The sequence below is a fragment of the Leucopleurus acutus genome (assembly GCF_964270905.1).
Source record: "Leucopleurus acutus genome assembly, chromosome: 6".
Classification (NCBI taxonomy): Eukaryota; Metazoa; Chordata; class Mammalia; order Artiodactyla; family Delphinidae; genus Leucopleurus; species Leucopleurus acutus.
Genome location: NC_139149.1, coordinates 18,253,632 through 18,397,810, shown reverse-complemented (window position 1 = coordinate 18,397,810; position 144,179 = coordinate 18,253,632). Strand labels below are relative to the sequence as shown.

At 39.6% G+C, this 144,179-nt stretch overlaps 1 protein-coding gene across 1 annotated transcript; it reads left to right on the top strand.

The window, feature by feature from the left end:
- Positions 1-50,664: 50,664 nt before the first annotated feature.
- Positions 50,665-109,055, top strand: ACTR3 (actin related protein 3). The gene is made up of 12 exons (XM_082841709.1): positions 50,665-50,941; positions 71,938-71,993; positions 75,449-75,573; positions 80,487-80,597; positions 83,999-84,094; positions 85,546-85,653; positions 88,655-88,798; positions 91,086-91,259; positions 101,256-101,348; positions 101,555-101,680; positions 105,124-105,207; positions 107,096-109,055. Exons 1-12 carry the CDS (start codon positions 50,898-50,900, stop codon positions 107,189-107,191), a joined length of 1,257 nt encoding a protein of 418 aa, XP_082697835.1. The 5' UTR covers positions 50,665-50,897; the 3' UTR covers positions 107,192-109,055.
- The last annotated feature ends 35,124 nt before the right edge of the window (positions 109,056-144,179 follow it).

The following is a 144,179-nucleotide window of genomic DNA, read 5'->3' as shown; positions in this document are numbered from 1 at the left end:
TTTGGGTTTGAGGTGGGAAATCAAGATTTCCTACTGAGGCTCATTATGTTTGAGTTGTTCTGGAATTTATCTTTCAATAAATAGGGTGTGAATGATCTCAGTAAACACTGCTTAGGGATGAAAGAGGATGGAAGTGCGAAAAGACCACTGGAAGGTCCAAGGCAACCTACGAGAGGTGGCAGGATCAAGAGAAGACTGTCTTTAGGAAGAGAGAGTGGATAATGGTTTCAGGAGAGAATAAGGAGTTACTTCAGGGGGAGACGGAATAACTGAACAACTGCCTACATGTACATTCTGTTTATTTTTGTTTTCCAGTGTTTCAGTGTGTTGTTGTCTGGTTTGGTTTTAGGGAAAGAAGCCAGTCATCCCCAAAAGGCTGCAGAAGAGCAGAACTCTGGGAAAAATGACTGCAATTAACAGAGCAATCTTAACTTACCTTGTGTGTGATTTATCATAAGATTAGTAAACAGATTACTCTAGTGACAGGTTGTCGAGAAGCCTGTATTAAACTTGTGGTGCAACAGGAAAAAGTGATTAACACGGCAAAGGTTCATGAACACGTATGTTTCCGGCTTTGAGCTACTGTGTGGAATGAAAATGGAAATTATGAATTCTGTAGGATGCACTGCCTCGGCAGATTTTCGTGTGAGATTATGCATGACCACACCTCTCCCACAAGTCTGCACAGGCTTAGGAATTTTCTTATTAAGCTTGTTATACAATCTGCATTTTAGCAAGGGCATACAAATGAGTGTAAAGAATATTCCCAGGCATATTAATCTTGATTTATAATTATGGGTCCTCCTTCACTGGGTTAGTGCCAAATTATTTTTTCTTGTCTGTAGTGTTAAGGGGGAAAGCATTGCTTTATGCTTATTGTAATTGAACCCATCTTTCATAAACCAGTTTTAGATTGATCTCACATAGATTATAAGCTAGATTCAATTATGAAGCCATTAACACACTTCACATAAACAGAAAATAAAAAGCAGGTTCTGTGTGAAGATAGGAGATTTAACATGTACTTCTGCCTTCTCGCCTTCCTGAGACCCCACTAACACAACCAGTGAAGGGATGTTTTCAGGCTTAAACCCAAAACATGGAGAGAGCTGCAGAAGGGATCGTTTTGGAAGCTGGAAAGCCGATGAATACATGGTGATAGAATAAGCAGCGCTGAGAAAGTTGAATTCAATCAAGCAGTAGAGAAAACTAGGAATTAATCTGATTTACAGAAAACCAAAGACTTAGAAACTAATGGCAGCAGGTCTTCGTGGAAGTGAAAATAAAAGGGGTATAGATTTAATAAGGAGCATTGTTGGGAAGTCTGTTTTAGAAGGAATTGGATCCCCAGATCCAAGCAGCATCCCAGAAACTGACCTTTCCTTCACTGGCAAAGAATGATGGTTTATTTTCATAATGAAGTAAAATAGATGGTCTGCATGGAAGAATACCAGTGCAGTTGAAGGCGAGGGAGCTGTACTAACAACAGGGGAATAAATGAATGTATGTGTATTTGCTTTGGAGACATAACATGCCAAATCCATCTTTCTCAGTTCTGAGTCCAGGACACTGAAAGCTAGACCTTCGCCCTCCTGGCAGGAGACTGAAAGAGTCTTCTCTGGGATATATGACTGGCCCATGAAGAAAGACATGACATTAGAAAAATACTGACATCAGAAATCTCCCCATTAAACGGCCCAGTCTGATGCTCATATAGGAAAATTCACATCAGACCAGCCCATCTCTCACATCCTCAGAGCTTCCAGTCAGTATTTTAGTATCACACTCTTAAGTGTTGTCAAATATGAAGACAATGTATGAGGTATCTGCGGAAAGCTAACCTGGAAGATAGAAAATAAAATAAAGAGAAAAAAGTAATGTTGAAGAGATAAAGATCAAATAAATGTCAAAAACATCACACAGAGAAGTGACTGTAACTATGAAATAAGAACAGAATTCTACCCCCAAATAAATGAACAAACAAGTAAATAAATGGAATGTTCCAAAAACATAAAGAAGGTCCTGAAAATTAAATACAATAGCAGAAATAAAAATCTTTATAGAAAGGTTAAAATATAAAGTGGAGGAATTTTATCAGCAAAAAGAAAAGAAGACGGAAAATAGGAGATAAAAAAATTAGGAAACTGATCATGGAAAATTAGCATTAAAAAAGAGGAAAAGATAGAGAAGATGGAGAGGAGGAGATACTTAATAATCTGAATTTCCGGACCAAAAGATTTACCAAGTGAAAACAGATTCACAATGGTACAACATTGTGAAATTTCAAACATTTAGGGCAAGGAGAAGATCCTGTAAGATTGTAAAGAGGAAAAAAAAAATCCAGATCATACACATAGGATCAGTAATTAGTGAGAATAAAAATGTTCCCCCAAACGTGGTAAAGGCGATTGTTCTATGGTCACATTTCTGTTAACAAATGGCCATTTAAACGGTTTTAAACTCACTTACTCAATCAAAAGCAACACCCACAGATGAACATGCCTTTGCAAACCAACCAATCAGCATGAGTTGCTCACTTCTGACCACTGGCCCATTAGGGATGGACTCACTCCAATAAAAACACCCAAGAACTGTGATTCTGCAGATGGCAACCCACTGAAGCCTGTGAGAGTCCACCAGTCCCTGAACTCTGTGCTTCCCCAAAGCCCCAGACAAGCTTAACAGTCTGCCTTGCTTGGAGAGACTGTGCCTGAGCAGCACAGCTCTCCTTTACTATAGCAAGCACTAAATTCAGCTTTGTTCTTTTATTTCAGATATTGAGTGGTGGTCTTATCAACATTTGACATAGAATTTTAATTTCTGAACAGGAGCACTGGAAGCTACAAAGCAATGGAGAAAGGCTTTCAAAATTCTGAAGGAAAATAGTTAACAGCTTAGAGTCTACACCCAACCAAACTATCATTTACATATGAAAATTTCTTTAAAAATACATTTTTAGACATGCAAGATCTTAAAAAATTTACTTATCATATACCCTTTCTTGGGAAGTCACTGGATGAAACCAAGCAAGAGGAAGATGTGGGTTACGGTAAACAGGAGATCCAATATAGGAAAAAAGCAAAAGACAGTCCAAGGACAGTGGTCAAGAGAGTCCCAGGATAGTATTTATACCCCACAACAAACCAACCCATGTTGCAGCTTGTAACAGCTACCTAGTGCTGCATAACAAATCAATCCAAAATGCAGTGGCTTAAAACAAACCATTAAGCTCACACATTCCTGGCATTTCTTCTGGCTGATCCTAGCTAGGGTCATTCACGCATCTGTGATCTGTTGGCAGGTTAGCTGGTGTTGATTGTTTCCAGATGGCCACACTCACATGTCTGACAAGTGGTGGTGGTGGTTGGAGTCACTGTGGTGACTGGGCTATATTTCTCTCCTTATCCAGCAGGTAAACCTTACTCTTCACATGGCAGCAAGACTCCAAGAGCCCAAAGCACAAGGACTTTTCCAACTACTGTGCCGTGCTTGTTAACATTTCATTGGCCAAAGCAAATCACATGGTCAAGTTCAGAATTAAAGTGGAGAGTATACTTAAAGTTGCAGAGCAAAGGAACATGGCTACAAGAAAGAGAATTGTTGGACATTTCTGTTAGCAATCTACCACAGAGCTTAGCAGAAGTTTCTAGGAGAAAATTCTTTAAGAAAATGAAATTTGTAAAATGTAACTGATGTGTCTGAACATGTTGAGAGAAGATTTAGACCAAATAGGCCATTATTAACTCTGAGGATAACAATGTTGTTAGCAAATAAAACTAACCATAATTTACAACAGATTTAGTGGTCATTAGTGTTTAATTAGTCATAAATCAGCCAGTTAACACTGAATATTGAACTAATGAAAATTACAATTTGACCGAATTATGAGAAAAAAGAGTACAAAAAGTGAGGACAGGTAGTGGGGCAGGAAGGATAAAAAAGAGCTGAGCCCTACTCTTCCATTCCTCTTCCTGAATGGAAAATCAAGATACCTTATCTAAAACTGGAAAGTCAAGAAGTAGCAGTGCAAAAATGTTATCTAGCAAAATGGAGGCAGATACCAAAATAATCAGGTGAAAGAGGTGAAACTGGTGCCTCTGGGAAGGAGTAAATGGTATGTGAGGGGACGGGGACCTGCTGTGTTTCACAAAAGGCCACAGAGAAATATTTGTCTTTAAAATTATGTGCATGTTAACTTAAGTACAAGTCACAACCGAAAGAAAAAAGGCAGAGAAGAAAGTGATCAGTGTATTTAATCCAGACTGATACGCAATAATCTCTGTCTAACATCAAGTGACAAAAAGCAAAATGCAGAATAGTTTGTATACTAAGCTATTATTTGCATTTTAAAAATGGAGGGAGCGGCAAATATAAATATAGGCTTGTATCTGCACAGAATAATTCATCAGAAAGCTCTGCTGAGTTTACCTTCAAAATAAATCCCCATTCTGGGAATTCCCTGGTGGTCCAGTGGTTAGGACTCCACACTGCAGCGGGTGCGGGTTCAATCCCTCGTCGGGGAACTGAGATCCTGTGGGCAGAGGGGCAAAAAAAAAAAAAAAAAAAAAAAAAATCCTGATTCCATCCGTATCTCACCCCTCTGTTACTCTAATCCTAGGAAAACCATCACCTCTTGCCTACACTAGGTCAGCAGCCTTCTCGTTGCTTCGGTCTAGTCACCACACAGCAGCCCAAGGCATCCGGTTAAAAGAGAAATTAAACGACATCATCCCCCTCACCCTCCCCGCCCCGTTCAAAACCTTTAAAGTTTTCTTCATCAGGTCAAATAAAACCAGACTCCTCACCAGGTCTCCACAACTTCCTGTGATCCTGTTCTGACCTCATGCTCGTCCTGTTCTAGCTCATTCTTACTACAACTCACGGTCCCTCTGCCTAGAGTACTTTTCACAGATACTGAGGCTGGCCTGTCACCCAGATCTCTGCTCAGATGTCAGCTCCTCAGAGGGACCTTTCCTGGTCCCTGTCTCTGTACTCTCCCTCCCCCTTCATCACCTACCTGTCCTCGTCTCTCACCTCACCCTGACTTACTTGTCTTCATAGCACTGATCACCACTTGACATTTAATTGTGTATTGAATGTTTAGTTGTTTATTAGCTCTCTCCCCTAGCAGCAGGTACAGACCCATGAGGAAAGACCCCGAGTACTCAAAACAGGGACTGGTCCATAGTAGCTATTAATACATCTCCTTTGAATAAATTAATATACAATGAAAAATACAGGAGAAACCCCCCCCCCAACTATTTATAGTGGCTGCTTTGAGGAAGGGAACTGGGATCCTGGGTGTCAGCGGTGAGAGAACAAGAGAGAAGGTCTTTTCACTTACCCATGACCTTTAACTCCTCCAGCACCCAGGGTCCAGACAGCACACCAAGGTGGTGCTCTAGGGTGAAGAAGGAAAATGTGAGAACATCCGTTTAGATATACTTTTTTCCTAAAAGAAAGAAGGCATTATTAACATTCAATTCATACACTTTGAGTACATGTATATAATTTATAAATTATATTCTGAATTGCATGTTCAACATATTTTCATTGACTAAGGTATAAAACTTAAAAGTTTGGTCTGTAGGTTTGAGATAAAGCAGATGTGTTTGATGTGTCTCATACCGTTTTAAAATTGTTTGAATCAACATTAAAATCCAGAGATTTCACATAAAATCCCAGACGTCTGTGTTGTTTGAGAAACCAGAGTTGCTGGCAATACGGGTCCTTTGATTCCCTCGGGCGATGTGGGCACAGACCCATTTAAAAGGCAAGTGGATCCCCGCTCACTGAGGTTTTTTTCCCTGTTGGCTTCCTGTAGGTTTTCAGATTCAGCTCACCTCACTCCCTGCAGGCATTTTACTTTATGACCCTTTTCTGACTGTTTCTCAGTCTCAGCCAAATCATTTTTATCTGATAGTGAAAGTGCTGAAATTCACTAATAATCAACTTAAAACAAAATAAAAATACTGAGCTCAGAGCTATCCCTGTTTTTACACTACACTTACTCTTGCAATCTGCTGAGTAATGGGGGCAGAGCAGGTGCTGGCACAACCGTGATTAACTGAAGGTGTGTCCCTGTGAATCACAGTTGCTGGGATGCGTGCCGGCTGAGAGCAGCCTGAGAACCACCCACTGTTCTGTAGTCTGCAATTTCTCAATTATATACAGTCCTTCTTTGTTATATATGTAGCTATATCTCCATAGAAACCTCTTGTAAGGACTACTGAGTGTATAGTACTCCTGAGTTCCTCAGAGTATCAAGTATTAAGGATATTTAATAAAGGCTTGTTGGTTAAGTGATTAACATAAAAAAAACCCATGGATACTGCCAGTGCTTATAACTTATATCACCATGGTTTGCATAGTTAAATATATAGGGCTTTGATATAATAACTGGATGAATGGATGGATAAATGAATGAATAAAGTTTATAATATCCACCTTGATCATAATCATAGATACTGTTGATTAAGCATTATCTGTGGACTGGCCACTGAGCTAAGTCCTTAACATCATTCTCTCATTTAATCTTCACAATCATTACATACGGCCAGTTTTTTCTTTTAATACTATAAAAAAATAAAATAAGCCTTAGAAAAGTGAAATAAGTAGTCCAGAGCCACATACTACTAAACGGCAGATCCAGGATTCAAACCCAGGGCTTCCAAAAGCCAGTGGTCTTTACTAAGCAATACCAACAACAAACAAACCAACCAACACTCTGGGTGAGAAAATGAGATGCTGAAATTTCTCCAGTAAAATATTTTCATCCAGTGACGTGGTTGTCACTGAAAATAAATTCTAAAAATCAGCATATTCTGCAGGAGCAGAAGTTAAACATGTCTTTAGCCAATTAATAGATGGGGAAAAACACAGGACATTCAGTGTAGAGCTCAGGATAAGTACATGACTAAGGGAAGCTGAAACCTTGAAAAACAGTAGACAACTGGAAATTACTTGTTACAAAAATGGGTAGTTGCTTCTTGGCCACAACTTCTATTTATTACAGATAAAAAGTAGTGACAACCAATTTTTTTTTTTTAAATATAAGATCAAAATTCCAGTTTCAGTCATGCAACAGGAACATTTCCTTCATGAGAAAGGCGCCATTGGGCTGAAGGGACATAAACAGTTTGAAGGCTTCGGTTCCACACCCAAGGGGTTTACCATACACTAGAGATGCTGAGAAGTCTACTGACACGTGGCTGGAAAAGAACATTAGGGCAAGTGAGGCCCAAGCTGGAGGGTCCTGCCAGCCAGGCTGAGAATGTTGGACAGATGGCTGTCACTTAGGATTCAAGGGTTAAGAGGCCACTCTCTGCCCAGGCTGCACACAGCACCACACTCTGTGTGTTCACCATGGAGAAAAAGAGATATGGTAACCAGAGTCCTTCACGAGATAAGATAAAAACCTTAAGTAAATTAAGTGGAATTGTTCTGAACATGATAAAATAAGGGGTTTAGATGACAGAGGGTGAGGCAGCTGCTGACTAAGAAGAGATCTACATATTTCTCCATCAGAAAAGGCAGTTCAAGGCAGCTTGTTTAATGGAAAAGAAAATATATTAGATGGAAAGTTGTGTCTGGTGTGTGTGTGTGTGCAGAATTATAAATTAAAAATCCAAGAAAAACTCCTAAGCTGGCTGGTAGACCATTCATGGGTGATGTAAAAGAAGTTTTTTATTTACTTTTTAAATTTTTCTATTTTTTTCTCTAATAGAACAAATAATACATGAATATACTTTCCTTGTAAAATTATAAAAGTTACAGGTCAAAATAAAGTCCCTTTTGGCTATCTCTCAACTGAATCCTGCCCAAATCCCTACACCTCCTCAAATGATCCTTTTCTGAAATTTGAAGTGCAAGCACATGTGGTATTTGAGCATGATGAAAAAAAAAAAGAAAGGAGAAAAAGCTTGCAGTAATAGTAACACTAACTCCCTCTTATTAAGCAGGTGCTATGCTAGATAGTTTACATATAAATTATTAGCTCATTCAGCAAATGTTCTGTGAGCAACTAAATGCCAAGGACTAGGAATACAACAATGACCTCAAAGAATTTGCAGTCACCTCCTAGCCTGGTGTCCTTTCCACCATATACTGATAAAGAAAGCAAGACTCCAAGAGATTAAGCAACTCACCCAAGGTTGCCGTGAGATAAGCGGTAATACTGGGGTTCGAATCCTGGCCTGTATGTCTTCAAAGTCTGACCCTCTTTCTTCCACTACCACTCAACTGTTTTCAAACTGTTTTAAAAGCAATAGTCTTTTAAACTGTTTTCAATGAAAACAGAATGACTTTATCACATCACAGCTCAATGCAGGAAAAAGATAAAAGTGGTAGCACTTTGATTCATTCAGTGGCCTACCTGTAAAAATAAGTTTGTTCCTATCAAGAAGACTAGATGAAATTTCTTACGGCCTGATACCTCAAAGCCCCAAGTCTGTTGTTAAGCAGCTTTAGGGACAACTAGTAAACATTCAAGTTGATCAAGATTCTCAGGGCTAGTGAATTCCAAACCTGAAAGTGCCTGGGAATCACAGATTCCTGTCGCTCTCCCTACTACTTATGAGCCCTAATCTAATACAACTGGTGTCCCCATAAGAAGAGCAAATTAGGACAAACACACAGAGAGGGAAGACCATGTGAGGAAACAGAGAGAAGATGGCCATCTACAAGCCAAAGAGAGGTCTCAGAAGAAACCTGTCCTGCTAATATCCTGATCTCAAACTTCCAACCTCCAGAATTGTGAGAAGATTAATTTCTGTTGTTTAAGCCACTCAGTCATGGTACTTTGTCATAGTAGCCCTAGCAAATTAACACAGGCAGTATCTGGTATTATTTGCCATTTGAATGCAGAAGAATTAACTGATTCTGTAAGAGAAGAATGAGATAAAGGGGGCAATAGAATAAAAACGAGAAGATGAATTTCACTTTCATCAATTTCAATTTCAGGAAATGGTGAAGATAAAAATAAATGAATAATGGGACTTCCCTGGTGGCACAGTGGTTAAGAATCTGCCTGCCCATGCAGGGGACAAGGGTTCGATCCCTGGTCCGAGAAGATCCCACATGCCGCAGAGCAACTAAGCCTGTGCGCCACAACTACTGAGCCTGAGCTCTAGAGCGCGCAAGCCACAACTACTGAGCCTGTGTGCCACAGCTACTGAAGCCTGTGTGCCTAGAGCCCGTGCTCTGCAACAAGAGAAGCCACTGCAATGAGAAGCCCGAGCACCGCAACGAAGAGTAGCCCCTGCTCGGTGCAACTAGAGAAAGCCCGCACGCAGCAACAAAGACCCAACGCAGCCAAAAATAAATAAATGAAAAAATAAATTTATTTTAAAAAAATGAATAAGAATGGGGACTTCCCTGGTGGTCCAGTGATTAAGGCTCCACGCTTCCAATGCAGGGGGTGCCGGTGTGATTCCTGGTTGGGGAACTAAGATCCCACCTACCATGCAGTGTGGCCAAAAAAAAAAGAAAAAGTGGACGATTGCCAAAATAAACCTTTGTTGAGGAAACAGTACCAAGATTACTTACTCTAGCAGCTTCATGAGTTCAATGACAAAGAGGCAAGGAAAAAGTGAGAGGAATGACTTCCAGGGAAAACATGGAGGTAAAGCACAAAGTAAATGAGAAGCATCATGGCAGGTACCGAACTATTTTAGGAGAAGGAAGTAACATGAGTCCTGAGAGTAAGGAATTAAAACATTAAGACTTTAAGGAAGTAAAAGGAGTTCAGAGGAAGGCTAGGGGAGCTAAAAATAAAACATATATATGGGCCAAGTGTTTTGTAAACTGGAAACAGGTCACTGAGAGAGCATTAGATCACTCAAGGTTAGAGTCACAGTTTATGGGGATCAGAGAGCAAAGAAATAGGGTATAATTTTAAAACAAGAAGCAAAGTAATATGGGAAGAAAGACTGGGTTTGGCCATCTACACTTTCATTTTTCCTGTAGCCTCTGAGCCAATAATTTCCCCATTTTGTGCCAAGTTTGAAACCAACCATTTAATAATAAAATAACTATGAATGGAGGGAAGAAGTGATACATTTCTTTTTTGCTATGTTGAATAGATTAGACATAATTTATCCAAGGTATAGGTTATGGGCAAGCCAGTCATCACATGGCCCCGTCTGGAGAAACCACAAAACCTGTGGCTCCTACTGAGAGAAGAGTCATGTTCCACACCATGTGACCTCTCCCACCTTTCCCTAATCCCTTAGCTCTCAGTTCTCCTACTTCAGCTGACTGGAACCAGGAAGAAGCATGTAATCCCAAAGCAACCAGTTTTATGGGTTTATGGCCTATGAGGAGGTTTGGCATAGAACCTCTGTCCAAATAGGGATATTTTCGGTCAAGCAGACACCACTATCTCCTAGAAATTTGACATTGAACTGACAAGTTGTGAATAAGTTGAAGCTTTAAGTTATCAGAAAAGACAAACTAAAATCACAAGGTATTCATAGGAGAGTTGAGAAATTGGTGGGTAGAAATAGGAATAGTGGCAGGGCAGGTGGAGGGAGGCTGAGTCACTGCAATTACGGGATCCCTGAACTTGCCAAGGCAAAAAGATGACTCAGATTGGCAACTCTTCACTGGATGCCTCTAGTTGCTGAATGACCGCCAGTGTCCACGAGGACTGACGCCATCATTTTTCCTGAATTCCAGAAAGATTCTTAAAGTCTTTACTTCCACAAATATCCACAGTACCCCTACTTCCACCACCCAAACGAACCATTGTTCTTTGTAGTGAAAGGATATTGCCAAACACCTCAGTAACAATAGTACTGGCTAACATTTATTTAACATATATCACGTAACAAGCACTAAGCTGTTAACTTTACATGTTCTTGCTTATTTAATGTTCTCAACAATCTATGAAGCACTATTATTATTCTTACCAATTTATAGGTGGAGATCCTAATTTAGAGAGGCGACCTCACCTGCCCAAGGTCACACAGTGATTCTGTGGCAAAGCTGGTTCTGAATCCAGATTTGTACAACTTCAGAGCCCAAACATATAATTACATTTAACTCCTGTCAAGTCACTTTCTTTGGGGTCATGTTGATACTAGATATTGGGATTCAATTATTCCAAGTCATAAAATTTGAAATGTAATGATCAGAACTTATGGAGGAAAAAAGACTCATCATGAATATTATGTGCTCTTAAAAAATATAATCATGCATCTTCTGAAACTTTGGAAACTTCATTGAAGAGAAGTTCTGAAAAATTCCCCCTGAGCAAGGCATGGTGAAGGAAAATTACTAATTTCAGATGCATTATGTGTGCTAGATGTATTATTTTATTTTAATTACAGCGCTGTTTAAGGAAAATATGTGTTTTTCTAGTTTAACTGTGACCTTTATTTTCCTCACAAAGTTTTAAGCTCCTCAACAATGAATTCTCTACAAAGAGGTTTTTAGAAACCAAACTTGGATATAGAAGAGAAACTACTTTGCATTAAAAAAAGAGAAATGGGGCTTCCCTGGTGGCGCATGGTTGAGAGTCCACTTGCCGACGCAGGGGACACGGGTTCGCGCCCCGGTCCTGGAAGATCCCACATGCTGCGGAGCAGCTGGGCCCGTGAGCCATGGCCGCTGAGCCTGCGCGTCTGGAGCCTGTGCTCCGCAACAGTAGAGGCCACAACAGTGAGAGGCCCACATACCGCAAAAAAAAAAAAAAAAAAAAGAGAGAGAGAAATGAAACTGTAGCATTTATGCAAGGAAAAGAAGCTGTGAAATATAAAGTGCACGATTCCAGCTCTTCCAATTATGCTGAAGGAATAACTAAGATTTCTCAAAAATTAGGAAATTTAGCAGAGGTATATAGAGAACATACCTATTTGTATTACCTATATATATATTATCTATAAAAATAATATGTATTACCCCCACGAGGGCATAATTTTTTTGTTTCCTTCACTGCTGGATTCTCAGAAGCTACAACAGCTTCTGGCATATAGTAGGCACTCAATAAAAGTCTGTTAAAGAAAATGAATACATGACCCAAACTCAAGATAGTGAGATTATTCTCTGGATTCTATCTCTAAATTATACATGAATTTGAGCAAGTCCTTTAGCATCGTTGGGTAGAAAATTTATTTATTTATTTGTGAGATTTGTTTATTTAATAGATATTGCAAGAAGATGAGATTTGTCCTATCAAATATCAAAATTAACAGTGTAGTACTCGTTTAAGAATAAGCAAAAAAATTAATGGAACAGACTAGAAAATTTAGATTCTTTTTTTTTAAATTGATTTACAATGTTGTATTAGTTTCAGGTATACAGCAAAGTGATTCATATCTATATATTTATTTCAGATTATTTTCTGTGATAGGTTATTACAAGATATTGAGTAGAGTTCCCTGTGCTATAGAGTAGGTCCTTATTTTTAATCTATTTTAAACGTATTAGTGTGTATCTATTAATCCCAAACTCATTTATCCCTCCTTCCCCACCCCTTTCCCCTTTGGTAACCACAAGTTTGTTTCTATGTCTGAGTCTATTTCTGTTCTGTAAACAAGTTCATTTGTATCATATTTTTATTTTTTAATATTTATTTGGCTGCGTTGGGCCTTAGTTGCGGCACATGGGATCTTCGTTGTGGCATGCAGGATCTTTTGTTGCGGTGTATGGGCTTTTCTTTGTGGCGTGTGGGCTTCTCTCTAGTTGTGGCGTGTGGGCTCAGTAGTTGTGGTGTATGGGCTCCAGAGCACGCCGGCTCAGTAGTTGCGGCACGTGGGTATAGTTGCCCTGCAGCATGTGGGATCTTAGTTCTCCAACCAGGGATCGAACCAGCTTCCCCTGCATGGGAAGGCAGATTCTTAACCACTGGACCACCAGGTAAGTCCCTGTATCATATCTTTAGATTCCATATATAAGTGATATCATATGATATTTGTCTTGCTCTGTCTGACTTACTTCACTTAGTATGATAATCCCTAGGTCTATCCATGTTGCTGAAAATGGCATTATTTCATTCCTTCTTATGGCTCAGTAATATTCCATTGTATATATGTACCACATCTTCTTTATCCATTCACCTGTTGATGGACATTTAGGTTGTTTCCATGTCTTGGCTATTGTAAATAGTGCTACTATGAACATTGGGGTGCATATAACTTTTGAATTAGAGTTTTTGTCTTTCTGGATATCTGCCCAGGAGTGGGATTGCTGGGTCGTATGGTAGATCTATTTTTAGTTTTTTAAAGGAAACTCCATACTGTTCTCCATAGTGGCTGCACCAGTTTACATTCCCACCAACAGTGTAGGAGGGTTCCATTTTTTCCATACCCTCTTCAGGTTTTATTATGTGTAGACTTTTTGATAATGGCCATTCTAACTGGTGTGAGGTGATACCTCATTGTAGTTTTTTTGTTTTTTTTTTTTTGCTGTACGCAGGCCTCTCACTGTTGTGGCCTCTCCCGTTGTGGAGCACAGGCTCCGGACGCGCAGGCTCAGCAGCCATGGCTCACGGGCCCAGCCACTCTACAGCACGTGGGATCTTCCCGAACCTGTGTCCCCTGCATCAGCAGGCGGACTCTCAACCACTGCGCCACCAGGGAAGCCCTCATTGTAGTTTTAATTTGCATTTTTCTAATAATCAGCGATGCTGAGCATCTTTTCACGTGCCTGTTGGCCATCTGTAGAGACGGGTTCTTGTATATGCGTGTATCTCAATTTAGTATATATACATGTGTGTGTGTATATTTAGTATTCCACAAAGGTTGCATACAAAATCAGTATATAAAGTAAAACGAGTTGGTTTGGGACAACTGGTTATTGTTTAAGAGAAAGATAAACTGGTTATTGTTAAAAGAAAGAATAATGTTAATTCCCTCTCATACTACGTACTAAGCTCAATTTCAGGTAGATCAAAGACCTGAATATTTTTTAATAAAAAAGTAAATGCGAAAACTACTAAGAACAAAATTCACAGAAATGTTTTTATAACCTCAGGGTTGTAAAATAATTTCTTAGAGTAACAGTAACCCCACAACCATATAGAACACAGATTAAAATGTGAACAAGTATAATCGTTTGACATGTAAAAGTACAATAAACAAAGGAAATGAATGGCAATCTAAGGAATCATAATCATAACAGAAAAAAAAAACATTAGCCATGATATAGAGAGGGTGCTGCAAGTCAATAAGAATCATAAACAACATATAACACAGTAGGAGAACAGGAAAAAGGAATAAGCAGGAAATTCAGAGAAGAAATTATATAAATAGCTAATACACATAAGAGAATCTACTAATGGCAAATATATAAATGACCAATAAACATGAAAATCCACTAATTACTGTTATAAGTTGATATAAACTTTTGGAGGCCATCTTGGCAATGTGTCTCAATAGAATTGAGCTAACTAAAAATGAAGGTGTAGAGGAGAGACCACTGGCTTTGAAGTTAGACAGAACTGGGTCTGATACTTGCCGTTACTATTTACCAGCTGTGTGACCTGGACCAAGTTGCTTAACCTATCTGAGCCCTGGACACTACATTGAAATGAAGAGGGTAATACTCTCAGGCTAGAGGGAGTATTGAGAAAATGCATGGGCAGAGCCTGGAACATAAAAGAGCTCAATAAATATCAGTTTTTCCTCCTCGTACTCTCCCTGTGCTTCTTTTCCCCTTCCTCCAGATTTCCTGCCAGCTTTGATTAGACTGAGGAACGATTCAAGGAAGAAAAATCCAGCTCCTTTTTCACGAAGTCACAATTTGGTTAAGGCATTTATAGGTGTTTCAGGGAAAGCTCTCAAGGAAAGCAGTAAGTGTTCTAGTGAGTGAGGAAAACTGAAGAAAGAACAAACCACAAGTACAAATCTGGCAGCATCAAAATGATGAAAAGAAAAAGCCAAACAAGAATGAGAGTAACACCAAACCCCAAACTATAAATAAAACTGATCAAGACGTGAATAATTATGCACTTTCGAGTACAGGAGAAAATTAAAAATGTTATGACATTAGGAGGAAAAATTAGACACATGAAGATAGTACCACACACTGAGGAAAATGATGTTACTTTAAAATATTTCTGAAATTATGTAAGTAGTATCACATTACCAAAACTTTAGGGAAGTATGTGATAGAAAAAAATACTCCCCAAGTATAATATGATTACCATTTTAATTTATTCCCTTGTAGTATTTTTCATTAACTTTTTAAAAAACTGAGATAGGGCTTCCCTGGTGGCGCAGTGGTTGAGAGTACGCCTGCCGATGCAGGGGACACAGGTTCATGCCCCGGTCCAGGAAGATCCCACATGCCACAGAGCGGCTGGGCCTGTGAGCCATGGCCGCTGAGCCTGCGCGTCCGGAGCCTGTGCTCCGCAATGGGAGAGGCCACAACAGTGAGAGGCCCGCGTACCGCAAAAAAACCAAAAAACAAACAAAAAAAAACTGAGATACATTTCACGTACATAAAATTCACTACTTTAAAGTGTACGATTCAGTCATTTTAAATTTATTTATTTATTTATGGCTGCGTTGGGTCTTCATTGTTGCGCGTGGGCTTTCCTCTAGTTGTGGTGAGTGGGGGCTACTCTCCTTTGAGGTGCACGGGCTTCTCATTGCAGTGGCTTCTCTTGTTGCGGAGCACGGGCTCTAGGCGCGCAGGCTTCAGTAGTTGTGTCTCGTGGGCTCTAGGTGCATAGGCTTCAGTAGTTGTGGTGCACAGGCTTTAGTTGCTCCACAGCATGTGGGATCTTCCCGGACCAGGGCTCGAACCCATGTTCCCTGCAGTGGCAGGCGGATTTTTAACCACTGCGCCACCAGGGACGTCCCCAGTTCAGTTATTTTAGTAAATTCCCAAAGATGTGCAACTATCACCACTCTCTAGGTCTAAAATGCTTTCATCACCCCCCAAAAATCCCAGTAGCATCTACTCTATTACCTGTCCCTCCAGCCCCCTGGCTCTACCTTCTATTTCTATATCCTTACCAAAGGCATGTTTTAAGTCAGTTGAATTTTCCTCCTTGTTTCATTGAATAGTCCATCAGAAACAAACTTTCCATAAATGGATAAGTAGCTTTCAAATTTCTGTATAGAGAAATTATTTCTAAAATGTTTGAAGAGGGTAAAAATTAAAAGAAGGAAAAGAAACAGAGAAAGGAAAACAAAGAATAATTCTAGGATAACAACTGAAAATTGAGGAGGAAAACAATTTATTTGCAAGCAGACAACATAGCGTAAGATGTGAATAGTAACTTGATCAGGTTATTGAAGAGGGGGATATTTTCTTGGGTCTGATGGTCTTACTATTGTGTTAATCTTTTTTCCCCCCCTAATATTTATTTATTTGGCTGTGTTGGGTCTTAGTTGTGGCACGCGAATCTTCATTGCAGCATGTAGGATCTTTTTAGTTGCGGCATGCAAACTCTTAGTGTGCGGCATGTGGGATGTAGTTCCCTGACCAGGGATCAAACCCAGGCCCCTTGCATTGGGAGCGTGGAGTCTTAGCCACTGGACCACCAGGGAAGTCCCTATTGTGTTAATCTTTAAAACTTTTTTTTAAAATCAAAGCAGTATGTGTGCACATTTATATATTTAAAAAAAAAAAAATCAATGGTGCTGAAGAGCTTATTGCAAAAGGTAAGGATGCCCCGCTGCGACATTCCAGCCCTACCCCACCCTTTGCCTTCCACCCAACTTGGGAAGCAACCAAGTTTAACTTTTCAACAGCTACAGTTCTTTAATTCTTTTGGGTGGTTACTTCCCTATCCCTCAAATAATACAGTCATATTGCCACTTCTTTGTTTATCAGACTTTCTGTGCACTTCCTTCCCATTCTGATACATGAGTACTTAGTTCACTTAGATCCTCCCCCCTCTCAGTATGAATGTCTCACTATTTTTAAGTCCTCTATTGTAATTTTAGGTAATGCACTTTAGTTCCTCTTTGTAATTTTCTTACTATATGCCCTTTTGTTTCTTGTTCCATTAAGTATGACCTGTATCTCTCAACTCCCCACTTTGTATAGGGTCCCCTCCCGTTCCACTTCCAAAATGCTCTCACTGCTGTCTTCTGTAAGATTTCAATGCAAAGGTACCAGCACAACGGAATAAGGAGTTCAGCAGTAACTTCCCTGGTGGTCCAGTGGTTAAGACTTGGTTACTTCACTGCCACGTGCCCAGGTTCAATCCCCTGGTTGGGGAACTAAGATCCCACAAGCCGAGTGGCCAAAAAAAAAAGAAGAAGTTCAAACAACATAAAAAAGATTGTGAAATAGTTTGTGCACACAGACAATAATAAAGACTAGTATAGGAACACATATACATCCACCGCTTGGTTTTATCAAATCTTAACATTATAACATATTTGCTCCCCTTAAAAAAAAGCATTGCCAATCCATTAAGGGCCTGTATACTAAGGACTGACTCTATTTCTCTTTGTCAGTGTTTAGCATTACAACAAAACATCTCTCCTTAATTCAGTGTTTACCATTCTAATACATGATTTTATATTTTTGATGCATACGTTGGCATCCCTATACATATAATATAAACATATTTACATATATTCATATATATTATATATCCATGTATTATATATCAGTGATGACATTTTTAAAGCAAAAAAACCGCTGGGGGGGTGCTTCCCTGGTGGCGCAGTGGTTAAGAAACCACCTTCCAGTGCAGGGGACACAGGTTCGATCCCTGGTCTGGGAAGATCCCACATGCCGCGGAGCAACTAAGCCCATGCAGCACAACTACTGAGCCTGCGCTCTAGAGCCTGTGAGCCACAACTACTGAGCCCATGCGCCACAACTACTGAAGCCCACGCACCTAGAGCCCGTGCTCTGCAACAAGAGAAGCCACCGCAATGAGACGCCTGTGCACCACAATGAAGAGTAGCCCCCGCTCGCCGCAACTAGAGAAAGCCCGCACAGCAACGAAGACCCAACACAGCCAAAAATAAATAAATAAAATAAACTAAAAACAAAAAACTGCTGGGAACTGGGAAACACTAGCATTTTGAAATTCTCAGATTTGGGGGTAACTCGTACTGCAAAGCAAGCAAAATGTTCCAGGAGCATGACTCACAAGGCACACAGTATACCATAAAAGGGTAAAAAATAATAGCTTGGCGGCTTAAGAGGAACGACGGGATACACCAAAGCGAGAATCAGGAAGGTGATTTTTAATTTTGCACCAAGACTGGGCCATCCATGCAAAGAAATGAAGCGCTAAAGTTCAAGAGGACGTTTCCTAGCAGGGTCTCCTCACTACACTCCCAGGGCTGTAGGAAGGAGAGTAACAGGGAATGCGAGGCAAGGCTGATTCTTAAGGTGCTTAACAGTACAGCTCACACTTCACAGAAATGAAAATTAAGGAGGAAGGAATGGGGATCTGCACACTGACCCATTTTCAGCCTCTGTGGAAAAAAAATCACCATTTATAGCTAGAATGTACTATAACAGAAGGAGCGTAAATAACACTTAAACACTTGAACACATGCCAGAAAAGCAGAAGCAAGAGTCACAAAAGAAAGTACAAAGCTCAATGGCATGAAGACATAAATGGAAGGACATTCATTTTTCTTTAAAGCTAATAGACTTTAAATTTTTACAAGCAATTTTTTAAAGTCACCCATAATTTCCCTACTGTATGGTAATTTTTGTTTCTTCATATTCCTTCCCAATTTTATCCCCCCCATACATGCACAGTATATATACAATGCTTAACTCATTTTAATCGTTGTATAATATACAATTCAAAATGCCACTTTCAAAATTTAGCATGGGGGCTCCCCTGGTGGCGCAGTGGTTGAGAATCTGCCTGCCAATGCAGCGGACATGGGTTCGAGTCCTGGTCTGGGAAGATCCCACATGCTGCGTAGCAACTAGGCCCGTGAGCCATGGCCGCTGAGCCTGCGCGTCTGGAGCCTGCGCTCCGCAACAAGAGAGGCCGCGAAAGTGAGACGCCCTGCGCACCGCGATGAAGAGTGGCCTCCGCTCGCCGCAGCTAGAGAAAGCCCTCGCATAGAAACGAAGACCCAACACAGCCAAAAATAAATAAATAAATAAATAAAAAATTAACATGTTTTCATCAACACACCATCAGTCATTAGACTTAAATTCTCAGTGTCTGCATTTGCTTCCTATTGTTTCCAGTTGCCTACTATTATAAATATGCTCTGACAAGCACAGTGGGTATTCTCAGCATAAATAGGGGAGGGGATGCTGAGAAAAACTAGAAAATGAACATTTTTTTAAAGAAAAAAGGTAAATGTGGAAGATTTAGAAGTTACCTTTAGGAGCCAGTCAATTCAGCAGAATTGGGTTCCTGTTCTTGTACATTAATTACGTATGTTTTAGCAGGTATACAGTTCTGCTCAGGGAGGATTTTTAATTTTTTAAATTTACAAATGCAGAAAAAACCATAGATGATACTAAAAATATATAGGTACCCAGAATTAATCAATGTTCATTATATATATATATATATATATTTTAATTACAGGGATATTCCTAAAAAGTTGAAGTCTCTTTTGGACTCTTGTGCTGTCACACGGGTAGCCTCTTGACTGCAAGGAACAGTAAGGCAACTTAGTCCCAAAGCAGTTCACGTAAACGGTGATGAAGGACGGAGAGATGGGTGTGATCTATGCAGACAGACTACTCTTTAACGGGTGGCTGTTTCTAGCATAATTACAATAAGACTCCATGTTTGTATAATGCATTATAGTTTGTAAAGTGCTTTTGTGGCCTACATAATAGAGGGATGTGAGGTGAGCTTCAACCAAGGCTGCCCTACTCCCCAAGAATGGACATAAAATGATGAAGTAGCAGTAGCTAGGGAGGACGCTTACAGGAACTGCACAGTAAGTCGAGTTTTGGGTTCAGTTAAGGAATCTTTACCAGGTTACATTACTTCAAGTTCTCTTCCTATGAAAACATGAGCGGGAACAATCCCTTCTCCTCGGATCAGTGTGACTCAGCGACAGCTCAAGGACAGGCAGCTGTAGACAGGTTGAAACGGAAAACTCCAGCAAATATTCTATTGACAGAAAATACTCTTAAGGGCAATCAAGAGAGGAGTGCAGGGCACAGAGCGTCTCCTCACAATCAAGACGGCAACAAGCTCCAAAGTACAAACCTGTTGGGAAGTTGCAGACCCGCATGGAGCTTTGAAAGGAACAACCAGGGCTGCATAATAAGACCACACAATACTGGGCCTCTCCAGGTATTTCTTGTAAGGGATCCTGGGGCACGTTGCTGGGTTACAGGCTGCAGGATGCTGGCAAACTATATGACAAGCATGGTGAAGAAATTATGGAGCAGAAATAAAGATGGAAGCCTTCAAAAGGAAAAAAGGAAGGTATTGGGGGGATTAATGTCACAAGAGGTATGTACATAATGCATACTGAACCCAGTTTCAGCTTGTTTAGAAGAAATCATCTATGTAGAAGAAGCACAGGTTCAAGCATATTTTAATGCTTGAAATTCGCAAGAGGGGCAGGACCAAGAGTCACAAAAGAAAGCACAGTATTTATAATATATTCATGTACATACATATATACACATAGACATGCACGCACATATGCGTATATGCACATACACATTTGTGAAATAGAAATTTATGAATAAATTGAAAAGATTGTTAAGAAAAAAAAAGAATTAGTACGGACCAGAAATGTCAATAACCTCCATAATTTATTTCATTTTCACAAAATAACCGCTGGCTAGAACCAACATGGAGATTCTAATTAGCATCAGTATTACTCCTTGTGTGAAGCCTTCTCTTAGCTCCCCTTCCTCCCATTAGAGCTGATGACTTCCCCTCTATGACTCAGAGCACTTTTCATTTTGAGCCTTTTTTAGCATCAGTCACAATCATGACAGGTTGTATCACAGGTTTCATTTATTCTTCAAGTAGGCTTTGAAGGCCAGGATAAGGACCGTTTTCTACTCACCTTTATATCCTGGCATCCAGTGCAGTGTCTGGCCAATGTATGTACTCTATGCATGCTTGTTGAACCTGAGCCACTGTCTGTCACAGAGAGATCATTTGTCTCGTGGAAGCAAATTCTTCTGACCTTCCAGTCCAGTTCTCCCAGCTTGGTTCTCTCCTTGAGGCAAAGAAACAGCATCTATCAAGTTAAGTTCGTGGAGAGCTTCTGTTTGCTTTCTTCCAAAGGGGGATAAAGACCAAGACTTTTCCCCAGAGGCTAAGACACTAGTTCTTCGTATATGCTGTTAAAGGAAAAACGAAACAAAAAAAAACTGTTGGAGACCTAAGACTGCGTGCTGAGCGGTAAAGCAGGGAACTTGACCCAGACAGAGGAACAGGTCTAGGAGCTCCTCAGGGATGAGGTTTAGGAAAAGAGAAAGGAAGTAGATCTTTTAAAGCAAAATCACTCAAACTGTTTCTGCCCCATATTAGGAAAGCAAAATGTCTTGAGAGATGCTGGTTGGCTGGTGATATCTGTGTCTGCTGTTGTGTAATTATGGGGTTGGCTGGCCTAGTCTTCTTTGGGAATACAGTATGCATTGGGGCCATTTTGGGATTATGGTGTGTAGATACCTCATGACCTGCCTGATGGGGACTATGGCATCCACTGGGGTGTCAGCAGGTGCCCTGGTTTCAGCAGGCTTGGTGGACTGGTCAGAGTTTAGCAATGCACAAAATTACCCTGGGGATTGAGGGTGGCCTTCCCAGCTCTACTTCTGTCAAGAAGATCAAACCCCAGTCCTTGTCACGTAAACTGTGGGTGACTCCACTTTTCAACAGTCTTCCTTCTCTGAAGTAAAGAGTAGAATGAACATTCATTCAATGCCTACTGTATGGCAGGAACTCCACTGTACTTAGAAACTTTACAAATGACATGAAGTGGATATCACCACTTTAAAGAGGATGCCACACAGCTATTAAGTGGTAAATCCAGAGTTCAAAGCCTGGTCTAGTCTGGCTCTAAAACTTTGGTCGATAGCCTCTGATGTCCTTCAACAGCATTAACAGGACACAGTGACTCTCACACTACCAGTGAATGACCTGGGCAGCTGGCTATGACACAGAGCCCCAGAGATCCACTCCAACCTGGACTTTAGTTTCTAGGTCTTAGAGGCCTTGTGTTACTTTGCTAAGTGAAAGACTAGAAATTTGGACCGTCGAGAGAACTGACCACAGCATAAAATGCTCTCTAGTTAGAAGGAAAGAGAAAACAAAAACAAAAACTAAATGAAAACAGTGAAAGGCTGAGTATTTAGGGTATAAGAATCTAATTAACCATGTCTAATGTTTCATTGGTTTTTTTTTTTTTTTTTTTTTTTGCGGTACGTGGGCCTCTCACTGCTGTGGCCTCCCCCGTTGTGGAGCACAGGCTCCGGACACACAGGCTCAGCAGCCATGGCTCACGGGCCCAGCTGCTCCGTGGCATGTGGGATCCTCCAGGACCGGGGCACGAACCCGTGTCACCCACATCGGCAGGCGGACTCCCAACCACTGCACCACCAGGGAAGCCCTTTTATTGGTTTTGATGGTGGAAAAAGCAGTATGTAAAAACACATGATATAGAAAATGCCCTTTATGATACAATTCACTAAAATTCAAATGAGACAATGCATCTGAAAGTGCTTTAAAAGCATAAAGTGCTATACAACTGTGAGGGATTACTTGTCCAAGAAAGCTTTTACAGGGGAAACTTGCAACATTGGTGTTTTTGCCTCTCCTCTAAGAACCAGAGCAGTTTTGAGAGTTGCTCTTCATTGAAGAAACAACTCATGCTTATTTCCCCAGCTTGGCAGGATCAGGTAGAGATCAATAGTAGCCTTCAGGAGGGGAAACTCTCTGAGTCTATATAAGGCTCCACAATTGTACTCTGAACTGTGGCCAAGAAGACTGGTTAGCACTTTGTAAAGCATTTTTAGACAAAAAATACATAGTGTGATAAAGCAGTATAATCTACAATAAACATTAATGGCATGCCTAGAGACTCTGTACAGTGAAATAATTTTACTAAAAAAAAATCAATTTTTATTTGATGCCTTGTAAATATTCGACCTTTCATTTTAGTCCTTTCTGCCCTGTCAACCCCGCCCTCGACCCCTGCCCCTCAATCTCTTGTTCTTTCTTCTCTAGCCTTACATCTCTCATTGTACTTTGGAGAAATGGGATTTTACTACACCTTTCTCCCAGAACTGTGCCTTCAGATTCTTCGAAGTGTCTGATCAAACACTTTCTCTCCGAGTCTGAGAGCACATGGCGCCTTCTTCCTTTAATTCTTCCTTTCTCCTTGTTCCCTATCCCTCTCCCCACTACCTTAGAACTTCAAGTTCCCACTACGATTTCAAATATAGAATATTTTGCTGTTCCTCCTACGAGGGAGCTTAAAATGCCTCTAATTACACCATTTCCCCTGTCTCTCTTCTCCTTTGCAATTTAGATGCAGCACAGCAGAACAGGCTGCCTGACTCCTCTCTGATCTGTCAGGTCATTTTGAAGGATTTCTGTCTTATGTGAGTCTTGCCTCAATAAGGGCCCAGCACCCCAGCTGTGTCTAAAAGAACTGCTTCACAGGCAAAGCCATAGGGCCACAGAGCTGCTGTCTCAAGAGGCTTTGTTGTTCAGCCAGTGCCAGGTTGCTCTTCAACTCTTGGTTGAAAAATAAATTTCAGTCTTATTTACCTAAAAAATTTCCTTCTATTTATAAGATTGCAAGTTCCTATTTCAATCTGGATGTGCCCACAGGTGAAAAGTAATATAATGGCTTAACTGCTGCCATTGGTCCAAAGTAGTCTTCTTTGAAGAGAATGGGGTCTGTGCAACTCTACCGGATAGTTCTTGGACATACTCGAGTTTTTGGTTTTTTTTTTTAACATCTTTATTGGAGTATAATTGCTTCATCCTCAAGTTTGAGAACTACCTGAGAAGCTGTGGTAAGAAAAGAACAACAAATATATGTGGGAGGACAGTATTTTGAACATTAACTGATGTTCCCCTCTTTCCTATCTGTTCTTTCCTGTTATCTCTACCCCTCCCTGCACCCTCAACCTTCAGGCTACTAATTATTTTGCCTTTATTGCCTTAAGAAAAGAATGAAAGGAAACAGAGAGCTGATTCCTGATATTTTTGCATTTCAAAATAGACTTCAAAATCATAAGTAGGGAAGAGTTTAAGAGTCTATTGAAAGCAAAAGATTAAGCTTTTGAAATATCAAAGCCAATGCCTTGAAAGGATTCGAGACTTTGTGTACAGTGCGTCAGAGTCAGACTTTTCTGTTTCTTGAGACTAGCAAGGGTCTGGATCCAGGGGAGCCAGTGAGGAAACTAGTGGTGAGTAGACTTAGGGGTTTCAGAGAAAGTGGTCTGTGAGGTATACATCCTGCCAGAGAGCAGAGAGGGACATGAGCCCCACAAGCTGAGGTAAAAGCAGTGAGATTCCAGAGTTCCCATCCCCTGCCAGCAAGGAAGGAATGACTGGGGAGAACCGGGGCAGCTGGGCCTGAGGCACCTCCCAGGCACAATTCTAGGGAAGTGGCGAGAAAAGAAAATCTTCCGTGTGTGTGTGTGTGTGTGTGTGTGTGTGTGTGTGTGCGCGCGCGCGCGCGCGCGCGCACCTGGTCTCTGTATCCAGATTTCCCCTTTTATTATTATTTTTTATTTATTTTATTTTAATTAATTTTTTTTTTTGATGTATGCGGGCCTCTCACTGTTGTGGGCTCTCCCGTTGCGGAGCACAGGCTCCGGACGCGCAGGCTCAGCGGCCATGGCTCACGGGCCCAGCCGCTCCGCGGCATGTGGGATCTTCTCGGACTGGGGCACGAACCCGTGTCCCCTGCATCGGCAGGCGGACTCTCAACCACTGCGCCACCAGGGAAGCCCTCTATTTTTATTTTTTAAAAAATATTTATTTATTTAGCTACAGCAAGTCTTAGCTGCAGCATGCAGGATCTTCGTTGTGGCCTGCGGGATGTTCATTGCCACGTGCAGGATCTTTAGTTGTGACATGTGGGATCTTTTAGTTGTAGCATGTGGGATCTTGAGCTGCGGCATGTGGGGTCTTTAGTTGTGGCATGTGGGGTCTTTTAGTTGCAGCATGCAGGATCTTTAGTTGTGGCATGTGGGATCTAGTTCCCTGACTAGGGATTGAATCTGGGCCCCCTGCATTGGGAGTGCAGAGTTTTAGCCACTGGGCCACCAGGGAAGTCCCCAGACTTCCCCTTTTAATAAGAACACCAGTCATATTGGATTAGTGCCCATCCTGATGGTCTCATTTTAGTTTAATTACCTTTGTAAAGACCTTATCTCCAAATACAGTCACATTCTGAGGTACTGGGGGGTTAGGATGCTAACGTATCTTTTTGAAAAGGACATAATTCAACCCATAACAGGCCACTTACACAGATTAGCTCACTATCTCTTGCTGAACTCTTTTTTCCACTCCCACCGACCCATTTCTCTCCACCAAAGCCTTCTGGAAGAATCTGTAGTCAGGAAAACATCTGGTAATCTCATTTATACTGAGGCATGACTGGCCAAAATTGTCTTTGTCTATAAAGTACAATGGTCCAAAATGATATAAAGCAACAAAAAGAAATCGATAAAGTTTAGTATGTTGTCCCTCCTGGAAATATCTACATTTTAACAAATCACAAGGAATTATACTCATTCCTCTATAACACGACATATAACATATATGTTATATACTGGAACATAAATCGTAGCAGTGCTTGGGATAATGAGTAAAAACTTGCTAAGCAATACTTGGTTTTTATTATAATTCACATAAAAACTGCATTTTCTATTAATGGCAAAATAAGGTTGAATGCCATGTTGTTGATACAATGACACGCACTCATAATTGCCAAGTGAAGATTATTGTAGATTTCTTCTTCATGCTAATAAGAAATATAAACACTCCTAAAGGAACTGCAAACTTGGTAGCTACTGCTATTTCATAAGTGGTTCAAAGGCTATGAAATTAGCAAGATATTTGAACCGCTCAAACCAACAATGGCTTTAAGTCCATCCCTTCCAAAATTGCACTTAGGAGCCATTTTTGCAGCCAATAAAAGCTTTAATTTTTTTTAACTCAAGAATGTGGGCTATGATAGCACAGCTATCATATTTAAAAAGCACTTAAACCAAACTGACACTAGGAACTAAAAAGTAAGATAGGAAAACTTGACTTTATATGTTGTACTCTAAAATACAGTCGATTCTCATTATTCGCAGTAGTTAAATTCTATAAAGTTGCTGTGAACACTGAATTAGCGAATACTGAATCACTGTTCCTATGGGGAATACAGGGTGAGGTTCCTGTGAGCCTCTGGTCACAACGTTTTTGTCAACTGAACCCATATCTTGTTCCATGTGTGTTTCTGTTTAAAGACACATTATTCAATGTATATTGTTGACTAACATTGAACTCACGGCCAACAACACTATAATTCGTGTCTGAAAGAAGCTTATCTAACACTGTATTTTCTCCGTAAGGCACATCATAGCCGTCTTATGCTTAGGAGTGGGAGACAGCACTGCAGCACTCTCCTTGGGGGCCATTTTAAATACCAAAATCTCCACAAAAAGCACAAAAATGTGAAAAACATAGCATCAGATAGACCACAAAGAGGACACTTGTTTATAGTATGAGACCTGAAACAAGAAGGCTAAGTGGCACCTTGTTTGACCTCACCTGGGAATGTGTATAATCAGCAACTCAAATTTTTGGCCCCTCTGCTCATCTCTGGGAATGACAATGAAAATGCCATGGATCTTGATTTTGGGGCTGTAGGTAAATTTTTAGCAGGTAGGAGAATTCACAAGTACAAAGCCATGAATAATGAGGTACTCTGACCTGGCTTCCATTGCCCATAAACCAAATAAATAAATAAGGTCCTATTTGCCTAACAAAATAGGTTATTTACATTTAAAGTTGATATTTGTAATGTGAGGCCTCGTAGAGTGCTGGCTAAGTGTAATTAATGTCCGAGCCTTTCTACTGATTTTGAGAGTGGCCTGGGGCATGCTGGATTTCTGTGGGCCTCAGCTTCTTATTCACAAACTGATAGTCTTGGACTACAGATATATATACGTATATATATATATATATATATATATATATATATATATATATATATATATATATATATACGTATATATATTTGTATTCATAGAAATACAGATATTTTAAAGCTATTTTTAGAAATCACACAGAAGAACACATATTTAAATGTGCTTAACATCAGGAAGATGTATAAAAAATAGGCTTCTGGACAGATGGAGGACAGGGATGTTATAGATGTTTTCTTTTTATGCCTTTTGGTTTTTGAACCATGAAAACATACTAGCTATTTAAAACATTAAGCAATAAAATTGAAGACGAAGAAAGAGAATAAGAATTAAACTTTAAGAAGAAAGAAGGAGGAGAAAAGAAAGAAGGAAGGAGGCATGTAGGGAGAAAAGAGAACTCCTGATAGGCATTTCATGTTCTGTATGGCAAGGGGTAGATATTACAAGCTCAGATTATACTATGACCATTAGGCCACAGGGTTTTATTTACATATTTACATATCTTTTAATAAATCATGTGCTTATTAGGCATTTACTGAACACCAGGGACAGTGCTAGAATATTATTCTATTTAATTTTTTCCTTATGTCTGTGAAGTAGGTATTAAGTTGAATCATATGAAATTGTCAATACTCAATGATGTTTGACTTACAAAAATGTCAGTTTCATATGTTCAACCTAATGTTAACATCCCCATTTTAATGATGAGTAACCCAAGGTTCACAAACACTGAGTAACTGTCCAGTGGCACACACAGCTTGCAGAGAGACTCCTGATCTGAACCCAGATCTCCTGTTTCCACCGAGTAGCAGGTATACATTTCAGGCCACAAAAGTAAATGTACAAGAAATGTTTAACTTCCTTTACATATGTGTGACCTTAAATGCCACCAAATGGTAGAGATTTGACTGTAAAAACAAAAACAGAGATCGGATGATGCTTCTGCCAGCCCAAGAACACTGAAGATTGCCATCAAGTCACCAGAAACTAGGAGAGAGGGCTGGAATGGATCCTTCCCTCAGAGCCCTCAGAAGGAAGCAACCCTGCCAACACCTTGATCTCAGACTTCTGGTCACCAGAACCGCGAGACAATACATTTCTGTTGTTTAAGCCCCCTAGTTTGTGGTCCTTTGTTACAGCGGTGCCAGGAAGCTAACATACAGCCCATCACTGTTTGAAGAATAAAACTAGCCCTCCCCCCACCCCCTTGTAGCTTCTAGTTCTGCTCCATTTCAACAAAACCAGAAAAGAATTTACTTAGAAGTGAGACACAATGAACTGAATCCTACCCAAGGTCATGAAACCACAGCTTCCACCTATCCCAAAGCACAAAACTCTGATTTTGAAACCTACCTTGAAGGATGGGTCACTCCAAGGCCATTTGGGCCACTGACAACTGTCCTGGACTCTTTCTTCCACAAAACAAGTATGACTGCTTTTGTGTCATGGAAAGATTAAATTAATGAGAGAGAGTTTCTGCGGGGAGAGCAGCAGAAGTCTCCATTGCCATTTGCCATTAACAGTGCTAAATGTATTTTGTTACCTATACTGGGTGCTGATTACTTCTTGCTTTCTTTTGTGCAGGCAAATTTGCTTGGAATTATTTTGGAGTCAGCATGGGCATGGTCCTTCGTTCACTCTGTTCCATTCCCCATGGTTTCTTTATTGATGGGAGATTATTAATGAAGATAAGAACGAAATGAATGTTCCTTTAAAAAAAATTAAATGACCTTGTTTCCATTTATATATTTCCAACAGCATGTTCATGAGCTATTTTATATCTCTGCTGTGCATTTTGGGATGTGAGCCTCAAAATACCTACCTGAGTTCTTCTGTGATGATGACCATCATTTGGTTCTTTGCCTAACAATTCCCCAAGTATTGTCTCTGGAGACCAGGCAGAAACCAGAGCCCAAGTGAGGTAGTTTGGTTGAGGGAACTTAATACGAGGAACTGGTTACAAAGGTGTTGGACGGGCCAGAAAGCCAAACTGGGGAAGGAAGGGAACCTCAATGAGAAGCAATAGCAGGAAGCCTTTACCCTCCATCCCTAGGGTTGGAGAGACCAACAGACTGGCTGGATTAACAGAGGCCTAGAGCCATCGTCCCCAGATGGACCTAGAATGAGAATCACAGAGAGGCAGTCACTGTGGGAGAAGCCCCCTGAATCAGAAAAGGAGGAAAATAACCTTGGCTTCTCTTCTTCTTCTGCAAGTGTTCCTAATTTATCTTTTTATCTTTCATTGTCCTAATTCCTTTTTGGCATGGTCAAGTGAGTCTGGCAGGAATCAGCTTCCTTCCAAACAGACAGAATAAGAGAATGGCAAGGAATGAATGGATTCGAGAGCAAGTAGGCAAATGAGCAGCACATTAAGCCCCTAGTGCAGTATGTTATGTTGGGCTTTGGGTAGCAAATGGTCAAAGCAGGTCAGAGAAGCCCAAACCAGAGATTGGGCAAAGCTAGTGAGGTATGACTGATATTGCATACAGAATACAGGGTCATAAATAGGAGTTGAGTCAACAGAGGGGACTATAGCACAATACATCATAAACTATCAGTAGAGACGTATAAAACAGTCTCCTGGAGATCAGAGGAAACACAGTCATAGATTTTCATGATAATTAGGCCATATTACGGGGATAGAACATCAGCACACACAGGGTAGTAACAAGGGGTCAAACAGGCTTAGAGAGTTGCAGTTCATTATCTGTATGTAGGAATCCATTCCAAATAACCAGTCTGAAAGGTAGACACTAGAATTCCAAACGGACTTTTCTTTTTGTCAGTATCTTTGCCATTTTATATTTTCTGGTTGTCTGAAGTTAATTTCTACATCTGCTTGGAAACTGCACTTTGAAATCATTGATATTAGCTTGACTACTTGCCATTGCTTTCTCATGAGAGCAAATTATAAAGAAAAGTTGTACCTATTTGAGTTTTCTGTTGATTTCAAACTCTGTAAGTAGGATGTTCCTGTTAGGCACTCGGAAGGCACTTATCTGCAGTGAGGAAGGCCAAGATAATGGGGGCTAAACAAAAAAGGAATCATCCAATCAATGAACAGAATGAAAGCTTAAACATAAAGAGTAATGTAACCAACAAGTTAAGTCTTGCATTTTCTGTCCCTGTATTATTTATCTTTCATGGGCTTGAGTAAAGCTTTTCTTATTTATGGTACCATATGAGAAAAAGATAAATAGATACTTTAAAGTGATCATACTACTCTACTTGAAAATAATCTCTCTGGATCCACAAATGCTTATTTGGATAACTGAAATGAAAATTGTTCCTTGTCTTTAATTAACTAGATTGAAAGTTTTAAAAATATTTTTTTTATTAACCAAGCTCTTTTTGGTGGAATCTAAATTAATATCCATAGGAAATGCCTGGTTCACTGATTACACAGGCACCTTGCAATAATTAATATCTGGAAGAAAGCAGTGTATTTTGCATACTCATTCATCAAAAAATGTGCATTTTGGAAAACAATAAAGGAAGCATGTACAATTTTAGAAATACTAGTTTATATGATCTCACACACACACACACACACACACACACACACACACACACACACACACGTGAGGCCCAAAGTCTACATAACGAGTCTGTTGTAGCTGTAATCTAGATAATTAATAAAATTCATTCACCCAGAAATGGAGGTATCAAATGTGTGCAGGCACAAGGCTAGGCTCTGAGAACATGTAGATACACATAATTCCTAGCTTCAGAAAGTTTATAAGCTAGAGAGAAAGTCTAAGAGGCTGCTATAGAAGCTATGAGAGGTGACTCTTGCCGGGGACCACAGGTGGCACAAAGCAGGGAGGTGTCCTTAGGCGAGGAGTCATCCACCGGTTTTCAACTTCAAGGTTTGCAAAGCTGAGGCTCTGGATCTTGGATAGCCCAGTCCCAAGCCTTGGCCTCCTGCCCATGGCAAGCTCCAGCCTGGCCTCCACCTTGAGCTAACATCACACTGCTGTTACACACAGCCACGCCTCCTGCCTACCTCTCGCTCCCAAGGGCACCCTTTACAAACTTAATGCCCCCTCCCCCCCCTCCCCCCCACTTCACGTCCCACATCAAACAGACTGTCTAGTGCTGCCCATTACGTTGTGCAGGTACCTGCCATTTCTTAATTCGTTCTTTCACAACGGTCTCCCATTGGGTCTCTCCATCTCCTGTTTTGATCTGCTCTACTGCAACTTTCCACTGGCAAAGAGCTATCTTTCTAAAACATGCTATTTTCTTTGCCAGTACCTTCTGATAGATCCCTGCTGTCCACACACAGTGGCTCTCAGACTTGGATGTGCCCCATTATCACGTTAGGGAACTTTTTTTTCCAACAGATTCCTCTTGAACCAAAATTTCCGGAAGTGCAGCCTGGGCAATCTGTATTTTTAACAAGTTTTTCAGATGGCTCTTTACTGCCAGCCTGGTTCTAGTCGGGGGACCAGGGTTTTGGAACTGCAAGATGAAGTCCAAACCTAGCACACAAAGTCATTCACATTGACTCTTCCCCGGTACACACCCCATACCACGGCCACAGCTGTAATCCACTTCTGAAACTCTCCGGGTTCTCCTAAGCCTCTGTCACTGCACATGCTGTTCTTTCCAGAATTGCTTTTCACTCCTTTTCTACCCTGGAAAGCATTCCCTAAGCCTTCTTCTTTAAAGCTTTCCCTGATCTCTCAGCTGAGTGAGCTAAGGGTCCTCCTCTGCTTTTAAAAGCCCTGTGCAAATCACTGCTCATGGTGTACTTTATTGTTTTTTTAAATAAACATTTATTTATTTTTGGCTGCGTTGGGTCTTCGTTGCTGTGCGTGGGCTTTCTCTAGTTGTGGCGAGCGGGGGCTACTCTTCGTTGCAGTGTGCACTTGCTTCTCACTGCGGTGGCTTCTCTTGTTGCAGAGCATGGGCTCTAGGTGTGTGGGCTTCAGTAGTTGTGGCATGTGGGCTCAGTAGTTGTGGCTCGTGGGCTCTACAGCGCAGGCTCAGTAGTCGTGCCGCACAGGCTTAGTTGCTCCACGGCATGTGGGATCTTCCCCGACCAGGGATCGAACCCGTGTCCCCTGCATTGGCAGGTGGATTCTTAACCACTGCGCCACCAGGGAAGCCCTCATAGTGTACTTTAATTTTCACTTGTCTGTTTCCCTTCCTGTACTTGGACTTCTTCAAGGGGTGGGGCTGCACATTACTCATCTCTTTAATCTTAGTGCCCAGCCTTGCTCCTGATTCATAACTGGCACATAACATAAATAAATGAATGGATGGATAAATGAATGAACAGAGTTCTAGTCACACTATGGTAGAAACTGGCTGTGTATAAACCATTATTCTTTATGAACGAAATAATTATATATCTTCCAACAGAATACTATTAAGTGAAGCTAGCAGAAGTTTTTCAGCATTTGAGATGAAATGGAAACCAAAATAAATGCTACTGCAAAAATATAATTGCTTTCCCAGTGCAGGATTGAGGGAATCATTAAACATTTAGATTAATGTATTGTTTGGCAGATGGCCAATGTTTTTATTTTTCATTTGCCTTTGTGTTCATTTATGGGTTGGCAAGATACACACACACATGCAATGCATCTTTGTTTTTTGCAAAGTGAAAAATATTTTTCAGTGTATTTCTATTTATTCTTTTAGTGTTGGTAGTATTTTTGTTTCAATGAATGTATCATAAACCCCCAACCACTAAGCAAGAAATTAACATAGTTGTATCAGTTTATAATTTAATGTAAATGGAATTTTTAATGGACTTGGTTTGTTTTTGCTTAGATTCATTACCTCTCTTTGGGTACTATACACTTATTTTTCTCTTTGTGACTCCTCCACTTTCCGTCCATGTGGTTCTTTTCGGGGGGACTGCTCGGAGGCATGTGACCCAGGCTTGCCCAACTGGAGTCACGGTGAAGTGCTCAGGGAAGACACCTAATCCAAGGCAGCCAATGAGAGTTCGTGCCAGTTCCTTTGTCGGGACCACAGGGGAAGATGTACTCTCTGCACTGGGATTGATAAAGTATTAGAACATCAGCCATTTTTGCCGTGGAGTGAGTAAAGCTGCCCAAGAATGAAGCCAACACAGTGAGAAGCAAAGCCAAAAGAGAAAGAGAGGCAATTTCTGATGATATTTTGAGCCTTTGCATCCAGCTGTAAAGGACTGTAGACAGTTTACCCCTTGGGATTTATACTTATTTGAGCTCCACTCACTCTAAAGAAAAAAATTCCTTTTTATTCTTAAGCTGATTTGAGTTTGCTTTCTCTCATTTACTACCATAAGTGTCTTGACCATAAGACATTATGTCTAATTTTATAGCATCACTGAATTTGTTGTATTATACAAGAATTGTGTGAATTTTCAATAAAGCTCTTCTATGAATCTCTAGAGATATACTTAGGTAGAAGTAATTTACTAGTTTGTTGTGACATCTTAAATAAGTCACTTAATTCTCTGTACCCCAGTTTCCTCATTTGCTAAACTGGGGAGTTAATACTAAGTCCCTTCTTCAGAATTATTATTCTGTGGAAAAAACACTGACACTTTAGAGCAACTGACTGCTATTTAAGGATCATAATTCCCCAACCATAAATGCTGTTATGGCATATAGTAAGTGTCAGTGGCTGGGGGTAGGGGGTAGGGTGGAAAAGCAGGAGGAGAAAGTTTGATAAACTTCATTTTGGATAAACCCCAAACAGCCAAATAATTTATTGGGTTGGCCTACTCATTATTATTTATCATACTATCATTATTAGCTTCTTCTGTAATTGGGAGATGAGTTCCAGAAATGTGAGAACTGTCACAGGTTGTCAGATTTACCAAAGGATGAAAATAGATGTGTCAGAAAAAAAAATGTATTCATAATTCAGTTTCTTCTCATCAAATTGGAACCAAATGCACAGTTTTAGATGGAGAGGAGAAGCCTAAACATTCGTCAGATATGTCGTTTAAAGAGATGGCAATGCCTGAGACAGAAGTAGGAAAAAGTAATGACTATTTAAAAATCTGGGGCTTCCCTGGTGGCGCAGTGGTTGAGAGTCCGCCTGCTGATGCAAGGGACACGGGTTCGTGCCCCGGTCCGGGAAGATGCCACATGCCGCGGAGCGGCTGGGCCCGTGAGCCATGGCCGCTGAGCCTGCGCGTCCGGAGCCTGTGCTCTGCAACGGGAGAGGCCACAACAGTGAGAGGCCAGCGTACCGCAAAAAAAAAAAAAAATCTGGGCTGCTTTAAAACCAAAACCAGTTTTAATAAAAACCAACATGATATGTTAAACTAAATGTAATTACACCCTGGGTCACACTGTAACTTCAAAGAACTCAGAATGCATTTCTTTTTATCTTTTACTTAAAAAATAATCATGGTTCCATTTCCTGAAACACTTTTTTCTCCAACTGACGCATATGTTTACATGACTTCCTGTTCATTGACACCTAACAAAAGTCACTGCTACCTACAATGGGTTTGTGTTTTCTCTCTCAAATTTGTATTTTCTAATTTTAGGTGTTAATACTTAATGACCTGCTCCTAAGACACACTGAATTTGCTCAGACTGAATCATCCTAAAAGTTTTCTATGACTATGTTGTGACATTTGCATTGGATTTCCAATCTGGGTAACTTCTCAGCAATTTTCCTCCTACCTTATTAGATTTTTTTTTAATTACAAAATTAATGTATATTCATTGTAATGAGACAGAAAATACAGAGTTATAACAAAAAAATTAATCTCTTTCCTTCAGTCTCATCTCTCTTAGGTCTCCATTGCTTCGTGTGCAACCTTCCATGTAGCTTCTATGTTTATACCACATAGAAACATATATGTATATAGGGCCCACCCTTCCATCCTTTCCACCTCCCTTACTACTCCTTTTTTTTCCCCATAGTTTTCCAAATATTAGATCACACTACAAATCAAAGGTCACACAAATCGACGGCCCACAGTTGGGGAAAACATTTTGTTGGCAAAACGTTAAGGAAATTTAACATGAATGACCTAGACTCACATACCTACACAGTAAGAATATTATTGATGTTGCACAGGCCTTCCAATTTAACATGGTCCTTTCCATTCCCTATTATTCATACCTCCACTAATCCACCTTTTGATATTACTGGCCTAACATCTATAAGCATTTGAGTTTATAACCTCCTGATATTACTTAGCAACTTTTTGCATTTAACATTATGTCATGGTATTATCAATTAGTATTAACTTCAGCTGCATATAACCGAAAATGCCAAATTACAGTGGCTTAAACCCTAAGGGTTTCTTTTTCTCACATATAAAATAAGTCTGGAAGTGTGTGGTCCACAGCTTACATGGTACTTCGAAGTCACAAGGGACCTGAGCTCCCCCTATTTTTCTCCTCCACCTTCCTTGGGACATGGATTCTAGTTTCGAGGTCAGTTAATCATCCCTAATGGCTAAGGAGCTCTAGTCACTTGATCTGTGTTTCAGGCAGTAAAAAAAGTGGAGGGCAAAACCAAAATGGTCAGCCTCTCCTAAGTCAGCCCTTCTTTAAAGATATTTCCCAGAATTCCCACTCAGATACTTCCACTTAGATCTCATTGGCCATAACTTTGTCATACAGCCACACCTAGCTTCACATGAGGTGGAGAAATGTAGTCTTTTGGTGGGCACACAGGCACCGGAGTAAAATCCAGGTACTGTTATTAAGGAGAAGATACAAATATCAGTCTCTGCTCCACATTCCTGCAGGTTAAGACGGACACATGGAAGAGACTGTGAAGGCCCGCAATATCCAGGCTCTTCTTCTGACTTAAAAGAAACCTCAGATTTAACCTGGTCGCAGAGGCACTTGAACTGAAGGCTATGTTTCTAAATCTTCACATTTTAGAATATTTCTTCACGATCATAATCTTCTCTCCCTCCAACATCAGTACTTTTATTTTTTGAGGATTCACCAAATGGGATTCCTAGGACTAATGTCAACAAATTTTAAGTTTTAATAGATGCTGATGGTTAACTTTGTAGGAGGCTGTGACAGTTCATTCTCAGGAACAGCGTTCAGCTGCATATCCATTTTCCTATACACTTCTCAGCGCTGGATATTTTTTTCTCCTTTTAAATGTTATGAATCATGGGTGAAAAATGATATCTGTCATTGTTTAATTTGTGGTTCCCTTACTACCAGGAATGAAAAGCCTCTTTTCCTATGTTAATTGCCCACTTAAATTTCTTCTGTAGGGAGTTTGTGTTAATACCCTTTGCCAATGTTTCTGTTGGACTGTTTGCCTTTTTCTTATCATTTTAACTATGAGGGATGTTAATCTCTGTCATATGTGATGTAACCATTTTCTTCTAATCTCTAAATTCTAAAAAAATCTCTAGCCATTGGAAATTTGTTTATGTAACCAAATCTTTCCATGAATGGCGATGGGTTTCTACTTCTACTTAAGTCTCTCCCACCTCGAGCTAATACAAATATTTTCCTGAATTTTTTTCTTATTTTCTAATATAGTTTTTTTTAAAAAATAAATTTATTTATTTTGGCTGTGTTGGGTTTTTTTTTAACATTTTTATTGGAGTTTAATTGCTTTACAATGCTGTGTTAGTTCCTGCTTTACAACAAAGTTACACATATACAAATATCCTCATATCTCTTCCCTCTAGTGTCTCCCTCCCTCCCACCCTCCCTATCCCACCCTTCTATCTGGTCACAAAGCACTGAGCTGATCTCCGGCTGCTTGCCACTAGCTATCTATTTTACATGTGGTAGTGTTTATATGTCCATATATACACTACCACTCTCTTACTTTGTCCCAGCTTACTCTTCCCCCTCCCCGTGTCCTCAAGTCCATTCTGTAGTAGGTCTGCATCTTATTCCCATCTTGCCCCTAGGTTCTTCATGACCATTTTTTGTTTTAGAGTCCACATATATGTGTTAGCATACGGTATTTGTTTTTCTCTTTCTGACTTACTTCACTCTGTATGACAGACTCTAGGTCAATCCACCTCACTACAAATAACTCAATTTCGTTTCTTTTTATGGCGGAGTAATATTCCATTGTATATATGTGCCACATCTTCTTTATCCATTCATCCAATGATGGACACTTAGGTTGTTTCCATCTCCGGGCTATTGTAAATAGAGCTGCAATGAACATTTTGGTACATGACTCTTTTTGAATTATGGTTTTCTCAGGGTATACGCCCAGTAGTGGGATTGCTGGGTCATATGGTAGTTCTATTTTTAGCTTTTTAAGGAACCTCCATACTGTTCTCCATAGTGGCTGTATCAACTTACATTCCCACCAACAGTGTATGAGGGTTCCCCTTTCTCCACACCCTCTCCAGCATTTACTGTTTGTTATACTTATAGTTTTGTTTTTATTATTCTACTCATTCAGTCAACTATTTGTTGACCACTTATTATGTACCAGGTCTTCTTCAAATTCTAGTGGGGATGCCTTCCAGTTAGGAAAGACAGACAATAATACAATGAACAAATAAAAAAGCGAGGCATTTCACCAGAGAATTAAAACATGGTGACACGGTAGAGTGAGGCGGGCTATTTCAGAATGAGTGGTCAGGAAAAGCTTCTCTGAGGAGATGGGATTCAAACTGACTCAGGAATAACTACTGCTCTGGGGAGAAGTCCAGGGAGAAGAGGCAGGTGGGAATGGCCTTGGGATGTGTGAAGGGCAGGAAGGCTGATGTGGCTAGTGCCTCAGGTTGAGGAGACATGCTGGAGAGGGAGGCAGGTACTGGCAGGCTTGGCAGGCCAACGAGGAGTTTGCATTTTATTCTACACTGAGGACTTGTAGTCCATCTGGACTTTGTTTTTATATGTAATAGGGTATGTGTGTGGGGAGTCTAACTTTTATTTTCTTTCACACTGAGAGTTATATTTTAAATAAACTATTCATCATTTGCAGGTGGGGGGGGACTAGGGTGATATCCCACAGACCCTCACCTCATTTCAAACACTGTACAAATATCATCATTATATGAAATATACATTCAATTGAAATTAAACACATAATGAGTCTAATTTTTTTTGTTTTTGTTTTGTTCTGGCCACGCAGCAAGGCATGTGGGGTCCTAGTTCCCTGACCAGGGATCCAGCCCATGCCCCCTGCAGTGGAAGCACAGAGTCTTAACCACTGGACCACCAGGGAAGTCCCCATGAGTATAATATTTTTTTTTTTTTTTTTTTTTTTGCGATATGCAGCCCTCTCACTGTTGTGGCCTCTCCCGTTGTGGAGTACAGGCTCACGGGCCCAGCAGCTCTGCGGCATGTGGGATCTTCCCAGACCAGGGCACGAACCCGTGTCCCCTGCATCGGCAAGCGGACTCTCAACCACTGCGCCACCAGGGAAGCCCGAGTATAATATTTTTATCCCAGGGATGTGACCATTCAATAAAATCCTTTTAGAACTACTTTTTAGAAACATGGTCAGGAAGTCATCTCAAAACCCAGTTTTAATACTTTATAGTCACACAAAACGTTTGATCAAAAACCATAGCCCTGGGCTTCCCTGGTGGCGCAGTGTTTAAGAATCCACCTGCCGAGGAGGGGGAAGATGGCGGAAGAGTAAGACGCGGAGATCACCTTCCTCCCCAGAGATACACCAGAAATACATCTACACGTGGAACAACTCCTACAGAGCACCTACTGAACGCTGGCAGAAGACCTCAGACCTCCCAAAAGGCAAGAACCCCCCCCCCCCCACCACCACCACCACGTACCTGGGTAGAGCAAAAGAAAAAAGAATAAACAAAGACAAAAGAATAGGGACGGAACCTGCACCAGTGGGAGGGAGCTGTGAAGGAGGAAAGGTTTCCACACACTAGGAGCCCCTTCGCAGGCGGAGACTGCGGGTGGCGGAGGTGGGGAGCTTCGGAGCCGCAGAGGAAGGCACAGCAACAGGGATGCGGAGGGCAAAGCGGAGAGATTCCCACACAGAGGATTGGTGCCGACTGGCACTCACCAGCCCAAGAGGCTTGTCTGCTCACCCGCCGGGGCGGGCGGAGCTGGGAGCTGAGGCTCGGGCTTTGGTCGGAGCACAGGGAGAGGACTGGGGTTGGCGGCGTGAACACAGCCTGCAGGGGGTTAGTGCACCACGGCTAGCGGGGAGGGAGTCCGAGAAAAGGTCTGGAGCTACCGAAGACACAAGAGACTTTTTCTTCCCTCTTTTGTTTCCTGGTGCACGAGGAGAGGGCATTAAGAGCGCTGCCTAAAGGAGCTCCAGAGACGGGCGTGAGCCCCGGCTAAAAGCGCGGACCCCAGAGACGGGCATAAGATGCTAAGGCTGCTGCTGCCGCCACCAAGAAGCCTGTGTGCGAGCACAGGTCACTCTCCACACCCCCCTTCTGGGGAGCCTGTGCTGCCCGCCACTGCCAGGGTCCCAGGATCCAGGGACAACTTCCCCCGGAGAACGCATGGTGCGCCTCAGGCTGGTGCAATGTCCCGCCGGCCTCTGGTGCCGCAGGCTCCCCCCGCTTCCGCACCCCTCCCTCCCCCGGGCCTGAGTGAGCCGGAGCCCCCGAGACAGCTGCTCCTTCAAACCCATCCTGTCTGAGTGAAGAACAGACGCCCTCCAGCGACCTACACGCAGAGGCGGGGCCAAATCCAAAGCTGAGCCCCTGGGAGCTGTGAGAACAAAGAAGAGAAAGGGAAATCCCTCCCAGCTGAGCCTCAGGAGCAGCGGATTAAAGCTCCACAATCAACTTGATGTACCTGCATCTGTGGAATACCTGAATAGACAACAAATCATCCCAAATTGAGGAGGCGGACTTTGAGAGCAATATTTCTGATTTTTTCCCCTTTTCCTCTTTTTTGTGAGTGTGTATGTGTATGCTTCTGTGCGAGATTTTTGTCTGTATAGCTTTGCTTTCACCATTTGTCCTAGGGTTCTATCTGCCCGGTTTTTTTTTTCTTCTTTAAAAATTTTTTTTTCTTAATAATTATTTTTTATTTAATAACTTTATTTTATTTTATCCCCTTTCTTTCTTCCTTCTTTTCTTTCGTTCTTTCTTTCTCTCTCCCTCTCTGTCTCTCTGTCTCTCTCTCTCCCTCCCTCCCTCCCCCTCTCTCTCTCTCTTTCTTTCTACTTTTCCTCCCTTTTATTCTGAGCCATGTGGATGAAAGGCTCTTGGTGCTCCAGCCAGGAGTCAGTGCTGTTCCCTTGAGGTGGGAGAGCCAACTTCAGGACACTGGTCCACAAGAGACCTCCCAGCTGCACATAATATCAAACGGCGAAAATCTCCCAGAGATCTCCATGTCAACACCAATACGCAGCTTCACTCAATGACCAGCAAGCTACAGTGCTGAACACCATATGCCAAACAACTAGCAAGTCAGGAACACAGCCCCATCCATTAGCAGAGAGGCTGCCTAAAATCATAATAAGTCCACAGACACCCCAAAACACACCACCAGACATGGACCTGCCCACCAGAAAGACAAGATCCAGCCTCATCCACCAGAACACAGGCACTAGTCCCCTCCACCGGGAATCCTACACAACCCACTGAACCAACCTTAGCCACTGGGGACAGACACCAAAAACAACGGGAACTACGAACCAGCAGCCTGCAAAAAGGAGACCTCAAACACAGTACGATAAGCAAAATGAGAAGACAGAAAACCACACAGCACATGAAGAAGCAAGATAAAAACCCACCAGACGTAACAAATGAAGAGGCAATAGGCAGTCTGCCTGAAAAAGAATTCAGAATAATGACAGTAAAGATGATCCAAAATCTTGGAAATAGAATAGACAAAATGCAAGAAACATTTAAAAAGGACCTAGAAGAACTAAAGATGAAACAAGCAACGATGAACAACACAATAAATGAAATGAAAAATACTCTAGATGGGATCAATAGCAGAATAACTGAGGCAGAAGAACAGAAAAGTGACCTGGAAGATAAAATAGTGGAAATAACTACTGCAGAGCAGAATAAAGAAAAAAGAATGAAAAGAACTGAGGACAGTGTCAGAGACCTCTGGGACAACATTAAATGCACCAACACTCAAATTATAGGGGTTCCAGAAGAAGAGAAAAAGAAAGGGACTGAGAAAATATTTGAAGAGATTATAGTTGAAAACTTTCCTATCATGGGAAAGGAAATAGTTAACCAAGTCCAGAAAGCACAGAGACTCCCATACAGGATAAATCCAAGGAGAAACATGCCAAGACATGTATTAATCAAACTGTCAAAAATTAAATACAAAGAAAACATATTAAAAGCAGCAAGGGAAAAACAACAAATAACACACAAGGGAATCCCCATAAAGTTAACAGCTGATCTTTCAACAGAAATTCTGCAAGCCAGAAGGGAGTGGCAGGACGTATTTAAAGTGATGAAAGAGAAAAATGTGCAACCAAGATTACTCTACCCAGCAAGGATCTCATTCAGATTTGATGGAGAAATTAAAACCTTTACAGAAAAGCAAAAGCTGAGAGAGTACAGCACCACCAAACCAGCTTAACAACAAATGCTAAAGGAACTTCTCTAGGCAAGAAACACAAGAGAAGGAAAAGACCTACAATAACGAACCCAAAACAATTAAGAAAATGGGAATAGGAAACATACATATCAATAATTACCTTAAATGTAAATGGACTAAGTGCTCCCACCAAAAGACACAGATTGGCTGACTGGATACAAAAATAAGACCCATATATATGCTGTCTACAAGAGACCCACACAGACTGAAAGTAAGGGGATGGAAAAAGATATTCCATGCAAATGGAAACCAAAAGAAAGCTGAAGTATCAGCTTTCTGATATCAGACAAAATAGACTTTAAAATAAAGACTATTAGAAGAGACAAAGAAGGACACTACATAATGATCAAGGGATCAATCCAAGAAGAAGATATAACAATTGTAAATATTTATGCATCCAACATAGGAGCACCTCAGTACATAAGGCAAATACTAACAGCCATAAAAGGGGAAATCGACAGTAATACATTCATAGTAGGGGATGTTAACACCCCACTTTCACCAATGGACAGATCATGCAAAATGAAAGTAAATAAGGAAACATAAGCTTTAAATGATACATTCAACAAAATGGACTTAATTGATATTTATAGGACATTCCATCCAAAAACAACAAAATACACATTTTTCTCAAGTGCTCATGGAACATTCTCCAGGATAGATCATATCTTGGGTCACAAATCAAGCCTTGGTAAATTTAAGAAAATTGAAATCGTATCAAGTATCTTTTCCGACCACAACGCTATGAGACTAGATATCAATTACAAGAAAGATCTGCAAAAAATACAAACACATGGAGGCTAAACAATACACTACTTAATAACGAAGTGATCACTGAAGAAATCAAAGAGGAAATAAAAAAATACCTAGAAACAAATGACAATGGAGACACGACGACTCTAAGCCTATGGGATGCAGCAAAAGCAGTTCTAAGAGGGAAGTTTATAGCAATACAATCCTACCTTAAGAAAAAGGAAACATCTCGAATAAACAACCTAAACTTGCACCTAAAGCAATTAGAGAAAGAAGAACAAAAAAACCCCAAAGATAGCAGAACGAAAGAAATCATAAAAATCAGATCAGAAATAAATGAAAAAGAAATGAAGGAAATGATAGCAAAGATCAATAAAACCAAAAGCTGGTTCTTTGAGAAGATAAACAAAATTGATAAACCATTAGCCAGACTCATCAAGAAAAAAAGGGAGAAGACTCAAATCAATAGAATTAGAAATTAAAAAGGAGAAGGAGCAACTGATACTGCAGAAATACAAAGGATCATGAGAGATGACTACAAGCAACTCTATGCCAATAAAATGGACAACCTGGAAGAAATGGACAAATTCTTAGAACTGCACAACCTGCCAAGACTGAATCAGGAAGAAATAGAAAATATGAACAGACCAATCACAAGCACTGAAATTGAAACTGTGATTAAAAATCTTCCAACAAACAAAAGCCCAGGACCAGATGGCTTCACAGGCGAATTCTATCAAACATTTAGAGAAGAGCTAACACCTATCCTTCTCAAACTCTTCCAAAGTATAGCAGAGGGAGGAACACGCAGAAACTCATTCTATGAGGACACCATCACCCTGATACCAAAACGAGACAAGGATGTCACAAAGAAAGAAAACTACAGGCCAATATCACTGATGAATATAGATGCAAAAATCCTCAACAAAATAGTAGCAAACAGAATCCAACAGCACATTAAAAGGATCATGCAGCATGATCAAGTGGGGTTTATTCCAGGAATGCAAGGATTCTTCAATATACACAAATCAATCAATGTGATACACCATATTAAGAAATTGAAGGAGAAAAACCATATGATCATCTCAAGAGATGCAGAGAAAGCTTTCGACAAAACTCAACACCCATTTATGATAAAAACCTTGCAGAAAGTAGGCACAGAGGGAAATTTCCTCAACATAATAAAGGCCATATATGACAAACCCACAGCCAACATCGTGCTCAATGGTGAAAAACTGAAAGCATTTCCACTAAGATCAGGATTAAGACAAGGTTGCCAACTCTCACCACTCTCATTCAACATAGTTTGGAAGTTTTAGCCACAGCAATCAGAGAAGGAAAGGAAATAAAAGGAATCCAAATTGGAAAAGAAGTAAAGCTGTCACTGTTTGCAGATGACATGATACTATACATAGAGAATCCTAAAGATGCTACCAGAAAACTACTAGAGCTAATCAATGAATTTGGTAAAGTAGCAGGATACAAAATTAATGCACAGAAATCTCTGGCATTCCTATACACTAATGATGAAAAACCTGAAAGTGAAATCAAGAAAACACTCCCATTTACCACTGCAACAAAAAGAATAAAATATCTAGGAATAAACCTACCTAAAGAGACAAAAGACCTGTATGCAGAAAATTATAAGACACTGATGAAAGAAATTAAAGATGATACAAATAGATGGAGAGATATACCATGTTCTTGGATTGGGAGAATCAACATTGTGAAAATGACTCTACCACCCAAAGCAATCTACAGATTCAATGCAATCCCTATCAAACTACCACTGGCATTTTTCACAGAACTAGAACAAAAAATTTCACAATTTGTATGGAAACACAAAAGACCCCGAATAGCCAAGGCAATCTTGAGAAAGAAAAACGGAGCTGGAGGAATCAGGCTCCCTGACTTCAGACTATACTACAAAGCTACAGTAATCCAGACAGTATGATAGTGGCACAAAAACAGAAATATAGATCAATGGAACAGGATGGAAAGCCCAGAGACAAACCCACGCACATATGGTCACCTTATCTTTGTTAAAGGAGGCAGGAATGTACAGTGGAGAAAGGACAGCCTCTTCAATAAGTGGTGCTGAGAAAACTGGACAGGTACATGTAAAAGTATGAGATTAGATCACTCCCTAACACCATACACAAAAATAAGCTCAAAATGGATTAAAGACCTAAATGTAAGGCCAGAAACTATCAAACTCTTAGAGAAAAACATAGGCAGGATACTCTATGACATAAATCACAGCAAGATCCTTTTTGACCCACCTCCTAGAGAAATGGAAATAAAAACAAAAATAAACAAATGGGACTTAATGAAACTTCAAAGCTTTTGCACAGCAAAGGAAACCATAAACAAGACCAAAAGACAACCCTCAGAATGGGAGAAAATATTTGCAAATGAAACAACTGACAAAGGATTAATCTCCAAAATTTATAAGCAGCTCATGCAGCTCAATAACAAAAAAACAAACAACCCAATCCAAAAATGGGCAGAAGAGCTAAATAGACATTTCTCCAAAGAAGATATACAGATTTCCAACAAACACATGAAAGAATGCTCAACATCATTAATCATTAGAGAAATGCAAATCAAAACTACAATGAGATATCATCTCACACCGGTCAGAATGGCCATCATCAAAAAATCTAGAAACAACAAATGCTGGAGAGGGTATGGAGAAAAGGGAACACTCTTGCACTGCTGGTGGGAATGTGAATTGGTACAGCCAATATGGAGAACAGTATGGAGGTTCCTTAAAAAACTACAAATAGAACTACCATATGACCCAGCAATCCCACTACTGGGCATATACCCTGAGAAAACCATAATTCAAAAAGAGTCATGTACCAAAATGTTCATTGCAGCTCTATTTACAATAGCCAGGACATGGAAGCAACCTAAGTGTCCATCGAGAGATGAATGGATAAAGAAGATGTGGCACATATATACAATGGAATATTACTCAGCCAGAAAAAGAAATGAAATTGAGTTATTTGTAGTGTGGTGGATGGATCTAGAGTCTTTCATACAGAGTGAAGTAAGTCAGAAAGAGAAAGACAAATACTGTATGCTAACACATATATATGGAATATAAGAAAAAAAATGTCATGAAGAACCTAGGGGTAAGACGGGAATAAAGACACACACCTACTAGAGAATGGATTTGAGGATATGGGGAGGGGAAAGATAAGCTGTGACAAAGTGAGAGAGTGGCATGGACATATATACACTACCAAACGTAAAAAAGAGCTAGTGGGAAGCAGCCGCATAGCACAGGGAGATCAGCTTGGTGCTTTGTGATCACCTGGATGGCTGGGATAGGGAGGGTGGGAGGGAGGGAGACGAAAGAGGGAAGAGATATGGGAACATATGTATATGTATAACTGATACACTTTGTTATAAAGCAGAAACTAACACACCATTGTAAAGCAATTATACTCCAATAAAGATGTTAAAAAAAAAAAAAAAAGAATCCACCTGCCAATGCAGGGGACACGGGTTCAGTCCCTGGTCTGGTAAGTTCCCACATGCCGCGGAGCAACTGAGCCCGTGCACCACAACTACTGAGCCTGCGCTCTAGAGCCCGCGAGCCACAACTACTGAAGCCCATGGACCTGGAGCCCGTGATCCACAACAAGAGAAGCCACCGCAATAAGAAGCCCGCACACCGCAACGAAGAGTAGCCCTCGCTCGCCACAACTAGAGAAAGCCAGTGCGCAGCAACGAAGACCCAATGCAGCCAAAAATAAAAACAAATAAACAAATCAATTAATTTAAAAAGCAACCCACCATAGCCCTAGTTGACTGGCCATTTTATGCATTAGACTTGGTTCTGAAAAAATAATTTTGAGCCAATTGTAAAAATAAAACCTACCCACAAAGGGCCAAGATTTGTTACCAATGAAGATATTTAAAGGAATGTGCAACAGGCTCTGAAGGCAAGTTTAAAGGAAACCTTCCAAAAATATTTTGCATGATGATAGCGTTAAAAGAGTAAGCACACAGGCCCCAAGATAAATTCTGTGAAAAGGAGGACCAACTTTTGGATGTTTAGGTCTGTATAAGTAATAAGTAAAAGAGTCATTACTTTATAATTCAACCATATTCCTCTTGATCTGTTCATAAAATCATTTTATAATTTGTAATATGCTTTTTTAAAAATTTAAGCTTTACAACAACCCTGTGGGTTAGGTATTCCTGCCATTTTTATAGATGAAGAAACAGATTAATTTAAAAAGCTCATACTCAACTCAAGTTTCTTGATTCCAAGTTCAGTGGTCTCTCAACATACGAAGTTATCTAAGATTACACAACTTGAGAAAGGAGAATCCACAGTTCACAGCCATCATCCCCTCTGACCACTAGGCTGCATGGACATCTTGACCATTTATCTATCTTGACCATTTATCTATCTGCTTTAATCAATGCTCTCTGTAGATTTGACTGGTCTGCCAACTTGCAAATAGTCACCCGTGCAGCAAGTACCTAAGCTGAGATAATAATGTTTAAAAACATAATAATGTTTAAAAAAATAATAATGTTTCCCACTTTAAAATAATGGAGATTGAGTGACATGTGGATTTCTTGGACATTTTAAGATTCAGAGACATGTGCTAAACTGGCCTTAAGACACAGGAATGACCTAGGAAATCTCATGGTAACTGGTAACCAGTGTATCAGTCAAAATTAAACAATGCTTGTGGTATTATAACTAAAGAGCCCTGAAAAGGGGTCAGAACTGGGTTTTGGTCTGGACTCCGTTCCCTAGTTTGCCTAAGATAATGGGAAAATCACTTAAACTTTCTGGGCTTCTGTATCACTTAGGGTTCTTAAATTTGATGCAAGTAATGGGAACTGATTGCTGCTAACTTAGGCAGAAGGGGATTTATTGGAAGGATACTGTAAGACACACAAATGCTTGAAAAACTGGGAACTGGGCTTGGAAACTAACAAGAAGAAAGCACCTGGTTGACCTGAACTAAAAGGAAAATTAGGGTGCTACCAGGGAGTAATGGATTTAGGGCAGTGAAACAAACCCCACCCATCCACCACTGCTTTCCTTTCCACATCTTACAAGATCATCTCCAAGAGGGCTTCTAGTTCAGACATATTCTGCTTCTCTGTATTTGGAGAAGGATGGGCAGGAAGCAGGGGGTGCATATGCAAACACGGTGGTCAGAAATGCTTTGGACAGATGTGCCTCCAAAGTACAGATGCTGACAACGTGGCACGTAGGAAGCAGGAAGTAGAAGGGGTGTTGAGCAAGCAAAGCGCTGGGGCAGACATTATGAGGAACCTCCACAAATGACACTTCTCATAAGTGCTGCAAGCTTCCAAACGCTTCTAACAGTCACAGCCTTATAGACGAAGGACAGTCCTGACTACGTGAAAGAAACTGTGGCAGGGTTCCTCACGCCTACGAAATGAGATACAGCACCTAGCACTGACATGAACTTCATATTTGAATGTAATACACAAGTAAACATTAAACAGCCTCTCAAATCAAACGTTGAAAACTGACAGACTACAGGTCAGATACAGCCTTCAAAGAATTAGTTACCAACAGATACAAATACAGATTTCTGACTTTTCTTGAATAAAGGGAGGCTTTGGCAACACCAGGCCTACATTCCCGCATAGCAACAGTTTTCTACTGTCTCCTGTGGGCTCTCCGCGTTGCCATACCCTCCTCATAGCCCTCTTCACTTATAATGTTGCCTGCCTGGGCTGTGGGAGCATTCTAGTCTCTGAACACTGATGTAACTACTTCCATGACAACCCACCCAAGGCCAGCATTTGGACAGCCCTTGTGAGGATCTACCACTATGGGTTTCCCTGAGCGTGAGAACTTCCCTGAGTTCAAGTTCCTAACCTCTGTCCTCGGGACCCCTTAGGTAAGATCCCTTTAGTCCTGACTGACCATCTGTGATGCTGGAAACAACCATTTGCTCTACTGCAACCAAGCCACATCTCCCTCCTCTGTCAGAGCCAATCTTTAGGCATCTGGTCTCCCAAATGACCTTAAATACCTGATGGTGGAAAAGGCAGCAATGAATCCCCATATAGCATCTTCTACATGTAGGGAAAAACAAAACAACGCATCTGAACGAAGAATCACTTCTGTCTGTCTTCTTGTAAGACAATCTCTGAGGAAAGCCTCTCCTGAGGATTATTTGTTTATTTTCTGTGAGTAGCTGGGGATGTGCTGGGCACCAGTTGATGGTAATGATCATGACGCCCCTTAGTAAGTCTCCTTTGCACGTATCCAATCCCATCTGGATGCTACTCCTCACACGTTTCTATCCCTGAATGCCAGCATCACATATGATATATGACCATTCACTTCACTCTTTACTCTGTGGGATCCATTCCCTGCAAAGCAGCCAGAACACTTCCTTGCTTAAGTCTCTTTGATGGCTTCCAAATAGCTTTCAGGCTAAATTTTAAGACACTTAGATAAGTCCACAAATCCTTGCATCATTTGATTCTTCCTCCTCTCTCAGGTTTCATCTCCCATTCTGTCTTCCCTGGCTCACTTCACTTTGATCACTTGCGTCTTCTTTCAATTTGTGGAAGAAGCCAAGCTCTTTCTCACCTCAGGGCCTTGACTCCTGCTGTTCCCACTTCCTGGAGGGCTCCCCTTCTTCCTCACCCTCTCCTCTATTTCCTACTATCCTCCAGCCCTCAGCTTTTAAATGCCACTTTGTCAGAGAAGCCTCCCCTACCTGCTACCTCCCTCCCATTCTCCCACTCCCCTCCATTTCTCAGAGCCCCCTGCTTTCTGACTTCTATTGCTCTTAACACAATTTGTATGTTTCCGCACTAAACCGTAAACTCTACAGCACAGAGACCTTGTCTATTTTATGCCTACGGAACATTTAGGGTCAGCAGAGTCCCTGTCATAATCGAGTGGGTGAGCAATCCTCATCTGCCCAATGAATGAAAAACCTATACCCCATCCCCCAGGCTGGTCTAAATCTTCTGGAGTAATTAGACATCCTTTCTGAGGAAAAATATTTCTATTTCAGTCACATATAAGCACATCCACATGGTTTACCAGAAGGTAAGCCTGGTGGAGAAAAAAATCTATTCACTTTATAGTTTTCCCAGGTTGGGGGGCGGGCGGGTCCCAGACCATCACCTGGGAACTCGGTAGAAATGCACATTACCAGGGCCCCCTCCACACCAAATCATCAAGAGAATTCACGGCCCAGCATTCTGTGCTTTAACAAGCCGTCCACGTAATTCTCATGCACACTTTGAGAAGTCTGAAAACCACTGTTCCAGGCTTTCCAGTTTTTAGCTTTTTTTTTTTAAAATTAAAAATTTTGGTCCTTAACCTTTGGTTTCATCCTGCAAAAGTAGAACAGTAGAATCTTAAACTACTCCAGAGGGAAATCTTTGTCATCGTCCAAAGCCGTCAAAGGTGTATTTGTGGGGCTTCCCTGGTGGCGCAGTGGTTGAGAGTCCGCCTGCCGATGCAGGGGCCATGGGTTCGTGCCCCGGTCCGGGAGGATCCCACATGCCGCGGAGCGGCTAGGCCCGCGAGCCATGGTCGCTGAGCCTGCGCGTCCGGAGCCTGTGCTCCGCAGCGGGAGAGGCCACAATAGTGAGAGGGCCCGCGTACCGCAAAACAAACAAACAAACAAACAAACAAAAAGGTGTATTTGTGTAGAGTATGTTACGTAGACCATATTCTCGGGAGGTGTGCCTTCCTCGTGGGCACAGGCCTGCCCTCCGGAGGGCCTGCAATCTAAACCGTGTTGTAACGCTTGCAACACGCGAGGCTGTAACAACGCACAAGTGTAACCGGAAAAAAAAAAGAACGCACAAAGGCAGAGGAGCCACGGTGCAAGCCTTTGTTCAACCCTCCACCGACTGCTCACCCTCGGTCTGATATCGCTCTTTTCCACGCGGAAAAGCAGCCCCTCAAGTTAGAAAAAAAGGATGTGTACCGCTGACAACGTTTTCCATTAGGCCGTTTTCCCCGGGGCACCGGAAAAGATATTCGCGGCTGCGATAGGCGGTCCCATCCCTCCCTCAACCAAGCACAGAAGTAACTGAAACTATCAGCCCCTTCCAGCTTCAGAAGGAGACTTGGAGGCTCAGGCCGACTTCCCCGCCCCTACCTGGACGAACACCCGAAGTGGACTTCCTCACCGTCGGGACCGGAGCGGCGGCCGGAGGCGCACCTCACTGCGCATGCTCTCTCGCCCCGCCCGCCCGGAGCCAGAACGGGGAGCGCTCGCGGCCTGGGCCTGGCCTGGCCGGGGCGTCGGCACCGGCAGCCATCTTGGCTTCCCGGGGAAAGGCGGCGCGAGGGGAAGAAGTTGTAGGGTGGGGGCAGGAGCGAGAAGGAGGGGAGAGAGAGGGGGAGGAGGCCGCGGCGGGGCAGGGCGGGGACTGCCTGCCCGCCCGGGTTGCGGAAGTGGTAGCCGCTGACCGAACCTGCTGCTCTCTCGCTACTGCTTTGGCTTCCCGGCTACCCCGCGGACGGAGAGGGCGGCCTGGCCGTGGATGGTCAGATAGCCTCTACCTCTCGCCGCCCATCCCTGGCCCCAACCGGCACGGAGCAGACGGCGGCAGCGGCAGCAGCAGGCGAGGAGGAAGATGGCGGGACGGTTGCCGGCCTGTGTGGTGGACTGTGGCACGGGGTAAGGGGGCTGATGGGCGGGGGTGGGGAAACTGAGGCGGAGGGAGGAAAATGGCGGGGCCGGCAGGAGGCCGGGAGATGAACGGTGCCGCGAGTTGCCGCTGCCGGCTGTGTCCACCCCGGCTCCGCCGGCTGGCGAGGGGTGGGGCCCGGAGCTACGGCCTCCCTCGTCCCTCGCGCTTCACTCTCTGGGAGCCGGGCGGGTGCGAGGGGCCGAGAAGCCCCCGGGGAGCGGCCTCCTCCGCCCGACCCCTCCCAGCCCTTCCCCCATCGCGGTGGGCAGCGCCGCCCGCGGAGCTGCGGGGATGGTCGCCTTCCCGGGGCCCGCGGTCGCGTTGGGGTGGTCGCGGAGCCCGGCGCGCCCGGCCCTCCTTTCCCCGCGTGCCGCCTTCTGCCCGTGGGTTTGGGCACCGCGGGGCATCGAGCGCGGTGACTGGCCTGGCAGAGGAGCGAGGAAGGAGAAGCGCTCCTGGTAGGTTTTGCAAGATTGCTGTGACAACACTCTGCCCGGGGTGTGGGTGGGGAAAGGGAAGAGTCGGACTCGGAAAATGGGAACCTAGAGCGGGGCTTTCATTTGACCACACGCCTCCTCTTGCTTTTCGACCCCCGGTCTTTTCCATCTCCCACGACGTTCTTACCGGTCAACCAAGTCACAGTTTAATTTGAGAGAAAGATGTCATGTGTTACTTCTCCTGCCTCGAAAAAGTCCCCCAGTGAGCAAGCGCGCTGCAACTTCCTTAGTTTTGTCAAAGCCGCTTCCTGCTTTCAGTCTTTTATACCCTTATAAGGTAGTTTTTCGTTTCGAACCTGAACACATCTTATTAGAATTTTCAAAATTAAACAGTTTTCACATAGGCTGAGTTACTGGTGCTGGGTGTCAGTTTATGGGAACCTAAAAAAATGTATTTGTGTTCCACGGAGAGGGAGGAAGGGAAGCACCCAGGAGGCTTAATTTAAGTTGTATACGTTCATTCTGTGACGGTATCTTAAGGCGCGAGGAAGGTGATAGAGTTGTCAAGGGATGTGCTTGCTTTGCAAGGAGTTGTTTATCATCGATCTGTAGTGTAGTTTACTCAAATACAGGATGGCGTGAAAGTGGTCGTTCCTTTTGTGTTAATAGGCATTTTAGAGAGTTGCAGCACATTTTATACTTACGTAGAAAATACTGCCAGTATTTTAATGTAGAGTGACTGCTTTACGTTGCAGTATCGGAAGTGTTTTCTTTTGTCCGTGTGTATACCTTGCTGATATATTATTACTTCTCTCATTTCCCAAATACTCCACATTTTTTGTTTGGGGGGTTGTTGTGAGAAGTGAACTGCCAGCCTTTTCCCCCCGTTTTTACTATTCAGCAAACTATTGTTACTTAAAGGATGGTCTGCTCCTCACTATTTGCTCTCTGTTAACATTTCTCTGTAATCTTCATGCTCATACCTTTATGCAAGTGTGGCAGTTTACAAAATCCCAGCCGTGCATAGGGAAACAACCGATTTATTAATATGTTAATATAATAGTAATATAGGAGACACGAGCCTCGTTTAGCCTTGAAACTTCCATGTAGTTTTTTGATGGACAGCTAATTAAAGTTTTTTTTTCTTAATCCAATTTCATTTCCCTGAACCAGTATTTTTTTCCCCCTCCCTTCTTAGTCCAGCTGGTTAGTAGTTTTATGTGTAGGTTGAGTTTTAAAATTAGATTTGGCAGCCTGACTAACAAAGATTTTCAAGTATGTTTTGTTAAAGAGAAAAATATTGCTACATAATTAATATTCTATGCTTTAGTAACCATTGCCTTGTCAGTAAAATTAGTGTAGATAATTGTTGCCCTAATAAAGAACATGGTAACATCTTAAGTAGGGTGTTAACTCTTTCTCACTTTATTTTTTCCCTTTGGCAATAGTTTTGGTTATTTTTGAATTAGTGTGCTGGGTATTTCATTGAGGTTAACTATCCTTAAGTGACCTCTTTCTGATAGGGCAGCCTTGAATTTAAAACACAGACTGAGTGAGCAGGAGGTGTGGTGGACAGGGGTTCAGTCTATGCTTAGGATATTTTTGTTTTAATATAGTGGTTACTCTTACATTATTACATTAGTTTTATCTTACCGGCAGAGGTTGTTAGCTGGACACTCATGATTTAAATGGAACTGATTAGGATACTTCTCACTTCCTTTTACCATCTGTCAGTCTCTGAAATTCCACCTTTAGAGATCCGTTTATTTTGGTTTTCAGAAGGCATTTTGGTCTTTCCTGTTGTCCATTATGCAATCCTGGAAAGTTACACCTTCAACTTTATTAGCACTTAAAGGATAGCTCATTGAAATTGGGCCTGTGATAAGCATCTCTAAATAAGGCCTTAATAGAGAGTTTCATGTTCCAGAATACTGTACGATCCGAGGTGGAAATTGTGCACCTACAATTTGTGTGTTCCTTTGTGCTTTAGAGAATGCATTCATCAATCACAGTTAGCCACTTAATATAAGTGAAAAATTATAACTGGAATCAAGTTGCTCATTCCATTTCATAATGTAAGTTAGGCAAACGGTGACTGGAAAAAGTGGCCATCTATGAAATTTGGTGGTCTTAGGTAAGAAAAGCTGTAAGAGTTTCGCTACATGAAGCTTAATCCCTAAATTTAAAATTAGAGATCCTCCAGCAAAAGTCTTTTATTTCAACGTAAGATAAAGAATCACCGGCCCAGATCATAAAAGAGAGAACTCCTTTGAAAAGAATTTAGAAAAAAATACTTCTTTCATATTGATAACATGTCTACATACTTTTTTGGTGGGTGATCTGTATTGGAATAGTAATGTAGAATAAAATTTTGGGACAGAGATTCTTATTGATAGAGCTGGTTGCTTAAGAACTAAGGTACAGACTCAAACGGGCTACCAGTGGTGAGGAAAATTTTTTTTTTAAAGCAGTTTTTGAAACGTTGTAATACTTGTAAAGTTAAGATTATCCTAAATTATCTTTTGCATGTTTTCCCTCAGAATTCTTCAACATTCAAGCCATATAAAGGAACTCCTTATTTACTTTTATTATGTTGTAGCTTGTTTACAAAGCTTTGCATTGTGAAATTTCTCTTCCCTTTTACGTCTTTCCTCTTTTTTCCCCTAATAAATACTGTACTGGTAAATTATTTTCATTGATTATAATAGCAGAGTTATTATAGGCTTATTGTAGAGCTCTTGGATATGTTCAGATCTAGAATGAGTTAAGGAATTTCTCTGAGTTAAACTTCTTAGCAATCTTAAAATGTAAGGAGAAATATTTTGTTGGAGTCAGCAGATGAGGAGCTTATATTATTCATCCTGTCGTCACATTCTAGCTGTTAGTACAGGTAGGATGATCTTGTTTGAGAGCAGTGGGGAAGAGCTGAGTGGGTGGGAGAAAATATAAGTGGGAAGTTCATGTTTCTTACGTGAATTTTGTGCATGATATGTAAAATACTATTTCTCCAGTTGTCTGCAAGGGCAGAAACATTCACAGTATCTATTTGTTACCAAAAAACATTCATTAAAACTCTTATTCCGTCATGGGTCTTGTTTTTTTTTGCATGCTGTTTGCAGTAAGTATAGCACACTTGCTCCTGTTGAGAAGTTAGCTTCTTAGTCTTGCCTAAAATATCTTTCTCCTTTCCTTTCCTGCCAATCTCTTCCTGCCTGCCAATTTTGTGTTGGAATATTGACTTTGGATTGGGTGTATATTGAATCTAATGAACTTTTCAGCCTTATTGTAAAAAAGTTCAGAAATTTTACTTTTAAGCACAGAAGGGAAAGATCCACTAGAGGAGGACCTGCTGGTCAGGCTTTTTATTTAACTTATTTAATCTTGTGACAGCTATTTTTACCTCATATTACAAGTGAGAAAATAGAATCAGAGAATTTAAATTACACTTTTAATGTCATGTAGGTGGGTTGTGAGAGTTGCTATTTGTATTTAAGGTTTTTTTTTTTTTTTGTATTTAAGCCCTGTGTTCTTTCTGTTACACCATGGGCACTTCTTTTCAGACCTGTGCACGTTGCTTTCTTTGTATTAGTGAGGGTAACTCTTTATTCTTTTTTTAAAAAATTTTATTTATTTTTGGCTGCGTTGGGTCTTTGTTGCTGCGCGTGGGCTTTCTCTAGTTGTGGCGAGCGGGGGGCTGCTCTTCGTTGCGGTGCGTGGGCTTCTCATTGTGGTGGCTTCTCTTGTTGTGGAGCACGGGCTCTAGGCGCGCGGGCTTCAGTAGTTGTGGCTCGCGGGCTCTAGGGCTCAGGCTCAGTAGTTGCGGTGCACAGACTTAGTTGATCCGCGGCATGTGGGATCCTCCCGGACCAGAGCACGAACCCCTGTCCTCTGCATTGGCAGGCGGATTCCTTTTTCTTAAATTTATTTTATTTACTTATTATTTTTGGCTGCTTTGGGTCTTCGTTGCTGCGTGTGGGTCCTCCCTAGCTGCGGCGAGCTGGGGGCCGCTCCTCGCCGCGGTGCAAGGGCCTCTCATTGTGGCGGCCTCTCCCCTTGTGGAGCACCGGCTCCAGGCGTGCTGGCCTCAGCAGCCGTGGCACGCAGGCTCATTAGTTGTGGCTCGCGGGCTCCAGAGTGCAGGCTCAGCAGCTGTGGTGCACTGGCCCAGCTGCCCTGCAGCATGTGGGATCCCCCAGGACCAGGGCTCGAACCCGCGTCCCCCGCGTTGGCAGATGTACTCCCAACGACAGCGCCACCAGGGAAGCTGTGCCAGGCAGATTCTTAACCACTGCGCCACCAGGGAGGTCCTTCTTAGATGATTTTTAAGCAGTCCTCTCAGCACCTGTTATGCAGAAATTCTGAAACAGGGTGTTGGCAGCGGGAATGGAGCAGAAGAGATAAATTTGGGAAAGATTGCTTCTTTTGTTTGTACCTTTCTTCTGGCAGTTATATTGTTTTGTACGGTTTATTTAAGGTTAGCAAGGGCTTTGTAGTCAGAGCTGTTTTTGAGTTCAAGCTCTACCATTTACTAGCTGTGTGACCTTGTACACTGCAAACTCTACAGGTCTTAATTTTGTAATTTGGAGATCATAGTATCTATCTTACGGGGGTTTTGTTTTTTGTTTTTTTGAGATAATGCATGAAGATGGTTCAGCACAGTGCTTGGTACATAGTAAGAGCTCAGTACAATGTAATTATTACTGTTATCAGTTAGCTCCCTTTTTTTATTGAATTGAAAAGTCCTTAAGGAAAGGAACACATTGTCTTATGCTTATTTTCTTATTTCCTGTGGGCTTTGTCTACCACGGTTCTTTGCTCAGTCAAAATGTTTTTGCTGATTTGAGAGATAGAGGTATAGCTAGGACTTGGCAGTTGTTTCTAGTATATTGTAAATAGCAATCAATGAAGATTTCCGATTCTGAGTTTGAGTGGGACAATAAGGAGTTGGTTTTAAGAATCTGAGTAAGATTGGAATTTGGATTGATCCATAATTGGAAATATTCTAAGGGGAAGTTAAAAATACAGGAGCTTCAGAAGTGAAGGTGGGGATTTGACAATAATTATTACCATTTTTAAATTGAAGCTAATAAAATGACAATTTAAAGAGAGAACAAAAAGACTGAACATTAATCTTCCTTAAAAAATCTTGGTTATGTGATCTGGCTTCTTGAGCATCACAAAGAGAAGAATGAATGAGCCCTGTGGCTTGAAGTGGTGAGTGATCTCATCCCACTTTTTAGGAGGCAAGTCCTTGGGAGAGTTTAGCTCGAGGTAGGGCTGAATTTTCCTCCCAGTGTTCCTCCTTGTGCAGAATGCTCCCCCTCCAGCACGTGGAGACAGCTAAACGCTCCGACTAGGAGCAGAAGTCTGGGAGGGTTCAAATGTACCTTTAGGCAGTATGTTTTCTGAAATGAAATTCCCCTGTAATAAAAGCGTTTCAATGCTCACCTGCAATTCTTTTGGAACTTGCAGCCTCTTTTATGACACTATGGATCTGTGCTAGCCACTAGCATAAAGAGGTAAGAGCAAAATAATAACACTACATTAACAGGCTTTACAGCTTACCAAGCACTTATAAATTCATGAATTATTAAGTAATGGAGCAAGATAAGGTGATGTTATTGGATAAATATTTTAAATTTGGTTCTTCAAAATAGGATACTGATTAATACTGTTTTTTGTGTTGCTTGTTTTATATCTTTATGTGGGCCTTTATATCATAAAATGTATAAAAGGTACCTGCATAACTGATTAATACCAGAGCAGAAAGACAAATAGTATCTTAATTTTTCCAAAGGACTACTTTGTGGAATTTGAATAATTTTCTTTCAAAATTTTTTTCAAAACCTTTCCAAACTGTTCATTTAAACACAAGTCATTCTTGCATCCTCCTTGCAACCAGGAAGGGACCAGCCTTGAATTTGTGTGTCGCGTACGTTCTTTCCCTCCTTCTCCTCTTCCTCCCTACCCCTAACCTGTGCCTCAGAGACCATTTTCTCATCTGTTCTGGTGCTGAGCATTCCATCTATAAACATTCTCCTTGAAGGCTTCTTGCCCTTTGTGAAAATGCCATACTCTTGCGAAGGATGTCTTTAACACTTTTTCAGTTACAGGGTTTAGTGTGAATGAGGGGTTGCTACAAGGAGGGTAGAAGTCTTAAAAGGGGGAACTAGGATGCAAAATACCTTACAGTTTAGGGTTGGGTTGGAAACTGTAAAAATATAAACTATGTTTTTAGTATTGGTCTATGATAAAACCCAAGTGTTTGCTTAAAGTTTTAGAGTTTAGTATAATTAAAATACAGTGTGCTTTTCTGCTTTTAAGCATTTAAAAGATTCGGTTACTTTGAGGCTATTAAAAATAGCGTTTAATGTGTATTTGTGACACACTTTAGAGAAGTGCCTAATTACTCACACAGAATTAATGGAGCTGAAAAAGAATTTGAGAAATAATTTAATCCACTCTATTTACAAATTAAACGAGGTCCAGGGTTGAGAAATGTCTTTCAGGAGTGTTTTTTAGGTGTCAGTTGACAGCATTCTTGAATTCTTTTATGTTTTCTTAGGAGTTCATGTTTATGAGTTATAGTAATTGAAATTTCTTCTTAATAGTCGAAGTAACATGTATGTTTTTTGTAGTGAAAGTAGTCTTGTTTGAGATGTGGTGCAACACATGCATCAGAATTCTTTAGTGTTTCTGTTGTAATAAAAATGCGCAGTATAAGGCACAGATGAAAACCTGTGATTTTATGTTCCCCAACATAACGTTTGAGACCGTTTTCATAAAATTGATGATCTTTTCACAGAAATGTGCTTTTTTAATTGTTTTAGGCATTTAAATCTTGGATACATTTATTTTAGGTTTTGGATTTCAGTTATTTAAAGACTTATTACATGGAATGTTTACAAATCAGCCATTTCAAGGCCTTTTAAAGTTTAACAGTTTCAGAAACCCTGCGTAGTGGGTTTGTACTGTTGTATAATTACCATTTTAAAGGTGAGGAAAGTGAGGTATGGTGAGCTTAAGTAACTTGCTTATGTAAATAGTTAAGTAGTAGATATAGAAATTGAGCCCTGAGGCAGTCTGACTCCAGGGCCCACTACTAGACTACTCCAACTTGGAATATTATTCAATAAGGGTGGTTAAATTGTTAAATCCAGTTTTTGAAGAGTGTTCAAATTTTAAGCTACATATTTAGAAAAATAAATTTCTACTTATAGAACTGTTAATTTTTAACAAATATGAACTATATAGGGAGGTCTTTGTGACCAGTTCTTTGATTTTATTAACCTGAAACACATGTAAGTTAAATGACATAGAATTATTTATTTAGTCCTTTGAATATTATAAAGACATATTGTGTCTAGCATGGTAAAACTGACAATTGCTGGTTAATTCAGGACAGCTCAATTAAGGAAATGATGTTTAATTACACATAACTTGAAAATGAAGGTGTACATATTCATTAAGCTACAATTTGAACATAAATAATCGATGCATTAAAAAAGTCATTCCTCACTAATGATTGCATAAAATGTAGAGATGAAACAGTTGAACCTAAGAATAAAAATAACTTAAGAATATAGGACTATAAAAATAATTTTTATGTTAGACTCAGAGGACTTAGTACACATTTGACATTTGACTCTGCAAATAATGAATATATAGATTAAAGGAAACACATGGTTATTAGAAAGTAGATTTTTTTTTTCTAAACGAGAATGAACAGAATTGTTATTTCTGGAGTATATGATGAAGTAGGATGCATTTTATTGAAAAAGCACACGTAAGAGCTTGTATGTTTCCTGTTTGAAGGTATTTCTTTTAAAACTTTGTTTCATAATGGTCAAAAAAGGTAGAGGTAACAGCAAAAGAGACTTTGGGGGGGCTTTTTTTCCTACCTTTGCTTGATGAATTTGTTATTTGTATAAAAGACTAGTTGAGAATTTTATTGCTTCCATAATGCCTTTCAAAGGGATGTTCCTTGCTTATTTAAGTTGCCTTACTGTCAGGGAAGTTATTTTAAAAATGAAACTTTGATTTTTTTAATAAAATGAAACTATTTAAAATTGAGAGCAAACTCTTGAGAAGTAGAAATGAGAGATGTAACTTGTGGTTATATGTGAGAAATTAGCTGCAAACAACAAAATAACTTTAGCTAACATAAGCAAAAAAAGGGATTATTGAAGGGATATGATGTAGATCACAAAATTGATGAGAAGGCTGAAGAACCAGGTCCAGAAAAGCAGAGAAAAAGGAAGGTCAGGTATCAAGAGTCTGCTGCCAGTCATGCGGCAGAATGCTGCAACTAGACGCTAGCAATACGAAGTCTAAACCATTTCATCATCTTTTGGTTATTCAGTCAAGATTGAAAGTTCTGACCGAGGCTCAGATTGGCTAGACATAGATCATGTGATATATAGAAGCTGACAGGAGTGGGATGGGTCAGCGTCAGTTCCCTCCTTCTATTAAGTGATGTGAGGTTTTGCCTCCTGTGGGTCCCTCAGGATAGGAATGGTGATTCAATTCTGGCAGAAAAAATAGTGTTCACTGTAGGGGAAAAGATGAGTATGGAGAAGTCAGTTGCTCATTTTTCTTTATGTTGCCTTAAATTCCTTATTATTTCATTTTGATAACTGCATGATCCATTACTGACTAGCAATCTGAATTAAAACTTTTTCCAAAAAACTCAGCCTAAACGTGTTGAAAGAGCAGTTTTTCTTTTTTTTTATTTTAAGAATAATGGATGATGGTTTGAGTAGTATGGGATTTTTCATTAGAACAGAGGTATAATATTCTAGCAATTTGGCATTATGGAGTATTTTGGAAAACAGGACCTATTTGATAATGACAGGCTTTTTTAAATTTTTTTTTTTAATTGTAAACCAGGAATATAATTTAAAGAATTTGAGCTACACTTTTTTTTCCCAAGAGATAATGGGATGTGTATATATATATGTATATGTGTGTGTGTGTGCGTGTGTGTATAAGTATATATATACACACACATATATATAAAACTTGGAAGGGAGGAAATAGCTTATGCATTTCATTTGTTTATAGTTGGAGAAATTGGTCTTCAGTGAATAGTAAGCATCATCTATGCAAATGAATAAATACTTATACAGGACTTTTGTTGTGGGGAACATAAAGATGAATAGGAAATGCTGCTTGCCTTTAGGAAGCTCACATGTACACAAATGGTTATGACAGTATGGCAAATGCTCTGGTAGGTATAAAATGAAATTTTTTGGAATCATAGGTGAAGGAAAATTTACATTTTCTAGGGAGCATGAAAGAAAAATTTCCTGATAGAGATAATAATTGAAGTAGGCCTTTAAGGATAAGTAAAATATTGGTAGGCAGAAATAAGACTAGTGTACCAGGTGAGAGAACAGTGGGAGGAAATAATGAGTTGGGAAGTGCAAAGGTAGAATTTGGGTGTGTTAGGTTTGGTATAGTACAAGGAAGTAGTAATACTTGAGATGGTACAGAGAAGTAGTGAAATGTTTGATATGATACAGGGAAATAGTGAAAGAGTCTGATATATGGAAGGTGCTCAGTAAGTGCTTCTTGGGTTGAATTAAAGTAGAAAGATGTTGGAGCTGGATTATGGAAGCCTGGAAGGCCTTGAATTCTATACTAACTTCGTTCATGTTGTAGGTAGTATGAAGACACAATCTGTTATAAACCAGGTTTATGAGAATAGGAAGTATATTTGATGACTTCGTTATGGTGACTTATGATGATAAAAAAATAATAGCCGACAGTCATGTAGTGCATACTATGTGCCATACACTGTTCGTTTGATTGCATTACATATATTAATTCATTTTATACCTAACCCTATGAGATAGTTACTGTTATTCTCTTTTACAGATGAAACTGTGACACAGAGTGTAAATTACTTGCCAGAGATCACATAGGTAGCATGATAAACTATACTGTTAGTTCTTTCTCTGGTTTTATTGTGTATGTAATCGCTCATGCTTTAGGGAGACAGTACAAACCAGCATTGACTGGAGGCTAGATACTTAAGTTCAAATCTAGCTTTGCTATTTCTCTGAAGTGGTTTCTTCTCTGAGTTGCAGTTTCCCAATATGTAAAAAGAGATAGAACATCCAGGGTAATGATAAATATTAGAGATAATGTAAAGTGCATAGCAAAATAATTGGCATACAGTAAATAATGGTGGCTCTAGTTATTAAGGGTGTTGAAAGTAATTAATTACTTATTTCACTATTACAGTGTTTTCAGTTCTGTGCTGAACACTGGTATGTACAGAAAGTGATGGCATGGTTTTATACTTGAAGCTTACAGTTAAGTTACAGAGATGAAACTAATGTATGTGAAATAATTAAGGATGGCATTTATTTTATTTATTAAAATACCTTACAATTCTATTTGTCAGTAAAGCTGGGGAGAAAAGTCAACGGATAATTATAATAACCTAATTGAGGCAGAACATCTAATGGTCAAAGCATTCAAGAATGAATGTTGAGTCATCTCTTCAGGCAAAGAACCATGAAGAGCTGAGTGTTGGGTGAGGACAAGGGTGTTGAAAGAAGGTGATTATAAATACCAGCAATGTGACCTGCTGCACAAACCAGGACTGAAATAGTATTTTTTTTTTTTCTGGTTATGTAGGCATTGCCAACATTTTTTTAAAATGAATTTTTATTGGTGTATAGTTGCTTTACAATGTTGTGTTAGTTTCTACTGTACAGCAAAATGAATTGGCTACACATATATCCTCTCTTTTTTGGATTTCCATCCCATTTAGGTCACCACAGAGCACTGAGTAGAGTTCCCTGTGCTAAAAGAGTAGGTTCTCATTAGTAAGGATGACATTTTAGTATTTAGTTGTTTGGGGAGATTAATAAGGGCTGTAGTAGGTGGAGGTTGGTTTATGAATTTGATCAAATCCTTGGAAAAGTATAAATAGGATATGATAGATGGAAGGGTAGGAAGACTTTGTCAGGGTAAGATGTGTAAGCTAAGTTGAAAGCTTTATGATGGCAGGATGTCTTTTGTTGAGTCTCCAAGTTATGGCCTCATGCATAGTATTTAATAATGCCCAGCAAATATTTTATTGATGAAGGGAAGTCAGGAAGGAGTCTCAAAGTATTTGAGGGAGGGATTAGTTAGGAGATTGCCCTACCGGGAATTGAGGTATTCCTATTGGGAGCTTTGGGACAGCAAGTATTTTATTTATTTATTATCCTGCCTTATTTCAGAAGGAGTTTAAATGGGGCACAGTTGTTTGGAATGATTTGATGGGCAGTTGATTGTGTAGATCATTAAGCAGAAGACTGATAAAAGTTAAATTTATGCAGTATTAGTCTGAGTCTAGTGTTTTATTTTATTTCGTTTTTAACAGCTCTATTGAAATATAATTCACATACCGTAAAATTTACCCTTTTAAAGTGTATAATTGAGTGATTTATAGTATATCACCAGGTTGTGCAACCATCTCCACAGTCAATTTTAGAACATTTTTATCACACCAAAAAGAAACTTCATACCCATTTGCAGAAACTCTCCATTCTCGTCACCGTCAACCCTTGGCAACCACTAATTTACTTTCTATCCTTGTGGATTTGCCTATTTGGCTATTTCATATAAATGGAGTTATACAACTTGTGGCCATTTGTGACTGGCTTCTGTCGTGGGACAAGTATTGACTGCTGTAGTCTACATGTTTCGTGGTGGACGCTTGGACTGGTTAGTAGCAAAGAGGTTGGGAAAACATCGCCAAGAGTCTTTGAAAGAATAATTATGGGAGTGGATAGAAGGAAAAAAAGGACTCTGGATAAAGGAAAATGATCTGGGGAAGGAAATGTTTACTGAATACTTAGTGAGTGCCATCCACTGTTACCTTAATTGTCGTGACTGCCTTGCAAATTTGGTTTTATTCCTTAGGAATAAAGTCTATAATCACAAGACAATAAATGGTGGAACAAACATTTCACTCATGATTTTCTGATTCTGTGGTCCATGTTCTTTCCTCCCTAAGAGTGAAAAGGAATTATTAGATTTTAAGTTTTAGATCTGGAAGAACTGGGAGAATATTTCTGTTGACATTTAGGAATCCAGGTTCTTCCACTCACCAGTCTTGCCAGTCTTTTTGTGTTAAATAGTGACTTTCATGTAATGAGAAGAACTTTGGAGGGAACTGGAAATGGAAATGCTTTTTAAAAAATTGCCAGTTATCTTTATAGCTAATTCCCTGTGAATTAGCCGTTACATTCTTGTGCTAAAAGTTCCTCACACTACAAGTAGGAAGAAAACTATATAGCTAAGCTGAGAATTGAGATATCATGAAAGTTGGCATTGGGATTCATTTGTAGACCTCCGTTTTCACTTAAAATTTGAAAATTATATGCTTGTTATGTAAAAATCTCTGTGTACTTTACTTTGTTTTTATAGTATGTTAGGGTGGAAGCTGGTCATTCATATTGAGATAAAATTCTTTCAACTTTAAATTAGTGGTTCTCAATACCAAGAAATTTTGGAAAATGGGTTGTACTATTATTAAGGTTCTATCCACCCTAAAGTTCTAGGGTCTTATATTCATTTTGTTGTATGGTTTAAAATTGTTGAAACATTGAAAGTTAAAACTCTACTGCTGTTTCTCCCTTAGGTAGTCTACAGAGTCACACACCATATTTAGCGTAATGGCTTTGGTATATATTTGTTCTTTTCTGGAATGATTTTTGTCCTAGCTTTTTATTCCAGTTCATTTTTGAAATGTAAATTTTTTTTTTTTAAAGATTCTGTTCTCATTTAGTGGTTCAATATCCGTAATGTATTGGGATCTTCAAGTAGTTTTTTGCTTGATAAGGTTTTTCAAAGCAAAAAGAAAAGTGAACCATTGTATTAAATAAAAAAGTATTCTGTCAAATCAACTACATGCTTTCAATAAATAAACATGAATTTGCAGAATTAAAAATAATATCCAACATGAGGGATGCTACTGCTTTTAACTGGTTTTACTACTTAAAAATATTTTTTCCATAAATAAATTTCTTCCTTTTAGAAAGGTATACTGAATAATATAACATATACCCCTGTTTATCAGAATAATTACCTGGTAATGATTCATTTCTTTTTGTTTTTTTAAGAATGAAACAACATTATAAATGGCTCTCCTCAAATCCACTTTCCCCCCTGCCCAGAGGCAGTTAGGACCACAATAAAGTAACCATTTCTTGTATAAAATTCTTTTTTTTCTTTTTTTTGCTGTTCATTTCTATCAATCCGAGTTTTCCCTCTCTCCTAACTTTATTACATTTCCACTGCTGTTCTTCTAATCACTTTGATAACTTCAAAAGTGCTTTTGAATTCTCTCCTTTACTGTATTCCTTTCTCAAAGCAATTTCCAACTTTGCTGACCAAAACCAGCATTGTAGATCTTTTCTCATTGCTACCACAGTCCAGGGAGATTTTCTGTATATTTAACTTGCTTCCCTGGGCCACAAAGAAAAAATTTGGTTTAGTTTTTCAAAGTATTATATTGCCCTTATGAATTTCATAAACTTAGGATAGCTTTGCCTTTTTCATTTTATGGTCTCTTTTTAAAGACCACTTAGAAAATGACACTTTCTTATTTAAGTATAGGAAAGCATAAAGAAGTGAAGTAGATTAATGATTTCACTACCCGGATAACCCAATGACATGTTTTAAATTAAAGTAACATACATGCCTCTCTATGCATGAATTATCTCTGGAATACATAAGTGATTGCCTCTTGGGTTAGCAGTGGGGTGGCTAGGAGATAGGCCTGGTAGGGAAACTTACTTTAGTACTTTTTAAGTGGTAGGGAAACTTACTTTAGTACTGCTTCTTGTTTTATTTGTTAAAATTTTTATCATGGGCTAATGTTACCTATTCAAAAATTCTTTTAAAAAATAATTTAGTGCATGGTTAGACCATTTAAGACAAGTGTTAATTTGAAAAACAAAATTCTCCCATCCTGCTATCTGTAGATAATCAGAATTTACTATTTCTTGTTTAGACTTCCAGAAGACAAAGTGTATGTATATGCTAGCATTATATAATAGAATTATTCCTGTGTAGTTTTATTTTTTCTCTACATATATATGTAAATTTTTGTTTACAATTGACACAAAAATATTGATACAAAAGTATCAAGGTATTCACAAAATGTATTTTCCCTGTTTAGGACTAGATGTGAAAGTATTCTCGAGGTATTTCAAAGTAATAAAGTATAGTGTAATTAATATTAAAAATAGACACACGTGTACATAGGCAGGAAAACACATACACACGCACCATTTATTAAGGAACAGCAAGTTGGAAGGTATTAGGACTGTACTAATTTTGCCTGGGAATCATACTGTGAAAATCAGATGTGTTCCCAAAGGACTGATGAAAATGGAAGATTTGAAAAGGGCCTTTGAGGAAAAAAAGGATTAGGATAAAATAAAACAAGAGCAACAATGAAAAGAAGGATGGAGCATTTATATTTTGTAAGAGCTAGGATTTATGTTTTTTGTTCCTAAATATAATTATCAAGGCTTTATAAAAGTGATTCTTTCTACTTCAGACATAACAGAGTATATTGCAGGGGTTGAGGATTATGAAAGTGAATTGTGGGTACTTAGATGAGTCTGGGAAGGGAAATAGGGTAGTATTCCAACCAGTGAAATTCATTGAGGTGTTCTAAAAAGTAGAGCCTTGATTTTTGTACTATTAAACCATGCTTGACGTTAAACTGTTAATAGGCACATGTACGTTTAAGATTGTTATGTCTTCTTGATGAATTTATCCTTTTATTATTATAAAATTTCTCTTTATCTCTGGTGTTAACTCTTTTTCTTCAAGAAGTTTCATCTGATATCAATACAGCCACTTCAGAGTTACGTTTACTGTTTGCCTTCCATCCATCTTTCTTCACTCTCCATCTCTAAAGTGCATATCATGCAGACAATATATAGTTGGGGCTTTCTTCCTTTTTCTTTCTTCCTTTCTCTTTCTTCTGTCTCCCTTCCTTCCTCCCTTTTAATTGGAGACTGTAGTGTGTTACATTTAACGTAAAAATTGGTACAGTTGAATTTTGGTATACCGTCTTATTTATTTTTTTACTTAGAGTTAATAATTTAAAACTTTATGCAGAGTAGAAACCATGCATCTCTGTAGATCTGTTAACTCTCTTGACACTCCCTCTACCCTACTGTCCTTGTATGCTATAGTTATCATAGGTATTATATCTGCATATGTTATAACCCCACAAGATAATTTGATTTTTGCTTTAAATAGTCAAAAGTGTGTTAAAAAATTAAGCAGAAAAAAGTCTCATTTACCTAGCTGTTTCCCATTTCTGATGTTCTTCATTAATACCACAGTTTCCCTCTGGTATCCTTTCCCCTCAGCCTGAAGAACTTTATTTAGCTCAGGTTTGATGGCAGTGAGTTTTCTTTTCTTTTTTCCTTTTTTTTAATAAATCTTTATTGGAGTATAATTGCTTCACAATACCATGTTAGATTCTGTTGCACAACAAAGCGAATCAGCCATAGGCATACACATGTCCCCATATCTCCTCCCTCTTGAGTCTCCCTCCCATCCTTCCTATCTCACCCCTCTAGGTCATCGCAAAGCACCAAGCTGATCTCTCTGTACTGTGCTGCTGCTTTCCCGCCAGCCAACTGTTTTACATTTGGTAGTGTATATATGTCGATGCTACTCTTACTTCACCCTCCCGCCCCATGTCATCGAGTCCATTCTCTATGTCTACCTCTTTATTCCTGCCCTGCAACTAGGTTCATCAGGACCATTTATTTATTTTTAGATTCCGTGTATATAATCCTTTGTATTTCTGCAATGTCAGTTGTGATTTCTCCTTTTTCATTTCTAATTTTATTGATTTGCGTCCTCTCCCTTTTTTTCTTGATGAGTCTGGTTGAGGGTTTATCAATTTTGTTTATATTCTCGAAGAACCAGCTTTTAGTTTTATTGATCTTTGCTTTCTTCATTTCTATTTCATTTATTTCTGCTCTGACCTTTATGATATCTTTTCTTCTACTGACTTTGGGTTTTCTTTGTTCTTCTTTCTCTAGTTGTTTTAAATGTATGGTTAGATTGTTTATTTGAGAGTTTTCTTGTTTCTTGAGGTGAGATTGAATTGCTATAAACTTCCCTCTTAGAACTGCTTTTGCTGCGTCCCATAGGTTTTGGGTCATCGTGTTTTCATTGTTATTTGTTTCTATGTAGTTTTTTATTTCTTCTTTGATTTTTTCAGTGATCTCTTGGTTATTTAGTAGTGTACTGTTTAGCCTCCATGTATTTGTGTTTTTTACAGTTTTTTTCCTGTAATTGATTTCCAGTCTCATAGCATTGTGGCCAGAAAAGATGCTTGATAGGATTTCAGTTTTCTTAAATTTTCCAAGGCTTGATTTGTGACCCAAGATGTGATCTGTCCTGGAGAATGAGTTTTCTTTTATTTGAAAAAATGTCTTTATTGCACTTTCATTTTTGAAGGATATTTTTGCTCTTAAAAGATTTCTGGGCTGACTATATTTGCACCTCCTTCAGACTTAAAAAATGTTATTCCACTGTCTTTTGGCCTCCATAGTTTCTCATAAGAAGATGCTAGTAATTTGAATTTTTGTTTCCTGTTAATGAGCCATTTTTCTCCGGCTGCTTTCAAGATTTTTCTTTATCTTTGATTTTCAGTAGTTTGATTATGATGTGCCTAGGTATAGTTTTCTTTGGATTTATTCTGCATCTCTCTCTCTCTCTCCCTTCCTTCTGGAACCTGTGTCACCTTTCAGATATTGTTCCCCAAGTCTCTGAGGGTCTATTCTTTTCACTTTGTGTCTCTCTTTTTAATTATTTTCCCCTCTCTTGTCAGACTGAATGAGTTTTACTGATCTGCCTTCAAGTTCACTGATTATTTCCTCTGTTCTGCTGTTTAGCTCATCCAGAGAATTTTTTATACCTGACATTGCATTTTTCAGTTCTGTAATTTTCATTTGTTCTTTTTAATAGTTTTAGAGTTTCTGTGATATTTACTATTAGTCATTACTATTTCATTGTGATAGTCACAGCTGCTTTCAAGTCTTTATCTGATATTCCAACACTGTGTCATTTCGTCTTCTGTTGAGTATCTTTTCCTTAGAGAATGGGTTACGTTTTCATGATTCTTCAAATTTTGGTTTGTATGAATATATCAAGCCTTGCTTATCTGTTTTCTTGATGAATATACACTGTGCTTCCAGTTTTCGGCCATTATGAATAATGCTCTTGTGAACAAATGTTTACACTTCTTTGTGGGGACATATTTTCTTTGGTATATACCTAGAATTAGAATTGCTGGGTCATATGGTAAGTGAATGTTTAAGTGTTTTCCAAAGTGGCTGTTTTATTTACAAATGATTTTGATTATTTTCTATCATTCCAACTAGGAATGTATGAAATTTACCTCAGTGTACTTTTTTTGTGTGTGTGTGGTATGCGGGCCTCTCACTGTTGTGGCCTCTCCCGTTGCGGAGCGCTCCGGACGTGCAGGCTCAGCAGCCATGGCTCACGGGCCTAGCTGCTCCGCGGCATGTGGGATCTTCCCAGATCGGGGCACACACCCGTGTCCCCTGCGTTGGCAGGCAGACTCTCAACCACTGCGCCACCAGGGAAACCCTCCTCAGTGTACTTTTAATTTGCCTTTGTTTTTCTTTTTTTACCCCACAGGGTTGAGCATCTTTTCATTTATAGCCATTTATATTTCTTTTTCTTTGAATGGTTATTGTCTTTTACCTTTCACTTTCTTCTCTCCTTATTTCCCTCCCTTGTTGACATCACCTCCTAGATATCCTTTATATATTAGGGTGATTAACTCTTTGTCTCTGAGTGCAGCTAGTTTTTCTCTTTTGGTCATTTTTCTTTTGGCTACTTTTGGTATGTTTTTGTGAAGAACTTTTAAATTTTCACATAATTGGAGTATCAGTCTTTTTTTAATGTCTGGATTTTGAATTATAGTTACTAAGACTCCCTTGTTCCAGGGTTATAAAGAAGTTATCCTGCATTACCTTTTAAAGTTTTTGGTTTATTTCCCTACCCTATTTTAATATTTCATCCATTTAGATTTATTTTGTTTTAACATGTACGATATGTACAGAATTTAATTATTTTCCCCAGTAGCTGTCAAGTTTACATAGCTGTTTAAGAAAATTGTTGTAAAATATACACAACATAAAATTGACAGTTTTAACCATTTTTAAGTGTACAGTTTAGTGGCATTAAGTACATTCATAACTATCACCACCATTCTTCTTCAGAACTTTTTCATTTTCCCAAACTGAAACTCTGTATCCATAGAACAGTAACAACCATACCCCACCTCCATCCCTGGCAGCCACCATCCAGCTTCTGTCTCTGTGAATTTGACTATTTTGGGTACCTCATTTAAGTGGAATCATATAGTATTTGACCTTTTGTGATTGGCTTATTTCACTTAGGATGATGTCCTCAAGGTTCATTCATATTGTATGTAGTAGCATGTGTCAGAATTTCCTTCCTTTTGAAGGCTAACTAATATTCCATTGTATGTATATACCACATTTGTTTATCCATTCATTTGTCAGTGGACCCTTGCATTGCTTCCACCTTTTTGTCTATTATGCATAATGTTGCTGTGAACATTGGTGTACAAAAATATGTTGAAGCCCCTGCTTTCTTTTTTTTTGGTATATACCCAGAAATGGCATTGCTGGATTTTGTGGTAATTCTGTGATTAATTTTTTGAGGAATTGCCATATTGTTTTTTGTAGCAGCTGCACCATTTTCCATTCCTATCAGCAGTGTGCAAGAGTTTCTCTGTATCCTCACTGATATTTTTGTTTGTTTTTGATGTTTTGGTAATAGCCATCCTAATGGATGTGAAGTGGTATCTCATTTTGGTTTTGATTTGAATTTTCTTAATTATTAATAATGTTGAGCATCTTTTCATGTGCTTGTTGGCCTTTTGTATATCTCCTTTGGAGAAATGTCTATTCAAGTCCTTTGCCTGTTTTAAAAACTGGGTTGTTTATTTTGTTGTTGAGTTGTAGGAGTTCTTTATATATTCTGGATATTAACTCCTTATCAGATATATGATTTGTAACTGTTTTCTTCCATTTTGTGGGTTGCCTTTGCACACTATTGATAGTGTCCTTTGGTACCCAAAAGTTATTAATTTTGATGATGTTCAATTTATTTTTTATGGTTGTTGTTGCCTCCTTGTGTCATGTCCAAAAAATCCTTGCCAAATTTAATGTCATAAAGCTTTGTCCCCTATATTTTCCTCAAAGAGTTTTATAGTTTTAGATCTTATATGTAGGTCTTGATTTATTTTGAGTTAAATTTTGTATGTGGTATAAGATAAAAGTCCATGTTCATTAAATAATGGATATCCAGTTTTCCCAGCACCCTTTCTTGAAAAGACTATCCTTTCCCTGTTTGAATGGTTATGGCACCCTTGTCAAAAGTTATTTGACCATATATGGGAGGATTTATTTCTGGGCTTTGTTCTGTTCCATTAGTCTGTGTGTCTCTGTGTCAGTGCCACACAGCTTTTGTTACCGTAACTTTGTACTAAGTTTTTAAATCAGGAAGTCTGAGACCTCCAACTTTGTTTGAGATTGTTTTGGCTATTCATAGTCCCTTGAGATTCCATATGAATTTTAGGATGGATTTGCTCTTTCTCCCAAAAAAAACATTGTTGGGACTTTGATAGCAATTGCATGGATCTGTAGTCAATTTGAGTAAGTAACTTCCAAATGTGAACGTTTGTCCCATGTCTGACTCCTATACTAAATAATCCAATTATCCAAATGGCAGATTTAAGAAAAATCCAAGCTGTTTAATCCCATGTTTAAAGCTTAAGGGAAGGAAAAGTTATCAAAGTGTCTACTAGCTGTAGAAGGAAGAGTTTTTCTGAAGGTGCTACTGAACAATGAGGCCAAACCGAAACATCGGAGTTTGGAGCAGAGAAAGGTTTTTATTGCAGGGCCGTGTAAGGAGATGAACAGCTTGTGTTTTACATGTTTTACTCCTACCCTTTACTTTTATACAAATATCACATAGTTGAACCATTGTTCTGTACCTTGCTTTTGTTCAGTGAACAATACGTTTTGGAGATTGTTCCATATCTGTACATAAGGAGCTACTTCAATCTCTTTTTTAATAACTGCCTAATATTCTATAGTATAAACGAAGCATACTTAACTAGTTTGATGGCTGTTTATTTCCAGTCTTTTGCTATTATAAGCAAGATTGTCGCAAGAGGCCCTGTTATATGTTATTTTGTACATGTATGAATATCCCCGTAGGATCAATTTCTAGAAGTGCAGTTCCTGGTTAAAAGCTATGGGTATTTATAATTTTGATATAATTTTGAAAGCAGAGATGTTTAAATGAACTGAAACGATGGAATTTTGTATAGTATTTACCCAGAGTGGAATCTCACTTTATAACAAATGGAAATCTAAGAATTAAATTCATAATTGCTGAGATATTTGTGAAATCCTTACGAAATTCTTCGTGTTTTTCAGGTATACAAAATTAGGATATGCTGGAAATACGGAACCACAGTTTATCATCCCTTCCTGTAAGTATTTCTTTTAAGTCACAAATAAGCTGATTTAATATCATTTAATAAAGTAAAATAAATAATCATTTTTGACACTCTGTAAGATTTAGTCCTTTAAAAACGTGGTTTGCCAAGTTCTAAGCATGGCCTCATTTCTGTACCTCTGACCATTCATTTCAGATCTCTGTTTAGCTCTTCATTTACCAGATCTGCCAAATACCTTTTTAAAGACAAAAATGAATGAGCTGATAATTAAACAGTTTTCTGCTTTGAGGGTATTGCTGTTAATAATGTGTGTGTGTTACTATTAAGTAATGCATTCCCCATCACACGCCTACAAAGGCTATCCTTTGGTTTGTGGATGTGATTGTTTGCAGGACTCGTGCTTGTTGACATCCCTGACAAGAGCTCATGTTTCAAAATAAGGATGGCATCTCATCTTTAGAGATGCGGACTTCAGCTGTTTTCTGACATCTTATAACCATACTTACATTGTTTTTGTTTTATCTTATTTCTGTTAACTTCACTTTAGCTGACTGTCCACTTTCAATAGTTTGTCTTTCAGAAGTTTTTAAAAAATACTCTCACACTTGGTTTCTTAGCACTCATATTTGTTAGCCTGGGCTATGTATGTGTTCCTAGATGAACCTGTTTTGGGCTTCTGACTTTTAGACAATTCACCTTTTGTACATAATGTAGTAACATTTCTGAACCACCTAACCTATGCCGAGTTAAGACTTTAGCATATCAGATGATAAACCTTTTGAGCCATTCCTTGGTGGTGCTAACTCCTAGACAGTTCTAGTATCACTAGTATTAGACTGTTTGAATACTTTTGTGTATTCTTATTAACTTATGAAAATAAGAAGGAAATGGAAAAATAAACATGCAGAGAATAGTGAAAGCAGCTTAGGATTCAAAATCTGTGAAGTTGAGAATGAGGTAGAAATTACTGGGCTTGCCCAAAGCTGCAGATCTTTAGTCTCAATTGGGTACTCTTCAGACTTGAACAGGTTGATTGTTTTGTTGTTTATATATAGTAAGAACAAAATTTAAAATGTGTGAAGTGTGTGTCAAAATTGTCTTTAAAGGGGGAGCTAGTACATATTTTCACTCTCTAGAAACAAACCTATTTGACTTTTGCACTTCTGATATACTTTTGGTATACTTCTCTAGGGATTATTATCTAATAATCTAATTCTTACCATCTGAGAATTTAGGCTGTTACCTAAGTCTAATTCTTTAATGCCTGGAATAGATTTTAGGGGACAGTGTTGCTCATTCATAGGAATACAGTGGTCTTAATTTGTAGTACTGTTGTCTTTTTCTTTATGTTTTATTCATGCATATTTGTTATCTACACAGAGGGACAGATTTGCTTTTTTGTTTTGTTTTGTTTTTTTACTTTTGTCCCACATTTATATATAAACATATTGATAGTTTGTTGTTTAACACTTAGACAACAAATATTGCCTCTATTGCTGACTAAAATAGAAGTACTTTTGTGGACTAGTACTTGACATTAGTTATATTTGAGTTTAGTATTATACCATTGTGTATTGGTTGTATTAGTTTCCCAAGGCTGCCGAGACAAAGTACCAAAAACCATGTGACTTAAAACAACAGAAACTTACAGTCCTGGAGAAGTCTGAAATCAAGGTGTCAGCAGGACCAAGATCTTGCTGACAGCTTTAGGGGAGAAATCTTCCTTGCCTCTTAAAGCTTCTGGTGTTTGCTGACAGTCCTTGATGTTCCTTGGCTTGTATATGCATCACTCCAGTCACATGGCTGCCCTGTGTGTCTTCATATTGTTTTTCTTCTGTGTGTGGATATGTCCAAATTTCCTATTTTTATAAAAACACCAGTCATTGCATTATAGCCCATCCTGCTAACCTCACTTTAACTTGAAAGACCCTATTTCCAAATAAGGTCACATTCTGAGGTGCTAAAAGTTAGGACCTAAACATATCTTTCTGGGGGTACACAGTTCAACCCATAAAATGCTGATTTTGTAATCTCTTAATTTATAATCTTTTATAAAACACTATGTTGTGATTAAACGTTTATTTCAGGAGATTACTGATATGTTAACTCTCATCCTTGTGAAGTTTGGTTTTGCTTATGCTCTTAAGTGGCTGTGTTCAGTCTTTGTTGGAAGCCCATATAATTTTGAACTTTTGAACCTTGGGTTCTCATCACCATTGTATCCTTTCTCTATTTCACCTTTCTGCCAAAATTTGCAGTTTTAGTTTTCATTGTCTTATGAGAAGCTGTGGCATGTTAAAAATCCATGTGTGTATGAAAGAAGGTTTTTGATTTTGGGGTTTTTTTTCCACGCAGCCAGTCTTAATGCTGCAGGTGTAGTTTTATAATGAGCCAATATAATCACTGCCACTGATGAGCACGGATATTTGGTCTGGAAAACCTGTGGATATGGTTCAAAGTTATTTTCATAATCTTTGTTTTTTAGGAAGTTTATAGTGAGCCATCTGATGCCTGTGTACATTGTAAATAAATTGCTAGAGAAGCTTTCTAACATTTAGAAGTAGATTGGATTTAGAATTTCCTTCAGTATTTTCTACCTACCTTGTTAAGGATATAAATTGTTATTAAATGAAAGTGTAACAGTTGGGTGCCACATCAGCTTATGTGCATGCAGATTTTTTTTTTTTGTTTTTAATTTTTGGCCGTACCGTGCATCATGCAGGATCTTAGTTCCCTGATCAGGGATGGAACCCAGATCCCCTTCAGTGGAAGCACAGACTCTTAACCACTGGACCGCCAGTGAAGTCCCCAGGCAGATATTTTGAATGAAGAACTGTTTAACTTGAAGGATTCAGAAATTTATAACTTAATTAAGAAATATACAAGTTTTAGGTCTAGAACTGTATGCTGGATTTCTGAAATTATATAAGGAGATTGTTGTGGGTTTTACCTAAATGATTTGAAATTTCCTTTTGTATATGTGATTTAAGTTTATCAGGTCTTTATGCCAGCGTTATACCTAAATTACTAGCTCATAATAATGCAAATAGGATAGAAATATGAAGAAAGCTTTAAAAATAAATTCCCCGTGCAATTTTCCCACCTTTATAACTGTTCTTCAGTTTTTTCTTTCTGATTGTCCATCAAGCATAGGTTGACTTGGTGAAATTATAATTTTACTCAAATCAAAATAGATCTCACATAGTTTTTAAAAACATAACTGAAACATTCCCACAGCAGTACTTTTTTTGGGGGGGGCTTTTTACACTTGAGGCCTTGTCTCTGGGTGGAAGTTGAGTTTTTATTGTGTAAGATGAATTTTGTCTTTTTTTTTTTTAATGACCTTTTTGCTTTAATTTGACACTTTAAATATACTAGATCATGTTCTATTTAGTAACACTTTATTACAGAAGAAATACAAGTGAAAAATTTGTCTCACTTGAAAAAAATACAATTTTTGACATGTATAAATAACTTCTATTTTAAAGGTATTGCTATTAAGGAGTCAGCAAAAGTGGGTGATCAAGCTCAAAGGAGGGTGATGAAAGGTGTTGATGACCTAGACTTCTTCATTGGTGATGAAGCAATAGAAAAACCTACATATGCAACAAAGGTATATTTTTATGATTTGTATAAATATAAATAACATTCTCTTTCAAAAAATTTGTTTGTTCTATAATTGTGCCACTTGGAATTTCAGTCAATTACAAGCCTAATACCCTCAACCTCTTCACAATAGAAATTTCTTCTTCTCTGTGGCTCCTCCCAGCCTTGCTTTAACTACTGGGTTTTTTTCCCCAAGAGGAAGATTTTAGCCCCTTCAGGTGAGCAGTATTTACTTTTTCCATCTCAGAATCATCAATGTGATTGGCTTTCTCTTGCCTCCACATCGCCATACCTAGAGATATTTCCCTCCCGTCTTTATTCAGACCCACACTTTCTGCCCTTTTGAAGCCTATGGCATCTGGAAGTGCCACTCTCTTTCCTCCTTTTTATCTTTTTCCCTTTCTTGTTTGTTCCATACTATTCTTCCTCCTTTTCCCTTATTATTGAGGTATAATTTATATACAGTAAAATAGGTAAGGCTTAGTTACACAGTTGAAAATTTTTTGTGACTGTAATCATAAAAGTTCAGGACATAGAACAAGTCTAGTAACCCAGATGCTTTCCTTGTGTCTGCTCCCATAGTCACTACCCAACCTGCACCAAAAGGGAAACACTATTCAAATTGACTTTACCTAATTTGCACATTTCTTCCTTGGTCCCTCTTTTCTTCCGTTTTAGTAATTTCATTAATAAACAGCTACCATGTATAAACAACTTTATAAAGTGCTGAGATTAGATAAGAAAAATGGCTTTCCTGACTTCAAGTCTATTATAATTGGTGGAAAGGAAGCCATTGAAGAAATAATTATAAGTGGCTTGTAGTTATACAAATATTTGGCTCTTGGAGCTTAGAAACAAGACAGAACTGGGGATAAACATTTAGAAGGTATTAGTTGCCTTTGGAAGGGGTAAGATTCCATAGGGATAGGCCTAGGACAGAGCCTGATCAACACATCATTTAGGTTTGGATGGAGGAGGAAAGCCTACAAAGGAGACTGAGAAGGCGTAGTTAGAGAGACTGGGTAAACAGGAAGGAGAAATAAGAGTGTGGGATGCTGCGACCAAGTAAGCTAGAACCCATAGGTTATTTGCTGTCTTTAGCTACAAGGATGTCATTTATAACCTTAATAAGAATAGTTTTAGAAGAGCAGTGAGGCTGGATTAAAGTAGATTGGATTATGAATGACAGTATATTCAGTGAGGTGGAAGAGATGCTTAAATGCTAGTGTGAAAGAGTCATTAGAAAAAGAGATTAAAGTAACAGGAAAGTGGAGTATAATACAGGGCTCTTGACAAAGTTAAAGGGATGGAATCCAGATGATCTAATTGATATATGGAGGATCTCTTACATTATAAAAAATGAAAAAGAAAAAAGAGGTAAGTATAGAATCAGTTTTATAGATTTGGTGAAGAAAAGTTGGATTCCTGACTGTTGGCTTCTGCTTTCTTTGTGAAATACATGGTGATGTTATCTCTGCTGCCCAGGAAATAGCGGGGAGAAAGTGAAATCTGAGTGATAGGGAGAATATTTAAAATCATCACTGTGGATAACAGAGTAGGGAAACAAAGGCTTGCCAGGTAAATTTAGGTCCATTTGGGAATAGCAATTACGAATTCTTAGTTTTATCAACCAGTTCTGTGTGATCAGCATTCTGGATATAGGCAAGTTTAGGGTAGGACTGTGCTGAGTTGGGTTTTGGTAGATGGAATGACAAAAGGAAGTATGAATAGTCAAAGTGATGGGGCCTAAAATCTAAACTGTGTGTGTGTGTGTGTGTTGTGAGGGGGATGGTTTTTGGCGAGGGAAGAATTACAACAACCAGTGGACTGCAAGTCTAATTGTGATCGCGAGAGATATGGTGAGGTGCTGGAGTATGCTAGAAGGATAAGAAGTTGTGATCAGAGAGGGGTGTACTTGCATTTCAGGGATTTAGAGATGATAGTGATGATCTAAACTGTGGCCAAAATGGAAAAGACACCTTTGAATGTGATGAAGTCGGTGAGCTGAGAGGCCAGAGTTCCTCTGCATTGATTCTGTTCTTTTAAACATTTTCATGTCTTCCAAATGCAACAAACACACCCAAACGACAAAAATTCTTTCAATCCTACCTTCTTTCCTCAGCATTTTAGCTATTGTTTTATTTTCCTCTTTTAAAACCAAACTTCTTATTTGGTCTCATTATTTGATAAGCTCTTTGTTAAATCCAATTATCTGTAACAATTTTCATCCTTCTTGATTTGTCTTTCTTTCACAAGATTACTCTGCTGGATCTCTTTTTTTTTTTTTTTACGGTACGTGGGCCTCTCACTGCTGTGGCCTCTCCCATTGCGGAGCACAGGCTCCGGACGCGCAGGCTCAGCGGCCATGGCTCACGGGCCCAGCCGCTCCGCGGCATGTGGGATCTTCCCGGACTGAGGCACGAACCTGTGTCCCCTGCAGCGGCAGGCGGACTCTCAACCATTGCGCCACCAGGGAAGCCCTGGACTATTCTTTTTATTTATTACTTATTTTTTTCCCCTGCTGTCACTGGTTCTTTATCCTTTGCCTACTACTCAAATGTCAGTATTTCCCAGGTACTGTCCTTGATTCTCTTTATTAGAGACTTTCTCTAGGTGGTCTCATCCACACCTTCATCAACAACCACAGCCTACATCTCTACTTCCAATTTCTTGACCCCATTTCCAAGTACCTACTGTCACCTACCTACTACCTGGCTCTTGAGTTTAATATACTCAAAACAAAATTTATTACATATACTCTACCCTTGCTTATTCCAAGATAAGACAAAACACAACTTTTGTGTCTTAATTAATAGATCCTTGCCATCCTGACTCTAGAGCTAGAAACCTAGTGATTATATCTTTGAGTTTTCCCTTGTAGTGACAGAAATCTTGAATCTGGCCTAGCGTTATTTACACCACAACTGGGGCTCTTTGTCTTTCTTCCTTGGTTCTTTTAAGATTCATTTCAGCTTTCCCAATGCTGCTATAATAATCTTATTAAAAATCAAAGCTATTCTTGTTTATACCCTGCTTGAAAATTTCTACTGATGATCTGTTTCTTATAGAATAAAACCCAAATACAAGGCAAGTAATAGTTTTTGAGAACCTGGTCCCCTTCATGTAGAACTGATCTATCTGTCTATACCCCTTTCCCTAAAGGCACACGTGTTTTTCATCGATAACTGTTGTGTTTGTATATTATTGCGGTGTTTGTATATATTTGTTTCTATTCTCTATTTACCCCACCCCCTGAAAACAAAATTAACAAGGTTGCTCCTTTAAGACCCAGGTTAGATACGACCTCCTCAGTCATAGAGGAATAGGAGCCTTCCCATTTTCCCTCTGAAGCCAAGTTGATCATCTTGTCCTAGGTACTTTATTTCCTTAAAAACTTACAAGGTTATGTTTATATCTATTTCTTTCACTGGACAGCTCCTTATGGCAGGATGTTCATGTCCTTAGCATTTGTGCCAGTGGTTATAGTAGGTGCACAATAATAAATGAGGAATAAATGAATAAATAACACTTAGAACATTAAAATATGTCAGTTCCAGTAATGTTATAAAATGAATGATGTAGTACATTTTTTCCTTCCCTAAAGCAAAGTGGGGACTAAAAGTTATTTTTTAAGTATAATGACTTAGAAAGTATCTAGAAGGCTATGGTGAAATGTGGATATTAGGAATTAATAGATAAAAGGTTTAATGATTGAGTAGAGGACTGTAGGATATTTATTTCACTAACGCATTCAGCCTTAAGTACTGGGTGTGTATTTGTACTATGTGCATGGAACTGTATTTTTTAATTTTTCTTTTGTATATTTTTTTAAGTTTTATGCCTACGTTTTTATTTTGCTTAAGTAAGTCTTCATATATTCAGAATACTAATCTTCAGTTACATGTGCTGTGAAACTATTTTATTGCAGAGATTCACAAACTTTCTCAGTGCCCTTAGTGTCTCAGTAAAATTTTTTACAGCATCACTTAGAAAGAAATTACTAACAGTTCTGTTTGTTAAGTAGCAACTTAGTAGCCACCTGAAAAAAATAAAACATATTTTTAATTGTTAAATAATCACAATTACCAGTAGGATGCGTGTGCCTGTCGGGCACTTCACAGTTTCTTACACCTGGAATCAGATTGCACATCACCATCCTCATTTCTTATTGTACATGGGTTTTTTGGGGAGGTATTTAGTTTTCATCATAGCAACTGCTGGCAACCCAGCTTTTCAAAGAAGTGATATTACTTGAAGGGAATCTAGTATGATCTGATGTTGAAACTGAACTACTTTAAAATAGTAGGTATGCAGTGCCAAACTGATTCTGAGTATCACCAGATTTCCCTGGAAAATGTAAAATATTTGCAGTGTCTTTGAGAATTTGCTGTAGTACCCTGGGGCTCAGTTTTGGAACCATGGTTCCATAACAAATACATATGACTTGTCTTATAAAATTTTGCTTGCTTGATTTATGGTTATTCTTGCTCTATACTTACCAACTGTGTTTTATATATTAGGCACACAACAAATACTTGTGAAAGCGCTAATAAAGATTAAGCAAATTGTCATAACCTGTAATTTTCACAGGCTAAATTTTAATAGGTTACGTTTCCATTATTACAAAACTTTTAGCAATCTAGAAAGACCGGTACAATGACCTTCCATCTAGATTGAACAGTTTTTAACATTTTAATATATTTGCATTGTGTTTTTTAATTGAAACATCTGAAAATATGTTGTAGAAATAATTTCTTTTATCTCTAAATAGTTAAGTATGCATCTTCTAATGATCTGCGTGTCATTAGCACACGTAAGAAATGCTATCCTCATCTAATACTCACTAATGATCTGTTTTATTTTTGATTTTTTCTGATATTAGTAAAGATTTAATTCCTGTTTTATTTTTTGTTTTAATAGTGGCCAATCCGCCATGGTATAGTTGAAGATTGGGACTTGATGGAAAGGTTTATGGAGCAAGTGATCTTTAAATATTTAAGGGCGGAACCTGAAGACCATTATTTTCTTTTGGTAAGTACAAATTTTAAATTCTGTGAGGAAATTTTTTGTGTGTGTGTGTGTGGTACGTGGGCCTCTCACTGCTGTGGCCTCTCCCATTGCGGAGCACGGGCTCTGGACGCGCAGGCTCAACGGCCATGGCTCACGGGCCCAGCTGCTTCGCGGCACGTGGGATCCTCCTAGACCAGGGCACGAACCCATGTCCCCTGCATCGGCAGGCGGACTCTCAACCACTGCGCCACCAGGGAAGCCCTGTGAGGAAATTTTTGAAGAAATTTAATGAGAATGTTTTCATCGCATCTGTACTCATAGGACATACGTTCTTGTTTATTAAATTGTCATGTATCTAAAGACTTTGTTATAAAGCTGTATCATCTTTAGTATCTTTAACAGTAAGTTTCAGGGGAAAAAGTTGGAAACATGGCACTTTCTTTTTTAAAAAAATAACTGGTCTGATTATTATTTCATTTGTAATTCTTCGTAACAAACTACAATATAATTTAATTTTTAAACGTTTTTCTTTCTTTCTTTTTTTTTTTAACCAAAGCAATGCATGTTCATAATGTTAAAAAATCAAGTGCTATAATATCAGATTTAAATTAAAATTTTCCTTCCTCACCTCTCCCTACCCTTGAACCCTTGATTCCCCCCGGGCAAACACTTTAAATTTTTAAAGAGTTTTTCTTGATAGTTGTATCATGTATTTCTTGTATTTTTGTTTGTTTATTTATTTATGTTAATTTGTTTTGCTGCGTTGGGTCTTGTTGCGGTGCGTGGGCTTCTCATTGTCGTGGCGTCTCTTGTTGCGGAGCATGGGCTCTAGGTGCGCGGGCTTCAGTAGTTGTGGCACGTGGGCTCAGTAGTTGTGGCACGTGGGCTCAGTAGTTGTGGCTTGCGGTCTCTAGAGCTCAGGGTCAGTAGTTGTGGCGCACGGGCTTAGTTGCTCCGCGGCATGGGGGATCATCCCAGACCAGGGTTCGAAGCCATGTGGCCTGCATTGGCAGGTGGATTCTTAACCACTGTGCCAGCAGGGAAGCCCGTATTTTTGTTTTTTTTAAATATTAGACAGTCTATTAACTTCCTGCTAGGTAAGATGAGTATTTCGTTCTTTTCCTTTGATCCCCTCCTTAACACAAAATCCTTACCTTCTCCCTTTTTCTGTGACATAGTTTAATTTTGGGTTAAATTAATATTTTAATATTTTTAATATTTTATTGTGATTGTGAATATTGTTTATGGTTGGACCATGAACATAAAATTGAAAAGAACCTTGCGGTGAATGCCCAATATACCCACAACCTAGACTCAGCTATTAATTTTATTATAATTGTTTTAGGACATCTGTCTATTGGGTTATCCTTCTATCACTCCATCTTATTTTTTTAATCACTTCAAAATGAGTTGCAGATGGAGTCATTTCACCCCTAGGTACTTTAGCATACATTATCATCAACTAGAGTTTATTATTGTTTACATTTTTTCTTTTATATAAAACTTACATTCTATAAAATCACACATCTTAACCCTGCCATTTTATGGGTTTGACTGGGCATTGGCAGACTTTCTTTAAAGCTAGTTAGCAAATATTTTTGGCTTTGTGGACCATGTGGTCTCTTTTGCAGCTGCTTAATTAGCTCTGCTGTTGTAGTAGGAAGCAGCCATAGGCAATACTTAAATGAGTGGCTATGGCTGTGTTCCAATAAAATTCTGTTTACAGAAAGAAGTGGTGGACTAGATCTGGCCTTCAGGATGCATGATGTAGTTTGCCCATCCCCTGGGTTTGACAGATGTATACCACTGTGTAACCTAAACCCTTATCAAGATAACAGAGCTTTACTGTTAACCTGGAAAGTTATCTCACGCCCTTTTCTAGTTAATCCCTGCCCCCATGCCCTGGAGGCAACCCTTATTCAGATTTTTTCCAGTACATACATGTTTTGCTTATATTTGAGTTTCATGTAAATGGAATTGTACAAGTTGTGCTCTTTGGTAAGACTTCACTCATCATAATCTTAAGATTCATCCATGTTGTTGCACATACAAGTAATTTGTTGCTTTTTGTTGGGTTGTATTCCATTGTATGCCTCCCTGTCCATTTTCCTGTTGATAATCACCTGAGCTGTTCCAAGTTTTTGACTACTGTGAATATTTTTGGGGTACTGTGAACATTCTTAAACAAGTCTTTTTGTGGACATGTTTTTATTTTTCTTGTGTAAATACCTAGATATGGAATTGCTGTGTCACAGGATAGATGCATGATTGATTTTTTAAGAAACTTTCAGAACTTTTTCCAAGGGATTGTAGCTTTTTGCACACCCACCAGCTATGTGTTAGTGATCTGGTTACGTATCCAGATCCAGCATTTGATGTGTCAGTCTTTTTAATTTTAGCCATTCTGGTTGGGTGGGTAAACTTTCTCATTTTGGTTTTAATTTGCATTTTTCTGATGACTGATGTTGTTGAGTACTTTTTCATGTGCTTATTAGCTATTTGTATATTTTCCTTGTGAGGTCTTCTGATTATATTTTATTTTATTTTGTATAGAATTTCTGCTTTTCTTGGAGTTTATAATTTAACTGCCTTGGTTTTTAGTTTGCTTAATTTTATATGTAACTCTTACTGAATTATCTTCAAACTCTTGAACATAGTCCAAAACCCTCCTAAGTAAGTTTAAACACATCAAGTAGTTTAGAAGTTAAAGGTTTTACATATGGAAAAAGTCTAATCCTCGTTAATTTTCTAAAAAAAATTTTATAGTGTCTTTTAAAGTTAAAAAAATGATTTTATTTGTAATGAATTTAAGTTTTATCTGTCTTTCCTTTTGCAATTTATGTTCATTAAATTTAAGCAATCATTCCTTACCTCAAGGTCAAAAAGATAATTCTTCTGTATTTCTTAAGTTTAAACTTTTGCCCTTCAAGTTAAAATATTTGAGATAACAAAAAGGATTGGATAGTCAAATCAGATTAATAAGAATGATGTCTTATGTAGTTTCAGGCTTTGGTAATATAAAATGATTTAGGTATTCCTGAGGCATAAGTGAAACATGAAGTCCAGGATTTTGAGGGCTGTTCCTTAGGTCCTTTCTTGCCTCATTGGGATGTGTTCTGGCCCAGACTTAACCCGCAGGTTTCTAAGTGACATGATGTATGCAGTCACATAACTTAAACTGAAGAAACATCTTAAACTGTGTAAACATTTCCGTTTTATACTCTAGCAGTTATATAAACATACAGATCTGTTTGAGTTCTCTACTGGTTTTTTTTGGTCTGTGTGTCTTTTTTTTTGTACCTCTGAGTTTAATGACTTTTAAATACAATGTTTAAAATACATTATTTCTCACATGAAAATTAGCTATGAATTTATCAAAATAATTTTATCTTGCATACTTAAAATCTTACTCAATTTAATAGACTGAACCTCCACTGAATACTCCAGAAAACAGGGAATATACTGCTGAAATAATGTTTGAGTCCTTCAATGTTCCAGGCTTGTACATTGCTGTACAGGTAAGTAAGCAAGTTTATAAGTCAAAATAAGCTTGACTCTTAAATTTTAATCTGGTTTAATTCACTCTTAAAATATATGTATATTTATATTTTTCTTAACCTCAAAGCGTATCATAGTTCTCTCCTGAACTGATAATTTAGAAATTGTATTTGAAGAATGGAGCTATTTAGTTAGTAAAAGGGAAATGTTAAAGGAAGTAAGTTAATGGTTTTTGGATAAATCAAGACCTTTTATAGAACAGAAATAAGGGCACTGATAGTTATTGAGAATTTACTCTGTCAAGAATTTTCTGTACACGTTTACCCTTGTAACATTCACTGTGTCCTTTTTTTGTAGTCTGTTTTGAATGACTTACCATTACATATATTTGACCACTGCCTCCTTTGTGCCCCTCTGTATTCTGTATATCACAAATCCCCATAATATTTTATTGCATTTAATTTGTGTATATATCTGTATGGAACAGCTTCTCTCCCATCCCTCAGGATCAGAGCTTACTTCTTACTTGTTTTTTAACGTAGCAAATGTGATACCTGGCATATCACAAATGCTTAAAAAGTATATAAATTACTGTGTAGTTTTGTTAGCCCACAGTTATTATGGTGTGATCCTGTGTTAAAATAGGAGGATGGCCTAGTTACCTTTCTAGGTCCCTTTCAGCTATTACATTGCAAGTAGGTAAAATAAAGCCAGCTTAGTTCTGATTTTAATTAATTAGTTATTTATCTTGTTCGAGGCTTGGATTTGTATGAAATTTAGGTAATTTTTAAAAAAATGAACTAGCTTCATTAATTTCTTAATTTGCAAACTCTTTTAATAGAAAAAATTATACTTTATTGCCTATGCCAAGATTTTTTATAGAAATACATTATTTCATCAACTTTGCTTTCCTCATTAAATCATAGTATTTGGAAGTGTGCAGTGGCCTTTTCTGGTTAAATAGCTTGTTACATATTCCTAAATGCATGTTGCACTTAGAAAATTTGGAGCTAATCTTATGAGTGATACTTAGTATAGCCATCTATGTACTGAATAACTGATGATTGGTAGTTGCGTGCTTCTCTACCTTACTTTGTGGTATGTTACAGGCTAGGCCATATAAACATAGTTTTAAGCCCTGTACTGTATTATCTCATGTTAGTCTTCCATATGTTAGTACCGTACTATCTCATGTTAGTCTTCCACATTTTGGGGGGTATAAGAGGAAAACGGCCCCCACTAAAATATCGAAAATTTGTAAACATGCCCCTAAAGACTACTGTAAGCCTGTAAGTTGTCTTAATAATATGTAGGTTGTGAACAATTTTATTGTATAATATAAATTAATTTTGTGTATTCTCTTTCCAAAGATACTACATTTAAAATTGCATAAAGTACTCCAGTAAAAAATTTTTTTCTAATAACTCTTTGTTTTTATTTTTTTTGCCTATCATATTTCTTTTTGTTCAAGGCTGTTCTTGCCTTAGCTGCATCGTGGACCTCCAGACAAGTAGGAGAACGGACGTTGACCGGTACGGTAATAGACAGTGGAGATGGTGTCACTCATGTCATCCCTGTGGTAAGGATAGTTTAAAATTACTGAACAGGATATCAGATAACACCTGGAAAAGTTAAATTATATGAATTATTGCCACCTTTTAAAAACTTTATTGACCATTGTTCAGCTGTAGCTGTGTTTTGCTCAAATTATTATTAGAACTTTGTAAACAAATTCCAGATTTTTTTTTTTTTGCTCTAGGTTGTTAAAAATAATTAGAAAATTATTAGAAATAGTTTCTAATTCATAATTAGGAAATGATGAATTAGAGTATCTGGAATGGAAATAGGCCTTTCTTGTCTTAAATGTGGAACTCAGTTTTCCAGTTTGGATGTGTCTGTTTGTATGTTAGCCAGTTGATAGTTTTTCTTATCCTTAATTAACAGATTTTGTACTGGTCATAGGTTATCTACTAAATAGCAGTTAGTCGAAAGTACATGACCATTAATGACTTCTGGGGAATTACGTTTTTGAATTAAAAAGCTCAAGTTGTGATTGTGCTTCATGGTTTGGATTTAATCAAGCATGTTAAGAAAAATGCATCAGATTGGATTATTTGTGAGAGATAGCATTTTTCTGCCAAAGCCTTTCTGCTTCCAATTTTTAATGACAAATTAGATTTTTTATTGTGTCTAATAGATCAAAATGACTACTTGAATTCATTCTGATTATTATTGGGTGCATATATGTAGAAAGGTTTATCTTTTAAAGTAATTTTTATGTTATATTGAATAACATGTAAGGAATGAAATGACTTAGAACTTTATTTTTTCATTATTCTTATTCCTCTTTTTAATGCATCAGGCAACCTCTGTTGAAGATTACATCCTCCAAGTGACTACTTTTGGATTAGATGTCATAATTTATTCTTCTGATGTCATAATAGTAATAATTGCCCTTCTTAAAAAAAGTAAAAACTTCCTTGTGATATAATTCACACACCATACAATTCACTCATTTAGAGTGTACCATTCAGTGTTTCATTGTATATTCATAAAGTGCATCCATTACCAGAGTCAATTTTAAAACATTTTTATCACTCTAAAAAGAAACCCTGTATCTTTTAGCATTCACTGTCCCCCCCGTAACTTTAGCCCCTGGCAACCACTAGTCTACTTTCTGTCTCTGTAGGTTTGCCTGTTCTGGATATTTTATATAAATGGAGTCACTCTTTTTTTCTTCTTTTTAAAACATTTGTCACCAGGTTTTTGTTTTTGTTTGTTTGTTTTTATTTTTGTCTGTGTTGGGTCCTTGTTGCTGTGTTCAGGCTTTCTCTAGTTGCGGCGAGCGGGGGCTACTCTTTGTTGCGGTGCATGGGCTTCCCGTTGACGTGTCTTGACGTGTCTTCTCTTGTTGTGGAGTACCGGCTCTAGGTGCGTGGGCTTCAGTAGTTGTGGCTCACGGGCTCTAGAGCGCAGGCTCAGTAGTTGTGGCACCCTGGCTTAGTTGCTCCGCAGCATGTGGGATCTTCCCAGACCAGGGCTCAAACCCATGTCCCCTGCATTGGCAGGTGGATTCCTAACCACTGCACCACCAGGGAAGTCCTAGAGTCACTCTTTTGTGACTGTCCTCTTTCACATAGCCCAGTGTTTCAAAATTTATCCATGTTGTAGCATGTATAGTACTTCATTTCTTATTATTGCCAAATAATACTTAATTGTATGGATATTCTACATTTTATTGCCATTGGGGGATATTTTAATATCTTGGAAATTAGGATGTGTCCAACATTTTGATGGCTTTTTATAATTTAGTTGGCGTATTTTTCTTTCTTAGTGCTACATATTCTTTTCCCTTTTTTTTCCAAAATGGGACAATAATAGTGACCTATGTCATAAAACTGTTTTGAGGATTAAATAATGCATATATGTATGTTGTTTAGAGATACGTAAAGATTCTTAAAATGTTCATTTAAAATTCTCATTTAAGCCTCAAGATCTATGCTGTAGATTATATTATCCTTTGAGGACTTCAGTTTACTCATTTATAAAATGCAAATAACTGAGTTGCTTAAGATCACCAAATCATAGGTCATGGGGCTGGGATCTGAACTTGTTCTTCCTGACCAAAGTCTTTTCTTAACATCTACACAATTAAGCAGTAATATTATTATCTTGATAATTAATATTAGAATAGGTAACTTGCAAAAAGGAGTTACCAACTTGGAAAAGAAAGAGTTTTAGTAAGAATATTAAGAATTGGGTATTCCTGTGATTTTCCTGCCTTCTTTTGAATTAATGGACTGTTTTTTATAACTTCAGTTTATCTTTTTTTATTGACTTATTAGCTATGCTATATATTTCTTGTTATTGTCATTTATTTTTTGGTGGTTTTTGCTCTAGGGCTCATATTAAACATCTCTAATTTATTACAGTCTAACTACAAATAATATTTTACCATTTCATAAACAAGAATGTTATGTTGTTAATGAAATTTAATTTTGCTACATTATTTTTGTACTTCTTAGTTGTATTAGTAAGTTTATGAATTCATTCTGCAGAATTAAATTATTTGGAATTATGATGGTACATGGACTGCCTCAGGCTTGTGAAGTTGGTACCTACTTCATTAGGAAAATGATAGCCAGCTTGTGGGTTAATGATAAAATTTCTTACAATGCAATCTAAATTTTTTGCTGAAATTATAGAAGATTTAAAACTAATATCCTATTTGAAGTCTGTTATCTAAAACCTTTAATACTTCTGAAACTCACTATTCCTTTGTTGTTGAGTCATTTCAGTCTTGGTTGTAAACTCTTATCAGTAGGAGAATAAATCTAAGCTTTGTTCATAAGTTTTGTTCATTCTTGTTCATAATATCTGTACAGTATTATAAATTCTATGCTAAGTTAACTGTGAGGAATACAGTTGAGGAATAAAGACTAGAAGAATTCTCCTGGGATAAAGCAATACTTAAGGATACAAATACAGTAATCTGAGAAATTGGTCTTTAATGATTAATTTAGGTGATACTGATTTTTGAAAACGTTGAAAGTAAATTTGACACTTTCTTTTTCATCTAGGCTGAAGGGTATGTGATTGGCAGCTGTATTAAGCACATTCCAATCGCAGGACGAGATATAACATATTTTATTCAGCAATTGCTGAGAGACCGAGAAGTAGGAATTCCTCCAGAGCAATCCTTGGAAACTGCTAAGGCAGTAAAGGTAAAAAAAAAAAGTTAAGAATATAATTTACTTAAAAATTAAAATCACGTTATAATATGAACATGAAAAATTCTTAAGTCAAGAACAGTAGTTTAAAAAAAACTTTTGTTAACCAGTTACAAACCACTACTCTTATTAATTACATGTATTTTTCTCTGTATTTCTTGTAGGAAATTTTGGGAGATTATCAACCCTTTGCTTGCTCTCACCACATTTCACATTTGAGAGGACTAACATACAAGAACATTTATACCAACTGACTTCAACATACATTTTTGTGATTATTCTCTTTAGTAAAAATAAATGTAGCATGCCTTAGAGGTACTGTGGGTTCTGTTCCAGACCACTGCAATAAAGCGAATATCGCAGTAAAGCGAGTCACACAAAGTTTTTGGTTTCCCAGTGCATTTAAAAGTTACATTTACACTATACTGTAGTCTATTAAGTGGCAATAGCATCATGTCTATAAAAAAATGTACATACCTTAATTAAAAAATACTTGTTGCTAAAAGATGCTAACTGTCATCTGATAATGCAGAGATACCAGAAAATTTCAGTTTGTAAAAAACACATTATTGGTGAAGCACAGTAAAACGGGGTATGCCTGTAATTAGTTCACTTCAGAGTCCTCACATCTCAATTTTCGCTGACTTCTTTATTTTTAATTCTAGCAGTTTTCTGTTACAACAAAATTTTTTTTTTTTTTTTTTTTTAACAACAAAATTTTTGATGTCATTGATTCATTTGGCTGTAGAATAGAGGCAATGGTTGGCCCAAGTGATATGGCCTATAGAAGAAAAATGTGAAGGCTGTGTAAGGTATTTTAATAATTTGTATGCTACACCAGGGCTCCATGCAAAATACCAAAATATTTAACATAGCTTTTTAAATTTATCATTTGTCAGCATACCTAAAAAATTTCATTGGGTCTCACAAATGTTTTAACTATGTCAAAGCAAAACTTCCCAGGTAAAAATAACTCCATATATTTGACGGTCTTTGCATGATTATAGTGTTTTCCTTGCTTATCAAAGGATAGGAATGAAAATGAATTTACTACTTCCTAGGTAGTAAAGGAATTTGTAAATGGTTGCAAAACGTCACCTCAGGTAGGTGGCATCAAAATTAAATATGTAAAAAATTAATATGAACACTACTGTTTCAACATCTTTGGGAAATCTCTGGAGTTTAAAAATTAACAAAAACACCAAGGATTTGTTCTAGAGCATACTAGTGCTCAGTATTAGTGTCTTTTAAGGATCATCATTTCCATGTAATTCCTACTTCCAAGATTTGGAGAAAGAAGACCTAATATGACATACTCAAATTATCTTCTGTTTTCCAGTATTCTTTCCCATTATGTGTGTTGATTATCAGTAATAATATTTGTACCTATCTTGGATAGAATCATTGATGTATACAAATATGTGAAATGTGTGTTTTCCTTCAAAAAAAAAAAAAAGAAATAGACTGGCAATCAGGAGTCCACAAATTGCAGATAGAAAGTTATAGCATGTTTGAACTGCATTTTTGATGAAAACTTTTACTGAGGATGTATATCCAAATATGCAGTGATTCAGCCTTGCAGGTGATATAGTAAAAAAAAGAATAGTTTATATTTTCAGTTTTTTTTCTTTTGCTCACTTAGCCCATAATCTTTTGTTCCAGATAGGTATTAAAGATCTATATATGTAAAAAAAAAAAAAAAAAAAAAAAATTTTTAACTGAAGTTTAGTTGCTGTATAATATTATATGTTATAGGTGTACAATACAGTGATTCACAATTTTTAAAGGTTGTATTTCATTTAAAATATTGACTGTATTCCCCATGTCGTACAATATATCCTTGAAGCTTACTTTATACCTAATAACTTGTACCTCTTACTATATTAATTTGTGTGGTTATATCAACTATTTATCCTCCAGTTCTTTGTGTATTTTTTTTCTTTTTTCTAAAATATGAACTCCTTTAATTATTGAAACAGCATAAAATTTTGGATGATATTAATGAGTACTTTCATGAAATAGCACTGAAATATTAGAAATTGGCTCTTTAGTTTAAGTCTTATTCTCTTCATTTGTGAAACCTGCAGTTATGTATAGGAGATGAGCTGTTTATTTTTACTACACATACGATAACATCCTAACATAAAATTTTCTTCAGCTAAATTTGCTAATTTTATTTTCTGAAGATGTTTTTTCATTTGATTTTAGTTTACTGAAAATATGCCATTCTGTTTTGCTTTTCCTAAAGCAAGAGGAAAAAATTACTCATTTCTTTTTCTAGGAGCGCTATAGTTATGTCTGCCCAGATTTAGTAAAAGAATTTAACAAGTATGATACAGATGGATCAAAGTGGATTAAACAGTATACTGGAATCAATGCTATCTCAAAGAAAGAATTTTCCATTGATGTTGGATATGAGAGATTCTTGGGACCTGAAATATTTTTTCATCCAGAGGTAAGTTTATTTTTTTTAGATGGAATTGTTTTGAAATATTCAGTCAACTATATCAGAGGAGTTAATCTCAGGAACTTTCTTTTGTATACTAAAATACTATAGTGAGTCATATTTTTCAAGAAAAAAATTGCCTTTGTGTTAAAACTGGGTAAACAGTTACTATATTTCATACATTTAGAAAAATGAAACTTTTATCTAATATTTGTGACTTACTTGGGGTCATGGAGGGTGGGGAGCCCTTAAATTCATGGTCATTTAAATAAAATATTTTAGGAGATGTTCTAGAACTCTCTCCTCCTCCTCCCATATAAAATAACCATTATACAAAGAACCCTCAATTGACTATCATAACAAAATATTTAACTATTAGCAAAATAGTCTTCTCTCTTTATGAAGTGTTAGCAACATACAGGCTATATTAAATTAATGAAATATGAGCTTTTAATAATGAAAAATTCTTCTAGTAAGTTAGTATAAGAACTTTTTGTATTAGAATTAGTAACATTAAATGCCTATTCTGCTTATTCAGCAGTAAGAATAGTTTGTTTAATATTGTTTACTCAGTCAGCAAGTGGTAAGTGAATACAGTTTTCATGATCTCAGTTTAAGCATTGTGTATTTAAGATGAAAAATTATTTATCTTGCTCTAATCAAGCTGAAAGAATGAGAGATGAATATCTAAAAAATGGTATAGTTGCTTAATGAATGCATGTATCTGGTGAGGGCATGGGAAGAAAGCATCTAAGTCTGCTTGGGAGAATCAGGGAAACTTCTTAAAGGAGATAACAGTTGAACTGAGAAAGGATGAATGGGTATTTCTCAGGCAGGTATGTTAGGGGAGTACATTTCTGGCAGAGAACTATATATATATATATATATATATATATATATATATATATATATATATATATATATATATATATAAGCTGGGTAGAGGTCTGGGGTGTAAGAGAGCTAGATAATAAAGTACAAAGGAAGAGAGTGGTAGGAGATGGATCCAGATAGGTGTTAATGAGAAACTAAAATGCTATGCAAAGGAGTTTACTGGATTCTGTGCTTGTGCAGAAATGTTCATCATGGAACTGACACAGATTTATATATGGTATGGGAAAGGTCACTCTGGTTGCACTGGGTTGGATAGATAGGAACAGAATGAATTGTGTTGGAAACAGGTGAGTTTATTGCAGTTTCCCAGATGAAAAAAAGTCAGTAGGTCAGTGAGAATGAGAAAGGAGGTGAGAGTAAGAATAGAATTGACATGATTTACCGATTGCTTGGATGTGAGGGGAGTAAGAATATGAAGAATCTGTGATGATTCCCAGGTGTGTAATTTGAGCAACTCAATGTTTTGCCATCACTGAAGTTAGGAAAACGGAAGGATAAGATAGATAAGGTAGAATGAGGTGAGTTTACTATGCATCTTCAAAAAAGTTTGAAAATGAACACTTGGGTTCTAAGGGTTTTGAACTGGGGCATGTGTCCTGGAGTGAGGATAGATGTCAAGTCATCACCATATATGGTGCAAAGAAGGAGACTGGCCAGGCAGAGAATGTGGAGTGGGAAGGATGGGGCCTTAGTGCACACTAACACTTCATAGACAGGCAGAGTAAGAGAAGCCTGCAGAGGATACTGAAACATACAGAAAGGAAGGAGACAAGCCAAGGGATTGTGGTGCTGACACTGAGAGAAGTGAATGTTTCAGGGAGGGAGGAGGTTAAATAGTGCCAGTTGGTACAGTGAGGTGATAGAGGAAATTTGAGAAATACCCATGGGTTTTTAGCATCCATATTAGTGGTGATCCTAGAGGAGCAATTTCAATGGAATGGTGTGATAGAGGCAGTGTGTCGCATCAGTGAGAGGTAAAGGTCTGGGAATTGTCAGTTGTGGGCATCGTGAGAGGCGGCTATAAAGGAAAAGCTTAGTGGCTACAGGGAACTGGTAAGAAGTCAGTTGTAAGAAGGCTGAGGTTAGTTTTATTTTTAAGAGGGGTTACTCCAGGGACAGGTAAGGGGTTAAGTATGGGTGCAGGAAAATGTGGAGCTGGAAAGGGTTAGAGGAGCAGGCAGATAGCTGAAGAAGTTTATCATCATAGTTCATAGCTTTAATTATTTTTCATGAACTGAAATCAAGCTCTTGTGTTGGAGAAGGGATCAGACAGAAGGTTGAGGGCTGGGAGAGAATAGTGACTTGGAATCACTCTTGAGAATTGAGAAGGTGACTGTATTATTAGTCGTGGGGCACCACTGAAATTAGATACTCAGAGCTTGTAGTCATAGAATGGTGTCGTCCCCGCCCCCTGCCCCACCCCACCAGGCAGTATTGGGAAAGGAGCAAAGGGCTTTGCCAAGGCAAGAGGTTAAAGTGGTGCAGCTCAGAGAAGAGAGGGAATCCGGAAGGCTGAATTACGTAGAGATAGTGAGGGATACCGGCAAGGGTTGGAGGTCATGATGAATTGGCATATAGTTGGAAACGGGGAGCAAAGGAGTGAGCGCCAGAAGGATAGGGCACTGTTGTCAGACAAGTGTACAGGAGTTTTCAGATTTTAGACAGCACATTTGCTTTGCAGTTCTTTAAATTAAAAAGGATATGTGCGCATGGTTTTAAAAGTCAGATAACACTGACAGTGATGTGCAGAGCAGCCACTAGCTCTTACGTAGCCATTACTCTTGGTAATTACTTCCAGATTTCAAAATACAGTGCTTATACTGCTGTTTCTTGATATATCAATGTAAGTAGTTTATCTACTAACCTCCTTTTAGTTGATTTTGTTTCTAGAGCCTCTTTTCTCTTAGCCTGTCTGTCATGTTATTGGCTGTTAGGTTAAATCAATAGTATGACAGTATTTATAATATCATACCCGTCAATGTTGTTTGTTTTTGAGGTAGTAATGTGATTTTTTTTCTCTTAAAATTTAGTTTTTCCTAAATTTTTGCCTCATTTCTTCATTTATGTCATTTTGTTTGTTCGTATATTCTTTCTTTCATTTATTCATGGACATTGTAGTTAACTACCTGGTTATACCAGGTCTGGAAAGGAACCTGGGGGTGTCACTATTCCACGTAGAGAATTTTAACAATTTCTTTCTTTATTTTCCACCTAGTATTTTTTTAAATTGAAGTATAGTTGATTTACAATATCGTGTTAGTTTCAAGTGTACAGCACAGTGATTCAGTTATTTTTATATATATATATGTATATATATATTCTTTTTTCAGATTCTTTTCCCTTATAGGTTATTACAAAATATTGAGTTAGTTCCCTGTGCTATATAGTAGGCCCTTGTTGGTTCTCTATAATAATTTCTTTCCTTATGTAGTTTCTTATACCTTCAATTTCTGGCAATTTTGAAGGTGCTACAGGGTGCTCTGGAAACACTTAGGATGTAAAGTCCCTTTTCTGTCTTCCAAACAGGGTTGGATTATTTTATTGTTTCCTTATCTCCTTTTTTCCTCCTTGAGCATTTAAGTTTCCTTGTACTTTCCCTCTGTCATTGTATTGGGGATTCCAGAGGATGGAGAGAGAGAACCACATGTAGCTGGAAATCAGGGCAGATTTTCCAGTGGGGCCATGTATATGTGAGTGGCTGAAGTAGAAGTGGATTTAAGATCACTTGAGTTAAGGAACATCAGTTGTTTTGAAGTTGAAATGTTGGAGAGAGATGTTAAAACCCTAAGTTGAGGACAGGAATTAGAGTATCATGGAAGATTCTGAACCAGAGTCTTAGATGAATGGGATCCACAAGATAGATAATAGCATGGAAGGAGGTACCCTGGGTTTCAAAAGAAGAAGCGTTTGAGTGAAATACTCTTTACAGGTATCTTTAGCTAACATCTTGACTGTCTTAAAAACCTTGAAACATTAGATATGTAAATAAAATGTGTTTTGGTTGTGTCATATTGCTTAGAAAAGGGATAGTTGTCTGGGTGAAAATATATCTTGCTGTTTAAGGTTTCATATATAATTTTTTTTATTAATTTAAGTAATCTTTATTGTTTGATATACGAAGTTTTCTTCATTGTTTTTTAAAACTTTGAAACATCTTTTCGTCTCCATAGCTTTTTTTTCTTTGAAATTTCTTCTATGAGAAATCTGTTTTCTTTTCTCTTTCTTAAAGTTATAAAAAATTAGTTATGTATATGCACATTGTTTAAAAGTCCTAGTTGTTTAAATTCTAGCAAAAAGTAGGAGTGCCCTGTATATATTTCCCCATTTTTTTTCTAGAGGTATACTCTTATCAGTTGATTCTTTCGGTGATTGCATCCATAGCTGCAAATAGCTTTGGTTATATTGCAACTTCAAGTTTTTTCAGTTTTAGATATTTTTCTGTCAACTTCTAGCTAGCTATGGAAGAGGAGGATTGCCTTTTCTTTTCTCCCTTTGTCTCCAACACAAACAGTACCTTTTCATAATCTTTTGTCCCAATAGTTAGATTGTAACTTCAATTAGGTAAAAATCCAGTGCTTATATGTTGGTGAACACAAATTTTATTTAGATATGAGCCATGTAGTTTACCATGAAATATTTTCCTGTCTAGTATTTTGTTTTCCCACAGAATCATTAATAAGTTTTCTACTTAGTTTTAAAATAATTGTCATTAATTCACTTTGAATCTGTCTTTTCAGCATACTCAGATGCATAGGGTTTTTTCATCAGTTTAATTTTCCAGAGCATCTGATATGTCCCAATCCGAACTTGTTTCCTTCTGCACCTGATAGAGAGTTCACCATCATTCTGGGGATTCCCTTTGCCTCTCTCTTGTGTTAGAGTTAGATCCCTCTTTCCTCTGTCCTGTGTCTTTCCCTTTCTTACTGTCTACTTCTTTACTTTGGTGGAGATCATCTGCCAGTAGAGTCCCTGATAAAAAGGGTACATGGGAAATGAACACTTTAAGACCTTGCATGTCTGAAAATGTATTCGTTTTATCTTCACACTTGTTTGGTAGTTTGGGTGTAGAATTCTAGATTGGAAATTATTTTCCTTCAGCATTTTGAAGCTACTGCTTGGTTGCTTTCATTATAACTTGAAGTGAAAAACTGCTCTGATTTCTAAACCTTGTATAGGACCTTTTCTTTTCCTCTCCAGATAGATACTTGTAGATCTTTGCTTTGTTCCTTAGCATTCTGCTGTGATATTTTTCTCTTCTCTTTGCGCTTTTGTTCTGATCTCTAGATGATTTCTCCAACTTTGCCTTCTGGACCCTCTATTGAATTTTTTATTTCTGGTAACATACTTAATTTTCAAGAACTTCCCCTACCTCTGCTTTTGATACTCCTTTTTTATGCTACCGTGTACTTGTTTCATGGTTGCATATCTTTTGACTCTCTGAGGATACTTGTCAGAGGTTGTTTTTTTTTTTTTTTTTAAGTTTTCTTCTTTCTGCTTTCTTCCAAGTTGCCTTCCTCTTTGTTTTGGTACCTATATTTTACATGCTAGAGACTCCAGGGGATCACTCATTTAGGAGGGGGATGCTCAGCCTGTTGGAAATCTAAGCTTTGTGAGTAGGACTTGTTGACTAGGGCTTTTTCTTTGGAGGATAGCCCTATGTGTGTTTCTTCAGATCATTTCGGGTAATCCAGTTCCCAGAGAAGACTCCTGCCTAGAGAGTAAAGGTTGGCAGCCAAACTGAGGAAGAGGGTTGGTATTTATGTGTTAGCAGTAGGCTGCATGAATACCTTCACTTAAAATCCTGCAGCTTTCATTCCTTTCAGTTGTGTGTAGAGTCCTGGCACTCTGCTTTATTCTGTTGAGAGTATAGGCTAACCAGTTTTCTCCTTGGATGATGAGGAGGCATTTGATAGACTTCTTTGGAGGGGATCTGGGGCTTTAACTGCTCCTCAGAGAGGCTTTCTGCCAGCCTTCCTCCCTGCCCTCCTTCTAACTTCATTTCAGCGCTGGCAGGTACAGCTAGTTCTTTGGGGGATTTGTGATACAGCTTGATTCGTGGCTTTTCCTACTGATGACTTATTAAGTGTTTTAGGGGGAGTGCATGGTCTTATCCATCTGCTTTTCAGATTCTGTTTTACCAAATATTGTTGCTGTTTCTTCCTGTTCTGTTCTCTCCATACTTGGGGATTATGCCTTAAAAAATTCTCTATATTGGTGCTTTTAATAGAGAAAGAGCAAGATTAGATATGTGTGTGTTCAGTTCACCACGTTTTCCAAGAACAGACCTGTTTTTTGTATCGTATGAACTGTGTCACTTCCCAAGTTAATATTAAGATTCTTCTGTAATTGTAGATATTTCTGTCATTTGAAGGATTTGCTCAGTTTTTGGTTTTGTTTTGTTTTGGTTAGATGAAAGTGTGGGCATTTGAGCTTGATGGAACACTGAAGATAAAATGTGTGAAAGAGGGCTTCCCTGGTGGCGCAGTGGTTGAGAGTCCGCCTGCCGATGCAGGGGACATGGGTTCGTGCCCCGGTCCGGGAAGATCCCACATGCCGCAGAGCGGCTGGGCCCGTGAGCCATGGCCGCTGAGCCTGCATGTCCGGAGCCTGTGCTCCCCAACGGGAGAGGCCACAGCAGTGAGAGGCCCACGTAATGCAAAAAAAAAAAATGTGTGAAAGAATAAGGGGATATTTATTATTGAACTACTAAATTTATCATAAATAGTAGAAAGAACTGTTTTTAGAAGGAATGGGTTTAGCACTTCATTTTTTTTTTAAAAAGGAAATTAAAATTTTTTTGACAAACCTCTTTGGGCTGCTGTGCTTTAGTTGGGTACATTCCCTATAAATTTTTCAGAAGAGAAAAAAGATATTTCTTCCTTGATAGCTACTTGCGGTAATACTAAGACCTGATCAAGGAGCAGTTAAGCAGGACTAATCCTTTTGCTGCAAGTGAAAGAAAAGTCCTATAGATATTAATAGGGACCCTAAGTTGAGCCTGTTAGTATTAAAGTATCGAATAAATCTCCAACACTTTATTGTTAATTTATTCTTTTTTCCTAAATTTATTTAAGAAATATTCATTGCTTGCTTCTCTACTGTATATTATTCTACTTGTTCTCACCTGGGGTTCTGCAGCACAGTAGTCCGTGAGCTTTTTCAAAGGATATTTTCAAATCAGACTCCATTTCTTCCTAAATCAGGAATTCTGTGGGTAGATCCCAGGGTATGTGAATACTTAAAGGTTTATAAATATTTTCTTTTGTATATTCCTGATTAAAAATTACTGTGAGGAGGACATACAGGTACATAGCACAGGAATGAATGACCCTATCCCTGCCTTTTGCTAGCTCATGGTATAGCAAACAAACTGTCTTAAAGGTAGAAAAATAATTACAGGAAGGTTAATCTCATGTGCATGTGTGTGTGTATACATTATTGTTTTAGGTAAATACTGAAGAAATGGCTAACAAAGAACCACAAAGAGAACTTGAAAGTTTTATATCAACAAGTTGATAAGATAACATTTTCAGGATTCCAGTTCTGCTCATTCCAGTTAACCATCAGCTAAGTCAGTCCCTGCCTGTAACCTGAGCTTGCCTATAAATGGCATAGGAAGGCAGCCAAGTTGAGCTATATTTTCCCATTTTTCCACAGAATACAATACAGACCACCTCTGACAGATAAAACATTCCCTAATCTGTAGGTTGGGTTCTTGAGACTCAGTATGAGCCACATTTTTATACCCACTGTATATCCCTGTTAGGGTTTCTTAACACTCATCAGCATGTTTCAGAAAATCAGATTTTGACTGCCAGTTTCTTTTCTCTTACTGTGGTAGTAGAGGTCAGTAGAACCTTTGTTAGTGGTATTTTACTTTATGTAAATTAAAATATTTTCTGTCATTATGCTTCATTACTCAGGTAACATTAAATCTCTCCATTGCGTGCCCACCCTCTAAATAACTTAAAACTAATTTAAAAAATTGTAAAAACCTGACACATGCCTGATAATTATCAGTCAAGTTATGGAATCAGTTTAAGGAACAAAGGAATGTTGTCTCTCCCATTAAGACAACCTAATTCTAAAACTGAGAGGCCAAGAGAGGTTGTTGGCAGCTCATTTTCTAGACAGTATTTTAAATTGTGTTCATTTTAATAAAGTACACCTATTTATTTTTGACAAATTAGAGCTAGATTCTGACCTTTTATTTTAATCTAGGAAAAATCCCTTCTAGCATTTCCTTTCCAATTTTAACGACATGGCAACTTACACATATTTTTGAAAAATTTTGGTAAAATGAGATCTTTGATTAGGAATACAAGTTAAATTCTGAGATCCAGCATTTGAAAACTTCTTTATGTTTTTCTTTTTTGTGGTTCCTCTCAGGAAATATACAGCCTGATGTAGGAGGGCTATAGGCATGCATATAAAAATAAATGATGGGTAAAAAGGAAGCTTTCCCTAATATTGTTTCTCCTTGTATCAGACCTCTTTGTTATCTATAAAAATTAAATTTAAAATTATTTATTATCTTTAACCTCATTCCATTTCTGTAATAGTTTAAATTGTCAAACAACTTTCCATCTCAAGCCTACCCATCTAATCAGTCTGTTAAAAAAAATATTCTGAAAAGTGTATTGTATAACGCACATGTACTTAACCACCCCAAATAAACACATAACTAATATTTTAACATTTTTCATATATTTTTTAAGTGAAATTAACTACAGAAAGAATACCTTCCTCAGACCCTTTCCTTTCTCTACTTCCTTTTCATCCTTTCTTCCTCCTGAGGTAATCACAGTCATGAATTTAGTGTGTTTCCAGTCTGTGTTTTTAAATGTACATGTATCCATAAGAAAAATATATTTTAAAAAATTTGCATATATGGAATCATTCAAGTTTAAAAAAATGCGTGTCACTATTTGGAAATTGTTTATTTTGACTATGAGTATATCATCCTGTGAATAATACAGTTCATTCTTGTTATTCACAGTAGATGTTATATAAAGTTGCTGTAAACACTGAATTAGTGAATGCTGAGCCACTGCTCCTAAGGGAAATGCAGAGTTAGGGTCCTGTGAGGCTCAGACTACAACATTTTTGTCACTGAAACACGTAACCTTGTTTTATGTGTGTTTCTGTTTAAAGACACATTTTAAAATAGATATTATTGATTTATTAAGATTGAGCTCAGGGTCAACAGCACTATATAATTCGTGCCTAAATGAAACTTATCTAACACTGTATTTTCTCCATAAGGCACATCACGGCCTTCTTGTGCTTTAGGAGCAGCAGACAGTACTTCACACTATCCTTGGGGGTCATTTTGAAACAGCAAAATCACCGACAAAAATGGGAAAACTGTGGCACTAAGAGATCATGAAAAGGAGACTTACTTGTAGTATAAAAGCTGAAACAAGAAGGCAGAGCGTTGCCTGGTTCCACCTGAGCTGTGAATGTGAATGTCAGCTCCAGTTTTCGCAGCTCTGCACATGCGCATGTCCATGTGAAAGCACCGCAGATACAGATTTCAGGGTTACAAATAACTTCAGCGAGTAGGCAAATTTGCAGATAACCAAATCCATGAATAATGAGGATTGATGGCACAGCATTTTATTTATATCATACCCTGCTGGTGGACTTCTGGGTTGTTTTTACTCTTAGAAGCAAAGCTGCTATAATTTTATGCCTTTATGTAATAGCACATGTGTGGGAGTTTCTTTGGGGTTTGTTACAAGAAGTGGAGTTAGTAGTGGTACATTTTAAATTTTATTAGATGTTGCCAAATTGTTCTCCAGAGTGTTTATATCAATGTATATTCTCATCAGCATTGTAAAGTGTTGCACAGATTTTTGCCAGCTCATAGTATGTTTGGCTTTACATGTTTGCTATTCTGGTGGTTATGAAATGGTATATATGATCATTATTTTAATTTGATTTCTTCTGAAATCTCTGATTTCAGTGTCTTTAATTTGAATCAGAGACCAGAATTTATGGTTTTTAGAAGTCCTTTTATTTTTGAACTGAAAGCTTTCTTAATTTTTTATTGTGATATTTAAGTCAATAGTGGTCTAATCTCTGTCATATGTCCAATTTACTTTTCAGTTTGCTAATCCAGACTTTACTCAGCCTATCTCAGAAGTTGTAGATGAAGTAATTCAGAATTGTCCTATTGATGTCAGACGTCCTCTCTACAAGGTCAGTATTTACAGCAAAATTGTTATTCTAGGTCATACTTTTTAAAAACTTCTTTGTTTTCTCTCTTGGTGAATGTAAATTTTAAAACACCTCTCTTCAAAGGGGTATAATAGGATTTTAGTACCGTTTCTTGTATCTGTAAAATTTTTTCTTCTTTCTCTTACATAAAAGTTGTATTTATTTATTTATTTTGTCCACTAATACAGAATATTGTCCTCTCTGGAGGTTCAACCATGTTCAGGGACTTCGGACGTCGCTTGCAAAGAGATTTGAAAAGAACTGTAGATGCCAGGCTGAAATTAAGTGAGGAATTGAGTGGTGGTAGATTGAAGGTTGGTTTTCTCAGTTATTGGTGGGAGGGTTGAGGGTGCCTTGATTATTATATTGGGAATGCAAAATGTCTGCCAACTTTCTTTTATTTAGAAAGATAAGAGGAACCTGAGGTATTCTAATGGAAAGTGGTTAATTTTATAGATTCATATTCATGATATTCTCGGTCATTCCATTCCTCTAGGATATTACCTACATTTCTGGAAAATATTCTTGGTTATAGCCACGAGAGAGATTTTTTTGATATCTGTCTCAAACAGATAATTTATATATAAGTAGATTCCTTGCATATTCCAGCAATAATATTCTTTATGGGTCCACAAAATTTTAAATACCTTTTACAGCAGGACAGCAAAGCAGAGTTGAGAGAGAGAGGCGGTTGTGTGGTCAAGCCTGCTTTCACAGACTCTAGCCTCTCCCATACAGCCTCATTAGTGTGAAATCAAATTGGTGGTTCAGCAAAACAACCTTTCTGTTACGTGTCCTGTAATTTTGGGCTTGCTGGCAAAAGGTCAGAATTAGCCTTAAATTCTCAGATGACTGCTGTATGTATTTATAAGACAGAATTTCAGTAAATTTTGTTTCATTTTCGTTAAATGTGGGATATTGAAGCAAAACATTGATTCAGAGGGCATGTTGCTAAGTAAAACACATTTTATTCAACTTGGAAAACTACCAAGAATGAGGGCTTCATCTGAGACTACCGCAGTCACTCAAAATTACTTAAACGTAAACTACAACACTCTTGTATTGCTGCTTGTTGAGAAACTGCATGACAGCTGACTGTTTTCAGCCCCTAAATTTTGATTATCTTAAACTTATCCCTTGGAGTACAGTAAAAAGTACTTGTTTAGTTTGTAATGACTCATTACAGATACATGAAATGACAAAAGAAATGCTGTTTTTGAAAACAATATTTCAGTAAAGTAAAAATGTTTAAAATATTTTTAAGCCTGTATATTTCTAAATAAGAAATGAGAGTGCTTCCCTGGTGGCGCAGTGGTTGAGAGTCCGCCTGCCAATGCAGGGGACATGGGTTCATGCCCCGGTCCGGGAGGATCCCACATGCCGTGGAGTGGCTGGGCCCGTGAGCCATGGCCGCTGAGCCTGCACATCCGGAGCCTGTGCTCTGCAATGGGAGAGGCAGGAAAAACCTGTATACTAGAGTACTCTGCCTCCTTCCCTTTTATTTTACTCAGTGGTCATTTTTATAGATCTTCATAACATCTTTATGTATTTGTATTTAAATCTGGCTTTATTTCTTGTCAATCCAATTTTAAATGGCAGCCAAACAGCTTTTTTTTTAAACAAAAAAAGCCAGATCTTTTTATGACATTTAAGTTTTAAAATTTTTTATTTTGACATAATTTAATGCTTTAAAAAACTTGGCAAAATCTAGCAGAAGATTCCTATACATTGTTCTCCTAGATGCCCCAAATTTTAGCATTTTATACTAGTTTTATTATTCTGTTTTTATAAATATATGTCTATATGCAAATACACACATATACCTTTTTCTGAACTATTTGAGAATGAGTTGCAGATATGATGGCCCATTACCCCTAAATATTCTATTGTGTATTTCCTAAAAATAGACCATTACAGTTATCAACAAAATTAACCTTGATACACAATATTTTATCTAGTTATAGACCTGATTCAAATTTCTCCTATTATTGTTCTTTATAGAAAAAGGAAAAAAAATACATTTATTTTATTTTTTCCTGGTCTAAGATTCAATCCAGGATCACATGTTTGAATTAGGTATCATTTCCCTTTAATCTGGAAAAAGTACTTGTGTTTTTTATCTTTTATAACCTTAATATTTTTGAAGAGTACAAGCAACTTATTTTGCAGAATCTTTCTCAGTTTGGGGTTGTCTGATGTTTTGTTATGATTAGGTTCAGATTTTGCATTTTTGGCAGTAATACCGCAGAAGTGATGTTGTATTCTTTTTAGTGCATTGTATCACTAGACACATGATATGATTTGTCCCATATGCTAACTTTGATCACCTGGTTAAGTGTCTGTCTGGTTCCTCTATTATAAAGTTATTTTTTCCTTTATATTTAATAAGAATCTTATGGGGAGATACTTTCAGACTATGTAACTATCCTGATTTTCATCCAACTCTCACCCACTGGTTTTAATACCCATTTTTCTTTCCTAAAATAGTTATTACTGTGGTAGCGGCCAAATGGTATTTTGCAAATTCTGTCATTTCTTCTATGTTTTATAGTCTCACTTTACTGGAAGGAAGAGTATTTCCTTCCACCTCGTTCATTCATTCATTAAGTTATATCTATGAACTCCTGATTTCTCAGTTATTCTATACGCTGTATCATTAATATCAGTGTGATATAATATCAACATATCATTATACTATTATTCATTTTGATGCTCAAATTTTCTCAGATTTGGCCAGTAGGAATCATTCAGAGGTGGTTTTTATTCCTTTTGTTGTGGCCCCAGTATTCTTCAGGTACTTCCTTATTTTCTGGAACAGCAACATGTTGCAGGTTCATCTTGTACTTTCTCTTCTCCAGTCTTGTAATCAGCCATTTTGTTTCAATGCACCCTTGTTCCTTTTAGTGGAGAATGCTATTAAGAAACAAAGTTTTATGCTATACATAAAATAGCTAAGCAAAAAGATTTACTGTATAGCATGGGGAACTATATTCAATATCTTATAATAACCTCTGATGTAAAATAATCTGAAAAAAAAATATGAATCACTTTGCTGTACACCTGAAACTAACACAATATTGTAAATCAACTATACTTCAATTAAAAAAAAAACAACAACCAAGAATTGGACACTAGGTATATTCACTGCTACTGAGGGGTCACTGCTTCTAGGCCTTTTTGGCAGTCAGAGCTAGGATACGTGTGAGTATCCATCTATATCTAGTTGGCTCTATTTATATAAATTAAAAACTATGGATTCATACTGATAAATGCAAGTTCCAGAACACCATAAGGTTCATTCTAGCCTTCTACCTTCCTATATTTGTAATGTTCTTCCCAGACAGTGAGAAACCTGGCTTCTGTTTTCTATAATACATTTGTTTGTGCTCAATCCTGGAATACATATATCGTAGTTTCAGAATTATTAATCCATACCACTGTGAGAAATAGACCCGCTAACTGGAGTTCAGTGTTTACTTAGTTTTTATCTTAAGCCTGAGGACATAGCCATAATATTGTGTTCACAGGTTACCTGGGTTAGTTCCTTTCCCTCACTTCAGTGTGGTTATGTTTTTAGAAAAATAATAAAATTAGCTTAATTTGTTTTTGTTGTATTCTGTTTTGCCATGTGTACCCCTCCCCCCGCATCTTTTAAAGTTTTATTTACTTATTTTTGAGTATGTACATCTAAGGTTAAATGATACAGAAATTGTTGTATGAATTTACCATTGAACTGATCTTACTATGTCTCTTATAGCCAAAACCTATTGATGTACAAGTCATTACACACCACATGCAGCGATATGCAGTTTGGTTTGGAGGATCCATGCTGGCTTCCACAGTAAGTGAGATGAAGCTTACTTTAAAATTTGATTTTTTTTTAAGATAAAAGAATTTATCAGTACTTACACAATTTAAAAGAACAAGAGGAATTTCTTAAATTTTTATATAATATTGTTCAGGGAAGAGATTGAATAGAAATGTACACAGTATTTTAAAAAGTGGAATTCATTTGGATTTATTTTCTTTTTGTTTGTTTGTTTTTTTAGAGTGAGCCTTTAAAGTTTTAAAATTTATCTGTAGGGAAAAATTTTTTAACCCTGTGGTAATACAGATATCAGAAGGTCATTGTTTTTTCTGTGCAAATATTTAAAAGCATTAAGAGTTATGTTTCATCACACAGGAAGTATGATGTTCTAAACTGAATAAAGGGAATTACTAAGATCCCTCTCCCCAAACCAACACATCTTAAAACCCCTTTAAAAGATATTTTAACATTGTTAGCCTACTAAATAATGGTGCTTTATCCTGTAGTGCACAGAGTATTAAATAAAATGTAAGAACTTTTATCTGAATTATTGAAAACTATACAACCTTGGATTGAAAACCATTTAAAAATAAGAGGTAAAAGTTATTTTCTTCCTTAATTTGAATTGTCTTCAGTTGTGCCGTATAAGCTAGTTGAGTGTGTAATTTTGCCCTTTGAGAACCCTCCTGCACTGTTGGTGGGAATGTAAATTGATACAGCCACTATGGAGAACAGTATGGAGGTTCCTTAAAAAACTAAAAATAGAACTACCATGTGACCCAGCAATCCCACTACTGGGCATATACCCTGAGAAAACCATAATTCAAAAGGACACATGTACCACAGTGTTCATTGCAGCACTATTTACAATAGCCAGGTCATGGAAGCAACCTAAATGTCCACTGAAAGATGAGTGGATAAAGAAGATGTGGCACATATATACCATGGAATATTACTCAGCCACAAAAAGGAACAAAACTGAGTTATTTGTAATGAGGTGGATGGACCTAGAGTCTGTCATACAGAGCGAAATAAGTCAGAAAATAGAAAAACAAATACCAGATGCTAACGCACATATATGGAATATAAAAAAAATGGTACTGATGAACCTAGTGGCAAAGCAGGAATAAAGATGCAAAAGTAGAGAAGAGACTTGAGGACACAGAGGGGGAAGGGGAAGGTGGGATGAAGTGAGAGAGTAGCATTGACATACACACTCCCAAATGTAAAATAGATAGCTAGTGCGAAGCTGCTGCATGGCACAGGGAGCAGTTCAATGCTTTGTGACCACCTAGAGTGATGGGATAGGGAGGGTGGGAGGGAGGCTCAAGAGGAAGGGGATATGGGGATATATGTATATGTATAGCTGATTCACTTTGTTATACAGCAGCAACTAACACAACATTGTAAATCAGTTATACTCCAATAAAGATATAAAAAAGAAAAAAAACTTTGCCCTTTGAGAAATGAGATAACAGAGCATGGAACAGTCTGTCCATACCAGACCGTGAATGAGGAAAACAGGTTAATCTAGAAGTTTTTGTAGCATGACTAGGAGTAGTTTATCTGTAATTTAGATTAATGCTGCTGCTTTTCTTGATTCACTGTACAATGTGGGAAAGCCTCAACAGAATGGTCTGAGCATTTGAGATTCAACCTTCCATTCCTCAGAATTTCAAAATCCCAGGAGAAACAGGTGTTGAGGAGGGGGATGGAGGGACTCGAGTTAAATGCTCCTTTTCAGTTTTGGTTATAGACTTAAAGCTGATTTTGAGTCATGGTTGCTAGAATTTCTAAGCTTTGTTCAAGTACCATGAATGGACTAATAATAAACATTTTAGATTTAACAAATCTATTTTAAAGCATGTGGAAAAGTGGTAAATTTTTGACCTTTACAAAAAATATATGCTTTTATTTGCAGCCTGAGTTCTACCAAGTATGCCACACCAAAAAGGATTATGAAGAAATTGGACCTAGCATTTGTCGTCACAATCCAGTGTTTGGAGTCATGTCGTAAAATTGGCTTCATAGTTATTGGGGTTAGGGAGGTGGGGAAGAAATAATCTTTCTGATTACCTGTTTTGTCTGGATGGCTGGTTTTGAGGTTGTAAACCTGACTTGAAATAATAAGACCAAACATAATTATACAGGAATATTTTAATAAGTATATCAACATGCGAATGTAGAGGAGAGCCAAAATGATTAAGTGTTTTTCTTTAGATTGAATATTTGAATCTTAACGTGTAACAAAAAGAAGTGGGTTTTAGTTCTTTCTGTGCCCTGCTATTTTGTATATTATTGAATTATCCAAGATTTGATGGGATTTATCGGTATGTAGATAGCTCTATAATGCTTGAATTGTACACTCTGAAGTGTGCAATGCAAGAGCTTGTTTATATTTCATACTTTTTATACTTTGAGGAAAAAAAGTCAAAGAAAAACTAGTATTTGAGGGAAAAAAATGACCAAGTAAAGGATAAATACAAAAAATAGCCTGTGAGACTTGGCATACACACACACTCATGGGATTCCAGTTATTAGGAAGTGCTTCCGTACCCTATGCCCCCCAGTGGTTTTCTTTGCAAGTGCTTTTGGAACTAAGAAGCTAGTATCTTGGATTAACTGATGCCTGCTAGTGCTTTCTGATTACTTGCATTCTGTTTCTCGCTTTAAAGGAAAAGTAAAGACAAGACTGTTGGACCAGTATTGCAGTTCTGCAGTGTCATTTCTTATTAAAAAATGAATAATTTGATTACCCAAATTGGTATATTTAAAGCCTAACACCATTCTAATAAAGGCACAAATTTCTTTTTAATACTTGTTTCAAGCTCTTTTAATCTCTTTATAAGTTAACTAATAAATCTATTTTCTTCAAACCTCTGCAGTAGTTCTTGAAAAATCACAACAGTTGGTTAGCAAGCTGACTTTTTTATGTGCTCTAAACAAATAATTGTGAACTTTTAGTATGTTGAGTGCTTTCATTTTGATAACTGGATCTCCATTTGATATTTTCATTTGTATAACTCATTTGCAGTCTGAAAGTTTTTTTAGTGCCAGTCCCTGACATATCATGGAAAGTTAATTTTCATTGCATTTTAAAATATCTGGATCATGAAGAACAAGTGATGAAAATAAATTAAAACTGAATTACCTTTTCTGGTTTTTTTTAGAAGCAGTGTCATTCTACTTTGTGTTTATATATTTACATACTTTTTTATTTCTGTTGAGATAGGATTCATTGAAATCTCTATAATGTATATGGTAGAAAATTTCTTATGAACTTGAAATTTTATGTTATTTATAGAAGACTAAAATGGGAGATGTTTTATAGGATTTTAGAACTTAAGCAGTAATACCAGTGAACACTTGAACTTCATTATCCGTGAAAATAACACACAGGGTTAATATATATACCTCTGACCAAAAGTTGAACAATTGTTTTTGTTGTTTGTTTTTAATATAAAGATAGAATTGGGGAGTAAACATTAGTTTTTATTTAGAGTGAATCTGGACATTTAAAATTATATTAATCATTTATGTGACTCTTAACCCTTTGAGTGGGGGAGTCAAGAACATACTGTGTGTCTTGTAGTGGTGATAGTATCAGGGTCACAGGTCTTCTTTTACTTGAAAAAGTATTTCATGAATGTTGTAAAAAAAAAACAACTGTTCACACAGTACCAAAGAGTACATAGTGAAAGTAGATTTCTTTCCTACACTAGCCTGTCTCATTTTCTCATCATTACACTGTTAGAATGTCTTACGTGTCCTTGTAATTTTCTGTGCATATAGAAATGACTATAGCTCCCTTATTTAACACAAACAGGAGCTTACTATATATGCTGTTTTGCACTTTGCTTTTCCAAAGATCTTTTTTTTTTTTTTTTTTTTTTTTTTACGGTACGCGGGCCTCTCACTGTTGTGGCCTCTCCCGTTGCCGAGCACAGGCTCTGGACGCGCAGGCTCAGCGGCCATGGCTCACGGGCCTAGCTGGTCCGCGGTGTGTGGGATCTTCCCAGACCGGGGCACGAACCCATGTCCTCTGCATCGGCAGTCGGATTCTCAACCACTGCGCCACCAGGGAAACCCTCAAAGATCTTCTGATACAGAACTAAATTGATAATCATTGAAGAATTCATCCTCCTGGCCCAACAAAGTATTATTAGTATTGTCATAAATGTCTTTTCCATCTAGGATGGTTGAATAGTAAATAAGCAAGCTTGAAAGACATGTTTACAAAGCTGCAGATTACAGTCTCATGCGTACTTTAATAAAGATGTTCTTAACTATTTGATATGAAAATGTGAAGGTCAGAAATTTTGCTTTAAGCTTAAACTTATTTGGGGAAACAAGAAGACTCTGAACTTTTCCTGTATGTTTCCTGATGTATAATATGATAGAAACAGTGCTATTTATTTCTTTACATCTCTCCTGTCATTATATATCATTTCTTCTATATATAGCACCTTTGGTTATATATGTGTAGAGGTTGGCCAAGTGAATTAAAATCTGTAACACTGATTTGATGTCAGACTGCATGAGCGTGGTACATTGGAAGAACACTAGACTGAGGGCCTGAGGTGGAAATTTTTATTCTGGTTTTACAAATTGATAATACAATTCCTCCAGCTTTTTTTGTTGTTATTGTTAAAACATAAAAATATATTTGTATAATCATGGGCATATTGTTTGAACTTTCTGGACCTTAATTCAATTTATAATATAAACGTAGTAGTGTTATCTGGATTTAACAGTGCAGTTTTTATGAGTTGTGAGAATATAACCTAGCCTTTACAATTAATTCATGTGTGGTAGTAAAGATGTCATCGAAGGTCTCCTTTCTAATAGGCAGGGCTTTGATCAATTGGGAAATATTAATGGACAGAAGTAAAATAGACGGTGGCTATCTAACTTGATGCCTACTCTTTAGTGAGTGCAGCTTCACCCTTAAAACATGAGTAAATGGTGTAGACTGCAAGTTATCGCCCTCTTCATTCGGGTCCCTCAGTACAATTCTTTGGTTTGTTTTCAAAGCTACTTTAACAGATGGAAAGAAATTGTTCCTGCAGTTTCTAGAAATATCTTCAGAAATAATAAAATGAACTATAGGGATAATAGGCTATTATGTTCTTTATTCTTTCCTTAATTTCTAGAGAAGTCCTAGAGAATATATCTATATAAATAGAAACTTTATTCTTTCAGATAACCCTAAAGGCGGTACCAGAGTACTTGTAACAATATTGAGGAAATTATTTGTCATGTAAAAAGCTTATTTGTATCATTGTAGAGAGTGCTGTTGTTTCTTTAAATGCTGGACTGATCTGTCAGTAATAAAGTCCAGTGTATTCTGATTTTCTTGCCAGCCCAGCTCTGACTCCTGTGACCCTGTACTCCCTGTTGTTTTGTAATTCATCATCAATAGACTTGAGTACCTTGGATAGCCCTATGCAGTCTCATCTTTTAACTGTTAGCACCCAGAATCCCAGCTTAGGTTAAATGGGCACTAAATATATTAGCTAACATACTTACAAACCAAAATATGTGCAAACTCTAGGGGTGAAACATTCTCCCATTCATATTGGAATCCTGTATTTTAGAACATATTTCTGTGTAATACCACTTAGTCTGTATAGTTGACCAAGGACAGAGTTGTTGGCGAGAAATTATAAAGAACTTCACAGCAAGTTCTGAAAATAAGTACTTTATTTTTGTAATTAGGTCCATACCACACCTAAATTGACCTTAAGCAAGAATATCTAGATTCTGCTTGTGAGTATGGAAAGTTTTTTTTTTTTTTTTTGTGGTACGCGGGCCTCTCACTGTTGTGGCCTCTCCCGTTGCGGAGCACAGGCTCCATAAGCGCAGGCTCAGCGGCCATGGCTCACGAGCCCAGCCGCTCCGCGGCACGCGGGATCCTCCCGGACCGGGGCACGAACGCGCGTCCCCTGCTTCGGCAGGCGGACTCTCAACCACCGCGCCACCAGGGAAGCCCTGTGAGTATGGAAAGTTTTTAGACTTCAGTGGAAAAGGATTTCTGTTACTCATTGTTAATAACTCCTTAATACTGTAACATGTTCATGCCTCTTCCACATAATTTGTTTTTCAGCATACCGGAACTTTCGTTATAACTTGCTTGGTCCTGATAAAATCTTAACAAAAACAAGTTAAAATATGTGGTTGTCTTTGGTATTCTCCATGCTATAACCCAGTTTAATTGATGCATTTGGGACCTGGAGTTGAAATAACACCTACTGGAATTCAGAATTGCATTAACATTGCTCCAGTGGTCACAGGAACAGAAAAAAAAAGAAAAATAGAATGAATGATTTAGAAAAAAATGGCAACTTGGGGGGAAAAAACCCTGAAAGAAGAAAATAAGGAAATTAAGAATTAAGAAGAAGAAAGGTATTTTTCTGTCATTTTGATTTAGCAAATAATTATTCTTTACTGTTTTCCAGTGTTTCTTCACTTTTGGTGACTTTTATATATTACATTAAAACTAAGATGCTGAGTCAAAATAGTTTCAGTTTTATTCAAACACTACAACTCATTTATACTACCTATATAGTGCATCAAGTCTGGGGCTTCTAATCCCACAGGTGTTTCTTGACTACATACTATGGTTCAAGCACTGCATGAAGATGAATAAAACGTTATGTCCTGAGCTTAGATGCTAATGCATTAGTAAGGATGCTCTCAGAGGAATGAGGAATATTTTGCCCAGAGTTTTAGGAGACATCATCCTAGCTTAGAATTTCTTTTCATAAAGATGGTGGTGGTGGTAGTACTGGTTTTTAGGAAAAAATAACTCAGCTAGGTAAAGGTGAAAGTTATAAAGTGTGGCTACGGTTTAAAATTATTATTTTGTGTGCACCTGAAATTCTTTATTTTTGATGTTACCCAATAATAGTCAAAGTAATTGCACAGTAGGGTCTGTCTTATTCATTTGATATTTTTAGTGCCTTACATATTTCCTGGCACATTGTAGTGGTTAGGTAAATGTGTTCGATAGATGAGTGAATAAAATCCATTTTTCACTTTGAAATTAAAACTTTGAATTACTTGAGTATACAACTTTTTTCCTTTAAAATTATCTATATCATAAAACTAAGGCTAAATTTTTGCCTTAAAAATAAAACAGTGACATTTTACATAAAACAGTGGGGAATTACTTAAGTGATCGTAAGTTTTCTGAAGTAGGTCTTCAATAGTTCCTTAACTAGGTCTTTGATCATTTTGAAATCTCCATGGTGTAAATAAATGGCCAGTGTCTCTAAATCATAGCATTGTACAAGGCTAATTGAAGTGCCCTGAAATGTTTTGTAACATTCAATGTCAATGGTAGAAACACTACTGATTCCTAGCTCTGGTTTTTTATTGATCAATTTTGATTCTTTTGTCCAAATTCCATTTTAAACCAATTAATTTAGAGGTGATGACTTCAAAATTGCCTCCATTTTCAATGAATAAGAGTCAGTGTTGTGGTAGATTGTTAATCTCTTGGAGGTTTATTAGAAAGTTGATACTGGCATTAGAACCATACATTCTTTCTCTTATTGGCCGTACATGGTATCTTTCCCAAGCAAATGCTTAAGAATCCACTGTTTAGAGGGTTGGGCAATAAGAAAATCTGAGACTTGTGTTTTGGTGCCATGATGCTTAGCTGGGATGTCATGTACAGTCATGAGATGTTGGAAGTACTTCACAGGGCAGTTTCTACTGAAATACTACTGGTCTTTCCTGAGACCTTGAAAGAAGGGTAAGATTTTGGTAGATGGAGAATAGGTGGGGAAGATGTTTTGGTTATGGAAGCTACGGCCTGTGTGACAGTTAGTAGTTGGGGAGGGTCAGCATGTTGTGAATGTGGACAGGTTTGAAGAGTGGGGCGTAAGATGGGAAGATGTTTGCCACCCTCAGACATTGAGAGACTTGAAAATTGATGCCTTTAAGGTTGAGATCACACACGCACACAATTGACATCAGTAACATTGTGGAATCTTCAGAGTTTGGTCTAGTTCAGCTCACATTTTACAGATGAGGGAACACACTATGTGAGGCCGCTTAAGTACTTAGTGGCTGAATAGGACTCGTTGGTGATGATTGTTTTTATGTTTTGTTTATACTGAACAGCATATGGTTTATTAATTTTTGTTTTTCAGAATTTACTTGGCAGCTTGCTTAGCCTCTCAGACCCATCCTGTTGGGAGAGCTTATACCAGCATTATTGTGCTAGATGCCGCTGACGAGAGGGAGGTATCAAATGACCTAAATATGTGTCTACCAAGTTCTGCATGATGCCCATAGTTACCAGGCTGAAGGGCTGAAGGAATAGCAAGAGCCTAACACTCAGCAAGTCTATTCGAGGCTGAATTGGACGTTATGAGGCAATGATGTTTAAAAAGAAGGAAAGTAAAGGACACTTCATACACAGAACAACCACTGGAACCTTAAACTGTCCTGATCTAGGCCAAGTGGCATATTTGAGCTCTTACACATTTTGGCCATGTGCCTCTAAATTCGTGCTAAATTTATGTACCATATTTCCGCTCTCACTGATGCTGAAATTTAAATTTGTCAGTGATGTAACTGGATTTTTGCGAATTAGAAAGTACCTCAATGGGTTTTAAAAACTGGGAAAGCGTTTTTAGGCTACAAGTAAAAATGAAGTTTGTGATATTGTTATGAAATACAATTCTTGGCATGTGGGAAGTCCTCAAATATTTCTTGAAGAATGATTTGGATCAAAAAGGACTTGTGGCAATGGTATTTTTGATCCTGCCACTGTTTTGATTCAGTAATTAAAAAGAATACTTATGGTGCAGGCCGGGTGATGTCTGTTTTAAAAATAGGTCACATATGTGGCACAAATTAAAATTCTATTTACACATCCATTTATAGCTGTCTTTAACTACATCCCTTGCAAGATAGGCCATTGAAAAAGTGGTTCAACCCTTAATATGTATGTGTATTTTAATAACTTCAAGATCAAGGATCTGCTAATGAGCTCACGTTTGGATTACATTTGAGTTGTATGTCTGAATTCATCTGCCACTGATACATCTCAAAAGAAGTACGTTTATTTGATCTGAGCAGTACTGTCTTTTCCTATTTCTCTTTCTTCACCTTTATAAAATGGAAGTTGCAACTCTGGACATTATTCCTTAGGGCACTGGAAGGATGCATTAAATGATTTTAAGTACTCTTCCCCCCCATCCCCCCACCCCCACAAGGAGAAAAATACGGCTTCTTAAACGCCAAGTAGAAGACTGTGTTCAATCGTTAGCATTTTAGTATTCTTGAAATTGAAGTAACTAACTTGCTTTTGACCTATTTCACAAAGAAGACAAATGACTTTTTCACACACTTAACAAGAGATGGAAGGAGTGGGGTGGCTTTTGAGTTTAGTCTTTCAGTCCATCCACTAGGTGTCTCTCTTTTCTCCATTCATAAATGAATATATTTCAATTAGATTTGCTGCTATCAAGAACAATTTGGATCTGGGTTATAGGAACAACACATTTCACTTTCCCATTTAAAGGATGCCATCCTCAGCAATATACCTTTGACTTCAGTAAAAATGAAATGTTCCTTAGGCTGTTTCGGTAATGCACAGTGTGATTTATTCTGCAGTATGGGTTTGTTAACATTCTCTATGCTAAATACTGTTCAAGATGCAGAAGCATTATAGCAAAACAGAAATGGTGTTCTTTTCTGAGACTTTAAGGGTAGGCTTTGTACAGTTTCTCTTTAGTGATATAGATCATTGGAAAGATGCCAAGTTAATTGCAAAGTCAACAAAAATAAGATCAGTGTCATCTCAAGTTACAAAGACATGATTTGATAATTGTCTTTAATTCATGCAGATTTGCGACACCCATCAACTTAAGTTCCACATTTGTCTAAGGTTTATAAAGGGTAAATGAAGGTTTCTTACCCAGGACAAAGTTCAGAACTACATCCATTTTGCAACATGTGATCAAGAGCTCCTTGAATGGTGTGTTTTACATATCAAACTGAACCTTAGCTGACAGCGTGGATTGGTTTGGCCAGTTGTCTTTGTATTTTAGCATAGAATTAACCATAGGTGTCCTGATCCTGAGATACTTGAGCTTTGGCTTCGGAGAGGATTGTGTTTTCGGTTTTATATTCCAGAGTATATTTATTCAGGATATATATACCCTCTTCTGTTCTATAATTTAATTTGGTTATTTCCCACAGAAAATCTCAATTTTTTTTTTTTTTTTTTTTTTTTTTTACGGTATGTGGGCCTCTCACTGTTGTGGCCTCTCCCGCTGCGGAGCACAGGCTCCGGACGCGCAGGCTCAGTGGCCATGGCTCACAGGCCCAGCCGCTCCGTGGCATGTGGGATCTTCCTGGACCGGGGCACGAACCCGTGTCCCCTGCATCGGCAGGCGGACTCTCAACCACTGTGCCACCAGGGAAGCCCCGCTATTTCTTGATAATCAAATTCAGTTCAAAGAATATTCTTGAGCTTCCATCATGTAGGAGGCACTGTGCTAGGACCTTGGTGGGGATACAGGGCACTCACTTTGCAGTTACAGCTTAACTTGGAGACAGCCCTGAACATTACTAACGAAATGCAGCACAGTGTGCGTTTCAGGTTGTAATGGGGGCCGAGAAAGCAAAAATTAGCTCAGACTGAGAAAATATAAATCTGCATTGCCCTTCATGAGGCACAGATAAAGCCAGCTGCAGAGTTAACAGGAAACAGTATTTCTCCCATGGACATGCTGCAGCCATAATGTGTCATAACAACTCTCTTCAAGTGACTGCTGCTTTCTTACTGAGAAACTGTTTTCTGAATCTATCAGAAATTTTGCTATTTGAAATTATATCAGTAAGATGAAATATCCCCCTTTTATGTAATTCACTTTGATACAAAAGTTGCCTTGGCTTGCAAATGAGGGACAGAGCTTCAAATAAGGGTTTGGGAACACAGCACTGAACATATCAACTTTTGTTTCCAAGGATACAGAACCCTAGGTCCAATTTGTTGTTCAAACCTAATGTTCAGGCCTTTACACAGCGCCCTGCCTTGCTCTGAGCCTATCACAATGTTGATTTATTTAAATTTCACCCTTCCGCCCAAATTGGTAATTTCCGCATTTCCTCCATGTGCAGTACATGTGCAGGTACTTTCATAGCAATGGATATTGTCAGACTATTGACTTTGTCAGACTATTGGTTTGCTTCTGGAAGACTTAGGCTGATTGGGCTAGGACAGATGTCCACTTTGACAATTCTCAATTTAGCATTAAATCTATGTGTAATGTATTTACATAATACATATGTTGCATATATCCATGTATCTTGTTTTTTCACTTTTAATGGTTTTGTGTGTAGATAATTTTTCTTCCACAAAGTAATATCTCTTCCTGGAGGGTGGCGTCTGTGCTTAAAATTCCATCTGATTTTTTTTTTTTTTCAGTGTCTTGACCAGCATTGTGCATGCAGTGGATGTTCGATAAACACTTTCCACAAAGAAGCTTCACATCTTAGCTATTTCTTTGAGACTTTCTCCAAGTTTGAAACCTAACACTGTGGTATCCTCTTCCTCACAATTCTACCTCTGCTTAATAAAGTGCAAGTTACCCAGGCAATGAGGCGCGGTGCAGTTGAAGCTTTTTATAGCTCCATCTGTCTGCAGTCACCTAAATGTCAGTGGATAGATGTATTTGTCATAATGTGCAGTAAGTGCAAGTAAGCCCCCCATTAGTAGTCTCACTAGAGATAAAATAGATTGACAGGAACTCAGAGGTGATAAACTGTCAGATTGCACTCTAAGGAAATACAGCATGTCATTGGTAGCTGAAAATGTGCAGAAGTAAACGCACAATTCCTCACTCCAACCTGATTTGTTTTCAAACCTTTCCGTATTTACTTTTGTTCATCCACCACTTTGGTTGAAATAAACCATTAATTAAAAACAGCTCAGGAAAACCACTGATGACGTTAATAGATCTCAACACAGCAGCAGCAAAACAGTCTCAATTCACCGAACTGCCTTCCAGGCGGGCCTTGCCCTTTCTGTAGAGGATGGTGGAGAAGCAAAAGTCTCTGGCTCTCAGGGGCTGCTGGGGGATCGATGTCGCTGATCATCTTATGCCTAAAGTAATGCTTTTCCTTGAAGCTTAGGTATGCAGGGATTCATAAAACCAGCAGAAATAGGAAGTAACAGAGAAAGCCTTTTGAGTAACCAGGAAGGATTTGGTAAAAGCCCACACGCTGCATAATCCGTGCTCTTTCCTCATGGTTGTGCCCCTTAGTTCATGTTTGCCTGACACGCGGTCCTGAAAGCTCTCTGTTCCAGTGTTTGCTCCCTAATGAATGTCAGTATATTAGATTCTGAGCTAGTGACAAGGGACTTACCTGTGTTCCTGTCCTCACATTCTTCTGGCTGTACTAAATGGTTTGATTAAGCCCGATCACTTCAGTGATGAACACTGGAACGGTTTTATTTTTCTCTACAGAACGCGCGTGAAGGGAGCCGGGGAGAGTCAGTCGCAATGTGTGTTGTTATGTTCCTCAGGATCCGCTGTTTTGTGGTCTGGTTGTGTTATTAAAATTGCAGTCTCAAGTCATTTCAAAACCCCTGTCCTTTACCTCAGCTCAGATTGGCCAGGGCTGCCCCAGCAACTTGACGCTAAGACGTCCATGCGCCTTCCACGTTGCCAAAGCAGACATCCAACTGGAGGATACGATGCAGACATCTCCAAACATCAGGAAACATTCTCTTAGAGCCGGTCCCCCAGCCTGGGTGAGAGTCTGGGGACAAACTGAACACGTCCCTTTCTCTTTGCGAAGGAGAGAGAGAAGCCACGTTCTCAAGAAGAAAACTGAGGTGGTAACCTGCTCCCCGTCTCCAGCTGTCTTTATCCCGTCTTTGTCCCCGCCAGGCTGACAACCAGTGCTTTACAGACCACTGTCTTCTGCGGCTCCTGATGGAGTTTCCCATAATGCTGAACCAAATGACGCTGAGATGCTGAACCAAACATCTCAGGATGCTGTTCTTCCTGGCTGGCTCTCTCTCTACGCTGAGTCCCCAGTATCACTCCAGGAGTGGGTTTCATTTTCAGGACCACATGTGTTGCCGGAGATGCTCTGACCTGTCGTGAGCTCATCTGATATTTGGCAAGAAGAATCTACACACGTCAGCGAGGCCTGAATGCACCGTGTATGTGAAAGATAATGAACATTCCCAGTCATGATCCTAAGCCTTGGTTTTGATCATTTTTCCACAGAAAGATTCAATTCTGTTCAATAATTAAAAAATAGTTGAAAAAAGAAAGCGTTTAAAGGAGTATATTTTTTGCTACCTGGAAAACGTTGACAACTAGTTAAAAATATAACTACCAGTTATATATATTACTACCAGTAATATAACTACTATAATTCCCTGGCAGTCCAGTGGTTAGGACTCTGTGCTTTCACTGCTGAGGGCACAGGTTCAATCCCTGGTTGGGGAACTAAGATCCTGCAAGCTGTGCAGTGTGGCCAAATTAAAAAAAAAAAAAAATACAAAACAAAATAAAAAACTATCTATTGAACACCTACTCTGTGCTAGGCAGTGTTTTCGATACTTCACACTTAATCCCATGAATTGGGCATCACTAGGTCCATTTACAGAGGAGAAAAATGAAGCTGAGTACGGATGAAAGACTTGACCAAGGCAGAATCCATTTGGATACATGTAACAGAAAAATCCAACTCAAATGGATTAACTAAATAAATAAGAATGTAATCTTGTACTGAAGCAGTCTCTAGGTAGGTTACTCCAGGACTGATTAATCTGATAATCCACTGACGTCATCAGGGACCCTGTTTTCCCTATCTTTCTGCCGTGCCAGTCTCAGCACGGGAGGCTCTGTGTTTGGGCTGTCTCTTCCCATGGTTGACAGTGAATGGTTGCTTTTTCAGGTCTCCTGTCCAGACATAATCACGTCCAGCAGCAGAAGAGACTTCTCTTCCTGGATGATCTTTTTTAAGAAAACGGGCAATTTCCTACACGCCTCCCAGAAGAGTTCTCCTTACGTCTCCACGGTCAGAATTAAAACATATGTCCATGCTAAATTGAGTGGATTTCAGTGTCTGGCTTAGCGAAAGCAAGTGGAAGAGTGTATCTTACTGAGATAAATCGGCTGCTTGGAATGAGTGTGTGTGCACGTGTTGGATTGTGGGATACACAGCTCCCCTCAGAGCAGAGCAGGGATTCATCCCAAAGCCTTAGCTTGTCTCACGCATTCCCCAAACTCACATGTGCATAAACGTTTACTGTGTGTGGCTATTATGAAAAATGTGACTGGAACAGATCCCAATGTTTGAGAGATTTACGCTTGTGATTATATTTGGGTTAGGTAAGTATTAACATGTGTTCACTTTCTCTGAATATTGGCCAAATGGTGTGTGGAGCAACTATGGTCTTGAAGAGTGTGACGTCCTAGCAACAGGACAACTTAGCTCCTCTGACCGGTGTTTTAGTCTCTTCTTACATAGCGTCCCTTTCACTCTCTCCGGACGGAGGAGTAGTTGTGGCTAATGAGTTTGGGAAGGCAGACAGATTGAAGAGGCCCTTGAATTTCAGGCCAACGGATATAGACTTTTGTTTTCTCTAAGGAATATGGAGTCATTGAAGACTTCAGCCAGAAAATGACCCCCAACTGTGATTTAGGAAGATTAATTTATCAGAGTGGATGGGAAGAATTGATTGAGAGAAAAATCCGAGGTCTTTCCCTTTGTAGGAGGTATGACTCTCAGTCCATCAAGTCTAGTGTACACGAAACACCCATTTCTTTCTTTCTTTCAGGTTGAGTTTTCTGATAGGGATAATAGGAAATTCAGTCTCTATCGTTGTTTGGCACTCCTGCCTTCCCAAGGACGCTCTCAAATCTCGAAACTTAATGAGGTACCTGAGAGGCTTGGGAAGGACCCCTACCCTCCACTCCATCATGGCTGCACTGACATCTGTAAAGTTGAGTGGCCTCCTGTGGTGTAGGGTATGGGAAGCTTTCCTAAGTCTAGGATCCTTGGAGTCCAAGGTCCAGGTTCCCTGAAGACCACACAGCCCTCTCCTCTGAGTGGTGTTTCCTCTTCAGGGTGCTACCATCAGAAGTACTCGGGTAACTCCTCCCATCACCCTTTCCCAACCTCTGACCTCTTTTTAAATTTTATTTATTTATTTTTGGCTGCACCGGCTCTTCGTTGCTGCGCGCGGGCTTTCTCTAGTTGCGGCGAGCGGGGGCTACTCTTTGTTATGGTGCGTGGGCTTCATTGCGGTGGCTTCTCTTGTTGTGGAGCACGGGTTTTAGGTGCGTGGGCTTCAGTAGTTGTGGTACGTGGGCTCAGTAGTTGTGGCGCATGGGCTCACTTGCTCCGCAGCATGTGGGATCTTCCCGGACCAGGGCTCGAACCCGTGTCCCCTGCATTGGCAGACGGATTCTTAACCACTGCGCCCTCTGACGTCTTATTAAACTTTGCAATCAGTGGAATTTGTAGACTTCATGTGTAGAGTTTGATGTGTTTGGATAAATGGAATAGCCGTATAACCACAGCCCAACCAAGATCCAGAACATTCCTCTCACTCAAGAAAGCTCCCTTTTGCCCCCTTCCTCTCAATCCTCCCCCCGACCCCAAGGCAGCCACTCTACTGAGTGCTGTCCCTATCAATTAGTGCACATGTTCTAGAATTTACTATAAATAGAATCCTTCGGCTTTCACTCAACATTGTATATATGAGACTCCTCCACACGGTTGTGTATATCAATGTTCATTTTTGGTGCTTAGTATTACCTTTATATTGTTGCATAGTATTCCACTTCTTTTATTTTGTAAGTCTTTCCCTGTCTCTCCTCCTCTTTCCTTAAAAGCATCTCCTTTGTCCCCTTGTTGCCCTCAAAGGCATTAAGTGCGCTTTCTCCAGTAAAAGCCAGAAAGGATTTTATGAGAGGCAAGGATGCACCAGGTGTTCAGCTGTCTTCATGGAATGGAGGAGGGAAATGACAACATGAAAACACACAAATTAATCTCAGGAAGTTAGCCCACCACTTAATTCTCCAGAAGAGAGAAAGTGCAGGCCTGAGTTAGCGTGGAGTGTGCGAACAGGGTCAAGAGAGTGGGTATGAGAAAGCTGGTTCAGAGCGGCTGTCGATGGAGTTCAGTGCATCCTGAGACCCAGGCAGAGGTGGAGGAAAGACCGTGCTGGGCCTGGGTCGGGGTGAGGAGGGATGTTGGGGCCGACAGCAGAAACAGGAATAGAGCAGGTTTAGGCTGGAAAGTGATGAGTTCACTTTGGTACCTGTCGATTGTGAGGGGTGTATGGAAGGGAACAACGGAAATGTCCATGAGGCAGGTGGAAACAGAGATCTCTAGGTCAGTAGCACCTTCAGAACTGCAGATGAAGATCAAGAGTTATGGACAAAGAGGTGAATGCTGAAACCTTGAAAAAGGAAAGTTAAAGGAGAGAGACAAAGGCAAGGACAGGGCTTTGGAGAATGCCACGCAGGGGGCTCGAGGAGGAAGAGGAGTCTGAGGAGGAAGGAGTGGTGGTCACGGCATTAGCATGAGAGTCGCGGAGAGGGCAGTGTCTTGGGCATCAGGAGGCAGAGGACATTAAGGAAATTGCTGGCAGGAATGCCAAAAGCTGTAGAGTTGACCAAGACGAAGGCTGAAGAAAAGGTCATTACATTTCCCAACTGGAAGATCACTGGTGGCTTTTGAGGGATCAACCTCAGAAGAGAAATGGGAATTGCAGCAGGTTGCAAGGTGCTGTGGCGCAGGAGAGGGTCCTGAGACAGACCTGAGACAGACCTGATTCTTTTTTTTTTTTGTGCTACGTGGGCCTCTCACTGCTGTGGCCTCTTCCGTTGCGGAGCACAGGCTCCGGACGCGCAGGCTCAGCGGCCATGGCTCACGGGCCCAGCCGCTCCGTGGCATGTGGGATCCTCCCGGACCGGGGCACGAACCCGCGTCCCCTGCGTCGGCAGGCGGACTCTCAACCACTGCGCCACCAGGGAAGCCCTGTAAGTATATTTTTGATCTTCTCGGCAGAGGCTAGTGGTCCAAGGCTGCTCCACTCATACACATTGTGGTGGCTTCCTTATCTGATAGTACAGATTTTATCATTGATGCTTCTGGAAAAATAATGGCATTTCCCACCTCTCTTACCCACACATGTGGATCTTACAACTGCTTGTCAATTCCTTCTGTTACCGGTGCCTAACCTTAAACTACTTGTGGTGGGTGCCGCAGGCATTAACCTATGGAAGGATAAACGATGTATCTAGGAGGCCATCTTTCTGGAAGATGTCTGTACTCAAGGACACTAGTTTTTCTGAATGTTTAGACGACAGCTCCTAAAATTCTATCAGTGCCCACAGAGTGGGGAGAGCTCAGAAACCGGAGGCTGTAACAGTGTGTCTCCAGCGGCTTCCACCTCCCTCCTCCCTCCCACCGTGGTCCCGGTCGTTTTTTTGTATGTGAACTCCCTCTGCCTGGGGGTGAATGCGCCCGCACGTGGAGCCCCAGCAAGATGTGCTCCACGCCTCTGGGAACTTGCCTTGTGAAGGATGGTGGCAAATTAAACTGGCAACTGAAAAAAGTCAGAGCATTTCCAGGCCCTCTGCTGGGGGAATGATTCCAGAGGGGAAGAGGCAGGGAAGACACATAGCTGGAAAATGGCCAAAGACATTGGGCACTCGGCATCAGTCTGGCCAATGAACACTTCCTGAACGCCTATGAAGAATAAGCTGCTCCAGATGCTGCGGGCAAACACAGATCACAGAGACCAAACTTCGTCCTCTATCTAGTAAGTCTGAGAGCACATGGAGGGGCGCAGGGACAATTCCAGGCTGGGCAGAAGGAGGAACGAAGGCTTCTGCAAGGGTGAACCGAAAATTGTAGCCACCACACAATAAGATGGTAATGTGTGTGGACAGGGTAGGTCTTGAATGACATGAAGAGGAGGAGAGAAACAAAATTCTGGGGCTGGAAGGGACACTTGGCAATCCCCTCAATTTAAGGGTGGGGAAACCGAAGCCCCTCTTCAGTAGGATAAAGTGGTTTGTTCAAGATCAAGGTCACTCAGTTATTTGGTACTCAGTGACTAACAGTACTACTACTAGTAGAATAATGCCATAAATAATAGTACTAATAATACTATATTACGAATGAGAGTGGTAATAATAGTACTAACAGTGCTACTAATAGCTGACATTATAGAGCACTTACTGTGTACCAGCCACTATTCTAAATGCTTTCGGTGTATTATCTAATCGAATACTCACAGCTGGTTATGTTGCTTTCACCTCCATTTCACAGATGGAAAAACAGAGCCAGAAGAGTCCAAGTAGCCTGCCCAAAGCCATGGAGCCAGAAAGTGTTGGAACTGAGATTCACCCTATAGGCAGTCGGGCTCCAGACCATGTGCGTTTCATTTCTGAGCTACACAGCCCCTCAGGCCTCTGAATTCTGGTCCAGTGCCCCTTGGACTGAGCACGTAGGGTACTGAAGAGACACTGAGCAAGGGAGTGACGTGACAAAAGTGATATTTAAAGTTGATTCGTGTGGCTTCAGTTGTCGAGGTGGACTAGGGAAGAAATGGAGAAGGGAGACCAAGTAAAAGATTGTCTAGATACAGGTGAAATGAACATCTGGACCACAGCAGGAATAGCGAAGATTGCATTGGACAGGAATGATCAGTTAGCCATCACTCACCCCCTAGTACAAATCAGCCTGTTGCTTATCCTCTTAGAAAACAAAACTCTGACCTGTAGAAGGAGGGATTGGAGAGAAGGAAGAAAACCAAAAAAGGGGAGAAATAGTACAGTAAAGAGAAGGGGCAAAGGGGCAAAAGTTAAAATGGAACAAATGTTGGTGGTTTCCCCCATATTTCTTACATACAGGTCCTGGTCTTTTGGGGATGGTTTAATGTACTTTGGGTAAACGCCTGTGTCAATTTGTCATTATGTGAGGGTAAGAAAGAATAGAACGAGAAAGATGCTGTCTCCCAGCGGGAGTGAGACCTTAACAAGGGAATAAACACCACATTAGGAGCCCAGCTAGTTGTCAGGGATTGGGGATGCCCTCAGGGAAGGACTTGCTGCCCCCTTGCTGGGAGGCCTGTAGCAGACAGCCTACAGCAGTAGAGGGCCTCCCTGCCCCAGGGCTTGCCTTTGCTAGGCGACCCACACCTAGTGACCGACAGATATGTGGGTATAAAGGCTGGGACGTCTTCGCCCAATGTGGGCAACCCCAACAGGCCGTCTACACTGCAGAGCTCCCCGTGGGGACGGCGGAGGCTGGTCTTTGGCCGCATCGCAGCTCAGTTCTTCATCCTGCCTCTTTCCCTTCCCACCGCCTGCCCACCAAACTGTGGGGTTGCTTCCCGGGGAATCCAAGGGCCATCAGGGAAGCCTCTGGCTGCCCCGTCTGCCACCCACTGCAGCGTGACTGCTGTGTTGGGGAGTGGGTGTCTCCTTCCTCCGTCACCAAGCACTTCCTCCCCGAAACTGTCTGCACCCTGGACGATGATTGGAGAAAACCTGCTCTTCGGGTGGGCAAAGGTGTAGCCACCTCCCTTGCTAGAACCTTCAGACAGACCCGAGCAGGACGGTTTATCTCGTTGTGGATCACAGGTGTTATATAGACCGTGGAGTCCCTCAGAATTTTTTCCATTAGAAGTGATTTTTTATTTCTGTGAACTCCTCCGACTCCCCCAGGTGACCTCAGAGGTCTGGCAGCTCGGGCTTCAGGATCTACTGACAGATCTTCAGAGAGACAGAGAGAGAAAGAGAGTGTGTGTGTGTGTGTGTGTGTCTGTGTGTCTGTGTGTGTGTATGTGTGTGTGTCTGTGTGTGTACGCGCACATGTGTGTCTGTGTATGTGTCTGTGTGTGTCTGTGTGTGTCTGTGTGTGTGCGCGTGTGTGTGTGTGTCTGTGTGTGTATGTGTCTGTGTCTGTGTGTGTATGTGTGTCTGTGTGTGTCTGTGTCTGTGTGTGTATGTGTCTGTGTGTTTCTGTGTCTGTGTGTGTGTCTGTGTCTGTGTGTGTATGTGTCTGTGTGTTTGTCTATGTGTATGTGTGTGTGTGTGTCTTAATTATAAGTAACCACAGAATCTGCTCCAGTAGAAAAAGGGGAATTCCCTGGTAGACACAGCGAGGCTCATGAAGTCCGAGGGCCAGCGTGCAACCCGGGACACGGAATGCTCCAGAGCACAGACAGGAGGGTCTCTGCAGCTGGCTGTTCTCCGGTCTGGGGTCTGCTCCTGGCCGGCCAGCCTTGGTTGCTTTCCTGTGTACGTGGTAGCAGCAGTCGCCCCTCAGTACCAGAGTCCACCTCACTGCAGATCTAGCTGCAACAGTTCATGGTTTCTGAATACCGATTCCAAATCCCAAATGCCAGGAAGGCAAGAATCTGGCTGCCCAGCTTGAGTGAGATGGCCATCCCAGCTCAACCAACTGCAGCCGGGGACTGGTGGCCAAGCATGCTGGGACCCCCATCTTCATTAGGGGCGCAGAGTCTCAGAGGAAGGGACCGTGGTAAGCTGGGGAGAGGACCCCTCCACAGAAGGATTAACCACATGTGTGAATCTGTCCATGGAGAGTTGGACTCGACAAGCAACAGGCTTTCGAATGAGGGATGACTAGATTTCTCAAAATACAATTCTCAGAGATGAATGTCCATGATAAAGAGAAGCAGAATTATACTTTAGAGGAACAGAATAGACACTGAATAGCTATTTGATTTACAGTAGTTCCCCCTTATCCACAGGGGATACGTTCTAAGACCCCCAGTGGATGCCTGAAACCATGAATAGTACCAAATCCTACATGTACTGTTTTTCCTATACATACATACCTGTGATAAAGTTTAGTTTATAAATTAGACACAGTAAAAGATGAACAATAATAATAAAATGGAACAATCATAACAATATACTGAAATAGGACTTCCCTGGTGGTTCAGTGGTTAAGAATCTGCCTGCCAATGCAGGGGACACGGGTTCAAGCCCTGGTCCGGGAAGATCCCATACGCCGTGGAGCAACTAAGCCCATGAGCCACAACTACTGAACCTGCGCTCTACAGCCCGCGAGCCACAACTACTGAGCCTGTGTGCCGCAACTACTGAAGCCCGCACGCCTAGAGCCCGTGCTCCGCAAGAAGTGAAGCCAGTGCAATGAGAAGCCCGTACACCTCAACGGAAGAGTAGCCCCCGGTTGCTGCAACTAGAGAAAGCCCGTGTGCAGCAACGAAGACCCAATGCAGCCAAATAAATAAATAAATAAAATAACAATATACTGTAATAGAAGTCATGTGAATGGGTCTCTCTCAAGGTATCTTATTGTACAAATTGAATGCCTTTTCTGTCTTAACTAAGCACTTACCACGTGCTGTGGTCGTAACTTCTGCAGTTTGAGGTGCGCCAGCAAAATTAGCAGGGACTCCTTTTTCCTTCTTCACAATGTCACGGATAGATTTGTTCTTACTGTAGATCTTAGCAACCTCAGCATATGATTTTTTTTTTTCTCTCTCTTCTCATTACATCCAGAGCTTTCCCCTTTTCACTTTAAGGGAGCACTTTCTTTGGTTGGCATCCGAATTGCCAGCACCAGCGCTCTTGTGCATTGGGGTCATCATTCAGTAAAATAAGGGTGACGAACACAAGCCCAGAGGCATCCCAGCTGTTGATCTGACACCGGTCGGCTCCTAAGTGACCAATAAGCGGCTGCGCCCAACAAAGCGCTGATTCACATCCGGGCGGGATTTAAAACCGCGCGAGATTTCATCATGCTGCTCAGAATGGCGCGCTCTTTAAAAGGTATGAACTGTTTTTTTCTGGAATTCGCTAATTAATATTTTCAGGCCGTGGTTGACCGTGGGTAACAGAAACCGCAGAGAGCCAAACCGCAGGTAAGGGGACGGCTGTCCTTGTAAACGGGACAAAGGAGGCCAGGAAACAGACCCTGTTAGATGCTTCTGACTGGTTCTGAGAATAGCTGTATGTGGAGTCCAATATTTAAGGGAAAGAGCCTGTATCTGGATGTTGAGCTCTCGCTCAGTCTCGGAGTACTATTTCCATGTGCATTCTGTCCGGCGAGCTGCTCTCAGGTGCTCCTTTTCAAGCACAAGACGTGAGCAGTTTCCGCAATATCCACCAGATGGTACCTTCCTACCAGAAATTTGGTTTCAGGCTGTGGAACTTCACGTTGCTTTTCCGCCCCGCAGACGAGCTGCAGAAATCAGACGCCTGCCCGGCTGCAGTCAAAACGCAGAAAGCCGGAAAGAATGAATCCCCGGGGGAGTGGGGTAGGCTAGCCTACAATATTTTTATTTCCGAGAATATGGAACAGAAGTCGAGTGTCCTTTTCGTGGTGGGGCAGCGGCTGGCCGAGTGTGGACCAGAGTCATAGAGAAGGCCACGTGTGAGGGGAGGGCTGCGGGGTGAGCCCCCCCAAGAGGACCTGGCTATCCGAGTCCTCCCTCGGTGATGCCTCTGTGGTATCCCACCAGTTGCTAAACGCCAGTTGCTGCTGGCATTTCTCTGACATTATAACCAGTAGCCCTCTTTAAAAAAAAAAAAAAAAAAAAAAAAAAGCCTTTGTTGGAGAGACTTCTTGTTTGTTCAACACTTTGGATTCTAAGACCTGAGCTGTAATCCCCACCCGCAGGGTTGTTTAGCATCCCTGGACTGGGGAAGGTCATGACGTTTACTGCAGGGTGACGGTCGTGTTCTGGTTTGCCTGGTACTTTCCTGCTTTTAGCACTGAGAGCAAAGCAAACCCAGATGGCCGGTCATCCTGGGTGACAGACATGTACACCCCGGGGACAACACTAGACCTTCACACACGTTCAGTGAGCTGGGCGGCTGAGTGGGGCAGTGGGATAGTATTTTCAAAATATGAGTCACTTTACTGCTGGTGTTTTCTTAGCAGACCCCCTTTGCCCCATTTAGCCAGTGAGATGCCTGTCAGGAAGTCCAAAGCTCTGCAGAAAAGAGTTCTTTTCTTGGCTTTTGAGTTTCAGAAGTTTAGGCCTAAAAAAAGAACCAAGGAGCTAGGGTAAAAATAACTTTATCACATACCATTTAAATCACCTCTAGAAACTCACCCAAGCTCAAATGTATGTTGTCTATGTCACACTTGGCCAAATACTTTCTATTGAAAAATTGATGTCACTACAAAATATGAAAGCATCCTTAAATGTTAAAAAAAAAAAAAGTGTTGGCCTTCCCCGATAGACTTGGGAGCATAGGTAGTAAATAGACACAATGGTCCCAGGTTGGGGAGAGAGAAGGCAGTGCTGGGGGTGAAAAGAGACGGGGTGCTGGTGGGTCTGAGCCCAGGGAGGCCACGTTGCTCTCATCCACCTTCAGCCAAGTTCCCAGGGAAGGGCTGGGCTTATGGGACCTCGGGGTGAGGACCTGAGCCCCTGGGGGGAACACAGGAAGGGTGGGAGGGTCTCAGAGCAGAGAGGGCTGTCCCCTAGCCCCACAGCAGAGGGCCAGAAAGACCCAGGTGCCTTCGAGAGGCATATAACCAGCAGGGGAGATCCGTGGGCTGGAGGGCACCTCTCAGAGAGTGCACTGGATTGCATAGTGTCTCTTCCAAATTCACGTCCACCTGGAACCTCAGAATGTGACCTGATTTGGCAGTGGGGTCTTGCTGATATCCTCAAGTTAGGACCAGGTCATACTGCATTAGGGTGGGCCCTAATCCAATAGTTTACTGTCCTTAGAAGTAGAGGAACATTTGGACAAGAGCTGCACACGCAGAGAGAAGACAGCCACACGAAGATGGAGGCAGACATGGAGGGATGCAGCCACAAGCCAGGGAACACCAAGAATTGCCAGTGACCACCAGAAGCGAGGAAGAAGCAGGGAAGGATTCTTTCCTAGAGCCTTTGGAAGGAGCATGGCTCTGCGGACACCTCGATTTCAGATTTCCAGCTTCCAGAACCGGGAGAGGATAAATTTCCATTATTTAAAGCCATCCAGGTTGGGGTTCTCTGTTTCGGCAGCCCCAGCAAACTCATCCTGCCAGGAGTGGGGATGGTGGACGAGCAGTCAGCGTGGGTCACACGTGAGGGGCAGGTGGAGTGAGAGAGGCCCCTGTACACGCCAGCACTGAGGCCTGGGTGGGCCCGACTTGGCCCAGAACGTTTGCAGCCAGAGTCCTGAACTATAGGACATGACACTTCCCACATCAGGGAGAATGAGGCTTGGAACAGAAATTGAATAAGAAAAAAGTAAAACTGACTTTAAAACTTTTTTTTTTTTTTTTTACTGCTTGTGTTTGTAAACTAAAATGTAATACCGATTGCACACCCATTCTCTTATTTAAATCTCTGAAAAGTAAGGCCCATTATCCACATTTGATAGTCAAGGAGCTGAGCTTAGAGCGTCAACTGAGACTGCCGAGGGGTCTGTGGTGGCCCTGGGGTTCAGGCCCACCTCTGCCTGCCTGCCGATCCTTCCTGCCTTTCCTTATCATTCCCCTGTTTTCCTGCTACTTGCCTGATATTTTGACCAAACTGAACCGGGCCCTGTGCCCTACACACAACCCCGTACTTTCTGCTCGAGCCCACGGATCAGGCTGTATCTTTGTTGAATAGGTCCTTCCTTTCTTGTTTCCTGTCAAAACCCTACCCTTTATTGCAGGCCCAGATCATGAAGCTTTTCCGTCTCCCAAACCAGCTGTCATCTCTTTTCAATTCTGGCAGTCGTTTTGGGGCATCTTTGCAGGCAACCTCCCTGCATTTCATATTCCTTTGTGTGCCTATGGTGCCCATGGCAGGTCTCAGCGCAGACCTACGGATTTGTTGGATGCAGTCATTGCTAAAAGTAGTGCAGTACCGTATTCCACGTGCACTGTGGCCAGTACCTCTTGGCGTGAGTCCGAAGCAGGCCTTTATGATTTGGGAAGTCACCTCTTGCCCTGGCTGCGCTGATCCTGTGGATGGAAGGCTCTCTGTTATCAGGAACAGAATATCGTAGGCACTTACGGGTTTGACCTGTGACTTTCCAGAAAGGTGAGTGAAGAAGAAAGAGCATTTGGGACCTTCTGTCTGAGAACCTGGTCCACTTGCTCTGGGGGTAGCCCTTCTGGCCTCCCTGATAAAGCAGATTGGGTTCGTCAAGCCCCTTTTTCAGCACCTCACTGACTGGGTTTCATCTCACAGCTTCCTCTGCTGATGCCTGAAATCCTTGAACTGGCTGCACTCATCTGCGTTCAGGAATCAGATCAGAAGGCCAGTTTTTCTGGGCGAGAAAAGGAGTGATTTAAATGTTCCCTGAGCTGCTGATGGCAGATTCTTTCCTGAGAATGGGTTTCAACTAGGAGGTGGAGGTTGGGCAGGGAGAGAGCAGAGGGCCCTGAGCTGACCCGCTGACCAGGGCCTGCTGGGCAGGAAGGAAGCAGCAATGGGTGGTGGGAAAGAAGGCTGGGGACCCAAAGGTGAGCTTTATTTCTACCCCCTTTTTTGTCCTGGACCCTGTCTGATTCTACGCGAATGGATCCCTGACTTTTGATTTCAGAAACCCAAAAAGTAATTTTCTAAAATAATTTGTGAACACCAGAAAGTTGCCATTATTTATTGGATTAAATAGGAATGTTAACAATAAAAAATAACCCTCTGCCACATATAGTTGCCATCATTTCATAAAAGAAAGGTTTTAATGATAAAACATGTACTGGGAAAGACAATCTCAGAACAAAGCGTATTCCTTTAAATTGGATAAATAGTTTTATAGGGAAAAAAATGATTACCTCTCTCTGTCTCCCTTTGCTGTGGGCCCAGGAAACTGTTGGCAGAGGCTGGCATCCTGGCACCAACTGTTTTTTGAGAATCACATCCACCCCGGTTCTGAAACCCAACCAGTTTGTAGTTCAAGACACCATGCCTCCCCCTGGTGGCCAAAAGGAGTAGCTGTAGCAGCTAAAGGGCTCTCACAATATATTTAGGGCCGTGTCCTGTTGATTGTGTTCTTATACTTATTTCACCCACCATGCACTAAGGGTGGGGCTATGTAGGGTAGGGCCACATGAAGATGAAGAGAGCCAGGCCCCTACTATCAAGGAGATTTTCTATGACACTGACGTTTCAGACAGAAGTTAGCGAAAATGTTTGGATTTGTGTGTCGAAACATCAACTCCCCAGCAAGGTGGTTTTACTTCATCTCTGGGTCCAGAGGCCCAGGGTAGTCACAGACACCTCTGTGGTGGCATGCAATCGATCTGTCAGCATCCGAGCAGTCCTGTGAACTAGGGCCCATTGGCCACCTGCTGCTTTATCTCCATCTCTGCCTGGAAGCCTAGGCCCACAGGTGCTGAAGAAGCTGGAAAGAAACAGCACAGACAAAAGTGGCCGTGCTGTTTCCCACAGGACATTCCTGCTCCCACCTCCTCGGTGTCTAAATCCTGCTTATCAGGGCATCCCCAGGTCAGGCAAGCCTACCTTTCCCACGAAGTCCTTCCATGCCTCCTCCAAACCCACAGTGACTCCTGTGCCCTCAGGACTACTCACTACCGTCATTTTCTCTTATTTTATTTTTCAAGTAGGCAGGAGATTTCCTGATGGCTGAGGCTGTGTTTTATCAGTTTTCTCTCCATCTCTGCTTCTCAAATGACATCCCAGAGCTTTCAATTTTCTCTTTTGTTATGCAGAGGAGCTGCCGACTTCCTTTCAAATATTAGAGCTGCACTTAAGCCTAATCAAAATATTTTGTCATCAAAAATGAGAAATTAAGTCAATTTAGGCCATTTGTCTGTAACAAAAAAATCCCCAAGTCTCTATGGCTTAAATTAAGTTTTTTCTTCCTAATTCTACATGGCCCATGTAGGTCGCTTGGGGGTAGGGTTACCTGAATTAACAAAGAAGAATACCCAGCTAAATTTGAATTTCAAATGATCAATCTTTTTTTGTTTAGTATGTCTCCAAAAATGCATACTAAAAGTTATTATTTTAATTATTTGAAATTCAAATTTAACTGTACATCCTGTATTTTACCTGGCAACTCCACTTGGGGATTACCTGTTGAGGTTCTTCTGTTGCCCTGGTGATATCTCAGTCTTGGCTTCCTTATTACATGAGGAGGACGTTGGCAGGACATTGGGAAGGATGAGAGGATGGAAAGGGTGGTACCCACAGCTCATTCTAGAAAGCAGAACTGAGGTTCAGGTATTGAGTAGATTAAAGATGGCTGCAGATTCTTTGCTATTCATCCCCTTGAATGTGGAGCAGCCTTAGTGGTCCAACAGAACCACTAGACCAATAGAACGTGGCCGAAGTGACACTGTATAACTTCCAGGGCTTGGTTAGAAGAAGGCTTGAAGTTCCCACCTTGGTCTCTTGGAACACTACCTCAAAGCCCCAGCTTACTTTGTAAGAAGTCTGACTACCTTGAGGCCACCATGTTGGCATAGTTACGTGTAGCTGCTCCAGTTGACAGTCCAGCTGAGCCCAGCCTTTCAGCCATTCACACCAAGGCCCCCCAACTACGAGTGAAGCTGTCTTGGATCCTCCAGTTCAGCCTAAGTATCACACCGTCTAAGTATCACAGCCTGATCTCAGTTGATGCTATGTGGAACTGAAACATCCCCCAGCTAAACTTGGCCTGAATTCCTGACCCATAAAATCACAACATATAATATGGAAATTGTCTTAAAGCCACTAAGATAGTGAAACAGATAATGTACACTTAACACTCACTCCTAGGTGCCTGATTTCCTTTTCTCTTTACCCAGATCCTTCATACTGCATGCCCGGATGCTATAACCAGATTTCACCAGTGAGGAGGTGTGATTAGCCTGGGGTCTCCACCTTCAACAGAGATGCTCCAGATAAACTCTTCTTTCAAGCAGAGTTTGAGCTACACCACAGGTACAAGTTTCTTGTCAGCTTAAATCCACCAAGTAATCAGTCCAGTGTTGAGTGAGCATCTCCATGGGGAGGGAACTGTGCTGGATGGTGATGGAAGAGGACCCTCACTGTATATATCGTGTGAAACAGCTCACTGTGGTTTAACAAGTGCACTCATATGCTTAATTAATTTGTTTCTTACCATTAGCTTATGAAGCAAATATTATTTTATTACACAGACAAGTAAATCAAAACCAGGTCACACAAGCAGTAAGTGCCGGAGATGGGATTTGAACGTAGGCTTATCCACCAATTATTTTCCACAATGTGAAAGCCTTAAAAGACAGATGCAAACCTTCATTTTACAAATGAGAAGATTGAGGACCAGTAAGAAGATAATATCACTGCTGTGCTTTATTACTAACCATGAATCCCTGGCTGGGAACACTCCAATCTGGCCCTAAAGGCTCTCTGGAGTGTAGACCAAAGCTGTGTTGAGTGAGTGTCTTCAGAACTGTTGCTTTAGGGGGGATAATGGAGGAGATGGTATCTGCACCGCCCTTTCTTGTATGTTCCCAGGGAACACGAGCCCTTGGTCGTTCTGTTTAGCTCCTGGCTGGGGTGTGTGGGAGCTATCACTTGGCTCATGAACAGTTCATGGGTCCAAAGTGCTGGAGTGGTAGCGTGAGCTCTTCTCTGGAGAGAACATCCTCCCATGAAACCATCCATCCCTGTGGTCCAGGATGGGTCACAGAGGCAGTTTCATCTTTGCTCCAGAGCATGGAAAAGTAGAGGAACAGTGAATTGGTGGGGCTGTTTGTGGATCGTAAGTCACTCAAAAGACCATCGCTGGCTTGTTCTAGATGTCTCGGTCTGCCAGGGTGGCCATATCCAAGTCAGCATCCATCAGCAGCTGGGGACACAAACTGTGTACAAATAGAGAGGGATCCTGTGTGACTTGGACAGGAAGTCCAAGTGGAGTCAGGCACTCTAAGTTGAAGTCTCTCTGGAGATTAAGTATTTATGAAGCGCTTTGTACCCGCAAAGTGAATTTCAATCATTTATCATCTAAAAACACAGTATCACTGTAACATACAAATATTTGTGTCATGGCTGATGACCCAAACTTGAACTCCTGCCTGTAAAAAGGGGGACATTGTCATGCACTTGGGATCTATTTTTAATGCAATTGTGAAGGAAGATCAGGAATTTTAGAAACAAATATATGAGTCTTGATCCAGACCCATCATTACCATGCAAACCTGTAATTCTCTTGTGTGTCACTTCTGAAAACTCTGGCTCTCCTGTGGGCAGGCAGCAGTAAAAGGTGGATCCTTCTAGATGAATCTCTAGTAACTCTTTCCTCTGTATTCCACAACAAGGTGATTTGCCTTTGTGTAGTCCTTTGTGTTCGAGATGACCAGATGGCTGGGATGATGGTGATTTTGAATATGTGTATGGCTGAGAAGACCACACCAATTAGTTTTCATCTAGAGATTAAGGTGGACACTGCTTTTCCTTGTGGCAGTTGAAGCTGTTTGCAAAACCAGGGGCTGATTGTGGCTCTTTCTGAGATTACCAAGAAGACTCCAAGAAGCTGTGGCTACATTTTTTTTTTTTTCCCTCTGACTGTTCAAATGATCCCATTTACAAAAGACTTTTCTCCTTAATCTAGCTAATCTCTCTAATTGTCTAAAACCCTACTTTGCTTTTTAGTTATAATTATTGACCATAGGGTCTAAAAGGAATTTTGTAGACCATCGGGTTCACCCCTCTTATTTTACTCATGAAGAAACTGAGAATCGAAAAGATTGAAAGGAAGACGAGAATCCAAGTTTTCCAAGTCTTCCTTCCACTCTGTATTTCAGAATCTTGTGCTGTTGGATGTAATTAAATGTGTTCCCCCAGCTCCACTGAATGGTTTTTACCTTGGACTTTTCCACATTCCACAGCGTGCCTTGTATAGGGTTCATCCATAGCACAGCCAATTGGCAGTTGACTGGTAATGGCTGCCAGGAGACCTGTGTTGAGGAGTCAGTCAGGCTGGCCCTCTGTCACTGGTCAAGTTTCTCTCCAAATGTGACCTCTACCAAGAGGACTTGACCACCCTAGCTAAAGTACGTTTCCTCCTCCCTCTTCTCAGCCACTCCATCTCCTTTCCTTGCTTAATTGTCTTCCTCTCACCTCTCATTATCTGAAATACCCTTTCTTGTGTATTGCCTTCTTCTCCCAGTAGAATATAAGCTCCAGTAGGGCAGGGACTATGTTTACCTTGTTCACTGCAGTGTCTGCTGTGCCAGTTAGAGTGCTGACATGTAGGAAACACCCAGTAAATATCTGTGGAAGGGATGGCCAAGTGCCGTAATTGATTAGTGATGTCTGCCACGGGCAGTGGATGTCAGTGCTAAGCTTTTGTCATCACAGGATTGGTTGTTAATAGCCAACCAATTCTGGATGCAAAACTGGTTTCCTGGGCTTCCCTGGTGGCACAGTGGTTGAGAATCTGCCTGCCAATGCAGGGGACACAGGTTCGAGCCCTGGTCTGGGAAGATCCCATGTGCACAGAGCAACTAGGCCCGTGAGCCACAACTACTGTGCCTGCATGTCTGGAGCCTGTGCTCCACAACAAGAGAGGCCGCAATAGTGAGAGGCCCGGGCCTCTGCTTGCTGCAACTAGAGAAAGCCCTCGCACAGAAACGAAGACCCAGCACAGCCAAAAATAAATAAATTAATTAATTAAAAAAAAAAAAACTGTTTTCCTTCTGACATTCAGCTTGATTCTAGTCCATCTCCTGATGACCAGTTATTAGGTACTCTGGAAATAGGAATTTATCTTAATCACTAATTAAGAATTTAAAAGGAGAAGGCACATTTTCTGCTGTTATCCCCTTTTCTCAAAAGTATAATAGTGTCATATTCATCATGGAGCATCTATGACGTAGCACAATTCCTCACACAATAAATATTCACTGACCGTTGTGTTTTTTCAATGTCATTTTTTTTAGTGAGGTTTTTTTTTTAAAAAATTTATTCGTGGCTGTGTTGGGTCTTCATTGCTGCACGCGGGCTTTCTCTAGTTGCCGCGAGCGGGGGCTACTCTTCGTTGCGGTGCACGGGCTTCCCATTGCAGTGGCTTCTCTTGTCGTGGAGCATGGACTCGAGGCAGGCAGGCTTCAGTAGTTGTGGCTCGTGGGCTCTAGAGCGCAGGCTCAGTAGTTGTGGCGCATGAGCTTTGTTGCTCCGTGGCACGTGAGATCTTCCCGGACCAGTGCTCGAAGCCATGTCCCCTGCATTGGCAGGCAGATTCTTAACCACTGTGCCACCAGGGAAGCCCTTCAATGTCATTTTGAAGGGATTCCCAACTTTCCTGCTGATCTAGAATAGCTGCACCAGAGACACACTACATAGTACACAGTACACAGTGCACATTGGTGTGACTGATTGAGACCCAGGTGTATAAAGCCATGAGCAAAGTTCAGGTAAATACCCAAATTAAACTGTCCTAAAGTACGGTGAGCAGCATTCATTACCTTATCACTGAGTACTGGCTTTTCTCATCCATCCCCTCCTGGAAGTCAGTATCTGAAATTGGCTAGTGTGAGGAAGGAGAGATTTGAGAAAAGTAAAAGACCAAAGAGAGAGTTAGTGCTTAAATATATTTGGAATTCATCTCTGTTTCTTTTAATCTCTTTTTAAAGAATGGTGGTAAATATGGAAACATTTATAGCAGGTAGAGGTTTTTGGAAGTTGGCTCCTTTTTAACCCAATCCATACTGTTGTTTCATGTGAAAAACAAGATAGGAAGCAGTGCCCTGGTAAATCTGATTTAATATTTCCTAGGACTCTGGGGTTGTATACCATATACTCTCCTAAATCTGATGGCGTCAGTATGACCTGACATTTAATTAATTGCATAGACTATTTAAAATTAAAATAGCAACAGGCTCAGAGTTCTTTTCAAGCTTTAATACACTCTCCTTTTAAAAATATATTTTTCATAAATTACTCTGCTGTCTGGCAGGCCATCACATTCTTCAGTTTCTGTAATAAAAGGGGAATGGTGCTATGGGGGTGGGGAATGGTGCTATGGGGGCGTGAAATGTGAAACACAGAGGAGAACACCTTGGTTGAACATGAGTGGACTGTAATCAAGTCCGTTAATCAAAGTGCCTCTTAAATCTCTGCGAGTTGAAAACTGTAGCATCCAGGGATAGATTAAAGAGGAAATATAAATTGGCAGAAGAGCTTGCCTGGGCAGGTCACATCTCAGAGTCTCTGATTAACAGAGTGTTGCTTTCAGTGGGATTTGTTTTCCCTGGGTTATCTTTTGAAGTTTATTTTATAAAAAACAGTGGGTCTGAGCTGCAGTGTCTCCTTCTCACAGCTGTGGAAAAATCACCAAATCAAATTGTAGAGAATCTTGCAAAGCTCTTCAGGCCAACATCTCACATCTTTCCAACATCACATTACCCTGACTCTCCTGACGCCCATGTAACACAAATAACTCCTGTAGCCTTTTTATTCCCTCAATTCCAGTGTTCCGTACCCAAGGCCACAAGGATTCCTCAGCACTTCTGAAGGGTATTTTAATCTTAGTGGTCCTTGGTGCCATTTAGTCGTTCTTTGGTTTGCTCATTATTTTATTCATCAACTCATTCAAAAATATTTCTTGATCATTTGTGTCTAAGCCCAAAATCGCATGTGAGAAGAAAGGCGAAAAGACCCCGTGACTATTTTCTGGGTGCTCGCAATACAGTGGCGAGAGAGGTCAGCATTTAGTACAGAATACGGCAGGGTCTGGCTACCCTGAGGCTCTCCGAGGTACAACGGGGAGCAAGTAGAAAGGAGCCCGGAAATCTCGGCGGGTTGCGCAGGGGAGGGTTCCCAGGGAAGTTCTCAGGTAGGAGAGGAGCTGGGAGGTTGGGAACAGGAAGCAAGGTGTGAGTAAACGCGTGTGCAAGGGAGTGGAGGTGACAGAACGTGGCTTGCTCAGGAACAGCAAGTGCAACAAGAGTGATCGAGACTGAAGCGTGGAGGTGTGGGCAGCAGGCAGGAGCCAGGTCCTAGAGGATCCCGTGCCAGGGGATAAGGGGAAGCCATCCCAGGATTTTCAGTGGGTGAAATGCACTAGATCTGCATGTTGCAAAGACCGTTCCGATTTGAGTGATGGAGAAACCTAGAAGCTGAGCCCTAACCCGGGAGAGAAATGGCTAGAGCATGGGCTGCTAAGAGGAGTGGAAAAAGGAAATTGGCGTATGTTCGAGAAATCTCCAGGGCTGATGTGGATTAGGCCACGTCTGGTGAGAAGGACGATGTTAACTTGCTCCAAGGTTGCTTTTACTTTGATTTGCTCGTGAAACCTCAAGAAGGCGGCTGCTATGCCATTTGTGACGTGAGGACGAAGGACGGTCTCCCACGGCTCCCCTGGTTTCTAGAGATGTCCCGTAGTTTGCATGTTTTGGCAGTCCACTTAGTGAGATGTCTGCCAGCTCGGAGAGGCCAAGGGCCGGGGGTTTCATGGCCCTGACACATCAGCACCTGGGACCACTGCTAGTTCCACACGAGGCCAGTCACACCCTCACGCTAAGGTCTGAATTCTGGGTCTTAAGATCCTGGATTGAGCAATTTCCCCCTTTTCCTATGTGTTTTGTTTTTCTTTATCCTAAAGTGAGATTGGAGAAGGGTAGAAACTTCAGGACATTTGAGTTTGAGCCGTTCGTGGGACTCGGGGAAGATTTGGGTCTGGGGTCGGAGTTTGGGTCATATTTGAGATTTAAAAAAAAGACGGGGTGGAAAGCACCGAGGCATGGGAATGATGGAGAATGTGTAGGGCATCAGGACAGAGCCTGGAAAACATTCGTATTTAATGAGAAGAGGAGTGTTAGGACTGAATGTTTGTGTCCCCCCGGCCCCCCAAATTTGTGTGTTGAAAGCCTGACTCTCACTGTGCTGGTATTTAAAGATGGGGCCTTTGGGAATCAATTGTTGTTAGATGAGGCCACGAGGGTGGGCTACTCATGATGGCGTTAAGTGGCCTTGTACGAAGAGACAGAGCTCTCGCCCCCGGCCCCCGAGCGCACGCACCAAGAAAAGGCCATGGAAGACACGCAGAGAAGGCGCCGTCTGCAAGCCAGGAAGAGCACTTTCGCCAGGCGCTGAATCCGCCTGCACCTTTCTTGGACATCCCACCTCCAGAACTGTGAGAAATAAACTTCTGCTGTGTAAGCCACCCAGTCTGGAGTTTTGTTATGACAGCCCAGGCTAAGACAAGTAGCCAAAGAAGAAGAATAAAAACGCTGATGAGAGAGCTAAAGGGAGAAGCTTGGGGTAGTAGCTTCATGGAGGTTAAAGGATTAGACAGATTTAGGAAGGAAGAAATGGTCCTCCAGCTGTGTCTAGAGAGATCCAAATCGGAGGTGTCTACTGGGCTCTATCAGTTGATTTTAGGCTTAAAGGCTTGTGTTGTCGTCCATGTGTGCATTATGGGTGGCTCTTTCCGGTGGGATAAACTGATTAAGAACCACTGTAAAGTGTATTTCCTATTTGATTGTGCCCATTCTGATCACTGACAAAGTTTTGATTAAAATTCTATGGTTTTTTTCTTTCATATTGCAATGGTAGCAGCTATTCGTTATACGAAAAACAGAAAATTTAGATTAGGATAAAAAGAACGAAACAAATATTAAAAAATCTTCCATAGTATTATTATCTAGAGAAACTACTTTTTTTTTTTTTTTTGCGGTACGCGGGCCTCTCACTGCCGCGGCCTCTCCCCGCCGCGGAGCACAGGCCCCGGACGCGTAGGCTCAGCGGCCATGGCCCACGGGCCCAGCCGCTCCGCGGCATGTGGAATCTTCCCGGACTGGGGCACGAACCCGCGTCCCCCGCATCGTCAGGCAGACTCCCAACCACTGCGCCACCAGGGAAGCCCGAGAAACTGCTTTTAAAATTTCATTTTGGTATTTATATTCTTCCTCTCTCTCCCCATGTATAGTAGATGTATATATGTGTACATATATGTATCATATAAATACAATGGGATCATATTATTTTGTGACCTGCTTTTTTCAACCTAGTGAACTCATTCGAGGCCAATAAATATTTCTGCATGGAATAATTTTTTAGATGGCTCTAACCTATCTCGTACTGTTGGACATTTAGGTTGCTATTATAAATGATAATGTAATGACTGTCCTTATAGCCCCAAATTCATTCACATTCTTAATTAGTTCCTTTGGTTAACTTCCTTAAAGTAGAATTTTAGGGTCAAAAAGTGTTCACACTTTAAAGAAAGTACAGGAGTGTCCACACGTTTGTATGCTACATGTATGAAATATCAAGAAATATTCTTTAAGTCAGAATTGGTTGAGCGTGACTAATTCCTCACCATTTTTTTGGGAGACCCATATACAGTTTACCATGCACATTTATATAAATGTAATCTAAAAGATTTACAGCAAATTCTGATGCCAACTTCTAGTTCCTTCACACCAAGGAAGTAGCTAGAGCCCATAAGCAGTGGGAACAAGAGAGCAGTCTCTTTTAGACTATTTTGGATATTTCTCTGCTTATCCACATACTGCAGTGATTTGTGCTAAATTCTTAGAATTTACTTGTGTACTTGTCCAAAGTTCTGTCTCGAGGCATTGAATTTTTCTTAACTAATTTCTTTGGAAGATTTTTACTGCTTGCTAGGTGCCTGCTTTTCTACTGATGAGAAGTGGCTCTGTGAGGTGTGTCCTCTGCCTTTCTGGGTAGAAGTTCTGTGCTCTGTGTGGTGATAAGAAGTTTGGGGGACCATGGTGGTCAAGGAGCATTTCAAATCTGTTCTGTTGGGAAGCGTTCCATGTAGGTGGCAGACTGAGGTGAAGGTGGATCCTTCTTGTGCCGTATTACAGTGATTTCCCACAGAGAGCTCACCACACGTGTAACCACTTCATGTGTTCACGCAGTGAACACTTATCAAGGATCCACCATGTGCCGGGCGCGGCTTGCGGGCAAAACAGACAATACTTCTGTCCACCTGGAGCTTCCATTCTTGTAGGGGATTCAGACAGAAAGTGTATAAGAAGTAATCAAGATAACATCACATAAGTTTACTTTATTGAAGTATAGTTGGTTTACAGTATTGTGTTAGTTTCAGGTGTATAACATAATGATTCAACTTTTTTGCAGATTATATTCCATTAAAAGTTATTATAAGCTATTGGGTATAATTAATTCCCTGTGCTCTACAGTAAACCCTTTTTTTTTTGTATAGTAGATTGTGTCTGTTATACAGTAAACCCTTTTTTGTATAGTAGATTGTATCTGTTAATCCCATGCTCCTAATTTGTCCCTCCCGCCATCCCTCTCCTCATTGCATATCACACAGTTTTAAATGTCATGGTGACAATAGAACTGACTGATGCAGTAAGTGTAGCAGAGGTCACGGTGGTGGGAACACATCATTGGGTTGGGTGAACAGGTGATGCTTGAGTTGAAGGTTGGATAAGGAGAAGGGGCCGGCTTTGGGAAGATCTGACAGCAGGGTGTTTAATGGAGAAGAACAGAAGTGCAAAACTCCCTCAGGGGACCAATTTGGGTGTGTTTCAGTCACAGAAAGAGGGCCAGGTTGGCTGGGGCAGAGTCAGTGCACAGAGGGTGGTCAGAGATGAGCTGAAGGGGCAGGTGGAGAGAGATGACATGGAGACTTTGGGGTCATGTTAAGGAAACTGGATGCTTTCAAAGCGTGATGAGATGCTTCACTGTGCTTAGGCAGGAGAGTGGCATGTCTGTTTTACATTTGTAAAAGATTGTAGGAAGTGAATCAGAGAAGGGAATTCTGTCGAAGCGAAGGGAGTAGAGAGCTCTCTTGTCATGGAATAAACAAGGGATTCCTAGGAAGAGTGAATACTAAACTGTGTTGAATTCTTCTGAGAGGATGAGTAAGATGAGGACAGAAAAACATCTTTTGAATTTAGCAAGATGGAGGCCATCGAGGACCTGGACAAGAGAAGCTTCATGGCAGAGATCAGGATGGAGAACTGATTGGAGTGGGTTGAACAGACAAAGGTGCCCTGGGAAGAGACTGAAATGGAGCAGCTCTGGGCTTGCAGATGACCACACAGCTAAGGATAGAAGTAAGGCAAAGAGATAAAAAGGGGATCAAGGGACACTCTACATACTGAGCGGGGTTACCTCTAGCCCCCTTGCCTTTCCCAGCAACCAGAATGCGGGCAGTCATACCTAAGAGACTTCTGCCTGGAGACACCGACTAGGGTGAGATAAAAGAACTCCTGACACTGACATTTGAGGAGCCACAACAAAGGAGTCTGGTCCCCACTCTCTGACTGTACAGTGTGCTCACCAGTTAGCACACTGCACCCACACACAAATAGTTGCCAGTCATGAGTGCCTCACTTTTAAATAAGTACAAAAAGCCAGTGAAAAACATATATTTAAAATAACCCTCTACGATGAAAGACAGAGAAGAAAGTGAACAAACTGGGGGGCGGGAGGGAAGGAGAAAAGAAACCAGAGAAAGCAGACAATGTGGAGGTCAGACCAACACTAAAAAAGAACCCTGTAATTAATATCTTCAGAGGCATAAGAGAAGATTTTATGTTCATGGAAGAGAATAGGGTACTATCAAAAGGAACATTTAGAGAGAAAAGATAGAAGGTTGGAAATTTACATAAACAGACTACAATATATAAAGTAGATAACTAGTAAGAACCTACTCTATAGCACAGGGAACTCTTCTCAATACTCTGTAATGACCTATGTGGGGAAAGAATCTAAAAAAGAGTGGACATATGTATATGTATAACTGATTGACTTTGCTAACACAACAGAAAGTAACAGCAGAAACTACACAACATTGTAAATCAACTATACTCCAGTAAAAATTAATTTAAAAATATGCTAGAGAGATTGGTATTAAAGTTAAGGAAATCTTTCTGATTGTAAAACATGACAACAACAAAAAGAGAAAAAAGTTAAAAATTGATATGCTATGGTAAAATTAAAATTGAAAGAAAAAGGAAGCTCAACTGTTGGTCAACTCAAGATTTAAAACTATAAGAAAACAGAAAATAAAATGAAATGCTCACTACTAAATAAAATGAAAAAAAGCATATTTATTGACATAGAACAATAGTTATAATTAAGTGAAAATGCACATTAAAGAATGTTGTTTTTTTAAAAAATTATATTTATGCAAAACAAAGTATAGAGGATATATATCAAAATAAGCATATGAATGGATTGTGAGATTACGGGTTGTGTTAGTTAGGACAGGCTGAACTGTTGTAACAAATAGACCCCAACCACCAATGGCTCAAATATTTTTAAGCAGCTTTATTAAATATAATTCATATACAATACTGTTATTTAAAATGTACAATTCAACCTTTTTTAGTGTATTCACAGATATGTACAACCATCACCATAGTAAGTTTTAAGCAGTTTCATCTCCTCAAAAAGTAACCCCAGGCTCTTTGGCTATCACCCTTCTATCCCCCCATTGCCAAGCTCCCAACCGTAAGCAACCACCTATCTGCTTTCTGACTCTGTAGATTTCCCTATCCTGGACATTTCATGTGAATGAAGTAATGGCATTTGTGGTCTTTTGTGACTGCCTTCTTTCCCTTCGCAGAATGTTTTTTAGGTTTGTTCATGTTGTGGAATTCATCAGCACTTCATTCCCTTTTATGGCTGAATAATATTCCATCGTGTGGCTAAACCACATTTTGTTAATCAGTTCGTCGTTTGATGGATGTTTGGGTTGTTTCTAACTTTGCCTATTATAATGTTGCTATAAACATTCATGTATAAGTTTTCATGTGGACGTATGTTTTAACTTCTCTTGGGTATATAACCTAGGAGTAGAGTTGGTGGGTTATACTGTAACTCTGTATTTGATTATTTGAGGAATTGCCAGATTGTTTACCAAAGTGGCCGCACCATTTTAAATTCCCACCAGCTTTGTATGAAGGTCCCATTTTCTCCACTTCCTAACCAACACTTGTTGTTATATGACATTTGATTATAGTCATCCTATGGGTGTGAATAGGTATCTTATTGGGATTTTGATTTGCATTTCCCTGATGACTAGTGATGCCACATATCTTTGCAAGTTCTTACTGGCCGT

Bases quoted from the DNA above. Each gene is read 5' to 3' on its own strand.
- ACTR3 (XM_082841709.1), top strand. From the start codon at position 50,898: ATGGCGGGACGGTTGCCGGCCTGTGTGGTGGACTGTGGCACGGG. The intron at 75,574-80,486 runs GTATATTTTTAT...TTGTTTTAATAG, and splicing joins AACCTACATATGCAACAAAG to TGGCCAATCCGCCATGGTAT. The intron at 88,799-91,085 runs GTAAAAAAAAAA...TTCTTTTTCTAG, and splicing joins AAACTGCTAAGGCAGTAAAG to GAGCGCTATAGTTATGTCTG.